This window comes from Gopherus flavomarginatus, chromosome 1 (genome assembly GCF_025201925.1).
Source record: "Gopherus flavomarginatus isolate rGopFla2 chromosome 1, rGopFla2.mat.asm, whole genome shotgun sequence".
NCBI lineage: Eukaryota > Metazoa > Chordata > Testudines > Testudinidae > Gopherus > Gopherus flavomarginatus.
The window spans coordinates 7,203,312-7,342,076 of record NC_066617.1 but is presented as its reverse complement, the minus strand read 5'-3'; the positions used below and the strand labels follow the sequence as shown (position 1 = coordinate 7,342,076).

The window sequence follows — 138,765 nt, the reverse complement described above, 5'->3', positions numbered from 1 at the left end:
CCTAGACACTGAATGCACAAATAATACATAGACAGTCCCTGCCCATGAGAGTTCACAAGAGAGGATTTAGAGAATATGGGTTAGATGATCAAACAGAAAAAGAGGAGTGGGTGAGGGGGCAGATAAAGGCATATAGAATTAGGTGTGTTTTAATAAGTTAGTTGTAAGACTGATCTCAGTAGACCAGGGGTCCCCAACTTGGTGCCTACAGGTGCCATGGCACCAGTGGGGGCATCTAAGTCCGCCCGTGTACTGGCCAGTGGATGAGCATCTGCTGAAATGCTGCCGAAATTCGATCAGATAGGATGAATAGATATAGTAGACCATAACCTTTACAGAGATATGTTACATGGCACAGATAGCACAAAACCTATTCCAGTTATGTCATATTCCCATAAAGCTGTGTGGGAGGTACTGTCACAGTAGCATTTTAAATTCTTTAGTAAAACCTAGATTTTTACTAATTATTTGTGCTTCAATTTCCATTTTCCTGGACCAGTGCTCAAGGTTTCCAAGCCACTAAAAATAAGCACAGTAATTCAAAAATATCTGATTCATTGACCAACCCACTTAAAGTTAATCTCTTACACTTCAGAGACACTTAGGAGATCACCCGCTGCTAGTTATGTCTCCTTAGTGATTCGAGGGTTCACTTACTTTTCTATAAGGATCGTCTGTGACCTACTAATGAAAAGTTATCCTCAAAATAGTGCTGTCTTTTCCTCCTCCCTCAGCTGTCATTAATCTGCTTTCCAACATTCACCATCAATATGGAATCACTCACTATAACTAGCGACAAAGAATCCCGTGGCATCTTATATTGAAGCATAAGCTTTTTTGGGTGAATACCCACTTCGTCAGACATACGAAAGCTAGGACTCTTTTGCCGCTTTTTACAGATCCAGACTACATGGCTACCCCTCTGATACTTCACTGTAACTAGTTGTCTAGTTCAGCATATCCTTAGACTGTGTATATAGATTGCAGAAACTTACATAATGCATAGGAGATACACTTGTGAAAATAAACTCTGGCAAACTCTTTGTCTGGGCATGGTTAGTTAACAGAGATGCATAAATCCAGGTGGTTACAATCAAGTAGGTTAATAAAACTCATTAGGTTACCTAAAAGATTGCTACACTTCAGATGCCTGTAGCAGTTATCTACTATTTACATTTCTGGATACACAAAACAGCCACCATGTGCACTAGATCCCTAAACTGAGCAATTGCAACCATCACCCTTCTTCCCCCATGTCCTCCCTACTCTTTGTCACGGTCACTTGCGTCTCATCTTTAGATGATGAACTCTGCAGGGTGGGTGCAGTGTCTCTCTTTGCCTTCTGTGAAATGGCTCATACATTTGGATAGTGGATAGTATAATATCTGGGTCCTACAATGTAATAATTCATGCAATGATCACTCCTTTCAGATGAGCAGCAGCATCTCTCTCTCATATCAAGGCTGTCTCTGCACTGTACTGATAGAGCTGTAAATTCATCACAACACTTTGAGCTCAGCTGCGATCCCCCCACTTCAAGAAGAGCTTGGTCAGGTGGTCAGGCAGGCATTAAGCTGCACAGGTGCATTGAACCCAACTGCAGAGGGCCCCACGCCCCCGGTCAGCGTGTACAAAAACCTCAGATGTGATTCCTTGCTCAGCTTACAGGAGGCTCCCAGTCCACCCAGTGCCAAAATCCTGGCAGACCACTAGCAGCTATTGATTTGCCCAGCAATAGGCCCCTGGCCTTATGTCGGTTAGCCAGCCCCACTTATATTTCACCTTTAAATCTCACCTGCCCAGATGCTGGTTTCCACAGTGTAGCACATCCAGTGGCGGGACTGGAGAAATCACTGTAATAAATGTATGGCATGCAGTAGCGTTGGGAAGAGGCATCTGAGCTTTATTTCCTGGGGCCTGCCTGTCCCATCAGCTGGGTCAGGAGTACAAAGCTTAATACCCCTGTTACTATTGAGTGGGACTCTGCCCCTGCCCAGGAGGGATCGGAGTGGCTCCCTGCTCCCCAAGCCTGCAGCTGCTACTCTAATTGAGGTGGGGGGTAATTAAGTGATTCTCAACAGCCCCCCACTGTGGCTACTTCTCTCAATGGTCAGGGGACTGTTAAGCAATTCTCTGCTCTCTCCCCAGCTGCTTTTCACACTGGAGCCATGGAATGATTCTCTCCTCTCAGTCACTTCCCCCATGGGGTAGAGAGGGGGAGTGGATGGAGTGTGCCACTGAGTGACTGTTGACTTCCTACCCCCACTCTTGAAGCTGGTTCTCTTCCTAGTGGGGGGCATTTACTGTTGTTCTGCTCCTCTTAACTACCCCTCATTTCAAGGGACAGCCCTCATTTTAGTTCCAATGTACCTGGGTTCCCTTGGGGTTCCCCCAAGCTCTTTTTTATTTGGTTTTCCAAGAACTTAGTTTGACTCAAGTTTTGTCACTCTGGTTCCTTTATGTGGCTTACAGCAAAGCTAATCTGAGTTAATCACACCCAAGCGCAGGGAATGGGCATAGGATGAACCACACATCCAAAATTACACAGCAAACCTCTTTATAGAATCATACAATCATAGATTAGGGTTGGAAGGGACCTCAGGAGGTCATCTAGTCCAATCCCCTGCTCAAAGCAGGACCAATCCCCAACTAAATCATCCCAGCCAGGGCTTCGTCAATCCTGACCTTAAAAATCTCTAAAGAAGGAGATTCTACCACCTCCCTGGGTAACCCATTCCAGTGCTTCACCACCCTCCTAGTGAAATAGTGTTTCCTAATATCCAACCTAGACCTTCCCCACTGCAACCTGAGATCATTGCTCCTTCTTCTGTCATCTGCCACCACTGAGAACAGCCGAGCTCCATCCTCTTTGGACCCCCCTTCAGGTAGCTGAAGGCTGCTATCAAATCCTCCCCCACCCCACTCTTCTCTTCTGCTGACTAAATAACCCCAGTTCCCTCATCCTCTCCTTGTAAGTCATATGCCCCATTCCCCTAATAATTTTCGTTGCCCTCCGCTGGCCTCTCTCCAATTTGTCCACATCCTTTCTGCAGTGGGGGGCCCAAAACTTGGACACAGTATTCCAGGTGACCTCACCAGTGCTGAATAGAGAAGAATAATCACTTCCCTCAATCTGCTGGCTCGATCTTCCTTTCTATACTTTTATGCATTTTATTGCAGCCCTTTACTACACATTGTATTACATATTTTTGGCTTGGCTTCATTACTTTGTAAACCAAGCCAATCCCTGTTGAGCATGTTTGTTCCCGCTTGACCTACTTTTTAACCTTTTTACATTTTGTATTTATTTTCTTTATTGTTACAGTAGAAGCTGTTATCTGGCACTTTAGCAACTGGAAAGCTCTAGAAACCGGTATTTCTGATATCCCCCAATACAAATCTTCAATCTAGTAACCGGGACTGATGCCAAAGCTATTTGGGACCCGAGTCTTTCCGAGAGCACAAGGACTATGCTCGAGTTAACCAAGAAGAGCTGAAGGCTGTTCTTTCCATTTGTATCTGCCATTGTGATCGGTCAGTTTATTACTTGGTATATTGTCCTGTGTTTATCATAAAATATCAAAAACAGCTGACCATTATGGCATCCAAAATACCAGCGAAAAGCAAAGGAGAGAAGAGTAAGAGAGTTGTTTTGATGTTAAAACATAAAATAGATATTTACACATGTCTTGAAAAGGACAAAAATAGGAAAGTTTATTAATTTTATTGAATTCTAATTCTTTGAAAATTGGTAATCCATTGGTAAGTATAACTCTTAGTTAACCGGAATTTTTGACTAACCAGCACCCCCCATTTCCCCAACCATTCCAGATAACAAAACTTTTACTATGTTTTGTTTGTAGTAAATGGTTTTCTGAGTGTTCTCCCTCTTATTTTGGCTAGCTTAGACATTTTGGTTTTCAGCTTACTGACCCATCTACTTATTTTAGGGAGCATAAATATTTTGTTTTTAGACTGATAATTAATTGCCCTCCTCGCTTCCGTTTTTTTTAAATGAGGCCTTTCCCATGTTGGGACCGGGGTCCTATGAGGCCAGCTATGGTCACTCAGTTAGGGTGAACTGCAGAGAATGGGGCAGACAATCCCCATAAAGATGGTGGATATTCCAATACTTAGATTGACCAAGCCAGCATAAAACAGCTTCTTTATTACCTTACTAGTTACTCAGACATCCAAACAACACAGTTCCCTTAAAGCGATCCAGCCTCAGGCCTTCATCCAGGTACCCATGTCAAATATGATGATTTCTGAAAATCTTATTTCATCATATAAAAGAAAAGGTTCTACCAATCCCAAAGGATCAGGCACATTACCTCCTGGGTTAATGAATGTTTCAGATCTTGCACAAATATATGCTACAGCAAATTCTTATTAACTAAACTAAAATTTATTGAAAAACAAAAGAGAGAGAGTATGGTTAAAATATCAGTAATCATACAGACATGAGTTCAATTCACTGAGGTGCAGATTCATAGCAGGGATGGTGAACTTTGCAGTTGCAAAGAGTTCTTTCAGAAATAGTTCATAGGTTATAGTCCAATGTCCAAACATCACATTCAGGGCATACCAGCATAACTGGGACCTCAGTCTTGTGACTCAGACTTCCCCAATGAAGTCTAAGCAGCTCGGAGATGACAGAATCAGGACCCAAGGATCTTTTATACAATTTCTTGTCATTTGACAAGTTGGAATTCCTCAGGGAACAAAAGGTAATCAGGATGACTTTGAAGGAGATTCGTCACCAGTACTTAGCTATATGAATTAACATAAGGTCATTTGCTTGTTCTTCCACCATTCACAGTACATTTCAAGGAGATGAATATGGAGATATCCTGTATTTACATGTATGATAGACCCAGGCCAGTTGGGAACAGCAGAGTAGTAGAAGGGAGATATACTGGCCACTGGATAAGTAGTTTTCTGTTCCCTGAGTGACCAGAGCAGGGACTGCTCCAGGCTAATGAGAACACCTGACTTCAATTAACCTGCTAAGAGTCAGGTGAGGCTGTTTAGCACCTGATTCTAATTAAGGTCCCTCTGATGCTATAAAAGGGCTCACTCCAGTCAGGCCAGAGGGAGCTAGAGGAGAGGAAGTGCGTATGAGGAGCTGGGAGCAAGAGGTGTGCAAGAAGCTGAGAGTGAGTAGGCATACTGCTGGAGGACTAAGAAGTACAAGCGTTATCAAACATCAGGAGGAAGGTTCTGTGGTGAGGATACAGAAGGTGTTGGGAGGAGGCCATGGGGAAGTAGCCCAGGGAGTTGTAGCTGTCACACAACTGTACCAGGAGGCACTCTAGACAGCTGCAGTCCACAGGGCCCTGGGCTGGAACCTGGAGTAGAGGGCAGGCCTGGGTTCCCCCTAAACCTCCCAACTCCTGATCAAACACAGGAGAAATTGACCTGGACTGTGGCTTCTACCAGAGGGAAAGGTCTCTGGGCTGTTTCCCGACCCACAGGGTGAATCTGTGAGGCGAGCAAATCTGCCAATAAGAGCAGGACCCACCAAGGTACAGGAGGAACTTTGTCACACATGATAGGATGTTCTTTTTACTTCTGAATTATCAGAATACAGCAATACAGGAACTGATGACTACGTTGTCCACCCTACTAGCAAAGGGGCCGAAGGGGAAGTGGCCCAGGGAGAGAGGCACACAAGGGGAGAGAAGGAGGGCAGGAAGACTGCCACCAAATGGTCCCTGGGTTGGGACCCAGTGTAGAGAGCAGGCCTGAGTCCCCCCCCTTGCACGAACATCCAGCCAATGGATGAATGAATGTGGACTGCACCGGCCCCCTGACAATAGGAGTTAGACTTTGGGGTGTGGTTGACCACAGTGGCTGGGGCTCAGAGAAGGACTGCTAATAACACCAGACCCCCGGAAGGGGGTGAGACCGGAGCAGTGGGCATTGCCTGAGGGCAGTGTCCTGCGACGCTGCCAAGTGGGAAGCAACGGGGGTCCAGACAACCAGAAAGGAGCAGAGGATGGATGGGACACCACCGGCAGAGGGCACTCCACCAAGGACTGAGCTAATTCCCAGAGTCACTAGTGGGAGGTGCCAAAGTGGTGAGTCCCAACAACGTTACACACTCTAAAAAAACAAAAGAAATAGTATTTTTCAATTCACCTCATACAAGTACTGTAGTGAAATCTCTTTATCATGAAAGGTAAACTTACAAAATGTTGAACTATGTACAAAAAATAACTGCATTGAAAAATGAAACAACATAAAACTATAGCGTCTACAGACCTACTCAGTCCTACTTCAGCCAATTGCTCAGACAAACAAACTTGGTTACAATTTGCAGGAGATAATGCTGACCGCTTCTTGTTTACAATGTCACCTGAAAGTGAGAACTAGTGTTTGTATGGCACTATTGTAGCCAGCATCGCAAGATATTTACGTGACAGATATGCTGAAGAGTCATATGTCCCTTCATCTCTTCAACCACCATTCCATAGGACATGCATACAAGCTGATGATGGGTTCTGCTCAGTAACAATCCAAAGCAGAGTGGACCAATGCATGTTCATGTTCATCATCTGAGTCAGATACTACCAGCAGAAGGCTGATTTTCTTTTTTGGTGGTTCAGGTTCTGTTGTTTCTGTATCAGAGTGTTGCTTTAAGACTTCTGAAAGCATGCTCCACACCTCATCTCTCCCAAATTTTGGAAGGCACTTCTGACTCTTAAATCTTGTCGAGTGCTATAGCTATTTTTACATATCTCACATTGGTATCTTCTTTGCGTATTGTCAAAACTGCTGTGAAACTGTTCTTAAAACAAACGTGCTGGGTCATCATCCGCGACTGCTGTAACATCAAATATATGGCAGAATGTAAGTAAAACAGACCAGAAGATATACAGTTCTCCCATATGGAGTTTAGTCGCAAATTTAATTAACACATTATTTTTTTAACAAGCATCATCAGCATTGAAGCTTGTCCTCTGGAATGGTGGCTGAAGCATGAAGGAGCATACAAATGTTTAGCATATCTGGCACATAAATACCTTGCAACACCGGCTTCGAAGATGCCATGCGAACACCTGTTCTCACTTTCGGGTGACATTGTAAAGAAGAAGCAGGAAGCAGCATCTCCTGTAAATGTAAACAAACTTGTCTGTTTTAGCAAATGGCTGAACAAGAAGTAGGACTGAGTGGACTTGTAGGCTCTTAAGTTTTACATTGTTTTGTTTTTGAGAGCAGTTATGTAACCAAAAAAAATCTACATTTGTAAGTTGCATTTTCACAATAAAGAGATTGCACTATGGTACTTGTATGAGGTGAATTGAAAAATACTATTTATCATTTTTACAGTGCAAATATTTGTAATCAAAATAATATAAAGTGAGCACTGTACACTTCGTATTCTGTGTTGTAATAGAAATCAATATACTTGAAAATGTAGAAAAACATCTGAAAATATTTAATAAATTTCAATTGGCATTGTTTAATAGTGCAATTAATCACAATTAATTTTTTTAATCGTGATGAATTTTTTTAGTTAATTGCATGAGTTAACTGAGATTAATTGACAGCCCTAAGATATATAGTCAATTGTCCAGGGAAAACACCTCCATCCCAAATTAGGCATAGCAAAATTATTGAAGAAATAAGGCTCTTATCACATAACTCAAAAAAAAAAATCTCTCTGCTCCGCTGCAGAGTTGCATGGATGCCACATGACAGACAAAAGTGTAAGAGAGGTCAGCCTATACTTAGAGCTTTATACCAAATGAGGTATCTTGGTTTCTCTGTCTAGCCTGCAGGTGTCTCTAAACTCTTAGTATCAGAGAGGTAGCTGTGTTAATCTGGATCTGTAAAAAGCAACAAAGAGTCCTGTGGCACCTTATAGACTAACAGATGTATTGGAGCATGAGCTTTCATGGGTGAATACGCACTTTGTCGGATGCATGCATGGTATTTACCCATGAAAGCTTATGCTCCAATACATCTGTTAGTCTATGGGCTAGACGGGGGGTGGGAGGGGAATCGATCTAAGATACGCAACTTCAGCTATGCGAATAGCTGAAGTCGAAGTATCTTAGTTCGACTTACCTGACCGTCCTCATGGCGGCAAGTTGACCGCCGTAGCTCCCCCCTCAACTCCGCTTACTCCTCCTGCCGAGGTGGAGTATGGGCATCGATTCAGGGATCGATTTATCGCATCTTGACGAGTCACGATAAATCAATCCCTGATAGATCGATTACTACCCGCCAATCCGGTGGGTAGTGTAGACATGGCATATAAGGTGTCACAGGGCTCTTTGTCACTCTAAACTAATAGCCTACTAAGACTGCCACTAGCATCAAGCACATTACTTCTACTCCCTTCAACAAAGCTCCATTGTACTGTGGGGTGTCCACACAGCATGCACTCATGACATCATTGCCCTGCCCTCCACAAAAAATATACTTAAAGCATGTCACAGCTCCCCAGCTCATCAGCACAGCGGTTGTAATACTAAGGAGACCCTGTTCACCAGCTGTTCCTCCATTGATAGGAAATAATTAGTGTGGTTGTTAAGGTGATTAATCATGAAGGACTGTCTAAAATGAAATCCTTTTCAGCGAATGCTTCTGGCGGACACAATTCTTTAGACTTGCATTATTGCTGTTAGAACATTACTAGCAGGACCCATTTATTAATTTGTTGAATTAATCAGTAGTGTAATTACTTGCATTGACATCAGTCTTCATGCAGTACACACACTGTACTTGATGATCACTGCTATAGAGACAAGGTGGGTGAGGTAATATCTTTTATTGGACTAACTTCTGTCTGTGAGAGGACAAGCTTTTAAGCTACATAGAGCTCTTCTTTGGGCCTGGGAAAGGAACACCAACCGTCACAGCTAAATGTGCAGCTCAAAAATTTGTGTCTCCCAATAAAAGAATTTGGTCCAACAAAAGACATGACCTTACCCACCTTGTCTCTCTAATATCCTGGGACTGACATGGCTATAACTACACTGCATACATCAGTACTATACTAATTCTGTCTGATGCTTCCATGTTAATTCAAATACTCATTGAGTCTTGAGGTTCTACTTCCAATGAAGTTTGCCCTGAGATTGAAAATCAAACTTTATTCCATTTGTGATTTTAGTAATTCAGTCTCATTGATATGAAATTCTGCATGAACGTTCCTCTTATTAAGGGACATACCTGAAGTGTCATAAGCTTTGTGTACATTTAATTTGTCCTTGGTTTTTTTCAATACAAATACAAGAAGCCTGCAGATTGCCATATAGTGTAGTCCACTTGATGACACACTCAGTGGGTAATGGTCAGCCTTGTTATTGAAGTCAGCATGTTCAAATCTTGTTAAAGTTCTATCTTTATTCAAATGTATATTCACATCCATCATGCAATCATAAGGTAAATTCTTACTTTTCCATAGCAACAAATGATTTCAGTTCCAAATCCTTCCCTTAGTATGAGAAACCAAGTTTAAAATAAAACAGCGAGGCCCCCAAAATCATAGAATCACAGGACTGGAAGGGACCTTGAGAGGTCATATAGTCCAGTCCCCTGCACTCATGGCAGAACTATTATTTAGACCAGTCCTGACAGGTTGTTTGTCTAACCTGCTCTTAAAAATCTCCACTGATGGAGATTCCACAACCTCCTTAGGCAATTTATTCCAGTGCTTAACCATCCTGACAGGAAGTTTTTCCTAATGTCCGATCTAAACCTCCTTTGCTGCAATTTAATCGCATGTCACATGCTTTTAATCCTCAAAGGTTAAGAAAAACAATTTTTCTCCCTCTTCCGTGTAACAACCTTTTATGTACTTGAAAACTGCTATCATGTCCCCCCTCAGCCTTCTCTTTTCCAGATTAAACAAAACCATTTTTTTCAATCTTCCCTCGTAGGTCATGTTTTCTAGACCTTTAATTGTTTTTGTTGCTCTTCTCTGGACTCTCCAATTTGTCCATAGCTTTCCTGAAATGTGGTGCCTAATCAGTGCAGAGTAGAGCGGAAGAATTACTTCTCGTGTCTTGCTTACAACACTCCTGCCAATACATCCCAGAATGATGTTCACTTTTTTTTTGCAATAGCTTTGTCTGTCCCACTACAGACATTCTTATCTAAGCACGCCCAGGCCATAATCAATATCTACTACTTTTTCCCATGAAAACGTGATGCTGTAAAGGTCTGAAGCTGCTGGCTCCAGGACCAAGTCTCCTCCTAACATCACAAGCTTTGTCCACAATTGCATTATTTTGAGTAGCAGGAAGCAGTGGGTGTAGAGAATTAATACATAGGAATCCTTATGCCAGGATCAGGGAAAATTTTAATCCTAATCAGTTTCCCACACTGTTGTATCAAAGGCTGGAGCTTCTGGGGAAATAGCAATCAGGGACAACTCTAGCTTTTTTGCCACCTCAAGCACGGCAGTCAGGCAGCCTTCGGCAGTTTGCCTATGGGAGGTCCGCTGGTCCCGTACCCTCCGGTCCTGTACCCGCCACCGAATTGCTGCCAAATCCACGGGACCGGCGGACCTCCAGCAGGCAAGCCTCCGAAGGCGCCTGACTGCCGCCCTCACGGGGACTGGCAGGGCGCCCCCTGCAGCTTGCTGCCCCAGGCACACGCTTGGTGTGCTGGTGCCTGGGCCGCCTCTGATAGCAATGCATGAAGCCTACCACCAGACTGGGATATCAGTGAGCAAATCTTGGCCTGGAAGCCAGCCTGAAATAAACTGGTCACAACTATCCCTAAATGCTGAGGTAATGTTGCTGGCATTGCACGCCGTGCTGGTGCTAGGTAGACCCAGGAGGAGCAAGCTTGGCTCAGAACTGCCCCCTACGGGTGGGACTTGAACTGTCACTTCCAACTGTCATAGAACCTTCCGGGCGCAAAATTCTGTCTCGGAGTAAACAAGCGAGAGAGTCAAAACACCCCTCCCTCCAGGCTCTGAGGTCTCTGCCTTGCGTAATAATATGATACCCCTGGAGGAGGTCCCAGAGGCAGGGATTGAACCTGGGACAGCTGGATCTAAAAGGCTCTTTTCTCCCTCAGCTCAAAGCCAGAATCAAGTTCATGAACACTTATGTGCTTCAGCCACTATTGGAAGTCAGAGAGGCAGCAGTGACTTATGTTACGCCTGCATTACATAAAAACAGGATAAATGCACTGGAGATTCTCGTTCAATTGCCTCCAGGCACGTGTCTGCATCCCCAGCACAATGGCAAATATCAGCAACACAACAGACACTTTGTGGCCTCTTTAGTGGCTTTCCCGGCATAAAATCCAATGCCTAGTGTGAAATATTTCCTCCTCCCTAGAGGCTGGTTGAGAAATAGTATGAGGAAGCTTGTACCACTGCGTCCTGGGCCTGTCCATATTCCATGGACAAATATAGGACTTCAGAGCTGGCAATCTGGTACTTTTCAGCGGTGCTCATTTCTGTTTTAAAAATACAGGGTTATGGGAGACTTTAAAAAAAAAAGGAGCAGCAAAGTTATTTAAATGTGCCAGGAAAAACGAGTAAATCCAAGTAAGTATAATCTAATTCTGCTGTCAGTTACCCTCGTGTAACTGTTAACTTAAGTGGGGTCTACACTGAAGACAAAATTTGGCCCTCAATAGACATTTTCTTTTTCTGTTCCCCCTTTTCCCTTGGTCTTCCACTGTATTTTCAAATCTCTCTCTGGGCTCTGCACCTTCCATCATCCATGCAACTGACGAAGTGGGTATTCACCCACGAAAGCTCATGCTCCAAAACGTCTGTCAGTCTATAAGGTGCCACAGGATTCTTTGCTGCTTTTACAGATCCAGACTAACATGGCTACCCCTCTGATACTAATCATCCAATTGGTTTCTCAACAACTGAGTTCTCTCTCTTTTTCTTATTTCCCCTATTAATTCTTTTCCCGTGATCCCCTATTTTTCTCTCTGGATCTTTTGCTCCTCCCTCTGTTGTCTGAACTGCTCAGCTGCTATTTCAAACTGCCATGGAATGAACTTTCAGACCCCAACAGACCAACTGCTTCTTTTTAAAGGGGCAACATCTGAAATACACCCTTGTTCAATGCCCATTCAGTGTTGTTTGACCAGCAGGTGAGGAGCAACATGTTACTTATTGTTAGAGAGAAGTGGATAGCCCCACCTACCTTGGGTACTGTAAATTGCATGAACCCCCAGCAGCTGGATTCACCCTGAGGGAAAGCAGGTAGTCTTGCTGCTGTCCTCTCTCATGGTTTAGCTTTCATTTTTGATCTGGGCTCCTTGAGCCTTGCCGGTGGATGCTGCTGAGGCAATGCCCTGAACCTGCATGTTCTCTGCTCTCATCCTAGCCAGTATCACCACTTTCTGGGTCTTGCTGGCTTATTATTTATGAGGAAGTTGCAGCTTCTTTCTACCAGGGAAGCCTCCTTCCCTGTTAGGGTGACCAGATGTCCTGATTTTATAGGGACAGTCCAGATTATAGGGGCTTTTTCTTATATAGGAACTTATTACCCCCCACCCCCTGTCCCAATTTTTCACACTTGCTGGCTGGTCACCCTATTCCCTGTGTTCACACTGGCAGAATCTAGCCCATTTGCACACACTTTAAACTTGCTTGAGGCCATCCCGGGTAATACCAAGGGCTGGCTGGTTTGGACAAGGCCAAAGACTGTTAAAACAGCCGTATTGTCCTTTGGTTGGAGCACCTAATGTGGCTAAAATGCAGCTGGTTTTGCCATTGCACGGTGTGGTGGACACTTTGCAGTGGACGGTAAATGCAAAGGGGCCAGTCCCACCCGGTCCTTACTCAGGCACTTCAATGGGTATTGTGTGAGCAGGCACTGGCCCCTGCAGCCACTATGCTGGAGCTCAGCTGTGCACCATTTGGAGAAAAGACTATGTACTCTGGGGGTGGGGGAGACAGAAGAAGGGAGTGGACAGGTATGAGAAACAGCCACTCTACAAGTCATGTTTTGCCTTCCTGAGAGTAGTGTAAACTAGTGCTCCTTATCTATCCTCCTTATTGTACATGGTTCCCATCACAGTAGCATCTGAGCACCTCACAATCTTTAATGTATTTACCCTGAAATCACCTGTGAGGTAGGGCAGAACTATTTTCCCCATTTTACAGATGGGAAACTGAGGCACAGAGACACTGAGTCATACAGGACTTCTGTGGGAAGCAGGGAATTTAATACAGGTTTGCCAGGTCCTAAACTAGTTCCCTAATCACTGAATCATCATTCCTCTTCCACAGTTTTTAGACACTGTGGTGATATACTGATGAAGGAAATATGATTTAAGGTCAGTCCATGTCCCTCTCTATCCTTCACTCTCTGCCTGCAGGTTCATGTGTTCCAACTAGTCCTGCCATTAGTGCTTTACCAATCTTAACTAATTATGACACGTTGGTAAGGTAGGTATTATCCTCCTACAGATAGAGATATGGTGGCAGAGAGGAGTTAGGTGACTTTATCCAAGATTACACCATAAACCACTAGCAAAGCTGGAATAAGAATTCAGGAGTTCTTGGTTCTCACCACTAGCAGATGTTACCTCACCACTGTCCTCAAGGTCCAAAGAAAAGATGGTACAGGAACATCATAATCCCTGATTTAGAAATGGCACAGGAGGGTAATCAATGTTCCAAGTCACCCCCTGGCATCCAATCTGCATCAGGTTTAGCCATAAACATTTTCAGAATGGACAAGCCACCAGCTATAAAGTCTTCTCATTCCCCTGGAACTATGACATTCCCTGGATGTCCTCATAGGTACATTATGCCAATGTCTTTCGGCTTTCTCAAAGACAATCGTGTTTTGGTTAGAATTCAGTTAATATATGGAGAATTTTTATATTGTGGGAGATAAAAAATTTAATAAAATCTGAGTGGTGGATAGCTCAAGGGATTTGTGATGGATTATAGAATCATTCACTTATAGCAGTTGATCCATTTACGTCAATGAAAGTTTGTAATTGACTTCAGTAGGCATAGAATCTAGCCTATAGATCACAAGTTTGAATTCAGCATAGGTCAATAGTGACTGAAAATTGTTGCCATTTAGGGAGCCCTGGGTAAAAGTTTTAAATGCCTAAGTGTTTTAGGATCTTAAATCCTATTTATTTTCAGTGATTTGTGTGGCATCTTCTACCTTGCCAAACCAACTATAAACTACACCAGTTACACTAACTTTCAATGGGATTAAGGCTACTAAAACACTGAGGCACTTTTGAAAATATTAACCCTTATGTGACATGAGATCAGTGATTCTCAGCAATGTTTGTTTCATCGCATCCTGAACTGTGATATGTGCTTCACAGATTTACAATTAGACAATTTCCTGTCCTGAAGATCTTTAAATTTAATCAGTCAAAAAAAGCAAAGGATGGGAGAGGAGATAGAAATATACAAGCGATTGAGGTGATATTGGGCACAACTCTTGTTAGGTCTATAATTTTTTTCTCCCTCCAGTACAATCTGCTTCCAGTTTCTACATATAGGGATTAATTAAATTCATCCACCAATATGTACCTTCCATAGGTGGGGTAAAACATTGCAACTCTTTAAGAGTGCACAACAGTTGTGATAAATATTTTGTAACTAATTATTTTATTTGGATTTACTCTGTTGGCCTTTTTGCAAGAGTATGCACCTTGATGCTGGTGTCCTGGCCAAATTTCAATTTGGGTAGTTACCATTAGCCTTCAGATATTCCTACTGCATTCTTCTACACTTAGGCCTGGTCTACACTGAGGGGCGAGGGGGAAATCGATCTAAGTTACACAACTTCAGCTACGTGAATAACGTAACTGAAGTTGACCTACTTAGATCTATTTACCACAATGTCTTCACTGCGGTAAGTCAATGGCTGATGCTCTCTCATCGACTCCGCCTGCACCTCTTGCCCTGGTGGAGTACCAGAGTTGACAGAAGAGTGCTTAGCGGTCGATTTATAATAAATGGGATAAATCAACTCCTGCTGGATCAAGAGATACCCGTCGATCCAGCGGGTAATGTAGACAAGCCCTTACTGTCCTAAACTGCTATGTGCAGTTAAATAGCTACCACCTTACACCACAGAGGTGGCCATACCTACATGGTGAGTGAAATGATTGTGACATATACAGTTTGTGTAGTGCTTTGAAATCCTTTGAATCGAAAGATGTTATATAAATGTAAGATTATAGTATAATAGGCAGAAGTAGATGAAATGCAAAGAAACAGATCCGTTTCCATGTAAATATTGTTTGTAAAATATGATGAGGGGAAAATTTTAATTTTAGACAGAAGGTTTGATCACACTTTATATTAAGTTTCCATTTCTAAATAGTTTATAAAGGGTTAATAAATGATTAATGCACATTTTAAAGTTTGGTACCAACATGAGTAGTGTGTTTGTGTGGGGGGGTGCGCATTAGATGGTTTTATACATCAGTCAAAGGTGTTATAGAGGATGCCTCCAAAAGATATCACAAGGGAAGAGCTTAGATGAGTGAAATAATTTAAATACTTAGGATCAACGGTTGCTGACAATGATGCCTTCCTTAGAGCTGCCAGGCATTATACTAAAGCTTCTTGGTGCAAATGACTTGAGCGGATCACAGTTCTCTGTGACAAAAATGCTAATAAAGTTAAAAGATAGGTCGAATTACAGTTTTATACATTCTATTTTAATGTATGGAACAGAGACTTGACCAGCTACAAAAGCAATCAGTATGCTCTCCTCCGCTGAAATGGTCAAATAGTTGGACATTCCATGATAGGAAACAAAATGAGGTTTATAAGGGGCCTAATGCAAGTTGCTCCAATTGAAGACAAGTTGAGGGAAGATAGGCTATGTTGGTATGTCACATCCAGCAGAAACTTAAGAGCTATATCGGTTGGATGGCTTTTGCAACAGTTGTGGATAGAAGACAACCAAGGGAGAGATCAATAACTTAATAGATGGACCAGATATAAATAAACCTCAGAGAGACCAATCTGGATAATAGTCTGGGATACAATCATAAATTTTGTAAGAAAGCTATAAAAGTCTCCACTTCCAGATAGGGAAGTGGAAAGAAGGAGCCAAAAAGTGTAAGCTGTGGTTATAAGCAACCTATTGATCTGTTGGTCTCTATCAATTTATAGCAATTGATTAAACATTTATTTAAACATCTAATTATTTGTCACCCATGTATCACCTTCTTATTAATGGAACCATAATATAAAGTGTAACCAAAGGTTTTCTTAAACAGAAGAAAAATTTCTTGACCATTGGCAGTAATTTAGGTGGATGTATTTACACTGCTAGCCTGGCCGGCTGAACACTGTAGCCACAGAGGTTAATGTAGCCTACTGGTGAGTGTGTGTTACCGATCTCCCGCTCTGCCTGATCCACAGAGGATATGAATCATTGCAACTAGCAGCTATAAAATATTGACTATAGCTCAAGCTGTAGTCGCTAATGTTTTCTGTGTTGGAGTCCCTGGTAAAATCCACTGTCTGTTCTCTAAGATAGTGGCTATCATACTAGCACTGCTCTGCCTGATGGGAAGAGGGATTTTGGGATCCAGATAATAAATGATGTTATTTAATTTCATAGTTTGATTTAGAAGAACATGAGCCAGTTTTTTCTACAAAATGAGGAGCAGTATTGTTACCATCCCAAACTGGTAAGTGAACCACTTTGTAACCAACACTACTTTCTACACAAGCATTAAAATTCAAGCCTATTGCTGTGAGTCCTATTCTCCCTGGGCAAGTGTTGACATCATAAAAAAGAACAAGGAGTCCTTGTGGCGCCTTAGAGACTAACAAATGTATTTGGGCATAAGCTTTTGTGGGCTAAAACCCACTTCATCAGACGTATGGAGTGGAAAATACAGTAGAAAGATATATATATATATATATATATAGATATATAGATATATATATACACACACACACACAGAGAACATGAAAAAATGGGTGTTGCCATATCAACTATAATGAGACTAATCAATTAAGGTGGGCTATTAGCAGCAGGAGAAAAAAGTGTAGTGATAATCAGGATGGCCCATTTCCAACAGTTGACAAGAAGGTGTGAGTAACAGTAGGGGAATTCCCCTACTGTTACTCACACCTTCTTGTCAACTGTTGGAAATGGGCCATCCTGATTATCACTACAAAAGGTTTTTTTTCTCCTGCTGCTAATAGCCCACCTTAATTGATTAGTCTTGTTATAGTTGGCATGGCAACACCAGAGGAGAAAGTAACTGAGGACACTTACCGGTACAGGGGGGTGACTTTGGCCCCCAGAAGAGGCAGGGCCTCTGGCGGAAGGGGAAGGGCTGGGGGGGGGGGTCAGCATCCCCCAGCCAGCCCTTGGACCACGCTGCCTGCGGCTCCTGTCTTGATTTAAGGGCCTGGAGCTCTGGACACTGCTGCTGTGGTAGAGGCAGCAGTGTCTGGAACCCCAGACCCTTTTAAATTGCCGGCTCCAGGGCAACTGCTCCCTTTGTCTCCCCCCCTTTGCACGCCCGTCAGCAGCTGGGGGGGGCAAAAGGGGCAAAGACGTTAAAGCGCTGCAGCTTTAACATTTAACCCTTCCCTCTCCCGCCACCGTCGGCAGCCCTGCTGGTACGGAGCCTACCGGCAGGGCCCCCAACAAGAGAGGCAAAAGAGGCAGGGACATTAAAGTGCTGCCACAGCAGTGCTTTAATGTGGGCTGGGTATGGGCCTGTGCGGGTTCTTACTGGTACGGAGTACCGGCCCGTAGTGGCTCACTTTCACCCCTGGGCAACACCCATTTTTTCATGTTCTTTGTGTATATATATCTTCCTACTGTATTTTCCACTGCATGCATCCAATAAAGTTTTTAGCCCACAAAAGCTTTTGCCCAAATAAATGTTAGTCTCTAAGGTGCCACAAGTACTCCTCATTCTTTTTGCTGATACAGACTAACAAGGCTGCCACTCTGAAACCTGTTGACATCATGAACATCATCATCACTGTTGGTACTAAGCAGCCTCTTTGTTGGCATTTTTAGCATAGGCTCCAAGTCCTGAGGGCTTATTTCATTGCTACTTCAGAGGTTTTCCTCTAGCTGTAAGCCAGGGTTTGGGCAAGGGAGGGAGCTCACACTGCCACTGCCTATGATATTCCTCTTCTGTGGATATACCACCTCAATCTCCAAGACTTTCAATCTAGTGCCTTTCACCAGTACTGAATGCAGTAAAAAATTAGAAATAAGACATGAGAGGAAGGAGATACTTGATTTCCATGATGGCTGACATTACTCTGCTCGATAGCACTGAATTTGATGTTACTTTATAGTCCATATAAGAAGTAAAAAGTGATGAAGATGCCCTAAAAGGTGAGATCTCCTGCATATGGATGGGTACATGAACTACAATGTGCATTCCTGGAGAAGGAATCATTGGACTGATCTCTTCTGGGACAGTTTCATGTACCTCTTCATGTTATGCCAATAGATCAGGACAGCCTGGTAGAACTCCTGCCTGAGTTACTATGCCAGGGATGGAAAGCACCTTGTAACTTCTTGCAGCAAATATAACTGTGTAAGTCAAGCTTAATATATTCACAGCCAACCTGACACTGTTGGATGTTACCTTTGTCTCACATATAGTATTGAATACTGTGGTCTGCTCCCCTGATCCAGGATCTATGTGACGTGTCTCCCCTCTACTAATTGGAGGGAGTTTCTTCCTTAGCTCAAGTGGTCTATGCCGTATATCACAGGACTGGAAGGAACCTCAAGAAATCTTATAGTCCAGTCCTCAACACTCAAGGCAGGACTCAGTATCTAGACTAACCCTGACAGGTGTTTGTTTAACCTGCTCTTAAAAATCTCCAATCACAGAGATTCGACAACCTCCCTCGGCAGTTTGTTCCAAGGCTTAACTGTAGTACTAAAGTTCTGAGGTTCAAACCCTGCTGATCCTCCCCCTTCACACTGATGTGGAGGTTATTGGGGGTCATTAGACACCCATAAGGAGGCAGTTAGCGGCTTCTTATGTGTGATGTTTGTATGTATCGCCATGGCTTCATTTCTGTCCGGCAGTGGGGAGCAGTTTTTTCTGAAATGCAGTTTTCATTGAGTTTAATAGCAATTGTATCCTGGGATACATGGACGTGGCACTTCTAACATCCCACTTTGCCCCTGTACAGGCTAAGTACTTTGTGCCGCTGAGCGACGCTAAATTTCAAGACTATCTCGATAGCCGCAAGAGATCCATCAAACTTATGTGCAGATCTTCAGAGTTCAATCAAGACAAGACAACACTGATCGTAACTAATAATCCCCTTCCTGACCTGAATTCCAGTCACAGAAAGGACACCCCCATGAAGTTTTTCTGCAAAGAGCACTTAGGAAGGGTAAAACATTTCACTGCTAATTCTTAAATGGGGAAAGGACATGGTCCTTGTAATGCTGAGACTTCAAAGCTGCAACCCTGGACCTCTAATGATGAAGAAGTAATAATAGCCAATGATTAGAGCAGAGGATGGGTAGTCAGGGCTCTTGGGATCAAGTCTTGCCAAAAGTCACATTGGGAATTAATGGTATTTATAAGTCACTTAATCTAATGTGCCTCATTTTCTCCATCTGTAAAATAGAGATAATATTGATATGCAGCTAAACATAAATATTTAGGTACTTATATGGCTCCCACCACCATAATATCTGAGTATTTCCCAAAAGTTAACTGGTAAGACAATACTACCCTCCATACCTCTTTCTTTTCCTCTTCCACCTCTAGGAGTAAAAATGTATACAGTGTGTGTGTATCTGTGTGTGTGTGCGCGCACGTGAGCAAACACTAACGTTCCAAGCACTTTTTCTCTTTCACCACATCAATGCTTGTTTTCATTTGCTGTTCATGAATATTGGCATGACCAGGTTTTTGTTCATGTACACGTCCTGCCTATTTATTTGCATATGGTCTTCCAATCTGGGAGCAGGAACAACACCATGTGATGTAGGTGAGCAGTCAAATACCACAATAGCAAATAGTCTAAGTGACCAGTTTGTGAACAACACACAGGTTCAAATGTTTGCATGACCTGGTCATCAAGAGAGAGCAAATGAGTAAAACTGGTGGTTTGGTTGGAGAGCACTGAGGCCCAGAGCCTCAAAAATATTTTGGTGCCTAACTCCTTTTGATTTCAATAGGCATTAAATGCCTAAATACCTTTGAGGACTGGGCCTGAGATCCTTGTCTGAAAGGCACCGTAAAGGTGCCAGGAATTTTTAACTGAGCATGTGGTGTTAGCCAGAAATGTAGACAAGGAGTTGGAATGAAATATCCTCAGTTTTGTCAAGAGTCTCAAATATTTGGTGTTTTTCTTAATGCCCTAGCTCCTCGATTCGTACAATTACATAAGAATCTCAACCTTCATATTTCAAAACATGTTTCAAGCCCTCATGGATGCAAATGAAAAGCTTAGAAACATGCAGCAAGTGTACCCCCAAAGGCTCAGAAACCAGAAGACAGATTAAAGAGAACTCAACATTGACTTGAAACCATGAGATTTAAAAATAAATAAATCTCATGATTTTTGGCAGTCTGACTATTATTTTTGAGGTTGTCATTAGCAATACACAATCTTTGTCTTTATAACAATTCAGCCTCCTTAGCTCTCCACCTTTGAGCATTCACTGTATTTGCTTTTACTTTCTCTAAAACTAAACTCCTGTTTAACACACCTTCTCTTCCCTGGGTCATGACCTTCTTAAGTTCTCCTTGCTGACCGCAAGGCATTTGCCTCTCCTCTTACAGGCCAATTTTTATGACTCCCTTTGCAACCTACATGTGGGCAGATCTTGTTTCTTTTCCATTTCTCCCAAAGGGGATCGATGCCAGGAGTCAGCTTCATTTACCCCCACTGAAGACACAACAGAACCAGCTGACTGGACCAGGTGCATGTTTTGCTGAGGGAAATGTTGGGAAATCACTCCAGTTCAGGTGAAGTCAATGCCCCGTTTCTTTGCTCGCTGGTCCTTGTCAGTCCTGTGACATGGTGTCACATGTTGAGATGCAATCCAGACCAGTGAGAGGTTGTGTCACTACCTACCCTGTATCCCTAGCTGCTTTAAAATGCTCTGCTTCTCTAGCTCACTAGTCTGGATGCTCCCCGCCAGCATACAAGCATGTGCTAAGTGTCTGTGTGACAAGCACACATGGTTCATTAATTCTGATTCAATCAGCCTGTTTATTACACTACAGCCACATGCTGGTCTCTGCCTATTACTAGCCAAGTGAACCCAACACTCACCGACCCCTATTCCTGAATTTCCTCAAAACCATCTACCCTGAAGTGGCTAGACCTCTCCTCAACCACTCAGAGAAATAATAAGGTTTGTTTGCTCCTTTAAAAAGACCATACCCAGCAGCTTGCCACATTAGCTGGAGTTAACAATCACTTCAATTCAAACACAGTACTTGGGGAGGGGGTTAAGATTAAAATAGAACAAAATTTATTCCTGACAGGACATAGGTTGAAGGATGCCAAATAAAAGAACTAAGAGTGAAAACCTGCATTTAATAGTCTAAAACAATCTAGCAAGGTATGGTCTTTGATAAAATGGCTTTGCTCATCAATTACTCTTGGTCCACCATGGCTGACTATCCGTCAGTCAGGACCTTCCACAGAAGTATGAGATGCCGATTTCCCTTGCCGTCTTAAGTGAAAGAAGACTTAGGGGTTCACTGCCCCTCTCTTTATAGTCCAGTAAACCTTTGAAAAGCATCTCTCTGAAAGTTCATGAGACCCTGCCTCAAGAAGCAGGAAGACTTCCTTATGGTGCAGTCTCCATCCCTCACTGATAGCTGAGTCATTATGTCCGCCACTTGATGGCTTTGTTTACCTTTTATGTAAATATGCTTTCACTGCGTCTGCCTGATGATCACTCTGGTTAGCCAAGCAAATACACAATTCTTTATGATCTAGACATACTGACTCCCAAACCGCTTTGTGAGCGTTGATGGTTCTACTTACTGCCTACGTAAATTGTAATTCCATTGTTACTGGTCATGCGGCTTCATTTGTATTCAGGATCTAGACAGTCCTATTTCAATACAGACTTTAAAACATAAAATCAGAGGACATCCATAACTCCATATGTAGCATCGTCACACATATCCCACAATGATATTATTGACCAGTGTGGTGTTCGTTTTCAAATGATACCTCACAAGGCACAGTTGTACAAATATCATTGTGAAAACAGAGATGCTTAGGGTCAAACATGCATCTTGTTAGACTGAACAGTTACAGTATTTTCTTTGTTCCAGTGACTCTCAGCTTGGAGGTGAGCCTGGCACAGGTAGCAAGGCTCTAAGCTATCATGGGGGAGGGAGAAAAAGTGTTTTGAAGATGAAATGTGTGTGTTTAAATTTAATCACCAGCAAAAAATTATTTGCATGATTCAAGGTGGCCAAAGAGAACAATTCTGCACATATGTTTTGGCCCTGTTTGCATGGTTTGTTATTACATCCAAGCTCTGCGTTCTTATATCATTGGGACCTAGTGTAGTATTGTTTTCTACAGCACAATTTCTGGTACTTACAATTTCTGTGGTGCAAGGCCCACCCCCAGATAGGTTATCAACAGTGATTCCACTAGGGACTTTCAGCACCGCAGGCACTTGAGCTAAAGGAATAACTCCATTGGCTGGCAGCAGTAGTAGGCTGCTATCCCTTAATGCACTAAAGGAATTTTGCATTGGGTTATGCTTCATCTTAGAGCAACAGTCCCCAAACTTTTGAGGGTTGGGACCCCGCTTTCCCTGGTTCATGCCCCTCCCCAGCCTCCCTGGGACCGTGGCTCATGGAGAGGACACAAGCAGGGATAATGAGGCCGAGGCTGGGGCCACAGCTAGATGTGGGTCTGGGACCGGGAGTGGGACTGAGGCTGAAGGCGGGGGTGTGAGTGGAGCTGCAGCTGGGCTGTGGTGGAGGCCAGAAGCCAGGCACATGGCCAGGTGAAGCTCCTCTCCCAGTGTTGCCCCCGGCCCCAGCCCCAGGCTGGGAATGAAGCTGCAGCCAAGGCTGGGGGCTGTTCCTGGTCTGAGAAAGGACCGCACTGACATCGGGGATGGGGCCAAGTGGGGGGCCAGGAGCTAGGGATGCAGCTGGAGCAGAGCTGTGGGCAGGGAAGGGCTGAGTGGCACTCTCTCCCTCCCTGCCTCCGTGGTGGCTGGCCCAGGCCCCATCGTAACTCCCTTGAAGGTTTTTCCCCACCCCCTTAGGGGGCTACACCCCACACTTGGTGGACCTCTGTCTTAGAGCAATATTATTTACTGAGCCATGCCGTGGTTGGGCTTGCTACAGAGATCTTCAAGCATAAATTGCTGCAGCTCTTCTGAATAAGTTTTTCCATTCCAACCAGCAGGTTTTCCACAGACACTGATTTCAAGACTGAAGGACAGTTTTCCAAAAGCTGTGCTGAGAGGCGATTGCTAAAGCTGTACCCCCGTCTCCACTTTCAAGCTTTCCCTAGACTAGGTAAGAAGGTACCACACATGCCCTCACCCAGAATTGCTGCTTGGCTTGAATTGAGCATACTCACATGGACTGAGCATGCTCAGTAGTATCTACTGAAGCCACTTCCCTCCCTCCCCTCCCGCCATTTGTAGGTATGGATTATGTCTGGGTGGGAGGAGAGGGAAGTATGATAGATGCTCTGACTATCCAACTCTCCTCTGTTAAAAAGGAGGAAGAGATTACTGAATCATTACAGTAAGGTGATGCACTTGGCTTCCACAGAAACACAACCAGAACTGAGTAGCTGTGTACAGGATTTGTTCTTGGTGGCTACATTTTTCACAGGAGCAATTTATGGAGCTGATGTATCTAAGAGCTGCTCTTGTTCTGGGTTTATCCACAGTCCAGAAAGTAAACTACCATGAGAAGAGCAGCCCTTGTGCTATGTCAGCACCAGTACCGATGCCTGTGCATATGCCAACCCACAGGCTCATTTTCCCCCTTCCATTGCTTAAATGTACAGTGTTTGATAAGCCACATCTCTCTTCAGCCATGCAAGAAGTAGTCCAGCATATTATGTATTGCAGTAATGTCAATTTATTTGCAAACATCAAGCTGATACGGCTAATTCCTCCTGAAGATACCACTTCCCTCCCAGACCAGTTGCTGCTCCTTCAACCTTCAAATGGTGCTGCTCCCTAGATATTTTCCTTCCTAAGCTATATCAAATTACTGTCCAAGTCAGCTAATAGGGAAGTTTTGGGCCCTGTGGCCTCCCTTGGCAAGTAAGTATGCGCCTTGTCTCCATCCCACACCTGCCCTCCTCTGATTCTCCCCTCCTCAAATGCCAGACTCCTTATCTTAAAGCTCCCACTAGATCTCCTCAAGCTCAGATCCCAGCCTAAGTTCCTCAGAAGCACAAACCCATGCACCTAATAACCAGAACTCTTGCCAAGAAAGGCCCCAAGGCCTACAACTTCCCCATCAACTGAAAGTTTTTGGAAAGTGTAGGGGACAATTTCCTGGTCCAAGTGCTGGAGGAACCAACTAGGGGCAGAGCTCTTCTTGACCTGCTGCTCACAAACAGAGAAGAGTTAGTAGGGGAAGCAAAAGTGGATGGGAACCTGGGAGGCAGTGACCATGAGATGATTGAGTTCAGGATCCTGACACAAGGAAGAAAGGAGAGCAGCAGAATACAGACCCTGGACTTCAGAAAAGCAGACTTTGACTCCCTCAGAGAGCTGATGGGCAGGATCCCCTGGGAAAGTAACATGAGGGGGAAAGGAGTCCAGGAGAGCTGGCTGTATTTTAAAGAATCCTTATTGAGGTTGCAGGAAAAAAAATCCCGATGTGTAGGAAGAATAGTAAATATGGCAGGTGACCAGCTTGGCTTAACAGTGAAATCCTTGCTGATGTTAAACGCAAAAAAGAAGCTTACAAGAAGTGGAAGATTGGACAAATGACCAGGGAGGAGTATAAAAATATTGCTCAGGCATGCAGGAGTGACATCAGGAAGGCCAAATCACACTTGGAGTTTCAGCTAGTAAGAGATGTTAAGAGTAACTAGAAGGGTTTCTTCAGGTATGTAAGCAACAAGAAGAAAGTCAAGGAAAGTGTGGGCCCCTTATTGAATGAGGGAGGCAACCTAGTGACAGAAGATGTGGAAAAAGCTAATGTACTCAATGCTTTTTTTGCCTTGGTCTTCACAAACAAGGTCAGCTCCCAGACTGCTGCACTGGGCAGCACAGCACGGGCGGGGAGGAGGTGACCAGCCCTCTGTGGAGAAAGAAGTGGTTCGAGACTATTTAGAAAAACTGGATGAGCACAAGTCCATGGGGCCGGATGTGCTGCATCCAAGGGTGCCAAAGGAGTTGGCGGATGTGATTGCAGAGACATTGGCCATTATCTTTGAAAACTCATGGTGATTGGGGGAGGTCCCGGATGACTGGAAAAAGGCTAATGTAGTGCCTATCTTTAAAAAAGGGAAGGAGGAGGATCCGGGGAACTACAGGCCAGTCAGCCTCACCTCAGTCCCTGGAAAAATCATTGAGCAGGTCCTCAAGGAATCAATTCTGAAGCACTTAGAGGAGACGAAAGTGATCAGGAACAGTCAGCATGGATTCACCAAGGGCAAGTCATGCCTGACTAACCTAATTGCCTTCTATGAGGAGATAACTGGGTCTGTGGATGAGGGGAAAGCAGTGGACGTGTTATTCTTTGACTTTAGCAAAGCTTTTGATATGGTCTCCCACAGTATTCTTGCCAGCAAGTTAAATAAGTATGGGCTGGATGATTGGACTATAAGGTGGATAGAAAGCAGGCTAGATCGTTGGGCTCAACAGGTAGTGATCAACGGCTCCATGTCTAGTTGGCAGCCTGTTTCAAGTGGAGTGCCCCAAGGGTCAATCCTGGAGCCGGTTTTGTTCAATATCTTCATTAATGATCTGGAGGATGGTGTGGACTGCACTCTCAGCAAGTTTGCAGATGACACTAAACTTGGAGGAGTGGTAGTTACGCTGGAGGGTAGGGCTAGGATACAGAGGGACCTAGACAAATTAGAGGACTGGGCCAAAAGAAACCTGATGAGGTTCAACAAAGACAAGTGCAGGGTCCTACACATAGGACGGAAGAATCCCATTCACTGTTATAAACTAGGGACCAAATTACTAGGAAGCAGTTCTGCAGAAAAGGACTTGGGGTTACAGTAGAGGAGAAGCTGCATATGAGTCAACAGTGTGCCCTTGTTGCCAAGAAGGCTGACAGCATTTTGGGCTGTATAAGTAGGGGCATTGCCAACAGATCGAGGGATGTGATCATTCCCCTCTATTCGACATTGGTGAGGCCTCATCTGGAGTACTGCGTCCAGTTTTGGGCCCCACACTACAAGAAGGATGTGAAAAACTTGGAAAGAGTCCAGTGGAGGGCAACAAAAATAATTAGGGGACTGGAGCACATGACTTATGAGGAGAGGCTGAGGGAACTGGGATTGTTTAGTCTGCAGAAGAGAAGAATGAGGTGGGATTTGATAGCTGCTTTCAACTACCTGAAAGGGGGTTCCAAAGAGGATGGTTCTAGACTGTTCTCAGTGGTACCTGATGACAGAACAAGGAGTAATGGTCTCAAGTTGCAGTGGGGGAGGTTTAGGTTGAATATTAGGAAAAATGTTTTCACTCAGAGAGTGGTGAAGCACTGGAATAGGTTACCTAGGGGGGTGGTAGAATCTCCTTCCTTAGAGGGTTTTACGGTCAGGCTTGACAAAGCCCTGGCTGGGATGATTTAGTTGGGAATTGGTCCTACTTTGAGCAGGGGGTTGGACTAGATGATCTCCTGAGGTACCTTCCAAACCTGATATTCTATGATTCTACTGAAGACTGAGAGGCACTCATACTTTTTTAATGAGGGTCATATAAGTACCTATGACAGATGGAATAGTAGAAAAGAGACTTTAACACTCACTGGTAGCATGGGAACATGGCTAAAAAGTTGTATGCTACCTCGATGCTAGTTCTGTGTGTTACCCAGCCTTGCCAAGTTCAACTCAGTCACTTTGAATTTGATTCTTTTAATCGAGGAAAGAACACCTTTGTTTCCACTGCCCTCCCCAGACAGCACAGTAGAAGGTGGGAAGTAGTGCTTGAACTTGGGCTGATAAACGTTGATTAGAATTTTGAAAGGCTCATATAAATGTGTGTCCCCAACGAAGCATTATTGGTTGGCATATTTAAGCAACTCCAGTTGTAAACCACTCCCTCTAGGGTTTATGTGAGGGGAGGAAAGGGATTAAAAATATACCTCTGTATAATTTGGAGAAGAGAGGAGCCACCCTGTATATCAGCCTTTCCTATACTCTGTCTCCCTCTGAAACACCCTGTGCTTTGTTGTAGATACAAAGGAAGTGCAATCCCTTCCAAGAAAGAACAGCAAGCCCACAAGAGAAACAAGCTGCCAGTGGGAACCATTAACTCTTTCCTCTCTTTTTGAAGCAAAGCCCATTGTCAAAGTACCAGGGGAAAACAGCTTCAAGTATGGGAAAGTCTCAAAGTGGGTAGTAAGCAGTTCTTTTGTAGATAGTTCCAAATAAAGCCTTTCATTGAGTCACTGCTATTTGGATGAATGCAGCCATCAGACCACTAAACGTTCTGGAGCCCCAAAAGCTCAGCTGGCCCCTGCAAAGACACCTTTTAACAGAGGTTGCATGATTTGGGGGTTACGGTGGAGAATGATGCTGCAGTACACATGCTTGTGGGACCAAGAACAAGGGTCATTACAAAATATTAGTTGTTGGGCTATGAACATTGCCTTAGAAGGGGGCATTGTCAGCTCCATCTTTATTTACTGTTATGACAGCAGTCAGCAATTAGGAGTATACCGAATTATTTAACCAAGTGAAATCCCAATAGCATCTCACATTCTTTATAAGAAAGAAAATCTACTCCCAGAGCACTTGTTCGGGTTCCAGTTTCATAAAATAGCTCTAGTCCTCCAGCCCTCCAAGGCTCTGTTTGTGGGTGGGCAGAAGTACATCAAAAAAGTAGCAACACTAGGTGTTAACACATTTCAGCCTCGTTTACAGAAGAAGAAATCTTAACATAAATACCTACATGGGGAACAAAACTTGGAGTAGGGGGCAATCTAGCAGCCAAAGGTAGAACATCCAATGCAAGTCCCAAAAAATGGGACTGTCCCCATAAAAACAGGACATCTCATCACCCTCATAATACCCCTCACTTCTTCCCCCTGTCCTCCCACACCCAAAACACAGAATGGAAATAGTACATTTGGTTCAAGAAATTTGAAAACATTGCATCTTTTCCAATGGTGAACTGCAAGAAGATACAAGGCTTAAGATGTCTTATGGACCGCATGCTTAACTTTAATCATAACACAGGGGAGGCCTGCTGTAGAATAGAGGTTTGACAAGATGTTAGTGTCTTAACTGACTCCACCAAGAGCATGCTGTTGGGAAGGTATGATGGGATGCTGGGTTAAAGTGAACAAGAGGCCAAACAGTGAACAACTCAGGAGAGGTAAGCTATGTTAAGCAGATACTGTCAGTATGTCATATCCTCCTGTGTATGCAGTGTAATTGTAGTTGTGTCAGAACCAGGATATTAGAGACACAAGTTGGGTGAAGTAATGTCTTTTATTGGACCAACATCTGTTGGTGAGAGAGACAAGCTTTCTAGTCACACAGAGCTCTTCTTCAGATTTGGGAAAGATACTCCGAGCATCTGTTCTATCTTGCATTTAGCTGCGATGCTTGGAGTATCTTTCCCAAACCCCAAAGAGCTGAACTTTAGCCAGTCTGAACAAAAACCAGTCCACAAACTAGTTGGACCTCCTGGTTTTGATGGCTGCTATAGCTGCATTCACATCCTTGGGCACCACATCTCCCTGGTACAGCAGGCAGCAAGCCATGTATTTGCCTCGGCGAGGGTCACATTTCACCATCTGGTTGGAGAACTCAAAGCAAACGTCGGTGATTCCAGGCACCAAGAGCTGCTCATTCTAAGCTTTTTCTGCCAAAATTATGGGCACAGAGGTAGTGATGGAGAAGTGTATCCAGGGATAAGGCACCAAGTTAGTTTGGAATTCAGTGAGATCCACATTCAAAGCACCATCAAACCTCAGGGAAGCAGTGATGGAGGATACCATCTGAGTTATCAGCCTGTTCAGGGTACGAGGGAACTCAATATTGAGGTTATGGTTGCAGATGTTGTAAATGGCCCCATGAAAGAACAGTCGGAGTGCTCCAGCATGATGTGGTAGTTTAGGATGGAATTGTAATTTCTCCCATCGCAGTGGAGACCTGTGGGCAGGATACACCAAGAACTCCATCTTGGATTTCTTACCAAAGTCTACTGACAGTTGTCCCACTAGGCTTTTACCACAAGCTAATCATCAATCCATGTGATAGTCAACATGTGGTAAAATACCACACTTTTTCCCTAGTGAAAACAAAGCCCCAAATTAGTCAGACATTAAGTAGATCTTATTAATACATCATGCCAATACCTCCCTTGGTTGCATCAAATCCCCAAAGGTATTTAGGCTTCTGTCTCAAGGCTGATACTCCTCATCACCCCATGGGGGCAGAGGAGAGGTGCATCACAGTCCCACAGCTGAGTCAGAAGGGCTGCCTCACATCTCAGACAGCACAGCTTTGTGGCCTTAGTCCTGAATGTGAACCTTACTCTCTGGGCAGTGTGGCCTAGTGGCCAGATTCCATAATACAGCCCTTGCTCTCAGGGCAGTGCCACCCAATGGCCAGAGTCAGTACTATAGTCCTCACTCTTGGGACAGTGTGGCCTAGCAGCCAGAGTCCATACCACTGGTGAATGGGGCCACCACCGCAGGGTGGACAGTGGCCAGGATAGGGGGACTCAGGCCCGCCATCTCCACCAGGTCCCAACCCAGGGCCTTTCAGTGGCGAGGTTGCCCGCCACCAGCTTGGTGGGGCTCCCACTAAAACATGCCGAGCCTTGGTCTGGTTCTGTAACCATTTCCCCGCAATACTTCCCCGAGTTACTTCCTACCCAAGTCTCTGAGGTTCTCTGTCTCTGGGATTCTCCAGTCTCTCCCCTCTCCGCAATGTCCTATGCAGGTATGTCAGAATCCATCTCCAACAGGCTAGCCTCCGCATCTGGGAGTGCAGGCAGTCCTCCCTCAGGAGCTAGCAACACACCTCCTTCCTCACAGGCAGTCAGCCCAGACTGACCTGCTCTGCTGGCTTTTATATCCTGCTTTCAGCTGGACCATGCCCAGCAGAGCCGGAGGGCAGGGTGTGTGTGGCCTCCTAGGCTAAGGCAGAAGAGTTAACCCCTGTTGTATCAGTGTGGGGCTGATACACCCTGCCACAGCTTCTAACTGCCATCGAAAACAATCTTTATGGATTTGGGCCCGAGTAATTAGCATACTTAATGCCAAGAGATTATTTAATGATGCATTAGTAATTTGACAGCTGTAAATTAGAAGTAGGTGGTATGACTGAAACCTAGTGGGATGATTTGCACAATTGGAATGGTTTATAACTGATTTAGGAAGGATCAAGTGGGCAAAAAGGAAGGGGAGTGGCACTCTATGTCAAATACCTGTTTCTGAGTCAGCGATAATCTGGAAGAGAATGATCTGAAATGCTTATGGGTCAATGTCCTAACAGATAAAGCGCAAGATGAGGTATTAGTTGGTGTCTACTACCAACCACCAGATCACTCCAGGGAACAGATTAACTGCCTCCTTAAGCACTTATTTATAATGTATTGGGGAAATAAACTGTGTGATCTTGGGGGACTTCAATTTGAGTGACATATGCTGGAGGTCTCAGGCTGCCAGTGCTAAAACATCCTTCAAATTTCTTAATATTATATATGACCATTTCCTAACTCAAAAAGTGTTGCAGCCAACATGGGGAAATTCTATATTAGACCTTGTCCTAACAGATAAAGTAGAACTGATCACAGAACTAAAAGTTACCAGTAATAATTTAGGTACAAGTGGTCATGACCAATTACATCATGTGGAAGCAGAATAAAGTCGAGATCAGGAATATATATATACTTGATTCTTTAATAGGAATAATTTCACAAAGCTGAAAGCAATTATGAGCCAAATCAACTAGGAGGGAGAATTTAATCAGAAAAATGTGAATGATGATTGAGAATAATTTAAGAACATCTTATGTATGTATCTTTTCATCCTTGCAAACGATACCTGTAACCTCCCATAACCCAAGCCTGTGAATGATAATTGAGAATAATTTAAGAACACCTTACTAGATGCTCAAAAAGCCACAGTCCTACAACTGAAGAAGTCTTGTCTGTTTAAAAATACAACCTGATTTAGAGAGGAAGTGAACATAGCAGTAAAAAATTATATATATATATAACAAATGGAAGAAAGGGGAAAGTTGACAGTAATGAATATAAATGAGAAGGTAGGAATTGAAGCAAATTGATAAGGGTGTAGGGATATTTAAAGGTTTATGTTAGAAGTAAATTTGGGATGATTTATTGATTTATTGTTAATTGATACTTTGTAACTTAAGGTTTATGTTAGAAGTAAATTTGTAATGATTTATTGTTAGAAATAGCTGTGTCTGTGTGAAGCCTGCTCAAAAGAGATACTTTGTATAAAACTTGTTAAATGTCAATAGACTCTAAGCGCCTGTTCTCTAAGTGAAACTTTGTAGTGCTAAATTGGTCAATTGACTCAGCGCGGGAGCTGTCAATTGACTCTGTAAGCTGCTAAATTGGGTAATTGACTCAGCCCGCAAGCCCTCAATTGACCCTATGCCTCAGGCAAAACTGTATAATTACTACAAATAGAGACTCCCACCTCTGTAAATTCATTTTTATCTAAAGATAAAGAGTGTATGTGAAGGAGTGCCTAGTTTAAATGATGAATGAATGGTTAGGGAGTTACTAGCCTGAAAAATTCAGTGTCCGCCGAAGAAGGTGTCAAGTGGAATCAACCAGATGACCCCCGGAGGGCGAACTGGAATCCACCCCAAGCACCTAACAAACATCTGACAGAATGGAGCCAGCCACCTGCTGATTGATCTAGCAACAGCAGAATGAAACAACTCCCATGAACTAACATAGGGAAAAATCCCTATAAAACTGGACTCTGAAGACTGAGCACTTTGAGTCTATGGTTCTGCTGCCAGCCTCCAGGAGCATCAGGTGCACCTGACCCGGACTCGGCTCCACTCTCGTGTACAGGGGACCTGGCCAGTATACTGTCACAAGCAACTTTAGGCTGGTAACTATAATAAATATATAGAACCTGTATGAATGATTGTGTGAATGGATATATATATATATAAGTAATCATAGGATTAAGTAGCCAAACAACATTGTTTGCTGTTATCTTTTATTTTATTTGGTATTGACAATAAATGTGACAAATGTCTTGTCCCTTTTAATAAGATCCTGCTGGTTCTTACTGGTCTCGTATAATTGGTATAACATTTTGGTGGAGAATAGTGAAAGGGGGATTATTGATATTTTTGCCTCACTTATTGTAAACCAATCTGTGTGCACACAACCGGCTCTACAGAGCACGGTTCTATTCTTGGTTAACCAAAACCTGCTGGCCCCCGTGTGGGTAGCAGGAAAATAAAGAGCTCATAAAATTGTTAACAAAACCTGCTGGCCTCCGAAGAGGAAGTAGAAAACAAAAAAAAATTGTTAACAAAACCTGCTGGCCTCCGAAGAGGTGGTAGAAAACTTAAAATTGTTAACAAAACCTGTTGGCCTCCTGATAGGTAGCAGAAAACATAAAATTGTTAACAAGACCTGCTGGCCTCCGGATAGGTAGCAGGAAAAGAAAGAAAAATCAGGGACAGCGAGAGGGTCCCAGGGGCCAGCAGTGCTGCTTGCTGAACAAAATTAAAAATGTTTAAGAAAAGGCAAGGGAAAACAGTCCTAGAGGAAGAAATGAAGTCAAAAGTAGCTTCTACCTCACCTTTTATTAAAGAGATAATGCCTTTTCAACAAATCCTTCAAAGATATGGGCACAGTCCTTGGACTGAACATGCCCTTGCAGATACCTGCACCATTTCGGACCTAGAGGATAGATTGGCCCAATATATCCTCATATGCAAACCCCTAACGGCGGCAAAAAGAGACACCGCAGGAATCTGGCTGCTATGGGAGGCTTGTAATAACAGCTACCTCCGACTAACAGCCTGTAAAGAGGAAAAAATATTTTTAACAGAAAAAATATCCCAATTAGAAAAAGGGGTGGAAAATTGGAAAGTGATGGCAACAAATTCTCACAACCAAATGGAAATAATAAAACAAGTGTTACAGGAAAGTAAAAGTAAAGAACGATTCCTGACGGACCAAATGACAGCCTTCACAGAATTAGAAAAAGAAAATCAGGCTTTGATCAAAGAAAACCAAAACCTACAAGGCATGGTTAAGAAATTAACATTAGAACAGGGCAAAGCCTCAGGAAACCATACCCACTGCGATTCTATTATTAAACAGTTGAAACAAAAATTAGGTTTTGCAACCCGCCAAGTAGCGGCTGTCACATCAGGAGAATGGAACCCAATAGAATGTAAAATACAATCAGATTGGGATACAGATATTTGGGACCCCTGGGAAATTGAACAGAGAGATATCTGGCATGACCCACGAGAGGGTCTTGTGGCTCCGGTAGCAGCCATAGAACGGCGCACTGTGACCACCCCGGTAAACGGTGGGGGAAATGAACAGGTCACTATCGTTCCAGCATCAGCCTCTGACTTAAAAGCAATGGCTGATCATTTGGGAACACTAAATAGAGAAACCTTTTCCCGATGGTGTACCAATGCCATCCTGTTGGCAGGGAGAGAAGCACTCACCACTCAGGAAATTTATGGCCTTATGGGCATATGTGCGGCACCAGAAATACGAGCAGCCCTGGACCGCATAAGAATTGGCGCTGGTGATAGTGAGCTGGCCCTAATGGCCACCTTTGGAGAACAGATAGGCAGGCGAAATTTTATTGCTCAAGCCGTGGCTTCCACTCAGGACACTAACGAAGATCCTGAAAATTATCTCACTCGGTGGGCCCTAATGCAGATTATGGCTGGTATAGTAACTGTACCCGCTAATACAGATTTAGATTTAATCCCCTTCTCTGTACTATCTCTCAGGGATTGCGCTGCCTCACTACTTCCCTATTATTCAGGCAAGCTTGCTGTTTGGCAGGACGGGCACCCTGCCACCTTAAGAGAACTAAAAGGGATGGTACAACAGATAACTACTCACGCCGGACCCAAACCCAATATTAAAAAGGAAAGAGTGGCGTACGTGGCGGCAATGGAGCCAACAGTCACCTATTCAAATGAAAGTGGAACAAAGGGATTTGCAGGATCCCATGGAGGGCACTCAAAAGTCAAATTCAGGGGAAGGGGGAATAACCAGTCCAGGGGTCGGCTGTACCCAGACCTTCAAAGATCTCAGTCAGCCGAAAACAGTTATCAGCCGGAAAAACCCGTAGCTGATGTGCGCCGCCTGGCATGGAGGCTATTATTACAGATGGGAGGAGATAGACAAAAATGGGATAAGGCCCCCTTGGCTGATATTATGACAGAGATTCTTAGATTGCAGGACCAGCGAGGAGTCGTATCAGAAGTAACCACCCCAAGCGCTCCTTTAGATTATCAGGAATACTCTTAGGGAAGCCCACGGGACGAGAAACCCCCACTTGGTGTAGGAGCCCAACAGTGGAGGTTTATAGGGGAATTAACCTGGGATCCAGGAGGAAGACCCTATATCTATGTCCAGCAGGGAAATCAAGCTCCTATGATGGCTCTAATTGATACTGGAGCTTCCGTCTCTCTAATTAAAACCGCTCTTCTAGCAGGAACAAAAGGGCAAAATATGATATTACACTCCTTTCAGGGAAAACCCAGCACCGGACAAGAATGCAGGTACCATTCTCTGTACAAGGATTCCACACCACTGGGAATGTAATTCAAACAAAACATATGACAGACGCCGTGATCCTGGGCACGGACTGGTTGTTCAAAAATAACATTATTATTGAACTCCCCAGAAGCGCTCTATGGAGACTGGAAACCCTTCCCCCTTATCTCCCTACAGCAAGCCGTGATAAGTTTGTCAGTAACAGAAGTGATAAACTAGTTGCTGCGCTCACGGCAGAACAGCAGAAGAAGTGGCGTTCTAAATTCCCCACGGTCTGGACCCAGAAGAAAACGGATTGTGGTAGAATTAACGCATGTGTTAAAATTGTAGGTGAATTGGTGCCCCCACAGAAGCAATATCGGTATCCCAGGGAAGCAGAAACACAGCTTGTCCAAATCATTCGGGACTTGGAAGAGCAGGGAGTAATTAGAAAAACTAACTCCCCTTTTAACTCCCCTGTGTGGCCAGTCATGAAGGCAGATGGGCAATCCTGGAGACTAACCATTGATTATAGAAGAATCAACAAAGGAAATATACCCATGGTCCCCATCGTGGCAGATATGACACAGGTCATCCAAAGGGTACAAGCCACCTCCAGGTATTTTTCAGTTATAGATCTGGCTAACTGTTTCTTTGCCATCCCATTACATCTTGATTCACAGGACCAATTTGCCTTCACTATCAGAGACCAGCAGTACATATTTCAGCGCCTACCCCAAGGATTCCAAGACTCTCCAGCTATCGCCCACAAACATGTGGTAGATATGCTGGACCAGTTTAGTCCCTCTGATCGACCACTTGTCTATTCCTATGTGGATGATATTTTGGTTTTTGGCCAGCTCGAAACACAGGTGCAGAGACTTACAGAGGACGTCCTTGCACTGATCCAGGACATTGGCTTCAAGGTAAGCCTGGAAAAAACACAATTGGTGCAAACCCAGGTCATCTACCTAGGTATTATCATTGGCCAGGAGGGAAGGCAGGTAGATCAAAGAAAGGTACGGGCTTTAATTGAAATGCCAGCCCCTACCGATGTGCATTCCTTAAGGGTTTTGCTGGGTGGATTTAACTTTCTACGACCCCGTATCTACAAATATGCAGAAATTACACTTCCTTTGTGGAAACTGCTAAAAAAGAAGACGCACTGGGAATGGGGTCCAGATCAGGAAAATGCCTTAAATATCCTGAAGCAAAAAGCCTGAACAGCCCCTGCTTTACGCTTCCCAGATGAATCTAAACCATTTGTCATCCGGTTAGCAGCTAATGAGGTGACCATGGCGGCTACTCTCTTGCAACAAAATGAAAACCAAACATTGGTACCTGTGGCTTATGAGTCTAAAAAACTACAGGGAGCTGAACTAAATTTTGACGCCTGTGAACGTGAATGCCTGACAGTGGTATGGGCCGTTCAGTCTTTTGAGCCACTTACCGGCAGTGCCCCAATTACTATACAAAGCACACATACGCCTCTGAAATACATCCTATCTGGAAAACTAATAGGAGGCAGGGTGTCTAACACCCTAATGGCACAATGGACTCTAACACTGGTAAACAGAGGAGTCCGGACTGATGCAGTATCTAAACCTGACATGCTGACACATGCTCTTATTGAAAAAGGGACTAAGCATGTATGTCCAGCAGTCACACTAGAACAAAGAATAGCACAAGCCCAAGCACCCCCCCCCCCCGGAAGACTTGGATACCGTGGGTCAGGAGAGAAATATTTGGTTCACGGATGGCAGTTCCATGGTGGTGCATGGTAAAAAGAGAATCAGATATGCAGCCATCAATTTAGAAGAGGAAGTACTGAAGCGGTACTTGGATCATGGCTTAGCACAACATGCTGAACTCCATGCCATATACCAAGTCCTAAAACAGTATGAAACAGAGAACTGCCCCAAGACTGTATACATCTATGCTGACAGCAATTATTGTGTAAACGGAGTGCAATATTGGATGTTTGATTGGCAGAGAAACAATTGGAAAGCCGCAGACGGGAAAGAGATAGCATATGTAGATGAATGGAGATGGATTTATGCCTGGGTTACCTCTCATCCCAACCAGCTTAAAATCAAACATGTCAAGGCACATGGAAAAGGCTCCGCAGCTGAAACAGTATGGAATAACTGTGCTGATGCCATAGCCAGAGATTATGAAGGGATAGCAGCGGTGACCCGAAGGCAGAAAAAGAAGGTATTAGAAGCAGTCCGCATCCCAGGAAGAATTGAAAGGCAAGAACTGGTGAACATAGCTCATCAGTTCATGCATGACGGAGTGGAAGGAATGCTGGGAAGGTTAAAGCAAGTGGCAGGATGGAAGGGGATGAGAGACGATGTGGATACATGGGTCAGAAATAGTATACAGTGTGCCAAAGATAAAGCTCGTCCTCCACACCAGCCTCAGATGCTACATCAAAGAAGGCTGGGACCCTGGCATAGAATCCAAATTGACTTCATTGATAAATTGCCAAGGAGTCAAGAAGGATTTCGATATTTACTTGTAATTATAGATTCCTTTTCAGGTTGGGTGGAAGCTTTCCCTACTAGGAACAATAGCGCCCGCACAGCTGCTAAAAAACTATTCTCCGAAGTAGTTTGCAGATATGGGACTCCTGAGATTATTGACTCAGACAACGGAGGATCCTTTGTGGGAGACATATTTACTCTACTACTTAAAGCATTAGGAGTTTCACACAAACTCCATGTCCCATACAGACCGCAGTCTTCCGGACAAGTAGAGAGAATGAACCGCACTATTAAAGAAGCCCTTAGGAAAGTTGTAGACAACACCGGCAAGAACTGGTCGGAAAAACTGCCGCTAATATTAGCAGCCATTCGCAGCAGTAACAGGCTGAAAACTAAGATCCAGCCATACCAGATCCTCTGGACAGGCAATGAGGTTGGTCATCAACCCAGAACAAGCAGCAGAATCAGAGACTACAACTCATGAGCACTGGCAGTGGTTAAAACAGTTGCAGAAAGACAAAGCCACCCTGCAGCATAGAATAAGCCAAGCCATTGAGCTCATGAATATAAAAATGGATCAAAATAAGAATGGGGATTCCCTACTGTGGGAACCAGGGGATCAGATAATGTATTTGAAGTTGGGCAAAAGGGATCACACACTGGAGTCAAAATGGACCGGTCCCTATTCCATAGTGGACCGCCTCAGCCCTCTCATTTACCGCATAGACAAAAATGGTAAATTAAAGTGGGTTCATGTTTCACAAATGAAGTTGTTTGCACAAACTAATTCTATTTTGTTCCAATTATATTTCCAGATACAACACCCCCTGTGGACGCTGTGTATTTTTGTTCCTACAGGACTATCGGGCGTGAAATGCGGCTGCTGAGACTGCCAGTTCTAACCCTGTCTCCGCTTTTCTCAAAAGGGTAGTAAAAGATCAGACGGAACGATGCCTCGCACAAAATGGGACACAGAGCCACGGCAGTTCTTGGTCTGGATCACAACATTGGCCCTAATCTCGGTGATAAAGACACAGCCTGTCCCCAAAGGAAAAATGCACAAATCTCCGCCAATCCCTAACAATGATAGACATGCTTCAACATAACTGGAACAAGGTAAAACAATCCTCACCGCATTGCTGACACACAGCAACTCACACATATACAACATTCCATGGACCCCAGTACGACAACCAGATATTCACCTAAGATGGATCGATTTAAAAACTAATTTAACAATAACACCCTTAGGGGAAACTCATGTATATGTTGGGGATGGGGAATTGGGACTGCAAGCAAATATCTCAGTCCCCATAGGACGGGAAAAACATTGGATGGTAGGGGTGCGCATGGAAGGATATGCAGGAGATACCACGATGCTTTCAGACTACCCTTCACTCCCTTATATATGGGACGGGTTCGTGAAATCAGGGACCCTTGTAACCGTAATCATAGTTTACTGCCCAAACCATGCACATACGATACCATTCCCTGATGGATGTGACTGGAAATGGGAGAAAGAACATATGTTTATAAAAAACACCCCATTACCAATGACAAAACCAGCCTTATTTAAAATTCAAACTTCTCCGGTGAAAGTCTTGGTGAACCCCCTGCTGGTAGAAGTAAAAATTGACATGGACTGGACAAGATTAAATGTCTCAGAAGTAGAACCAAAGTGTAAGCCTTTTTCCCTCCCTATACTACAAGCCTGGATAAGGACACACAAACTATCCCCCCCAGATGCACCACATCGCAGAACCAAAAGAGACATTATGGATACTATGCTAGGTGGATTTGCAGCAGGAGCCGGACTTGCAAACTCAGTGGACTTGGAAACTATTAAGAACAAGTTAAGCTCCCTGGCCCAGCTACAGGACAGCCTTATACCAAAACAAGTACACACGAATGTAGACTTAGTCCAAATTGGCCTGGGTAACCTAAAAGCCAAATGGAATTTATGGCAATGGCTAAATACTACCACCTGGTTACTCCATAAGAAAAATCTACAAGTTGGAAACCACACGGCTATAGCTATGGGATGCACTGAAATACAGATACATGCCCTATCTACTTTGGAACGTGAAATGTTTTGGGTAATTTCGGGTAATATTAAGGTTTTAATGCATTTGTTAAACCAAAGGAAAAGATCTCTGTTCAATACTTACCAATATAACTGGATGCAGTACGTTTCCAGTACTGTAAAACCACACTTGTTAATTGGGGAAATAATTGTAAAAATAGCACATCAACAGTCTCTAGAGGCAAAGATGTGGAAGGTTAGCCCACTCCCCATATTACACCTGGGATCATTCTGGCTGCCTCGGACCTCAAGCCAGTGGGCTGGAGAAAAAGGGGAACTATTGGACACTAGAGGTTGTACACAATGGACTCCTCAAAAGTGGGTATGCCTCACCTTACCTGTTGCCCCAGAGCCTTGCAGTAAAGATGTTTCATTGGGATCATGTATGTGGGATGAATTGGATAATGACACTAGAGTATTGTACAATGGACAATGTGTATGTATCCACTCGTGGGAGGAAGTATTTTGGGAGGATGGGAGTGTTAGTAGCCCCCCACTAGATGAATGTAAATGCAATGTTAGCACTGTTTTTACTAAAAATCACACTTACTATTTGTCTCGGCCAAAAAAGTCTCAGCTAACACTAACAGCTGAGCCGGCCGACTTCTCAATTAACCTTGGAATTAAATGGCAAGACCTTACTAATAGCCTAATTAAAAGTAAAGAAGTGACTAAATTTTTAGAACAAACAGATAACCAAGTAGGAAATCGGACTATTCATATTATACATGCCAATGGGGACATGTTAAGGATTGCCACTGCAGAGAAACAAATAACAACTTATCATTGGTATGATATATTCTCTGGATGGTCCCCAACCACTACTGGCATCCTATCAGTAATGCTACATCCCTTGATAGTTGTCTTAGTATTGAATTGTATTTGTATTATTGGAATGTTTAGCATGTGCTTTTGGATAAAAAGAATGTCCAGTAGATTAGAATCACAAACCCATGTTGCCTCACAGTACCTATTTTTAAACAGGTTACACAGAAAGTGACACTAACGAATATATGTATATCGTAGTGTCAAAAGGGGGATTATGTAGGGATATTTAAAGGTTTATGTTAGAAGTAAATTTGGGATGATTTATTGATTTATTGTTAATTGATACTTTATAACTTAAGGTTTATGTTAGAAGTAAATTTGTAATGATTAATGTTAGAAATAGCTGTGTCTGTGTGAAGCCTGCTCAAAAGAGATACTTTGTATAAAACTTGTTAAATGTCAATAGACTCTAAGCGCCTGTTCTCTAAGTGAAACTTTGTAGTGCTAAATTGGTCAATTGACTCAGCGCGGGAGCTGTCAATTGACTCTGTAAGCTGCTAAATTGGGTAATTGACTCAGCGCGCAAGCCCTCAATTGACCCTATGCCTCAGGCAAAACTGTATAATTACTACAAATACAGACCCCTACCTCTGTAAATTCATTTTTATCTAAAGATAAAGAGTGTATGTGAAGGAGTGCCTAGTTTAACACCCCAAAAGATAAAGATGTATGTGAAGGAGTGCCTAGTTTAAATGATGAATGAATGGTTAGGGAGTTACCAGCCTGAAAAATTCAGTGTCGGCCGAAGAAGGTGTCAAGTGGAATCAACCAGATGACCCCCGGAGGGCGAACTGGAATCCACCCCAAGCACCTAACAAACATCTGACAGAATGGAGCCAGCCACCTGCTGATTGATCTAGCAACAGCAGAATGAAACAACTCCCATGAACTAACACAGGGAAAAATCCCTATAAAACTGGACTCTAAAGACTGAGGACTTTGAGTCTATGGTTCTGCTGCCAGCCTCCAGGAGCATCAGGTGCACCTGACCCGGACTCGGCTCCACTCTTGTGTACAGGGTACCTGGCCAGTATACTGTCACAAGCAACTTTAGGCTGGTAACTATAATAAATATATAGAACCTGTATGAATGATTGTGTGAATATCCATATATATATATAAAGTAATCATAGGAATAAGTAGCCAAACAACATTGTTTGCTGTTATCTTTTATTTTATTATGGTATTGACAATAAATGTGACAAATGTCTTGTCCCCTTTAATAAGATCCTGCTGGTTTTTACTGGTCTAGTATAATTGGTATAACAAGGGGAGCCAAGGGACGCAAGGAGAAAGCTATGGCAGCAGAGATAAGGACAATAAGAAAGAGCTTTTAAATATATTAAGAAGAAAATAATCCTGACAATTCTATTGGTCCATTACTAGATGGAAATGATAGAATTATTAATAATCATGTAGAAAAGGCAGAAGTGTTCACTAAATATTTCTGTTCTGAATTTGAGGGAAAACAGATGATACAGTCTCATTGTACGGTGATAACACTCTTTCCATTCCACTAGTATCTCTGGAGGATGTTAACGAGAGGCTACTAAAGTTAGACATTTTTAAATCAGCAGGTCCATATAACTTGCATTTGAGAATTTTTTAAAAATCTGCTGGGAAGCTTGCTGGACCGTTAATGTTGATTTTCAGTAAGTCTTGGAGTAATGGGGACGTTCCAGAAGACTGGCAGAAAGCTAATGCTGTACCACTTTTTAACAAGGTTAAATGGGATGACCCGGATAATTATAGACCAATCAGCCTGACATTGATCTCAGGCAAGATAATGGAGCAGTTGATATGGGACTTGATTAATAACTAAAGGAAAGTGATGTAATTAATGCGTATCAACACGGGTTTATGGAAAATAGATCCCATCAAACTAACTTGATATCTTTTTTTGATGAGATTACGAGTTGGTTGATAAGGGTTATAGTGTTGGCAGAATATACTTAGACTTCTGTAAGGTGTTTGACTTTGTACTGCACAATATTTTGATTAAAAACTAGAATGATATAAAATTAATCAGGCACACATTAATGGATTTAAAACTGGCTAACTGATGGGTCTCAACATGTAACTGTAAATTAGAATTGTCATTGAGCAGGTGTGATTCCAGAAGGGGTCCTGCAGGGATTGGTTCTTGGCCCTACACTATTTAACATCTTTATAAATGACCTGGAAGAAAACATAAAATCCTCACTAATAAAGTTGGCAGATGCGTGGGAGTGGCAAATAACGAAGAGCACAGGTTGCTGATGCGGAGCAATCTAGATCTCTTGGTGAACTGGGTGTAAGCCAGTGGTGCAAGTAGAAATCATTTCTTTCTGGTATGCAGCACTCATGGGAGGGATGTGGGGGGCACATGACCTCCCCAAGTGACTCTCCACGTGACTCCTCCCTGCCCCACCCCCATCCCAGGGCCCCTGCACTCTCCCCATCCCCTCCCCATGATCCACATCCATCCCACATTACCTGTCAGGGAGGATCTGTCCTTCTCCTACTGTGCCATGACTTCTGCTGTACAGACTCCAGGCAGGACTTAGAATACACAGCTGAGTGAAAGGGCTGGGGGCAGGGCTGGGGTTGGGCTCCTCCTGTGTCTTTCCGGTACGCTGTGCCGGTTATAAATATCTTTCTGATATGGTATACCATATCATACCACCGTACGTGCACCACTGGTGTAAGCAAACAATATGCATTTAAATATGGGTTATATGTAAATCTATACATCTTACTGCCAAGGGAATTCTGTGCCAAAAAATTAAAAATTCTGCACCAAAAAAAATTAAAATTCTGTATACAATATTTTAAAATTCTGCAAATTTTATTTGTCAATAAATAAATGTGGAGGCTCCTGTCATAAACAGATAGCTAAGGGTTAATGTCTCTTTCACCTGAAGCACCTGACCAGAGGACCAATCAGGAAACCGGATTTTTTCAACTTTGGGTGGAGGGATTTGAGTGTCTTTGTCTTTGTTTTCTGGCTGCCTGCTTGCTCTGAGCTTTGGAGAAGTAGTTCTACTTTCTAGTCTTCTGTTTCTAAGTGTAAGGACAAAGAGATCAGATAGTAAGTTCTATGGTTTCTTTTCTTTGGTATTTGCATGAATATAAGTGCTGGAGTGCTTTGATTTGTATTCTTTTTGAATAAGGCTGTTTATTCAATATTCTTTTAAGCAATTGACCCTGTGTTGTATCATCTTAATACAGAGAGAACATTTGTACTTATTTTTCTTTCTTTTTATATAAAGCTTTCTTTTAAGACCTGTTGGAGTTTTCTTTACTTCAGGGAAATTGAGTCTGTACTCACCAGGGAATTGGTGGGAGAAAGAAATCAAGGGGAGATTTGTGTGTTGGATCGCTAGCCTGATTTTGCATTCCCTCTGGGGAAATAGGAAAGTACTTTTGTTTCCAGGATTGGGAACGGAGAGGGGGAGTCCCTCGGTGTAGTTTCACAGAGCTTGTGTCTGTGTATCTCTCCAGGAGCACCTGGAGGGGGGAAGGGAAAAAGGATTATTTCCCTTGGTTGTGAGACTCAAGGGATTTGGGTCTTGGGGTCCCCAGGGAAGGTTTTTCAGAGGGACCAGAGTGCCCCAAAACACTCTAATTTTTTGGGTGGTGGCAGCAGGTACCAGGTCCAAGCTGGTAACTAAGCTTGGAGGTTTTCATGCTAACCCCCATATTTTGGACGCTAAGGTCCAAATCTGGGACTAAGGTTATGATATGGTGTAGCAGCGGTTATGGGATATAGACAGAATCCAGAAGCCAGTAGGAATATTATATTTTTCTTTTCTCTGCTAAGGGCTTTTTAGCAGAGAGAAACAGTTGGTTTTAAAAGGGAACCAGAAAGAATTTTTTTTTTTCTGCTCTCTCTGGCAGTTTGTGGCTTGCATGTTAAGGGTCTTTTGTCATGCAATAGCCCTCCCATTAGGAGGCAAGTACCAGCACTTATAGGCATGCAAATAAAGTGGTTTTTCTGGTTTCCCTTCATTGAACATTAGCTAGAGAGAGAAAGGGAAAAAAGCACTGTTGCTAGGCAGACTTCAGGAGGCAACAGAGCCTGCAGTTCAGAAGATAAACACCGGAGGGCACCCCAACACAAGAAAACAGGAACCATGACTTCTAAGGCAAAAATTGACGCCGAAGGACAAATCAAAGAAGCTGAACACAGGCGACAGATGGAGAAGAAAGAAAAGGAAGAAAGCATGAAACTGGCAGCCTTACAAAGAGAACAGGCAGCCCAAGAGGCAGCACACAAAAGAAAACTAGAAGAAGAAGAGGTGGCCCACCGCCGAGAAATGGAAAAACAACAAAAAGAAATGGAAAAACAACAAAAAGAGAATGAAGAGAAGGAAAAACAGAGAAAACATGAACTGGAGATGGCAAAAGCTGGGCTGCATGTGCCAGCCAACCCTAACAACCCGGCGCCAAATATTGCTCCACAGCACAGGAAATTTCCCACCTACAAGGCAGGTGATGACACCGAGGCCTTCTTGGAAAATTTTGAAAGAGCCTGTCTTGGGTACAGCATCCCCGAAGACCAGTACATGGTAGAATTGAGGTCACAGCTCAGTGGACCTTTAGCAGAGGTGGCAGCTGAAATGCCTAAGCTGCAAATGAATGACTATAAACTTTTTCAAACCAAGGCCAGATACCGAATGGGGATAACCCCAGATCATGCCCGTCGGCGCTTCAGAACCCAAAAGTGGAAACCCGAGGTGTCATTTCCCAAACACGCCTACTACATTGCAAAAAACTATGAGGCCTGGATAACAGGAAACAACATTCAAACCTTGGAAGAACTGAACCTCCTCATACAAATGGAGCAGTTCTTGGATGGTGTTCCTGAAGACATCACACGGTACATACAAGATGGAAATCCCAAAGATATCGCTGAGGCGGGGGAGATTGGAGCCAAATGGATGGAACTGGCAGAAAGCAAGAAAGCTACTGTCAAGGGGAACGATTACCCCAGGGGGCACACAGACCATAAACCCTACAACCGAGGACAGCCAAAGACCCCACATACCACCCAAGTAAAGCCACAGATACCCTACCCTTCAACCTCACCAGTCTCCAGTAACTCACCTCGGCCCAGTGACCCATCAGATGGAAGATGCTTTAAGTGTAATGAACTGGGACATATCAAGGCCAAGTGTCCCAAGAACACCATGCGAGTGCAATTCATTACACCACCATCACACCAAAGATCCCCAGGCCCGGATGCCTCTCAAATACCCTTGGAGCGAAGGGAAAATTTGAGAGTGGGCGGAAAGAAGGTTACTGCGTGGAGAGACACGGGGGCACAAGTGTCAGCTATCCACCAATCCTTCGTTGACCCCAAATTCATCAACCCAAAGGCCAAAGTTACAATTTACCCCTTCATGTCACAAGCTGTAGACTTGCCTACAGCTCAACTGCCTGTCCAGTACAAAGGCTGGTCAGGAATGTGGACTTTTGCAGTCTATGACAATTATCCTATCCCCATGCTACTGGGGGAAGACTTGGCCAACCAGGTGAGGCGGGCCAAGAGAGTGGGAATGGTTACACGTAGCCAAACCAGGCAAGCTTCCAGACCCATTCCTGTTCCTGAGCCGTCCACAGAGGCCCCGTCTGTGTTACCAGACACCCAGACAGAGGTAGTGGACCCGGATTCCATGCCAACCACTGAAACAGCCACAGCACCTCCAGTCCCAGGCCCGGAACTGGAACAGCAACCAGCACCAGCAAGTGCAACCCCATCTTCAAACTCAACGCCAGAGGGCGCCAGCGAGCCAAAACTGGCAGATGCAACATACAGCCATACCCAAAAGGCTCAGCCAGAGCCTGAAATACCCTCAGGTGCACCAGCGGAGAGCGGTTCACCAGCAACGGAAACAACCCCATCACCTACATCGCTTCCAGAGGGACCAAGCCCAAGTCCACAGTCTGAAGAAGAACTGGTGACCCCAGCCTCAAGGGAACAGTTCCAGACTGAGCAGGAAGCGGATGACAGCCTTCAGAAAGCTTGGGCGGCGGCACGGAGCACCCCACCGCCTCTCAGCTCTTCTAATCGATCCCGGTTTGTTATAGACCAAGGACTTTTATACAAGGAAATTCTTTCTGGTGGACACCGGGAAGAATGGCAGCCGCAAAAACAGTTGGTGGTTCCAACTAAGTACCGGGGGAAGCTCTTAAGCTTAGCCCATGATCATCCCAGTGGCCATGCTGGGGTGAACAGAACCAAGGACCGGTTGGGGAAGTCCTTCCACTGGGAGGGGATGGGCAAGGACGTTGCCAAGTATGTCCGGTCTTGTGAGGTATGCCAAAAAGTGGGAAAGCCTCAAGACCAGGTCAAGGCCCCTCTCCAGCCACTCCCCATAATTGAGGTCCCATTTCAGCGAGTAGCTGTGGATATTCTGGGCCCTTTCCCAAAAAAGACGCCCAGAGGAAAGCAGTACGTACTAACTTTAGTGGACTTTGCTACCCGATGGCCAGAAGCAGTAGCTCTAGGCAACACCAGGGCTAACACTGTGTGCCTGGCCCTAACAGACATCTTTGCCAGGGTAGGTTGGCCCTCTGACATCCTTACAGATTCAGGGTCTAATTTCCTGGCAGGGACCATGGAAAAACTGTGGGAAACTCATGGGGTGAATCACTTGGTTGCCACCCCGTACCACCATCAAACCAATGGCCTGGTTGAAAGGTTCAATGGAACTTTGGGGGCCATGATACGAAAATTCATCAACGAATTCTCCAATAATTGGGACCTAGTGTTGCAGCAGTTGCTGTTTGCCTACAGGGCTGTACCACATCCCAGTTTAGGGTTTTCACCATTTGAACTTGTGTATGGTCACGAGGTTAAGGGGCCATTACAGTTGGTGAAGCAGCAATGGGAGGGGTTTACGCCTTCTCCCGGAACTAACATTCTGGACTTTGTAAGCAACCTACAAAGCACCCTCCGACACTCTTTAGCCCTTGCTAGAGAGAACCTAAAGGATGCTCAAGAAGAGCAAAAGGCCTGGTATGACAGACATGCCAGAGAACGTTCCTTCAAGGTAGGAGACCAGGTTATGGTCTTGAAGGCGCAACAGGCCCATAAAATGGAAGCATCATGGGAAGGGCCATTCACGGTCCAAGAGCGCCTGGGAGCTGTAAACTACCTCATAGCATTTCCCAATTCCTCACTAAAGCCTAAAGTGTACCATGTTAATTCTCTCAAGCCTTTCTATTCCAGAGACTTACAGGTTTGTCAGTTTACAGTCCAGGGAGAGGATGCTGAGTGGCCTGACGGTGTCTACTACGACGGGAAAAAAGACGGTGGCGTGGAAGAGGTGAGCCTCTCAACCACCCTGGAACGTCTGCAGCGGCAACAAATCAAGGAGCTGTGCACTAGCTTCGCCCCATTGTTCTCAGCCACCCCAGGACGGACTGAACGGGCATACCACTCCATTGATACAGGTAATGCTCACCCAATCAGAACCCCACCCTACCGAGTGTCTCCTCATGCCCAAGCTGCTATAGAACGGGAGATCCAGAACATGCTACAAATGGGTATAATCCGCCCATCTACCAGTGCATGGGCATCTCCAGTGGTTCTGGTACCCAAACCCGATGGGGAAATACGCTTTTGCGTGGACTACCGTAAGCTAAATGCTGTAACTCGTCCGGACAACTATCCAATGCCACGTACCGATGAGCTATTGGAAAAGTTGGGACGTGCCCAGTTCATCTCTACAATAGACTTAACCAAGGGGTACTGGCAAGTACCGCTAGATGAACCTGCCAAGGAGAGGTCAGCATTCGTCACCCATGTGGGGGTGTATGAATTCAATGTCCTTCCTTTCGGCCTTCGAAATGCACCCGCCACCTTCCAGAGGCTGGTAGATGGTCTACTAGCTGGACTGGGAGAATTTGCAGTTGCCTACCTCGATGATGTGGCCATTTTTTCAGACTCCTGGCCCGAACACCTACTACACCTGGAAAAGGTCTTTGAGCGCATCAGGCAGGCAGGACTAACTGTTAAGGCCAAAAAGTGTCAAATAGGCCAAAACAGAGTGACTTACCTGGGGCACCAGGTGGGTCGAGGAACCATTAACCCCCTACAGGCCAAGGTGGATGCTATCCAAAAGTGGCCTGTCCCACGGTCCAAGAAGCAGGTCCAATCCTTCTTAGGCTTGGCCGGATACTACAGGCGATTTGTACCACACTACAGCCAAATCGCTGCCCCATTGACCGACCTGACCAAAAAGACCCAGCCAAATGCCGTTAAGTGGACTAATGAGTGTCAAAAGGCCTTTACCCAGCTTAAGGCGATGCTCATGTCTGACCCCGTGCTCAGGGCCCCGGATTTTGACAAGCCATTCCTAGTAACCACAGATGCATCTGAGCGTGGTATAGGAGCAGTGCTCATGCAGGAAGCAACAGATCACAACTTCCATCCTGTCGTGTTTCTCAGCAAGAAACTGTCTGAGAGGGAAAGTCACTGGTCAGTCAGTGAAAAGGAATGCTATGCCATTGTGTACGCCCTGGAAAAGCTACGCCCATATGTTTGGGGACGGCGGTTCCAACTACAAACTGACCATGCTGCACTACAGTGGCTTCATACTGCCAAGGGGAACAACAAGAAACTTCTTCGTTGGAGTTTGGCTCTCCAAGATTTTGATTTTGAAATTCAACACATCACAGGAGCTTCTAACAAAGTAGCTGATGCACTCTCCCGTGAGAGTTTCCCAGAATTCAGTAGTTAAAAAGTGTTCTTAAAATGTAGAAGTCTGTTAGTTATATACTTAGGAGTATATGTAAAGGTGTATGTGTTGTATTAATCTGTTTATTTTCAAGTTCTAGAAGGAAATCGCCGCCAGTGAGCTTCCCCACTGTCTGCAATTTGGGGGGCGTGTCATAAACAGATAGCTAAGGGTTAATGTCTCTTTCACCTGAAGCACCTGACCAGAGGACCAATCAGGAAACCGGATTTTTTCAACTTTGGGTGGAGGGATTTGAGTGTCTTTGTCTTTGTTTTCTGGCTGCCTGCTTGCTCTGAGCTTTGGAGAAGTAGTTCTACTTTCTAGTCTTCTGTTTCTAAGTGTAAGGACAAAGAGATCAGATAGTAAGTTCTATGGTTTCTTTTCTTTGGTATTTGCATGAATATAAGTGCTGGAGTGCTTTGATTTGTATTCTTTTTGAATAAGGCTGTTTATTCAATATTCTTTTAAGCAATTGACCCTGTGTTGTATCATCTTAATACAGAGAGAACATTTGTACTTATTTTTCTTTCTTTTTATATAAAGCTTTCTTTTAAGACCTGTTGGAGTTTTCTTTACTTCAGGGAAATTGAGTCTGTACTCACCAGGGAATTGGTGGGAGAAAGAAATCAAGGGGAGATTTGTGTGTTGGATCGCTAGCCTGATTTTGCATTCCCTCTGGGGAAATAGGAAAGTACTTTTGTTTCCAGGATTGGGAACGGAGAGGGGGAGTCCCTCGGTGTAGTTTCACAGAGCTTGTGTCTGTGTATCTCTCCAGGAGCACCTGGAGGGGGGAAGGGAAAAAGGATTATTTCCCTTGGTTGTGAGACTCAAGGGATTTGGGTCTTGGGGTCCCCAGGGAAGGTTTTTCAGAGGGACCAGAGTGCCCCAAAACACTCTAATTTTTTGGGTGGTGGCAGCAGGTACCAGGTCCAAGCTGGTAACTAAGCTTGGAGGTTTTCATGCTAACCCCCATATTTTGGACGCTAAGGTCCAAATCTGGGACTAAGGTTATGATAGCTCCAGCATGGCAGTGGGAGGCACAGGCCACTGGCTGCATCGAGTTGGGAGATCATCCAGCAGCCCTCCCCGGACATGGACTCTGTGGTGAGGCTGCACCCAACCCTGACACAGCAGAAGGGCTGGACCTGCCCCCAAAACACCAGATGTGGGCAGGCCCACTCAGCCCAGCAGGATTCAAGTGTGGAGGGGCTTAGTGTGGGGGGATCCAGGTGTGGGGTGAGAGCATTCTGTGTGGATCAATCTGGGTGTGGGTGGCTCAGTAGGCGGGGTTTGGGCGCTGTGGGAGGGGTAGGATTTGGACGCACAAGGCTCTTTGGGGGCTTCTGGGTGCAGGGGCAATGGGACTCTGCAGGGGATTCAGGTGACAGTGGTTGGGACTCAGCAGGGGGGTCTGAGTGTGTGGGGCTCAGTGTGGGGGTCTCCATGCTGGGAGAGTGGGGCTTGGTGGGGTGGGGGTCCAGGTGCAGCTGGTTGGAGCTTAGTGGTTTGGGAGTCCGAGTGCAGGGGGCTCATCTGGGTGGTCCAGGTGTGTGTTGGGGGCTGATTATCCAAGTGGGGTTCGACTGCAAGGAGCTCAGGAGGGGGCAGTCTGGGTGCAGGGGTGGGGGTCCGGATGGAGGGTGGGTTTCAGTTCATCACGTAAATCACCCGCTTCAATATCGGGCATGTCAACATGTGTCAACACTGTCTCTAGTGACCTGCATTGCTGGTGTAGGTCTTCTTCAGGTATAGTGAGGAGTTTTGGAATATCATACAACATACCAAATATACTGCTGTGTTCCTTGAGCTGCATGAAACGTTCTTCAACTGATTGTATTGCACAATCTAGCACCTGATTAAAGAATTTAACTTTGAATTGGTGTTTGGGTCTCTTATGGAATTATCCCATGCCTCGTAATCAAAATGTCTTCTTCTTCGGTGACTCTTGTATTCTTGGATGGGTGGGAAAATAGCTTCAGTTCCTCTGCCAACTTCTGTGCACTCTTCAGAAGTTTTGAAATCCCTCATCTGACCGGTAAGACTGTGGGTATGACTTTGCTTTGTCCAGTTGTTCCATTGCTCCAGATACATCAAGGTCAACACCTTGGAGTCTCTTGCTTACAAAATGTATTTCAAACAGTATGTCATATCGCAACACTAAGCCACACAGAAATTTGAAGTTATGTATGTTTCTGGTGATTCTACTTCCCTCTGCCACTGTTCTCCCACAAACAGTTCCTGTCATAGCATTATCCTCCATAATGGCAACTATGGCATCATCTATCTTCCCAGTTTGGTGTTTGATAGGCTTTATCACCTCCACTCGACTTTCCCATTGTGTGGCGCTCAGTGATTTCGGTGTCAGAGAGGATGTTCCCAGATGTTGCTTCAGAATTTGCCACTGATGAGTTGATGCAGAGAAAAATACATAGATGCTTTGAATTACATTAAAAAATTCAGCAGCCTCACTAGAAGCTGATGCTGCATGACTGACCACCAAGTTCAATGAATGAGAACTGCATGGGACAAAAAAAGATAAAGGGTTTAACCCTTGGATCCGTGTCTGCACTCCTCTGTTTTTTCCTCTCATGTTGGCGCCATTATCATAGCCCTGATCTCTCATGTCAGCTATCGTGACTTCCGTATCTTTCAGCTTTTTAAGAGGCACATTTGTCATACCAGCTCCTGTAGTATCATCAAAGTCAAAAAATTCTAGAAAATGCTTTCTGACAGTCACGATTGCAGGGACATTTTCATTAGGTTCTGTTGTTGTTACAAAACGCACCAGTAAAGTCATTTGTTCCATATGGCTGATGTCAGGTGTGCAGTCCAGAATAACAGAGTAATATCTTTGCTGACTTCAGATCTGCCACAATCTTCTGTTTCACTTTTGTTGGCAGTAACTGTATGATCTCATTTTGAATTGTTTTTGCAAGGTAGTGGTGTGTGTACATTTTTTGGGTGGTGACTCTTCTTAGATGCTCTTGGAGTACAGCCATCAGCTCCACAATTTTAAGGAAGTTTCCACTGTTTGGCACATACAGCTGACTTGAAGTGCCACACAATGCTGGGTTTTGGATAACAAGCATTCTCACAATGGCAATGAGCCTTTTCAGATCATTTTGCCAGTAAAGAGACTCTGATGCAATCTTCTCCTGATGCAGATAATCTATGGTGGCCTTTAACCTTAGTCTCATCTCAAGTTCTTTCCACCTATGGAATGCTCTGTGATGATTTTCTGCCTTCTCATGGCATGCCAGGTTTTTCCAGTCCTTTGTTCCTGGAGAGCCCAATTTGGCTGGAACATTAGACTGGAAGAGTTTGCAACAAAAACATTATACAGCATTCTGGGTTTTTGAGTACATAAGCAATGGCCTCTCCACTTTGTCACCATTGGGGATTTCATGCCAGCAACTTGTTGGATGGAAACTTCTATTTTCATTGTCTTTGAGGAACATGAAGTTTTTCATTTGCTGTGGTCCATGCAGTACAAGGAAGTCCCTCAGGCTACTGCTCAAGTGGGTCCAGAGTCCTGGATCATTTAGACTTAAGGAACTAAACTCAGCAGCAGCTGTTTCTTGCACCTCTACCACACTCTTCTCTGATCTACACTTTTCTTCAGGAATGTGCATGGTTACATCCATTCAGGACCAGCTCTAGGCACCAGCAAAGCAAGCACGTGCTTGGGGCGGCACATTTCCAGGGACAGTATTCCGGCCATCCTTTTTACGTTGTAAAGCTGTCTTGGAACGTTTACTGGCAATTCCTGTGGTGGCTGCCCCGGGATCCCTCCAGGAGCCCCCAGTCCGCCCCGCTCCCAGTCATGGCTGGGCACCCTCTGCTGGGCACTGGGTGGGAAAGATCCCAGCAGCCTGGTCCCTCCCTGCCCTAGTCTCTGCCAGCATGTTGCTTGGGGAAGCGGAGCCAGGGAGCAGCTGAGAAGCCAGGGGCGGCTCTAGGCATTTTGCTGCCCCAAGCACGGCAGGCAGGCTGCCTTCGGCGGCTTGCCTGCGGAAGGACCACTGGTCCCGCGGCTTTGGAGGACTTCTTGCAGGCACGCTGTGGGACCAGCTTGGCGTGCTGGGGCCTGGAGCCGCCCCTGCGAGAAGCGCCGCGTAGCTGCCATCTCCGTGTCCTCTGCCGCCACCACACAGTGGCCCCAAGACCTGGGATGCCCTGGACACCACTGCAGCGCTATGCCCTGTGCCACCCTGCTCCTGCTGCTGCTGCTCAGCCTGGCTCAGCACTGTGCCTGCCTCTCTGGGCCAGTCAGCGCCACGTCCCCCGGCCTCGTGAGGGACCCCTGCCTCAGTCAGCCCTGCTGGAACAATGGCACCTGCTCCCCAGCACTGGCACGGGGCCCCACCTCCCTCCACTGCCCCAGCCTGCCTACAGCTGCGCCTGCCCCACCAGGTCACCAGTACCTACTGCCAGGTAAGGGGGCTAGGGGCTGTGCGGGTGAGCGCAGTTTCTCAAAACTGAAATTACTAAAAAATTATCTGAGGTCCACCATGTCTCAAAATCTTTTCTCAGGACTCGCATTAATTTCAATTGAAAGTACCATTGCAAAAAATTTAGATTTCACTAAATTATTAAAAGACTGCGCAAGTATAAAAACCAAAAAAATCAGTGAATATAAATTCTTTTAATTTATGAGAAACTGAGAGCACCGGAAGGCACTAACATTTTTCATTACAGTGTATAGTTGAACCCAAATTGTTTGTAATTGTGATTTTGTTAAAATTAATTGAGTACACTAGTAAGAAATTGTTATATTTCACTAACTAAAAATTCTTTGTTTTCATTTTTTAAAAATTTTAAACGGTCAAAAAAAATTGCAAAGTTCAAACGTGTAAAAGCCAAAAAAAAGTGGAGGGCGGACCAAAAGTTTTTTGCTTAGGGGCGGCAAAAACCTAGAGCTGGCCCTGCATCCATTTGAGATGGAGATATGGATGCTGCAGTAGCTGCCAGGTCACCTGCACTCAGGGGTGAAAATAACTTACAGGACTTACCAGTACTGCAGGAGTCCTGAGGGGGCGTGGCCTCAACCAGAAGAGGCAGGGCCTCTCAAAACTTAAAGGCCCTGGGGCATCAGCTGTGGCTGGGAGCCCCAGGGCCTTTAAATCAACCCAGGGCTCCCAGCTGCAGAGGTGGCTGGGAGCCCCCGGAGTTCAGGGGAAAATTAAAGGGCTCGGGGCTCTGGCCGCCGCGGAGCTCCAGGCCCTTTAAATCCCCACCGCAACTCCGGCTGCTGGAGCTACAGGCGGGATTCAAAGGGCTCTGGGCTGCCCACAGCCGCAGGGAGCTCTGAGCCCTTTAAATCCCAGCCCCAGCCCAGCCACCAGAGCCATGGGCGGGATTCAAAGGGCTCTGGGCTGCCCGCTGTAGTGGGGAGCCCAGAGCCCTCTAAATCCCCGCCACGGAAGCCAGTGCAGTCCAGCACAGCATACTGGCTCTTGCCGGTACGCTGTACCGGACCATACCGGCTTACTTTCACCTGTGCCTGCACTCTGACTAACTGGAAGATCAGGCATCTCCTCACCACTCACATCCTCACGGGGGCCAGAAGGCTCACCGTGAACATTTGTGTCTATGTATCTCAGGAGAGCGCCTTCCTGCTTAGATAGAAAAGCGTCTTTTGCTTTCTTTTTCTGAATGCTGCCCCAGAGGGGCGTTTTCTTCTTTCACTCATGACTGCTGTTCTGTGCCAGCTAGAGTGGCTCTCAACACTCAGTTGAAGGGGACAAATAAGCAGGCTGGTAGCAGGGCCTGAGTGAGGGAAGATCTCAGCTCTTAAGGGCCTAACCGGCTCCTACAACTTCAGTTGACTGCCTGTTCTCCTCAAGCGGGTTCAGGGAAGCAGCAGGAGACAGGAAGCTCCCTGAGAAGCTGGTGTGAATCCGTCCAGGCTCCTAGGGGTCCAGAGAGGTGCAGAAGAGGCTCCTCCTCCTCGCTCTCTCTGCTGCTCTCTGTTATGCCCTATCACGTTTTCTCCTGCCTGTTATGTCTCTCGTGCTCTCCTCCCTCCAGCACACCACTCCACCACCTCTGTGCATCTGGAGCAGAGAGGAGACATATGCACCAGCAGCAGACACAATTTTCTACCCTCTGGGTCCCAGCGGCGCCCCCCGCAGCCTGGCACCTGAACCCTGCTCCAGCGCCAAAGCGAAGCTCATTGGGAGAGGAAGAGGGTTATGGGGAGCAGCTTGTTCTAAATATGGGCTCTGTGCCTTTAAATGGGAACTCCTCCCCTCCCCCACCGCTTTCCTGAGAGCGAAGGGGGCGGGCCCCGGACACGGTTGGTTGCGGCCAGGCTGGAAGGGGGCGTGGAACAAGGCGCCGGGCGCGGTGAGCGGCGAGGGGGCGTGGCTCCACGGTGAATGGCGGCTCCGCGGACCAGTCATGTGGCGCGTTGCCGGGGTTGGAGGCGGGCCTTCCGGGGGACGCTCCCTCCCGGCCCCGGCGGTTGCTCACGGCGCTGAGGGAAGCGAGCGGGCGGCCCCGAGATGATTAAGAAGTTCGATAAGAAGGACGAGGAGACCGGTACGGGGGTGGGGCTGCGGCCTAGGCGCCGGGCCGGGGGACGTGTCCGGCCTGGTGCGGTTCCTGCCGGGTAGCAGCGGCTGCGGGGCCCGCCCGGCCCCTTCCCCGCCCCGGGCAGGCCCGTCAGTCAGAGCCCGGCGGGCCTGGCCGTATCCTCCTGGGACCCGGCGCCTCAGCTGCCCCCGTGGGGGGGTCATGTGGGGAGCGAAGGGGCCTAACTAGCTCCCCGGGCCCCGTGGGGGCAATGGGGAGTGAGGGTCTCACCCCCCCCCCGGCGCGGCTGTGCAGGACACGGCACCTGGCTGCCCCCCGGGCCGGGTGGGGGCAATGGGGAGTGAGGGTCTCACCCCCCCCCCCACGCGGCTGTGCAGGACACGGCACCTGGCTGCCCCCCGGGCCGGGTGGGGGCAATGGGGAGTGAGGGTCTCTCCCCCCCCACGCGGCTGTGCAGGACACGGCACCTGGCTGCCCCCGGGCCCCGTGGGGGCAATGGGGAGTGAGGGTCTCACCCCCCCTCCCCGACGCGGCTGTGCAGGACACGGCACCTGGCTGCCCCAGGGCCGCGTGGGGCTGCTGTGCCCTCGCAGGGGGCTTGTCTCGTGCTGCTGGGCCTGAGGGAGGGTGTTGGTGTCGGCACAGATTTGTGCCCTGCCAGGGGCTCGCAGAGCAGGTTGTCGGTGGCCTCAGCGTGCTGGGGGGGCCGCTCGAAGCTGAGCCCCGCCTAGGCCAAAGCCCGCTGAGCGCCCGCAGGGACCCCACCTGTCTGCAGAGGTGCTGCCCGGAGCCCCCAGGAGGCTGCTGGTCCCAGTGTGACCCTGACAGACCGGGTGGGCGGCGAGCAGGGTCGAACCTGGGACTTCTGGAGCTTAGTGCATGGGCCTCTACACAATGGCACTCAAACTTTTGGACTGGTGACCCCTTTCACATCGCAAGCATCTGAGTGTGACCCCCCTTATAAATTAAAAACACTTTTTAATATATTGTACACCCTTGTAAATGTTTGAGGCAAAGTGGGATTTGGGATGGAGGTTGACAGCTCATGAACCTCCCATGTAATAATCTTGTGACCCCCTGAGGGGGTCCCAACCCCTAGTTTGAGAACCCCTGCTCTACCACATGAACTGAAAGCCAGCTGACGGTTAGCTAAGGCTGTAGAGCAAACTCATTAATATCTCTCTCTTGAAGTGGTCTCGGTGCCATTAGATGGAACAGGACACCACACGGCAAAGGTGTGTGGATTATACCAGCAAACACCAAGGCAGCCAGGAGCAAAAGCTGGGCACTGCAGGGAGGGGCCCCCATCCCACGATGGCCACTTGTGAGAAATGCTGGAATACCATGTGTGGAACAGGCTGGTCGCAGCTGGGATGTTCTCTGTAGCCAAAGAGAACTACGCACCACTTGGGTCTGTTTCTAGTGAAGTGTGCTGTCAAATTAATGCTGCTAAACAACCCAATGCTCTGGGTGTTCCTGAGTCTGGGACTACCGGATGCTGAGACCCGGGATGGAAATAATTGCCCTGTTCCATTTATTCCCTCTGAAGCCTCTGGCACTGGCCACTGATGGAAGACAGGATGCTGGGCTAGCTGGACCAATGGTCAGACTCAGTAAGGGCATTCTTATGTTTTAACCCGTCAGTGTGTTGGGCTGGAGGAACTGTGCTGTTCAAACTGTTTCATAATACATTTAAAATAACATTCAGTGTTCTGAATAAAGCTGTTGTCACATTCGTGGTTTGGTCTCACTTCTGCTGGGCAGGTATGCAGTGTAAGTAGTCTCTCGGACTGTCAAAGGCTATGATCAGGTGTCTTGATGTGTTTGGCCCTGAGATGAAAGCCATGTTTGTGTCTCTTGGACCGTGAAGTACAAACATTTATCTGTAAAAGCAGCAGAGTCCTGTGGCACCTTATAGACTAACAGACGTATTGGAGCATGAGCTTTCTTGGATGCATCCAAAGTGGGTATTCACCCACGAAAGCTCATGCTCCAATACGTCTGTGAGTCTATAAGGTGCCACAGGACTCTTTGCTGCTTTTACAGATCCAGACTAACACGGCTACCCGTCTGATACTAGTAACATTTATCTAAGTTATATCTGTTCTTATTGTAGCTGTGTCGGTCCCACGATATTAGAGAGACAAGGTGGTTGAGGCAATGTCTTTTATCGGGCTCACTTCTGTTGGTAAGAGAGACAAGCTTTTGAGCCACACAGAGCTCTTCTTTAGGTCTGGGAAAGGTATTCACAGTGTCACATCTGTTCCATCTTGTATTTAGCTGTGAAACTGGGAGTATCTTTCCCAGACCCAAAGAAGAGCTCTGTGTGGCTCAAAAGCTTTTCTATGTCACCAACAGAAGTGGGTCCAATAAATGATATTCTTGTCTACCTTGTCTCTCTACTGGGCAGGAGTCAACATCATAAAAATAAAACATAGCAAAAGTGGCATGTGCAGTCAATCTTGTTGGCAGCCCCTCGGCAGTGAGGGAATTGAGTTTGGGGCCCAAATCACTGTGTCCATCTATACCACACTCACTGTAGTAATTAAAGTACCCTGTCTATTCCATGCTCATTACCATGGTAATAATAATAGGCGATATACCAGTCTCCTAGAACTGGAAGGGACCTTGAAAGGTCATCAAGTCCAGCCCCCTGCCTTCACTAGCAGGACCAGTTTTTGCCCAAGATTCCCTAAGTGGTCCCCTCAAGGATTGAACACGCAACCCTGGATTTAGCAGGCCAATGCTCGAACCACTGAGCTATCCCTCCCCTTGCATATGCTACACAGATCATTCAGTTGGTAGTGTAAAATTCTTTGTGATCTAGTAGACATGTAGACAGTTATGCTAGGTTTTGGAAAATAAATCTATTCATGAGTGGGAAGCTTTCATGAGTGGCTAAAGGGAGCTATGCCAGGGTTTTTTTCAAAATTTAAATGTTAGTTTAGCAAATTCTTCTAGACCTAGTTTTTAAGATAATCTTCCAACAGGGAACTGTCATCTCCTAAGTCTGCAGAGACAGCATCATTGCCACTGTTATTCCTCTGAGCGTTGCCACAAACAGAAGAGTAGAATTAAGAAGACTGCACAATTTTACTTCTGCTCTTCATAACCCTTTATGCGGCAATGAAACTGTCAAGAGTCTTATCAGTTGCCTGCTACCCTTGGTGTCAAGTAGGATGACTACACTGCAGTTAAACATCTGCAGCTGGCCCTTGCCAGCTGACTTGGGCTCAGGCTAAAGGGCTGTTTAATTGCTGTGTAGCCATTTGGGCTTGAGCTGGAGCCCAGGCTCTAGGACCTTGGGAGGTTGGAGGGTCCCAGAGCTTAGGCTGCAGCCTAAGTCACAATGGGTATATCTATACTGCACTTAAAAATCCGCACCCAGGCCAGCTGGCTTGGGCTTGGGCTTACTGAGGCTGCAGGGCTGTTTCATTGCAATGTAGACTTCCAGGCTCAGGTTGCAGCGGGAGCTCTGGGACCCTCATAGGCTGAGCCCAGAAGTCTACAGTGCAATGAAACAACCCTGCAACCTGAGCCCTACAAGCCCGAGTCAGCTGGCATGGGCCAGCTGCAGGTTTTTGATTACAATGTAGACATACCCGATGACTACCCTGCAATTAAACAGCCTCTTAGCCCAAGTCCTGCAAGCCTGAGTCAGCAGACACAGGCCAACCATGGGTGTCTAATTGCAGTGTAGACATACCCTTAGTAGCAGTAGAGCAGGGGTAGCAATTTTTTTTTTCTTCAAGGTTCAAATTTCTTGGTCAAAGTCCAGATTCCAGAGAAAATAATACAAAAATAACAATAATTACAGTAATAAGTTGTCAAAAGATTTTAGAGTCCATTCAAAACCATCTGACAGTCTGGATTTGGCCCACAGTCTTCCTATTGACTGCCCCTCCTGTGGATGCAGGAACTGGGATTATTAGCTAGAGAAGATAATCTAAAAAGCAGAGGTTAAGGGTGGTTGTGGTGGTGGATGGATGGAAACCTGTCCCCTTTCTGTAGCAACCAGAAGTCTCAGGGGTAGAGGAGAAGGCACCAGAAAACTACTACTTTTTAACAGGTGGAGGGGGCTGGGGTTTCAAATTTGCCAGGTATGTGCTATCCAGAAGCTGATACAAAAGATGGAGCCTATAAGCAGTATTCAGGGACAAGCACCCATGGTAGAAATGCAAGCACTTTACCCTTCCTACAGCTAGAGGTGACACTGGGGCTGGGTTTTTCAATCAGATCGTTGTTCTTGGACCTTGCTGCTGGAGTTCCTCTTCCAATTTTTCACACGTACCTGCAGCTGGTAGGTTTAGTCTTCTGGTCAGTAGGTATCGTAACTTTTCAAGGACTAGGCATATGTTATGAAATGTAACTTCTGATTTTCTAAGGCCAGGTTTTTTTTATCATGCCCTATATTAATGTTTTGCTAAAGCTGCCCAGTGTTAGTGATTATTTGAGCTGTGACCAAACGGAGGCTCATGAGCTCTTTTACAGTTAAAGTATGGCTTGCGGAGTCCCTCACACCTTCCCCCTATTCTCCAGCTACTAGACCTGGGGGAAGAGATCTTGGGGCTTCTGCCCTGCGGTGGGATGGTGAGGCTAGAGGCTTCTGCCTTGCACGGAATAGGGTCTTGGGGCTTTGGTCACATGCCCCAGCAAGAGCCACCCTGCAGGGCAGATTGTGCATGTCTTGTGGCTCTCGAACTCCTGAAGATTCTTGTATGTAGCTCGGAGGGTCAGTAAGTTTGGCCACTCCTGGATTATAGTGTGTGTAGTGGCAGTGCTATTTTGGCAGGTTATAGGTTTGTGTGAGTGAGGGGCAATGTATCAACCAATACGTGAGTGTTTCAAGTGGCAAGAACCAGCCTTACCCTAAGGTGTTTCCTCTTTGTTGCATCTAAGGCACATAAAGCAGTTGAGGGTGAGAAGAAAGGGAGCTAGCAGCCTCACTTGATGGTGATGCTGTGATAACTTCACCAACTGGCTGGCTGGAGATACGGTGTTGAAAAAGTTGGGTTTGGCTTTTTTTTTCCCACATCCTAAACAGGCAGCGCTTGAAACTAGCCTAGATGCTGCTCCTGGGGAACAGCAGATTCTCAGATTGCAACGCCGCTTAGCAGCATTAAGAGCCACTTGACACGTCGTTCTGCACAGTTCATAGTGAGAGAGCTTGTGCAAGTTTAAGAGCTGGCATTCTGTGTGTTCAGTTCCATGGCTTCTAGCATGTGGGTAACCATCAATGATTTGTTTTATTATTTAGGTAGTGGCTCCAATCCCTTCCAGCATTTGGAGAAGAGTGCTGTCCTTCAAGAGGTATGAACAGAAAGTGTATTATGAAATTGCTATAGCTTTGGGCTGGATGCTCTAGTGACCTAAGTAACAAGTTTGAAGTATTTGGACTGATGCATGGTCAATTAATCCTTCCAGAGTAGATAAAATAAACTGAGTGCACATGCAGTTTACTGTGTGGGGATCTTTCAGATCAGACCCAGGAAGACAGAGGACCTGTTTAATTTGCATGGACATTAAAGATCCAGTGACCCTTACGGAAGAGGCTGTTTTTCTGTGTCTCTATTGTCATGCCATGCAGCATGCTTTTCAGTAGTAGTTCGCCTGGCTACATCTGGGCACCCTAGAGGTGGCTAGCTGTATGTTAGTGCAGTTATATGTATATGGTCAGTGAAGAGTTTGGGGCTCTTTTTGGATATAAAGAGCTATAAATGTGAAAGTAGACTAATTAATTTCACCTTCAGGTTCCCTTGCACTAGTACAGTGCTTCAGTGTTTGGTTGCAGATGCTGGAAAGGAAACTTTTAAAATCTAAACTAAACTGACATATAGAAAACCCAAAGACATCCAATATTAATAGAAATTCCCAATCTTTGCCACTGATTGGCTATATGATTAGAACCCAGGAACCTGAGATCCAGTCCTTGGTTCAAATCCCTTCACAACCATCTGTCTAACACAGAGTCCATTTTTCAGCTAAGTGCTTTTATTAATTGGCATCCATGTTAAGATATAGTATACAATAAGACTGCTTGGGTGAAATGAGTTATCCTGATCCCATGGGGTGAGTTGGTAAATTGTTACCAATGAATTATGCAATAATGCAATATTTTTTGCTGTGTCTGCAGGCTCGCATCTTTAATGAGACTCCCATAAATCCACGAAGATGTCTGCATATACTTACCAAGATCCTTTACTTACTGAACCAGGTAAGTGGATCTTCCTAACCCAAACACACAACTAGGATTAGTCTTTTCTGATTTAAAAAAAAGTTTAGCATGAAAGAATTACTGTACTTTAAGGGTAGCAAAACAACTTGTACTTTATGCTGTCAGTCTAGAGGGCAGCTTATTAAGGGTAACAGACATTGAACCCTATTATATAATGTTATGATCTTGGTTTTGATTTTCAGCTTTCCTTGGGGGAGATGAGACGTAGCTTACTGAAGCTTTGATGACTTTTTATGATAGACTTCTGGGAGCTGCATCCCATTTATGCCTGTTTACAGTGATGCCGTGTTAGCCAGAACCAGCCTTCTCATATTGTAGAAATAGCCATGTTTAAACAAGAGTATGAACAATAAAATGGTTGGTTAATGATTGTCACATGTTCTTTCTTTGCCTATGTAGTGAACAAGAATCCATGTTGAGGAATTATGTTTAGCTTAGATACCTAAATGTCTGTGAGTACATGAAATATGGACTGCAGGGGGCACTATTTAATACTCACGTGTGACCAGCAGGAATTACAAGGTCCAACATGTTCTGCTGCATCTGAATCAGCACAGGTTTTATATTGGAAAATCCTAGGAGAATCCTCTTCTCAGTTGATAATATCTTAAAACAAAAACCATAATGCCTGCCGCTGTAAAGACAGCAGAGGGAGCACAGGTTAATTAACAAACTCTGTTCCTGTTACTTTGCTGGTACACTGCTACCTCGATATAACACCACCCGATATAATATGAATTTGGATATAACATGGAAAAGGAGTGATGCGGGGGAGGGGGCTGTGCACTCCGGTGGATCAAAGCAAGTTCAATATAACACGGTTTCACCTATAATGCTGTAAGATTTTTTGGCTCCCAAGGACAGCGTTATATCGAGGTAGAGGTGTATCATGGATGATTATCCTGTTAAAACAAGCTACTTAAAAAGTATAATTAGATTGTCTTGTGCTCTATAAGAAACACAAGGTGAAGAAGGGAGTGTTTCTAAAATGGGGAAAAGATTTAAAAAAGAGAAAAATGTTTAGAGACAGAGGATGGAGTCCAAGGATCGAAGTGGGCATTATAGACGAGAGAGAGCTAAAAGAGAAAGCTACTGGACAGTTAAGTTTTGACTGGTTTCTAACTTCTGCTGCTTGCATGTTCTCCTTAGGGTGAACATTTTGGAACTACTGAAGCCACAGAAGCATTCTTTGCAATGACCAGATTATTTCAGTCTAATGATGTAAGTCTCTGTATTTAAGGAAAAATGTTTCACGTGCTTTTGGTCTGCATTGTACCCTCAGTGGGATCTTTGTGAACCCTCTGATAGTAGCAGAAATTGTGAGGTGTTCATAAATAGTCCCATTGCTCTGATATAAGTACATTAGATAGAGGAATGTGCTCAGTTTGAAAGCACAATATGAGCCTTAGTTTCTTGCCTCTCAAAATTAAGAAACTGCTGAGCTTCAGTTCATCTGCAAATTTGACATCATCAGTTCAGGATTAAACAAAGCCTGTGAATCGCTTGCCAACTGCAAAAGCAGTTTCTCCTCCCTTGGTTTTCACACCTCAACTGCTAGAAGAGGGCCTCATCCTCCCTGATTGAACTAACCTCGTTATCTCTAACCCGCTTCTTGCTTGCGTATATATACTTGCCCCTGGAAATTTCCACTACGTGCATCCAACGAAGTGGGTATTCACCTACGAAAGCTCATGCTCCAATACGTCTGTTAGTCTATAAGGTGCCACGGGACTCTTTGCTGCTTTTACAGATCCAGACTAACACGGCTACCCCTCTGAAAATTAAGACAGTGTTGTTTACAGACTAGAGCTCCAGCATTCCTGAGAAAGGAGTTTGACTCATGGGTAAACCTGCTAAAAGCAAAGAGATTAGAATGTTTTCAAAGCATTGGGTTATGTTTTTGGCTAAGATGTATGTCGTACCATTTAATATCTGATATGTTCTTCTTGGAGTGTTTGCTCATGACCATTCCAGTGTTGGTGCGTGCTCACCTCGAGCACTGCCGCAGGAAAGTTTTCCCTCAGTAGTACCTGTCATTCAGCTCTGGTGCCCCCTGGAGTTACACTCTCATAGCGCCGGTATAAAGAGCCCTGCTGACCTACCACCCCCTCAGTTTCTTCTTTCAGCCCATGACGGTTGCTGCAACTGTGTTTCATTCTTACTTCTGCAAGTACTCCTCCGTGGAATCTCTCTACTCCTGGTGTATATAGGTTATTGTAGTTTAGCAGTAAATTTCAGTTATTAGTTAGTTAACTACGCTAAGTGGTTGGGGGCAGCTCATGTGCAGGAGCAGTGCAAGATTTGTAAGGAATTTAAGCCTTGCACCAAGAAGGATAGGGATGCTAGACTTCACTCTGTCCTCCTGGAGACAGTGCTCTGATGTCCATCGGAGCCAGGACATTCGGACTCGGCACCAAGTACCTCAGCCTAGGTAAGGAGCATCCTGGCCTGACTTTAAGACACCTGGCGCCATTCCCCATCTCTGGTTCTGAGGAGAGACACTCCGACTGCATCTAAGGAACCCCAGCACTGTCAAGCGTCTCCGGGGCCCAAGAAAGATGCGCCAGCAAGAGTCACTAGGCACTGTTCATCATCGCCGGTGCCTAAGTGTCAGGCTGATCTCAGACACTGAGATCGGCGCCACAGAGGGATGCTGTCAGGGTACGACCTGGGTCGGCCCACCCTGTGGCACTGGCATCCTATGCCACGCCATTGATTCCAGTCTTGGAATGGGAGCTGTTGAGTCCGGCACTGATAGACTCGCCATTGCGAGAGAGGCATTGGAGCCTCATGTCCCTATTGGTGCTATTGACACTGCAGGCCTTCATGACAGTGAGGACTGTACTGGTGCTACTGGTACAGTTGTCCCGGCCATACGGGAACTGTTCAGGGCAGCACTGACAAGGCATACCTCTGCAGGCTCGAGGCCACAGATTGTTTAGAAGGGGAAACAGCCATGAAGGCTCAGTCCCTGTCCCCTTCCTCCCGGCACCGTTCACTGGCACTGGTCAGCACTGCTACAGCCTGGTCTCTGGAGGGATCCTTAGAGATGGACTCGGAGGTGGAGTCTTACATCTTGCGGAGAAGCTGGCACTGCCAGTCTAGATACTATCCGGCTGTAGACCCGAGTCAAGGGGTCCCACCAGTGGCGTGGCCACCAGGGAAGTAGCAGTTCCCCGTGCAGTGGCATTTCTGGAACCCCTTAGCATTCCCAGTGCAACCGGGGTCCCATTCCAGGAGGTCATGTTCGGTGGCTTTGGAGCCTGGACAACCTCCACCACCAGAACATGATCCAGGCTCCAGTACTAAGGCCAGTGACATGTATCATGAAATGGCACCACAGGATCTGGATGGTGCCGAGGGCAAAGAGCAGAGCCGGTCCAAGCATCCTTCCCTTCCCCAGATGAGTCAGTCACGGGAGCTGATGTTGTGCCCCTGCAGGAGGATTATAAGGCACATCAAGAGCTTCTAAGGAGGGTAGCTCAAAACCTGGGGATCCTGGTGGAGCAAATTAGGGAATCCTCCTACTCTCTTGTGCACATACTAGCGGCAACAGGCCCCGCAAGAATTGCACTGCCCTTGAGCGAATTAGCCATGGACCCCATCAGGGTTCTGTGGCAGATTCCAGCGTCCCTGCAGCCGGTGGCAAAAAGGACTGAGAAGAAATATTTTTTCTTGGCAAAAGAGTTTGAGTTCCTGAACACGCACCCACCACTGGGTTCGTTGGTGGTGTCGGCTGCCAACGAGCAGGAAAGGCAGAGCCAACAGGAACCAGTGCTGAAGGCCAAGGATGCCAAAAAGTTAGACCTTTTTGGGAGCAAAGTCTATTCCACAGGGGGTCTCTAGCTCAGGATTACCAACCAGCAGGCACTCCTGAGCTGGTACCATTTCAATGCCTGGGACTCTGAGAAAAAGTTTAAGGAGTTGCTGCCTCAGGAAGCGAGACAAGAATTCACGGCTCTCATAGAGGAAGGCATGGCTGTGGCAAAGGCGTCCCTACAGGCATCCCTGGGTGCAGCGGCCTCGGCAGTGTGCTCCAAGGCTTGGGCAGTCACAATGTGCATTCGTGGCACACGTTCCTATCCAGGACATCTGTAGAGCAACAATGTTGTATTCAGTCCACACTTCTGCATCTCACTATGCCATCACTCAGCAGGCCAGAGATGACGCTGGATTTGACAGAGCAGTGCTACAATCTGCTTGTCAGTGAACTCCGAACCCATCTCCTACACGTGCTTGGCAGTCAGCAACGTTGGAATGGACATGAGCAAGCACTCGAAGAAAAAACGATTACTAACCTTCCATAACTCTTGTTCTTTGAGATATATTGCTCATGTTCATTCCAAAACCCACCCTCCTACCTCTCTGTCGGAGTTAGTTGGCAAGAAGGAACTGAGGAGATGACGGGTTGGCAGGGCCCTTTATACTGGTGCTTGGGAGCATGTCTGAAGCGGGCAACAGAGCCAACACAACAGATACCACTGAGGGAAAAACTTTCCAGCAGTGTTGCTCAGGGCATGCACACACCTACATTGGAATGGACATGAGCAACACATGTCGAAGAACAACAGTTATGTAAGGTTAGTAACCAAATTTTCTCTGAGGAAACATGGGAAAATTGTATCTTCTCGGGGAGTGGACAGAGTTTGATGGTCTCTTTCATCTCTGCTAGAATCCTAACTTACTGTTATATTAGTGTATTATTCATAGGGAAAATTTTATAAGCAGCCTCGTAAGAACATAAGAATGGCCAAACTGGGTCAGACCAATGGTCCATCTAGCCCAGTATCCTGTCTTCTGATGGCCAGTGTCGGGTGCTTCAGAGTGCTTCTGCCCAGATGCAAAATATCACAAATGTCAGATTTTTGTGACCTTTCTTAAATCCGGATTCTGCAATACCAATTTCTCTTGTACTGTGAGCCTATTAGGCTTCATCATTTGCCTTCAAATAGTTATATTTAGGGTGTAAATATTGTTATTTTATGCATGTTTCTTCCATTTGAAATTGGAAATGGGGAGTCTTGTTGAAAAGTTTCTAATTAATTATAATACACAATATAAGTGACTATCTCGGTACTGAACAGTCTTAAAATGTGATTTCTGTCATGGCTAACCAGTGAAATCTCTTGCTGTTCTCTTATGATCTGCACAGGGTCTCATTTAAAGTAATATCGCTTTGATTTAACTTAATTGTAATGAAGGGTCAAAACTTGTTCTGTTAAAACTCTAGCTACTGTAGATTTAAAATACCCCAAAACATTTAACCTTGAAAAATGAATAATCACTTTAGGAAGTTTCACAAAAATTGTATGCTGGTATCAGAAGTATATAGACTAAACTAACTGTATTCTAGCCTAGTTTGCCTCACCAGTGTGGACAGGCATATTGTACTAGCCAAGTTAATCTATGGATTTGGGCAATAACATGTAACATGGTGGGAATCCTGTTAGCAGAAGTATGTAGCTTCCAAGTTTCTAGTCTCTGTATAAGCAGCTTTCTATGAAAGTTGCTACAGTGGTTAGTGTTATTTTTAAGATCGTATAATTGAAGGGTGGAGGGAGGAGTATTTGTCTATAGTAACTAGAGTTAAATATTGTTTCTAAGTAGGCAAGTCTTTAATGCTTTTTGTGATAAACTCCCACAGCAAACCTTGAGGAGAATGTGCTACCTTACTATCAAAGAGATGGCCAACATTTCTGAGGATGTCATCATTGTCACCAGCAGGTATTAGAAAAATCCAACTACAGGTTTCTAAAGCAAATAATTAAATGTTACTGTATTGTTACTTCAGCTGCTGCATTTTTCACAAGGTTGGCTCCCTGATCTGTATAAAGTGGACAGCCAGGGAAACTAAACATGTTCTATGAAATCGGGTGCATCATCAAATCTACAAAGTGAGCTCTATTAACTTCTTTAAGCTGTGGTTGTAAACAGAAAAGTGACTAAAGCATAAAATGATTATTTCTTGCTAAGCATATCTTCTCCCTGTCATAACTGCGTAATGTTTCTGATTAAAAACAAGCTTATACCTTCTGTTCACCCTACAGAGAGATTGAACTGGGTTATAGTCTGACTGACTTCATCAACAGAACTATCAGGTTCTGGCCACAGAATCTTTGTTACTGTATGTAACTAATGTAAGAGCCAGACTCCAGACAGATTTTCAGATCCTAAATAGAACTGGTAGCTTGGCAGTTGGAAAGAAGTAATATTTTTAACTAGTAAACCCAACAAATTAGCCATTTAGTATGTCATTTTTAGTGTCAAAATCCATGGAGCTAGAGGAAACAGGAATACAGTAGGACAGCCAATTTTGTCCAAAAAAATCAAGTTCTTGGCTTATGGTAATGGAATCTTTTTAGTTTCGGTTCTGTATTATGGATTTGTGTACTTCTGCTCTGTAGTGCCAAATGTAAATGATTCACGGGTGCTGTCTAGCCAGTAGTGGGTCTTAGCAGTTGCAAGATAATCACTTGAATGATGGCTTATAAAAATAACAAGCTATGTTTTTTAGAAAGGATGTGGTACCATAATATAAATATTTAGTAATATAATAACAATGATATTAACAATCTGTTTTAATTATTCTAGTTTGACCAAAGACATGACTGGGAAGGAAGATGTATACCGAGGCCCGGCCATTAGGGCTCTCTGTAGAATCACTGATGTAAGTACAGAACAATCGCATGAGTGAAGGAGAGAATCAATTTGAGTGGGTTTGGAAAAGAGGAACATCTCTTTTGCAGAATGCCCTGTTGGAGTAATGAGCAGCCTCTTTGGGTGGAACTGTTTTTAAAGAATGAGGTTTAGATCTAGTTTTACCACTCCAGAAGATGTGCCAAAACTTCTCTCTAACTCCACAGAGAAGCATCTTGGCTAGCAGACTGAACATGGGATTAGGGGACAAGAATTTTAATTATAATTCCAGCTCCAACACTGCCTTGCTCTGTAGCTTTGGTAAACTTAACTTCCAGGGAGCAAGCACACTCTGCTTGGCTACCTCGCAGAGGTGCGTGTTGCAAGGATTGACTGTAATGTCATTAAAGCAGTCTGAAGGTGCCATCTTCAAGGTGCATGTTCTGTTCCCTTGTTGCATTTGTAAATATATGTAAATACTGTGTATATTTTTGTGTCTCTTTGAAATTACATTGGTTAGTGCATTGATCACATCCTGCTTCCAGAAATGAACACCAAGTGTTGCTTTTCTTTCATTTCATAGGGTACAATGTTGCAGGCCATTGAGAGGTACATGAAGCAGGCCATCGTGGATAAAGTCCCCAGTGTATCAAGTTCGGCTCTAGTGTCTTCCTTAGTAAGTGCAGAAATAGCATTACATTAATCTGGTTTATTTAGTTATGACAGAGGAAGTGTTGAGTGTTCTGTGCATAGCTCTGCCCTGCCTACATCTTAGGTATTGTTCCTCCTCCAATCCCTTTCTCTTTGCCCAGTCCTGTCTTCTCCTACTTTGGGATTTCTGCCTTTCACTTCCCATGCCCCAAGCAGGCTTCTTCCTTAGCACTAATTACTTTTATTCCATATCTTAATAGCTCATTTTGTGTTTGTATTTAATTTAGAGCATTAGCTCCTCTGGGCAAGGACTTGGTCTCCCTGCATGTTTGCAAGTGCTGCGCCCACCTGTGCCTCTGTATAAATAAGAAATGTTTATCGATTCTGTTGTTATTTAAGTACCAACAAGCATGCTTGGCTCTGTACAACCACTGATGGTCTCTGCCCTGATAACTCAACGGTGTAAGATGAACATAGAGAGGACAAGATACATTGGGAGTGTAGCAGGAAGGAATTAGCTTTATATTTGTATAGTAATCTCTCTCCCTCCCTCCTCTTAAGCAGTGTTGGGTGGGAGAAGGTGCTTCCATGGTGCAGGGGGAAAATGAGGGTGAGGGTCTGACTCGCTGTACTCTATTTTGTGTTTAACATCTTTAAATGGTAGTGTCTAAGAGCTACCCAAGTGTAAAGCCCCATTGTGTTAGGCACTGTACCAGCACAGAGTGGGAGACAGTCCCCTGCCCCAAAGAGCATACAGGCTAAATAGACAGACTCAATGTAGGGAAAGTGATAGAACTCACCAGCACAGTGAACAATGTGATGGTTGCAAATGTCAGGTTAGTTCCACAATTTTTGTGTGTGTGATTTTACTTAGGAAGGGATCAAGTAAATGGAAAGAAAGCAGAAGGGAAGGTGTATGAGGGGGACAGGGCAGGGAAGAAGAGGCTAAGAGGGGCAGCTGGTGAGTGAAACTGAGGTGAAGACACTGTGAGGGAGGAAGAAGGTTGGTGCAAACAGCCAATCAGCACAGGGCAAAGAAAGGCCAATTAAAACTGTATAGTTCTCTGAATATGCAGAGGTCTAAAGGTCCCTGCTTTGGTTGGTTCTGCCCCTGCCAGCTAGAGGGACTGGCTGGTTCCTCTAAGCAACCCACATGGGTGGGAGGGGAGGCATCACATGGGTCCTAGTGCCCCAGAGTTTGGAGGATCTCACTGCAGTTTTGTGTGCTATGGGGAAGTGATGGCCCCAGCTGGGTCCCATTATACTTCCTCAGCCCAGGGCAGCAGTCCCTGGGATTGGGAGATGCACGTAAGGAAGGCAGTGGGAGGAGGACGTGTAGGGCAATAAGGCTGGCATCTTCCATAGAGCAAAGAGAGAGAGGAGGAGCATGATACACAAGGCCCAATAAGTAGGCAGGAGTAGAGCTATGCAGGGCCTTGAAAGTTAGAACAAAAAGTTGCATTTGTGGCCAGTATTAAAGCTTTTTATGGGGCTAAAGGGGTAGGGTGGTAGACAATTTTGGTGCTTTCTCCTCTCTTGTTCCGACGCTAAGAAAACCCCACCAATTCTTTTATGTACAGGTGTCAACATTTAACAGAATGCAAAATACAAATTAGTTATTGCAGGGGATCTTATTGTTTTGTCTCAATGGCTTGGGGCAGAGTCCTAGACAGATAAATCATGGGTTATGCTAGTAATTTTTCTTAAAACTTCCCAGTAAATTATTATTATTATTAAAAAGGTGCTAGTAAAAGTCAGTGTTGTTCGTTTATAATGTTCTTTGTTTCTACTTCTAGCACATGATGAAGATAAGTTATGATGTGGTCAAACGGTGGATCAACGAAGCCCAGGAAGCTGCATCTAGTGACAACATCATGGTGCAGGTATGTTTCAGAGCATAAGGTTGGTGTATCATGAGTGCTATAAACATGCTATACCATGCTTGTGGTTTTCTGTAATTTTTGTAATAAGTCCATGGAGTCCATATTTCAGAGCTTAACTTAGCTGATAGAACAATGCTTAAATAATGGGAAGCGCTACCCTTGGGCCCTGATCCTGCCATGTGATGTGGTGGGCAGATGTCTATTAACTTATGTGGGAGAGCGTGGATGAAGGGATCCATCATCATGCAACACATCACAGGTTCAAGACCTTATTCATTTGTTCATTCAGTGTCACTAATCACTGTAAGTAGCAGAAAAAGTTAAGTTATTGAAGCAATTATCATTTAATTACGGCAATTAGTAAAATTCATGACACCAGTCAATGTGATTACACTTAGAAAATTGCCTCTAACTTGCCATTCAAACTAATGGAGAATTTTTAAAAACACATGGACTTTCAGCAAAATAGGCATCCTTTTCTTTTTTAGGAAATGGTGAAAAATGAGTATAAAAAAAACTGAGGTTTCTCCACACTTAAAATGTTAGCTTCTTAATTATATGTGCAGTTTGGTATATCCCACTACCTTTTCCCCACTAATTTTCTGTGGTGGTTGGGATCTTATTTAGCTGAATTCGTGACCAGTCCAGATAGAAGGAGTTTTGTTTTGAATCTGAAATCTCTTTAGGGATTAATTTCAATGGATCAAACCAAAAAATCCCTATATCTCTTGTTTTTGGTCAAGAAAAATTACTGTTAGGACTATTGGAAAGACTCTACGTCTGTGTTTGTAGAGGGACAGTTTTTAAATAAGTCTCTCAGGGACCTAGGAAATATAAAAATAATCATTGAAGGTTTAGGGCAGGGGTCAGCAACCTTTCAGAAGTGGTGTGCTGAGTCTTCACGTATTTACTCTAATTTAAGGTGTTGCATGCCAATAATATATCTTAATGTTTTTAGAAGGTCTCTTTCTATAAGTCTATAATATATAACTAAACTATTGTTGTATGTAAAGTAAATAAGGTTTTTAAAATATTTAAGAAGTTTCATTTAAAATCAAACTAAAATGCAGAGTCCCCCGGACTAGCGGCCAGGACCCGGGCAGTGTGAGTGCCACTGAAAATCAGCTCACGTGCCGCCTTCAGCACCCATGCCATAGGTTGCCTACCCCTGGTTTAGGGCATAATTGAGCTGACAACAGTTGGTATTTAATTCCTTACCCAAACACAGAAATTTACAACTGGATTTGTGATTTTCCAGATTCAGCTATTTATTAAGCTTTGATATAAATTAGGGTTGTTGATTAATTGCAGTTAACTCAGGTGATTAACTCAAAAAAAATTAGTCGCAATTAATCACAGTTTTAATTGCACTGTTAAACAATAGAATACCAATTTGAAATTTATTAAATATTTTGGATGGTTTTTCTACATTTTCATATATATTGTATTTGGTGTTGTAATTGAAATCAAAGTGTATATTATTTTTATTACAAATATTTGCCCTGTAAAATAACAAACAAAAGAAATAGTATTTTTAAATTCACCTCATACACGTACTGTAGTGCAGTCTTTTTGTCCTGGAAGTGCAACTTACAAATGTAGATTTTGTTGTTGTTACATAACTTTTCTCAACAACAAAACGATGTAAAACTTCAGAGCCTACAAATCCACTCAGTTCTTCTTGTTCAGCCAATCACTAAGACAGACTAGTTTGTGTACATTTACAGGAGATAAGGCTTCCCTCTTCTTATTTACGGTGCCACCAGAAAGTGAGAACAGGCATTTGCATGGCACTTTTGTAGCCAGCATTGCAAGATATTTTTACGTGCCAGATATACTAAACATTCATATGCCCCTTAATGCATCGGCCACCATTCCATAGGACATGCTGATGACACTCAATTAAAAAAACAATGCAATAATTAAATTTGTGACTGAACTCCTTGGAAGAGAATTGTATATCCCCTGCTCTGTTTTTCCCACGTTCTGACATATATTACATATTATAAGAATCTCGGATGATGACCCAGCACATGTTGTTCATTTTAAGAACACTTTCACTGCAGATTTCACAAAACACAAAGAAGGTACCAATGTGAGATTTCTAAAGATAGCTACAGCACCCAAGATTAAAGACTCTGAAGTGCCTTCTAAAATCTGAGAGGGATGAGGTGTTGAATATGCTTTCAGAAGTCTTAACACTCTGATGCGGAAACTATAGCACCCAAACCACCAAAAAAGAAAATCAGTCATCTGCTGGTGACATCTCATTCAGGTAATGAAAATGAATATGTGTCAGTCCACACTGCTTTCGATCATTAGTGAGCAGAATCCCTCATCAGCATGGACGCATGTCCCTGGGAATGGTGGTTGAAGCACAAAGGGACATATGGATCTTTAGCGCATCTGGCATGTAAATATCTTGCAACGTCGGCTACAACAGTGCCATGAGAACACCTGTTCTCAATTTCAGATGACATTGTAAACAAGAAGCGGGCATCATTATCTCCTGCATTGTAAACAAACTTGTTTGTCTGAGCAATTGGCTGAACAAGAAGTAGAACTGAGTGGACTTGCAAGTTCTACAATTTTACATTGCTTCATTTTTGAATGCAGTTTTTTTTGTACATAATTCTACATTTGTAAGTTCGACTTTCATGATAAAGAGATTTCACTACAGTACTTGTATTTGGTGAATTGAAAAATATTATTTATTTTGTGTTTTTTACAGTGCAGATACTTGTAATAAAAGATAAATATAATGTGAGCACTGTACGCTTTGTATTCTATGTTGTAACTGAAATCAATATATTTGAAAATGTAGAAAACATCCAAAAATATATTTTAATAAATGATATTCTGTTATTGTTTAACAGTGTGATTAATCATGATTCATTTTTTTAATCGCTTGGCTGCCCTAATATAAATTAATCTACTCTGGAGAAAAAGTTTGGGCAGTAATTAAAAGGCAAAATAAAGCAAGCCCACTTTGGAATCACTCTATAAAATGGGAATAATACTTAGCTGCCTCAAGGGTATTTTCAGGGTTATTTGATGTTTGTAAAGCAGTTGGGATCCCTCAGATGGAAGGTGCATTGGAAATGCACGTACTATTTCTATGCAGCCTGGTTTTGTAAATGGGTACATTTGATGTTCCAGTGGCAAGCCCTGTCAGGGTTGTGGACAGGTTGGTTTTATAGATCTTTCCCTCTCTAATATCTGGTTCTGACATCTTTCCCCTTAAGGACCATGCGGGAACAGCTGGAACTGTAGTTCTAATCATCTGGGAGTAACTTGTTTTCATATAAAGATGGCAAGGTACTTTTAGGAAATAGCTGGTCTGATTACTTATGGCACTCAGAAAATGTGGTAATATCAAATCCTTCCTAAGGGAACATGTATTTAAGGTGTTTAGTTTTGTTAGGAACTGTCCTTATACGTATATCATATTTTCCCTCTGATTTTGTAGTATCATGCATTGGGGCTGCTTTACCACCTCAGGAAGAATGATCGCCTTGCAGTTTCCAAGATGCTGAATAAATTCACCAAATCTGGACTGAAATCTCAATTTGCATACTGCATGCTGATCCGAATTGCCAGCCGGCTTCTGAAAGAATCTGAAGAGGGGTAAGAGTAGAATCAATCATCTAAAAATATGGTGGTGTATAAACACTAAGAATAGAGAAACAACTTGGGGTAACAACAGAGTGTAACTGAGAGTAAAGGGATAGATTAGACTGAATTTCAAAAAAAATCTTCCTGACCATGTGCTTTTTCATTGTGGCAGAGTCTCCCGAGGGAAATGGGGAGCCTCTGCTATTTGGGACACTTAAAACAAGACTATATAGCAATAAAAACATCCATTAAGAATCTATCTGTACTGGCAGAGAGATGGACTTGTTGATCAGAGGTCTCTTTCCATCTGATTTCTCATCCTAGTAGAATAAAGATTGTAGTGTTTAAGACTTTAAACTCTGGATTGAAGGACTTTTATCAGTGAAAATGGTTGCTTACTGGATGTGACCTACAATAAATATCAAGATGTTTCTCTTCTAAATGTATCCCTTCTGACTTGTTAAAGATTGAATGGGTGTTTGAACAAATTTAGAGATTAGAGTACTAGCTAATAGAACCATAGTATAGTGTGCTATTGGGTAGCCAAGAATTAGTCTCGTATTACAAGTGGGGAAACATGGTAATGTGAATGATTTGAGCCATGTTTTAGCAGAGTCAATACTGTAACTTATAACTTTAGTGTAAAAAAAAAAAAATCTGATTGCATATCTGTCCCCAGATAGGAGATCCATGTAGTGTCACAGCAGAACTTGTTTATAAATATTTCATCATGTTACTAAGAAAATAAAGAGTGCCTCTGTTTGAAATTGTGTGTGCTCCATTTCACTGGCAGACACGAGAGTCCATTGTTTGACTTCATTGAGAGCTGTCTGCGAAATAAACATGAGATGGTTATTTACGAAGCTGCCTCTGCAATCATCCATCTTCCAAACTGTACACCAAGGGAGCTGGCCCCTGCTGTGTCAGGTCAGTCAAGGAATGAACCCTTTGTGCCCTCTGCTGCTGGGATGTTCTGGAAATACTTTATTGCTGCAGTATTTGTTGGGTAAGATCTTTTAAAGATGAAGGAGATCAGGGTATGTTTGGTTTGTCATACTGTAGGACTGAGGATAGGCAAGGTGGCAGAACACAGAACCAAGAAATTGAAGAGCAACATCTGCTATACTATACATTAAAATATTAACTACTAATAAGAATACATTTTCTCTCTCATATCTGCAACTATAATTTTTCCTGACTCTCTCTCCTAAATTAGAAACAATTGGATGGGAAATTTGACTTGGGCTTTGGAGAGAAGGTTCAAGAGACTGGTCACCAGAAGGGGACCAAATACTTTATCCTCTCCCTGACTGAGGAAAGCCAAGGTGTGGGGAGGGGAGAGAGGAAGATTTTGGGGAGGGTAGATTGGTAGATATGAACTCCAAGTGGTAGAAAAGCTCATGTCTTTGAAATAAGCTGAAAGCTGGGAGTTGAAATTTAAATTGGATTAGGATACTAGGAAACTGTTCATGGATGGTGAATGTAACAGTATGAGGAGATAGATAGCAATACTTATTTGACTAGAACCTTTAAATGCCCCAACAGTAGAGCCAGCCTATGTGTGCGGACCACTGGACATCCTTCTCTCTCTAGTTGCCCCTGCTTCTTCGAGGTGTATGTCTCAGCATGAAACTAACTTGAATTGTGTAATGCTTGTGTGATTCACTCTCAATGTACTGGAGTGTGGTAGTTCTGCATCATCCAGAACCTGTTGCCCCTTGTGTGTCACCTGAGGTAGTGTGTCACCTGAGGTAGTTCTCTGCTGCGCTTTTGAAGTGTATCCTGGTCACAAGGGTTGTTGGTCTTTCTCCCAGGCATGCTAGTGTCTGGATTTGCAGCATTGAAAGCCAGTGTCTATTGAAACACACTACTCTGTAAACTCCAGCATTATAAGTCACTTCTCTAAATGCTTTATTTTCAGTGTTGCAGCTCTTCTGTAGTTCTCCCAAACCTGTCTTGAGATATGCAGCTGTAAGGACCCTTAACAAGGTGAGTTTCTGAGAGCTCTTAAACAAGTGTTAAGGTATAAAACAGTGTGCAAAGCAAAGCATTGAAGGAAACCAAACTTCTATGTGAAAAGGTGATTCCTAAGGAAGTAGGGCTGTTACTCATGTGATTACTGTATGAGCAGTCTCTCCATGCTGACAGATCAGCCTTCCATTACAACGAAAAGCTATCCGATAGTAGTCAGGCTAATGATGCTCAATTGTGGACCAAGGGACTCGTGACACCTTATAGTTGTATAACTTGTGATCTGCTATGGCTGTAAATCAGTGCTTTCTACCATAGGAAAGTTGGGATTCTGAAGTTTGGGGTACAAAGCATTAATCTCAAACTCTCATGATTTGGCTGCCTGTATATAGTTTCTGAATTGGAAGAATGTGGGGTGAATAAAACAGTAATCTGATCTGATTTCAAGCTGGCGAACTGCAAAGGCTAGGAACACATAAATAGAGCAACGCCAGCGCTTACAACACCAACCAGCCCTTCCAAGTGTCCTACGCTGGTGTAGGACATGTAACCATGACTCCTTCTACTGCTGGCTCTGCTAATTATAACTGCCTGCTATTTACAGTTAAAGGAGTTATTTCTGCAGCTTAAGTGAGAGCCTGAGGCCTGTGTGTTTGAAGCTCAAAGGGGTCTCTGGTGTGGTCCCTGCTGACAGCCATGGCCTATGTGTATTTGGCCAGTTTGTTCTGTAAGCACTAGGCCCTGATGAATGAACAGAAAGCAAATGTTCTGATCCTTGCTCTAGGATATTATTGCCCGATTTACTTTCTTTCTAGGTGGCCATGAAGCACCCATCCGCAGTAACTGCTTGCAACCTGGACCTGGAAAACCTTATTACTGACTCAAACCGCAGCATCGCTACTCTGGCCATCACCACACTCCTGAAAACAGGGAGCGAGAGCAGCGTAGACAGGCTCATGAAACAGATCTCCTCCTTTGTGTCAGAAATATCAGATGAGTTTAAGGTGAGGCATGGGAGGCCTTTGACCTTTACTACTGCAGATTTTCCTCCTTCTGTTTTATGAAGCTTTTCCAGCTGCAGAGAAGCCTTCAGTCATTTAGCCTTGTACCATGAAGCCAGCTGGCATTTCTTGAGATATAGTCTGTTAACAGCAGAGGGCCACCTTTCTGCTTCTCTTCCTTTTTCCCAAAGATCCTATGGGATAAGAAACACACTGTCTGCTGTTGACTGAACTGCAATGCACTCTAAGCACCACTGTAGCAAGGAACTGTCCATTGTAACTGTCTTGTGGGAGGAAGGGTTTTGATAATGATCCTTATGTATATCCAGCACATTTGACCCAGGTGTACCACAGCACACTTTGCAGTCTGATAGTTCACATGGTCTCTAAACTATATCAAATTCCAGAAAAAACATACCAAGGCTGGTCATTTGGCAGTCAAGAAATACCAAAATGAAGGCTGCCAACACATTCTAACCTCTTTCCCCTGTGTACTTCCGATCAGCCTTTAATAGCATAATCACATACTGTTCCTCTGGACCCCAGAATGAGGCAGAGATCTGCAGGAGATGCCCCTCTTAACATCATTGGTTAATTTTGTCCACATGGGCCACTGGAGGACACACACTATAGTGATACAGCAATTGCTTCACCCACACACACCCCGAGTGAAATGTAGTTGCTGAGATGTGGCAACTGTCTACCTATGAACAACAAATCTATGTAATCATTGTTCATTATAAGACAGGAAGGGATGAATGTTAAATGCACTTGAAACTGCAGAGGGAATGTGTATAACACAACACAATTACCCAAACTGGAATTGGGCCAGGCTCTTAGAAAATCACTCCTGCGCTTGCCTGAAGCATTATAGGATCTCCCATTACTAAACGGGGAGGCCTATGACATACAGCTCAAAACAGCTTCTCCAGCATCACAGTGCCCAGCATCATGCTAGCACATTGGCTCAGTACCCAGCTGGAGTAAGAGTGCCACCTTCTCAATCACTAGCACTTAGCTTTTTCTGTCTGAATGCTGAGCTTATATCTGGCAAGATCACAGCTTGAGTCTCATAGAGAATTTAATGCACGATACTAAAGTCCTGTGTCCTCTTCTGTCTTGCAGGTGGTTGTAGTGCAGGCCATCAGTGCCCTGTGCCAGAAATACCCACGGAAACACAGTGTGATGATGACCTTCCTCTCCAACATGCTCAGGGATGATGTAGGTTTAAAGCCTTTCTTATGTAGTTACTAGCATGTAGTTGTGGTGATACAGGGGGAATCGTATGTTTTTAGTGTTTTCCTTTGGTGGTTATACAGCATCTGTGGGGCTTGATTGATATTTCTGAACAAGACCTTATTTCGATTCCTGAGCTATCTGATATGTGACTTTGCCACATTTCAGATCAGCCGACATAATCGCTTGGTACATCAAAAATTGGCCTGGATAAACATTTATAAAATGTATTATCAAGAACAACCCTGCATTGGCCTCAGGGATCTGGGAAGGACCTATGAGGACACCCAGCCCATCTCCTCCTCCTCTTCCTCCTCCTCTGATTCTGTGTGTATATGAACACTTTTGTTTCCTTAATGGAGGGAAACTGTATTCATAGTGTGAGGGCAAATGAGCACCTGTTCTTGTACAATGAAGGGCTATGTTTGCCTTCTGAGCAGCACCTGCAGGGTGAGCATCCTTTGCTTTTCCCTCCTAGGGTGGCTTTGAGTACAAGCGAGCCATTGTGGACTGTATAATCAGCATTATCGAGGAGAATCCTGAGAGTAAGGAATCAGGCTTGGCTCACCTCTGTGAGTTCATTGAAGATTGTGAACACACTGTTCTAGCTACAAAGATACTCCACCTGTTGGGCAAAGAAGGGCCAAGGACCCCATCCCCATCCAAGTACATCCGCTTCATCTTCAACCGGGTAGTTCTAGAGAATGAAGCAGTGAGAGCTGGTAAGCTACACAATTAAATTCTTGGTTGGCTTCATGTGTGCACGCATGGAGTCTGGAACAAGGTGCTGGGGTGGGAGGGTGCTCTAAAAGAACAGTCCATAACTGTCTCGCAGTGTGCCTGCTCTTGGATTGCTCTTGGCTGTTTGCATTAACTCATCTCATGTCATGTTAGCATGAATGCTAAATATTCCTGCTCTAAGGGGCATGATCATCATCTGCTATATATAGCTGTTAGCTTCTGGCTCTTCCCTTGTGAGCATCGATGCCAAAGGTAAAGTAGTGACAGTGAGTAAGGAGGAGAAATGTTAGCCACTCTTTTAAGTTGATGCATGAGTCTGTACAGGTCAGACTTGGCATCGTAAAAGCCGAGCTATTCCAGACTTGAAGTATGTGTCTCTTGTTTCTATGGAAAAGTGATTTTTCTTCTAAGAACTCTCCTCTGAAATCTGTTGCACTCCTTCCCCCCTCATAGAATCTTTAGACTGTGTTTTTAAAGGCAGTTGACCTTCCCCTCTCCACAATCAGATCAGTGTGGAATATACTCCAACCCCTTAAATCACCTCACTCTGAGCCAGTAGAGGAGTTAGTATGTTAGGAAGGGGAATTAAAATTGAGCTTACCTTTCTGTTGTGAAACAGATTGTATTGTATTGAATCCTGTTCTTCTGAGTGCGATTGTTTTAGCACTGAGGCCTGGGACCAGATACGCAGCATCCGATGGGAGCCATAAAGACCTTGTCATGGGGTGCGCCACTCATTGCTAGAATGGCGCCTCTTCTTGGTCACTCTGGGGAATAGCTTGCCTGGTCGATGCCCCTATCTTCATTTGCATGCCATCTTCTGCCTCTCTCTCTGGGTCTGCAGCCCCACGCTCGCTCCATGGGCGGCTGCTGCCTCTTCATGACTCAGCTCTCCAGCCAGGTCGCTTCATGTGTTTTCCCCTTCCGGGATACCAAAGTCTTTCTCCAGTAATCCTGGGCAGTCTTCCCATTCGCTGCCTCTTAGTGCCACTTCCTCAGTGGCTGGCAGGGGGACCTGGGCCCGCGCTCTACGGCAATTCCAGCTCAGGGACTCTCTCAGCAGCAGCCAAGGTCGGCCCTAACCCATACCTTGCTGCATTTCCCCTGAGCTTTTCCTACCTTTCTGGCTCTCCCCCTTCCCTGGGTTTGCCAACCTAAACTCCCTCCTCTCAGGGAGTGACTGTAGGCTACTCTGTATAGCCCCCAAAACACCTCCCTTCACCATGGGAGTGACTGCAGACTACTCCCCTACAGCCCCTTTCTGCTTTCAGCTCCTGTCTAATTCCCTGCTCCCCGGTTCCTCCTCCAGGTGCAGCCTGGGCAGTTAATTGACCCAGCTAGCGACCATCACCCCATTAAGCCTTGTGTGGGTTGGACACCCCAACACAGACCTGTTGTACAGAAACTTCAGCATAGTAGCCACAGATCTTTCTAGCAGAAGGATCTTCAAAAGTGAAATTTAATAAAGAGCTAAATTCTTCCCTTTGCATATATAAAGCTCCCTCAAAGCCAGAGTTGAAGTCAAATAAAGTTGTTTTATTTATTAGCTTGGACTGGCTGCATTAGGGGATAGGCATTGGGATACAGAGCCTTTCATCTTGAAGTCATTGATTCCAATCTGGTGGCCCAGGTCAACAGCGAGGAAAGTCACTGCCACCTATGGAAAATGAGCTTGCTTCAGTGTACTTTCTAATGGACGTGTGTATTTGCACCCATGACAGCAAGTGCCAGAACAGCCAAGGATTGGAATGTGCTATGGAGACTGAACTATCCTCACCGCTAGATAATTCTTCCAGAACTATTTTGAGGCAAAGTGGTGTGGTGGGGTATGATGCAGAGGAAGATTGTACTGGTGCTGCCCATCCTGTCCCTCTTCTGTTACTGAAGGACAGGCCCCAGGGTTCTTGGCCAGGTGCCTTTTAGTATTGAAGAAACATCTTTTAAATAGAATTAAAAGGCAGTTTCTCCATTTGTGTGAGAGTCTACAATTGGTGAGGTACAGATTGAAGCTACAATCAGGGAGCTGCAGGACAATCGCATACGTGCTTGCTTTAAAAATCCTTTGTGCATGTTTTGGAATAGACGTCTGGCTACAGACTGAACACCTTTCCTACCCCTTTGTTCTCCCGTCCAGCTGCTGTGAGTGCATTAGCGAAGTTTGGGGCCCAGAATGAGAACCTTCTTCCAAGCATCCTGGTGCTTTTGCAGAGGTGAGCAGAGTAAATGCCAGTGTATGTGCTTTGTTCTTTAATACTCTGAATAGGGTCAAGCCAAGTCAGTAGCTGAATAGAAGTGAACCATATGCTGAACAGGAGATGGAGTTGGTAGGTGGCATTATCCCCTTTGAGTCACTCCTGGTGCTGGGGAACACTGGGACACCAAAGTTGTAGTGTTTTGAGTGACTCTCAAAACAGGTCCTGACCATTTGGAGTCATGTAAACTTGTGATTCTTCTATGAAAAGTAAAAGTGTTTAAAACATTCCATTGTGAGTAGTACACCTAGGGGGTGACTTACAAATGTTTTTGCTCTCGTGCCCCATGAAGCAATAGGTTTTAACTCACTTTACTGTTAGATTAAGTAACATGCCCAAGGCCAAATAGTGACTGCTGGGATTGGAACTCAGATGTTCCAGGCTCTCAGTCCTGTGCAATTTCCAGTAAAACCATCCAGCCTCCTTAATATTCTCTGTACAGTCAGTTGTACTTGGAGACAGTCACCTACACGTATGTAGCACTGCTGTGCATTTTAAAACAATTGCCATGTTTCACTTCAGTGGTGGGCAGCAATTCAATGGGTAATGAATGTGCTTTGAGGTCTTGTGGGGTGAAAGGTGCCATGTGTATATAATAGTAATCATAATCCACCTAGAACTGAATTCCTAAAAGATGACTTGTTAGCTATGTTGATGTATGTGTCCCCTTTCTGTGCCCTCTGATTTGGTTCATGTCTCTGACAAATAAAGCTTTTAAAAACCCTGTTGGGATTCCCTCCAAGACCTCTTTCTGCTCGGCTTCCCAAGAACTCAGTTTGACTCCAGCCTTCATCTCTCAGATATCATTGTTTGGCATACAGCAATGCTATGCTGAGTTGACCAGACTCAAACGCAGGGGGGATGGATGCAGGGTACATCTCAGCTTCAGAGTTATACAGAAACCTTCTCCCTTTTCTTTCATTACACCTCATGTTGCATCACACATTTTTGGATTGGCTTGATTAATTTGCAGGAACCAGTCCCTGTTCACTATGTGTTGTCCACGCATTGACCATGGTTCGACTTCCTCTTTACTCGTCTCTGCATGACTTGTTATCTATTTCATATTAAATAATTCCCTGTGACTTCTCCCTCTTATCTTAGCTGGCTCAAACATTCCATCAACTTAGCCTATTGACCTATTTACTTATCTTATGTAGCATAAACATTCTGTTTTCAACCAGATGATTCATTTATGTCCCTAACTCTATCTTCCAAAAAACGAGGCCTCCCTCCATGTGTTAATTATTCATGTCAGGCCAGGCCTCAGCTACAAACTCCTGTCAGAATCAGTAACCCCAGTAGCTGCAGATATGTTTTTTATGTAACCTGACCCAGGTTTACAGGGTACCAGCTCAATTGGTGATCTCCTCAGTTCCTTTGATACGTTGCACTTGAGTATGAACGCTTTAAGTGACTGCCGTATACATAATGGAGAAGACTCTTTTGTGTGCACAAGGAATCCAAGTGAATTACTATGCTAAACAGACTTGGATTTTAATATTTTAGAGATGGGGGATGGCATGGAGTGTTTACATAGATCACTGCTATAATATTGTGTTTTTTTCGGGTAATCCATTAGAGGGGTTAGGGTAGCATTGAAGTATCAAGCACAGAGTTCCTTCCATAGTGCTGGATTTTGAACCATTTTGACTCCAATGCTCTCATTCCCCAAACAGGTGTATGATGGACAGCGATGACGAAGTTCGTGACAGAGCAACATTCTACCTAAATGTGCTGCAGCAGAGACAGATTGCACTGAATGCTGCCTATATCTTTAATGGTTGGTAATGGAAGTGAATGCAGCGCTGCTCATCCTAGAAAACTTCACTTTTCTTATTGTATGTTACAGGTGTATCATCATCTTAGTTGATTCCATTACAAACAGCAGTCATTTCCAGTGCAGCCTTGATCACTTCTGTCAGGATGCCTGGAATGAACAGAGCCTAACTGAATGTGGGAGGGATAGCTCAGTGGTTTGAGCACTGGTCTGCTAAACCCAGGGTTGTGAGTTCAATCCTTGAGGAGGCCATTTAGGGATCTGGGGCAAAAAATGTGTCAGGGATGGTACTTGGTCCTGCTAGTGAAGGCAGGGGAACTGGACTTGATGACCTTTCGAGTCTCTTCCAGTTCTATGAATAGGTGTATCTCCATATATTAAACACTATGTGCATTAACGCTTCTGAGTAAAGTATCTGAATACTACATAATGTTTAGTTGTGGAGGGGAGTATTGTGTAGTGGCTAGAGCATAGGCAGTGGTAGTCAGGACTCCTGGGTTCTGTTTCACACAGCACAGCAGTGCTGGGTGACTTTGGACAAGACACTTATCCCTCATTTTACCGTGAGTAAGGTGAAACAGCGATCTTGGTGAGGGGACTGGTGGTTGGCTGTAAAGTGCTTTGGGGTCCCTGGATGAAATGTTATATGCGCAAAGGATTTATTATTAAGACACAGTGTATTTGCAGAACAATTTGCCACTCCTAGGAGGATGTATTCATACTGCATGTCAACCCTCTCAGTCCTCAGGTGCCCTCTGTGCACCAGTTTTCTGTCATTGCCTTGCTCAAAGCAGACTTTTTAAGCTCTTTAACATCTGAAGGCATTTGCAGTGCTCTGCTCATCGTGGGGTTAAAAATGCTTTTTGTCATCTTCTTTTAAACTAAACCCAGGTTGTATTTGTGCCAGGCTGTTCCATGCATCCAACTCACTGACACAAACCAACTGAAAGGATGTAGAGGAGCTTTAAGCTCTTTCTAAAGCTTTCCTTGTGTGGTTTCAGAAGAGAGTTAATTGAGACACAGGCCTGATGATCAAACTCTGGGACTGTTCTGCAGCTCCCAGTTAAATAGACAGCCCTACATTCTTACTCAGTGTAGTGAGCACTGTATGTTCTGCTTGCTCCCTGGACCTTGTAGTTTCTAATGTGAAGCAGACACCCTTTGTATTAATCACCTGTATTTTGCAGGGTTGACAGTCTCCGTTCCTGGGATGGAGAAGGCCCTGCACCAGTACACACTGGAGCCTTCTGACAAGCCTTTTGACATGAAGACAGTTCCATTAGCTACTGCACCAATCTTTGAACAGAGAGCAGGTAATATTCAGGCTTCCTTTAAGTAGCACCTACTAGAGAAGGGGCTGGCTTCATAGACCAAGCATCAAGGTTACGATCCCAGTACTTGGGGGACTTCCTGAAGTTGCATGCTCCAATCACAGCGGGATCAGCACAACCATCACCCTTTGGAGATGGATACATTTAATACCACTTAACTCCTGGTGTGTTGGGTCTGGTGAGGTCCTGTTTGCGTCTCCTTGACATTGGAGAGCAGGGCATTTTCCATAAGAAGATGTGGTTTGCCTGCAAGTGTCTTTGGCCCAGAGTCTTCTCTCCTACTGTAGTGCAATGTTTGCTGCTGCCTTCTACCCCTGAGGCGCATGCATATCCAAGCTGCTGTGTGTGTAATTTATGAACAGCTTCTGGATCTTTGTGGATTAGAAGAGCTATATTAACCAAAAATATTTAAAATGATTTTTCCAGTTTTCTGTTTCATGCTTAACGCATTTCTGATCTCTCAGTGTTTTAGAAATAACATTAATAGAATTCTTTCATGCAGTCCAGTAGGCTTGGAGGCTGGGGGAAATGAATGATTTGGAATTGGATTAATGATGTGGTCTTCAGAGAAAAGAGTAAATATTAAGCTGGTGCCATATGAGAAATGGTAGCCTGTCTTATGCAATGCTGTATTCATACAACATAACTCCGCTGCTGTATTACGCACCATAGCTGGAGTAGTCGTGGAGTCAAAGTCAGACCTGAATTCCTAATATGTTTGGTGATGGCAGCAGCGTTTAATTCCTGACTGAAGGTGGGGATCTGTTACCATTATTCATTAATCTCTCTTCTCTTGGGAGGTCACAGATTGTGAGGAGAAGAGGCAATGCTTTGATTAGTGTATGTAAAAGTTTAGATGAGAAACATGCAGTAAATGTGTGGAACACATGACTGCTTAATGAATCTGTAGGGGAAGATTTAATGAGGCCTGAAATGAGTGTCTGAGAAGCTTTACAACACAGTATCTTTGCTTCTCTTCTTGCAGAAATTGCACTAGTGGCCAGCAAGCCTGAGAAAGTTGCTCCGTCCCGCCACGACATATTCCAAGGTATGGGAAGTGGGGATCAGTGGGGTCTCCAATGCAGTGGTCCCCAAACTGGGGGGCACGCCCAGCTAGGGAGGTACAGAGGACTGTTTCAGGGGGCACAGCAGGGCAGCCCTCATGGGGGGGATGGGGTGCCTAGAGGGAGCTTTGCTCCAGCCCTGCCCCCCTAGCCCTCAGTCGTAGTTATGGCCCCAGCTGTGGCCCCACTCCTGGTTGCAGCTCGGCCACTGGCCCCCGCTCTCTGCCCCTGGCTGTGGCTCCATTCCCAGCCTCCAGCCCAGCTGTGACTCCATTTCTGGCCCGGGAGGGTGTGGACACATGCCATTACTGGGGGGATGGAGGATGTGAGAGGAAAAGTGTGGGCACCACTGCTCTAATGCTCGAAGACCAGTGGAGGGAGGTGTGGATGTGCCAAGTGTTTTACCACTGGTAGAGAAGGAGGCGATTCTCAAATCTGTCATCAAAAGGTGTCTAACACTGTCCATCTGTTTCTGTGCAGAGCAACTGGCTGCCATTCCCGAGTTTAAGAACTTGGGTCCCTTATTCAAGTCATCTGAGCCAGTTCAGCTTACAGAAGCAGAAACAGAATACTTTGTTTGCTGTACTAAGCACGTGTTCACTAATCATATGGTTTTCCAGGTAAGACAAGTACATTTGCTGGTGTTCCAAAGGGACTCTTCAGAGACTGAGTATTTCATAAATGCATTGTGTGTGCTGGAGAAGAACATCCTGTCCTAGTGGGAGCTACAGTGGTTACCAAGTTGAATATTTATTTGTGATACCTGGAGACCTCCAGTCTTCTGCTTCTAGGCTAGTGAAGAGCACTCTTGTCCTGAAAATCAAGAGTGCGGGAGACATGAGTCAGTCTGTAGAGTTTTCCCTGCCATCAGGACCACAGAGGCATGATTGGTGATGAGGTGGGATGTTCTCCATGTTTAAAGCAATATGGTAGCTGATTTCAGAAAATCTTTAATAGAAAAGTGTTTGCTGCACTCAAGTCCCCTCCTTTCTATGCTTCGCTCTTGCAGTTCGACTGCACAAACACCTTAAATGACCAGTTATTAGAGAGGGTCACTGTGCAGATGGAACCGTCGGACGCTTACGATGTGATTCGCTTTATCCCAGCAGCCAGCCTTTCTTACAACCAGCCGGGCATGTGTTACACTCTCGTCCGACTGCCCCAGGATGATCCCACTGCAGGTACCAAATGGAAGGATAAAGTTTTGTACGTCTAGGCCACTTGAATGCATTCTCAAAGAAACACTGGCAAGGTGCTTAGGATTTGCATTTAATGTGTTAATTTTGTATGTCTTGTATGTTAGATTCTGCCATTGTTTAGTTTTTGTTTTCAAGTGTCAGTGTCACCAGTGTTTGTGCAGGATCTACAGTTAGTCGAAATAATATATACACTTTGAAATACATATAACTACACTAGATGATTGAAAGAAAAATATGTAAAAGGAGGTGGAGCAATGCAGTTAATAACAAGGGGAAACTGAGTTTGTTTCCTTCTTGTTGTCTTGAGGTTATTAAAGCAGCAAACTGGAAAATATGGGCACTGCCTGAAACTAAACACAGGAGCAGAATTAGCCTAATGTTGCCCCTTTTTGACTCGAGTGGCTAGCCAGAGTTTGGGGCCCTAGGGAATGTTGGGAGTAGAAATTGTGACTAGGTATTTCTTTGCCACAGTTTTGTTTATTTACAAAGAATGTACAAAGCCCTACAACTCTGAATGCAGAAGGAATCAAATGGCATGAAACAGCTTCTTTTGCTCACAGCACCAAGAACACTCTTTTCAGCCTGCCCACATCCCCGACCCACAAACCTTTACCCAGGTTTTTTCTGGAGTTGGATGGTTTGCTTTCAGCTACTCCTTCCGTATGCCTACATTGCTCGCTCTCTCTCTGGTCTGTCTGTTCTCTGTGTGTTCTGCACACGCGCGCACACATGCACGCGTGCACACACACTGTGTCTGTCTCTGTCTCTCTCTGTCCAAACTCCTGGGTTTGATTACAACCCTGGTCTTAGGTGGTGGGCTTCTGGTTAACTTGTCCTGACCGTTGCATTAATTCAACGGTCTGTTCACTCCTATTCTCAAAGAAGTTTGTGATCAATGCAATCACCGTATGTCTCAGCATAACAGGCCCCGCCCCCATCTTACCTCCCGTCATTGTCCTGTTGGTGCCCAAAATGGTGGCAATGCCCTATGTGGCCCATTCCAAACAGAAAGAAAACCAGTTTAACAAATTACAAATGATACAAGGTTAATTATTTACACATGTGCTGTGTCTTTCTATCAAGATGTTTTCACATCATCATCCCAAAGTGATTCCTTATTTCCACCCAACCCCCTGTTCCCTTGTTTTATGAACTGAATGTATCAGTTTTTCTAATTGTTCAATAAGGTAATGAACCAGATTAGCATCCCCTCTTTCATCAGATGTATTAGACATAGAGTTGTAGTGACAGGGCTCGTAACACTAATGCAAATGAAAACATGGCTGGTAAGATGGGCCTTGCAGTATCTCCAGTAAAAGAGATTGAGATGTTTTCCTAGCGCAGTTCTCTGTCCGATACACTGGGTTAAAATATTGACATATGGGATTGAGAGAATTTTCTTCCAGGGTAGAAGAGGCTGTTGTCTGCCCTTCATTCATATTAAAAATCCCACTGGGCTTGAGGTTAGTTTAACTTGGTTAAATGGTTGTGTTTGGGGCTGGATTTTTTTGTTACACTTTAATGTCATTAGGAAGTTTTAGAAGTGAAGTGGGGTTCAGGTTTCTGGATCATAGCCTGTATGGCAAGAGAACATTGCAGCGGTTTCTAATGGCTATGAACACCTATCTGAGCTGACTCCAAAGTCTTAAAGGGCATTGGCTGGTCCCAGTATGCTTTAATTTCTGCATATTCCCTGTCTGGGAAACTTCCTTCACCCTAAATGTAGTGTAAAATTCCCCAATAAACTCTCTGTCTTTAAATTGTGGTGTTAATTCCCAGGCTACCTGGGGAACCTGCTACATCTGTATCTTGGAGAGGAGATCATCAGTATGGTGCTATTGCTATTCCCTTTATGGGAAAGGAGAGCTTCAGCGCTCTGTTTAGACAAAAGAAACTACGTGCTTTTGATTCTCTTCCCTTTTCCCAGTTGCTTGTACTTTCAGCTGCACAATGAAATTTACAGTCCGAGACTGCAACCCAAACACAGGGGTGCCAGAGGATGATGGCTATGATGATGAATATGTGGTAAGTTCAGTCTTGTTTGCTGCACCTAAAGTGTATGTGTCTTCCTGTCGCTGTGGGATTCTCAATCGCTCTGCCTTAGTTTCCTTTTGTGTCTTCCCTGTCCCCCACCCCCCTTTTCTTCTACCCTCCTGCCTGGAACACGTCCCAGAATCACTGCAGCTGTTCACCCTTTGCCTTGTTCAGATCCCTCCTAAAACCTCGCTTCTGCCAAATCTTTGTGCGGTGACTCCATTTGTGTGACCCTGTCCAACCCTCCCCCACCCGACTTTGTTTGCCTGCACTCTGTCTTGGGTCATGTCTACGTTCTACTTAGAAGCTCCCTGTGGCTTAACTCTCTGTTCAGGGAGGTGCATGTGTTGGGATACAAAGTAACTCTTCAGTCTTCCCTTGTGCTGTTGGCTTCTTGCAAGGTAACTTCCCCTAGATTTATCATAGGATCTTGAACGTGACCTCCAGTTGTAGTAATTGAGCATGCTTCTTGGATGGCACCTCTACTAGGGAGCTCATTTCACTCACATTTGTTTAAAAGTCTTAAGCCTTGCTAATAAATCCTGTAAGCATTACTTCGCCTCTACTTTCTGGGGCCTTCATGCCCATGTTCAACTGCAGCTATCCTGTGAAATGAGTCTAGTGTACTGGGGCTGCACCAGCCATAACTATATCCTATGCTGCTGTCTTCCTCCCCGCCCTGTAAACGTGTCTGCACTTCACGCTGGAGGTGACAGTTGCAGCTGCATAGATGTATGTGCGTTAACTCTGGTCAAGCTAGTGTGGTAAAAATAAAGTGTTGCTGTGGTGGTGTGAGCATCGGGATGGGCTTGCCGCCCTGAGTACAGTCCCAACTGAGACCCTAGGGATGTACTCAGGCAGCTACTCGGCCCTGCCTCAGAGGCTGCACTTGCTGTTTTTAGTGCACTAGCTCGGTCTGAGCTAGCGTGACTATGTCTGCCCGAGATGGAAATTACACCTCCAGCTCCAAGTGTTAGACGAACCATAAGGTGAAGATCCTTTTGTGCGTGATTCTATGCAGCCTAAATTCTTCCTCATTTCTCTGCCAGCTGGAAGATCTGGAGGTAACGGTGTCAGATCATATTCAGAAGGTCCTAAAGCCCAACTTCGCAGCTGCCTGGGAGGAAGTAGGCGATGACTTTGAGAAAGAGGAAACCTTTGCTCTCAGTTCAATTAAAACCCTTGATGGTGAGATGATTCCTTCTCCCCCTGGTAACCCAGATGGGACTGTGCCCAGCTGTGGAAACAATGTGTGCGGTGTTTGGGGGAAAAACTTTTTATGCTAGTTTAGAAAGATCCTTCTGGGACCTGGTAAATTTGAGTCCCCAGTGTGGCAGCTGCATGGCTGTGCCTCAGTAATGGGTTTGGAAACTGCACCTCCCCTCTGAAAATTAGTGGCTTGGGGGAAAGTTGCACTCTTCAGCAACTATTCGTGATGGGGGAAAAGGTTGGCAGGTCCCTGAGGCCTAGCACTCCAGTTAATGAGCTAGATTGGTTAAACCGTAAGTCATGCTCAGAACTTGTTCTCTAACTGTGAATTAAAGTTTCACAGGAAACATGGCATCAAAATGTAAACAGACTATGTGAAAATAACCTTTGTTTCCCTCTTTAAACCTCAATGCAGAAGCTGTCGGTAACATCATCAAGTTCCTGGGCATGCAGCCATGTGAGAGGTCCGATAAAGTGCCAGAGAACAAAAATTCCCACACGCTGTATCTAGCTGGTAAGCATCCACCACTGATGGGTTTGTTTCCATACTCCTCTGCAACACAGACTTATTACACTGCAACTTCCTGGGGGCCAAGAGATTGTGTTTTCAAATGCTGAGAGAGACTGGATTACAAACGATGTACAAAAGCATGTTGCCTCTCCAGGATGCTGTTAGGTGCACCTCATACTAGACCTTTCCATCCTTTCTTTCCTTGCTGCTTTTTCTCAGCAGCATGTATCAAACCTGTTTGTGAAAGGACCTAAGCTCCCCACCCATTTCCAGTGGCAGGTCAGAACACCCTAGAGCACTCCTCAGTTTCTAGTGCAACTTCTTGCTCACTAAAATCCTGCCCTACCACTCCAGGCAGTTGCATTTGGTGAGCACACTCCCTGTTCCTCACACATTTTGGGGATCCATGAAATTGGAAAGACTCAGCTTATTTCTACTCTGTCTTATTCTATTAACAGTAAAATACAAAATTGCATTAAAACTACAGTATCCAGTTCTAAGCGCTCAGATTCTGTATCTGCTCCATGTACAGAATTCCTAGTGACTCCAGTGGGAGTTTGTATATCCAGTGACTATTAAATATGGTTTGGAACACAATCCATAGTTCTGTGTGTGGAGCCCTAACGCTTAGGAAAAAGGGTAATTCTCCAGGGTTGCTTTAATGTCACTAGGGGCACAGCAGTAGAAGGAAAGGCTACAGTGAGTCCTGACAGGCTCTTCCTTTCTCAGCTATGGCTTGGAACCCAGAGCAGCTCTGTTTATGGGCATGTAGCAGGAATGATCACTACCTCTTTGGAGTGGCCTGGGCTCCAGGTGCCAGCCCTGTGTCTAATCCACTATCACGCATCTTAAACCTGAATCCATTTGACATTAGTAGTCTGTAAGGATGGTGTCTGTCTGAATGGTGTTACTTGGCTGAAAGCATGTGCTCCATTCTGTAGGTGGCTGCAGCTTAACTAATTCTTGCATTATCTAGGCTGTGGCTGTACAGCTGTCAGGTTCACAGGTCAGGCTTTGAGTCACTGAAGGGTAACTACTGGAGCTATTTCACTGTTAATCTACTCTGCAAAATCCTGCTCTTTTTCCCCAGGTGTGTACAGAGGTGGCTATGATGTGCTGGTGAGATCCAGGCTGGCATTAGGAGATGGAGTGACCATGCAGGTGACTGTCAGGAGCAAGGATGAAACACCAGTAGATGTCATCTTGGCCTCTGTAGGCTGAGTCATGCTATTTTAATACCTGCAGGGGAATTTCACCTCAAGGATCTCAAACAGCCTGACTCTGTCCTGTCTGACATTCTGCATGGAGTTTTTATTTTGTCATTTTGTATGAGGTTGCAGTAATGGCAGCTCTGGCTGTAACACACACTTAATGCTGGGTCTCACCCCCACACTGGTCATCAGTTATATGTTCCTCTGCCCGATTGCATCTGTGGACCTTACAAGACTTGTTGGGGATAAAAACAAACTGGAATCAAACTTTTGTCAAAACAGATTTTTATTAACAGAAAATAAACATTGAACATTCCAGTTGTTGAATTGTTGCTAATAAAATAGAATCTTTAAAAGTTTTGCCATAGCAACTCATGGTATAGTATTGTTGATCACCTGGGAGAATAACTCTGCCAGCTGGGTGGACCACTGATAAATCTGTTTGGTACAGCACAAGCAGCCCATATTGGAAACCTTTCCTCTTGATGGGATGCTAGAAACTAGAAATCTGGTCAGTTGCAAAAAGCAGTGGTTCTCTGTCCCCTGCCAACTTGGCTTTACAGTCAATTTTGTAATGTTTCTGCCTCTGGCGCTGTGTGAAAGCCATACAACCTCAATGTTGGAACAAATAACTAAAGTTTAGAAGTATGACATGACTTCAGTTCTGAACCTTCTTTCTGACCCTTTAGCCTAAAATTGAGTTAAATATGGTCCCTCTTAAGGGGAGGACTCGCAACTCTTTAGGAAAGAGACTACTTTCCGTAGTATGAGGTCACATAAAGCCTCTGTATGCAACAGAGCCAGTACTTCTGTTTTTTATACCTAAAACCACAGGGAATTATAAAGGGTAGTTATTGCTTTAATATTGGCAATCAATCAGTCTTAGGATTGTTATAAATTGTGTAGTATACACACAGCTTCTGAAAATAACACTTCAAGTAAAGAACCCTCTTGACTTTATGCTTCAGGCTGATTCTGGCACTGTATGTATAGTAGAGCACATCTCTTCCAAGACACACTGGTGAGGCTACAATGCAGTTTAATTTGCACCTTTTTATTGCATTATGGAATTGAGTACTAATAAGAGGTTAGGTGGTGAAGGAAACTTGCCTTTCAGGACTGTTCCACACTTATATTTTACTGTACAACAGGGTTAGTCAGGGGAGACGCTGTGCCAGTAAAAGCCCTTCTATAGACAGTTCTGCCAAGCTGAGCACTCACACCACAGTATAACTATTCACACAAAGGGGAGTTTGCTGCCCTAACTAGAGCAGCAAAGTCAGTGTAGACAAGCCCTTCAAATGAAGAATTAGGTAACAAGGCCTGACAACTAATTACTAGTTCACATCTTTATAATGTAGGTATTTTCCCATTTTAAAACTTGTCTAGACAGTAGCTCAGTTAAATGCACTTTCAGAGAAGAGAAAGATTTACTGTTCTGGAAACAAACTACATGGCATGTGGTTGCAAATGGGGTACTGGCTTCCTGGGATAGGCTGGGCTTCTCCTGGCCGCAAGGACAGGGAAGGAGTCTTGGAATAGCATGATTAGCAGTGACCCACCTCTCCTTTACCACTAGTTCCCAACTGTGCCCTACGGCTTAGGAAGTCAGCCCAGGGCCAGAACTACTATCAGTAGCCCCGTAACTTCCCTTTGTCTTTCATGCCTCCCTTTAGGTTAATCCTTCCCAGTGTTCAAAGGTTCAATTCCTTACGTGTATGCAGCAGTCTAACATACCCAAAGATCACTCTGCACAGAACAGGAAAGTGAAGTGTCAGGTCTGGAAATGGAAGCACCCTGGCTCATACAGTAGACACCACGGAGCCAAAGCATGAGAGGGAAAGACCACCTTGCTGCTCAGAAGGAGTTGATGAAGTTCAAATATGCATTCAGGAAGCCCACAGGATCTTCAAGCTGTGGATAGTGGCTAATGTGGTCATCCAGAACAGAGACGGTAGACATAGGAAGCACTTTCCTGTTGAAAGAATGCAACAGCTGGTAACTGCATGCTCCTTGGGGAGGCAGGCACTAAATCTGACGTACAGGAAGTGGAGTAGACAAGTAATCAGACTAAGCTTCAAGGCTGCTCCAAGAGGTGGAGTGGTCCCTGTAACTGCAGTAAGATCTCTTGTGATCCTGTGTGGCCATCCTTAACCAAAGGGGGAGGCCCTCCATTAGCATGGGCATTACATTATCACCCACTCAGTCTGCATGCTTTTATATCACTACTGCCAGGCACTGTGTCTAAATAAATACATAAAATGAATTGGAATATAAATACTGTACTGACATTTCAGTGTCTAGTAGAGATGTATAAACAAGTCATTCTCTGCATTAAATTTTAGTTTGTACTAGGGCTGTCAAGCAATTAAAAAATTGTGATTAATCACACTGTTAAAACAATAGAATACCATTTCTTTAAATATTTTTGGATGTTTTCTACATTTTTAAATATATTGATTTCAATTACAATACAGAATACAAAGTGTACAGTGCTCACTTTATTCTATTTGCACTGTAAAAATGATAAACAAAAGAAATAGTATTTTTCAGTTCACCTCATACAAGTACTGTAATGCATTCTCTATTGTGAAAGTGCAATTTACAAATGTAGATTTTGTTACATAATTGAACTAAACAAAACAGTGTAAAACTTTAGAGCCTACAAATCCATTCAGTCCTACTTCTTGTTCAGCCACTCGCTAAGACAAACAAGTTTGTTTACATTTACAGGAGATAATGCTGCCCTCTTCCTATTTACGTCACCGGAAAGTGAGAACAGGCATTCGCATGGTACTTCGTAGTCAGCGTTGTAAGGTATTTACATGCCAGATATGCTCAACATTCGTATGCCCCTTCATGCTTCAGCCACCATTCCAGAGGACATGCTTCCATGCTAATGATGCTCGTTAAAAAAATGTGTTAATTACTTAGTGACTGAACTCCTTGGGGGCGAATTGTATGTCTCCTGCTCTGTTTTACCTGCATTCTGCCATATTATGTTATAGTAGTCTCGGATGATGACCCAGCACATGTTGTTAGTTTTAAGAACATTTTCACTGCAGATTTGACAAAACGGAAAGAAGGCACCAATGTGAGATTTCTAAAGAGAGCTACAGCACTCGACCCAAGGTTTAAGCCTCTGAAGCGCCTTCTAAAATCTGAGAGGGATGTGGTGAGGAGAATGCTTTCAGAAGTCTTAAAAGAGCAACACTCAAATGTGGAAACTACAGAACCCAAACCACCAAAAAAGAAAATCAACCTTTGCAGGTGGCTTCTGACTCCAGTGATGAAAATGAACGTGCGTTGGTCCACACTGCTTTGAATCATTATCAAATAGAACCTGTCATCAGCATGGATGCATGAATCTTTAGCGCATTTGACGTGTAAATATCTTGCAACGCTGGCTACAACAGTGCCATGCAAATGCCTGTTCTCACTTTCAGGTGACACTAAACAAGAAGGCGGCTGCATTATCTTTTGCAAATGTAAACAAACTTGTTTGTCTGAGCAATTGGCTGAAGTAGGCTCTAAAGTTTTACATTGTTTTGTTTTTGAATGCAGTTTTTTGTACATCATTCTATGTTTAAGTTCAACTTCCATGATAAAGAGATTGCACTACAGTATTTATTAGGTGGATTGAAAATTTTTTTTTCAGTGCAAATATTTGTAATAAAAATGAGCACTGTACACTTTATTCTGTATTGTAATTAAAATCAATATTTAAAAATGTAGAAAACATCCAAAATACTTAATAAATTTCAGTGGTTATTCTGTTGTTTAACAGTGCAATTAAAACTGCAATTAATCATGATTAAGTTATTTGAGTTAATTATGAGTTAACTGCAACAGCCCTAGTTTGTATTCACTTCACTAGTGCTTTTTATGAAGCCTGTTGTAAAACTAGGCCAATATCAAGATGAGTTGATCTACCCCTGGAAGACCTCTGTGTACCCTGAGGGGTACATATACCCCCGGTTGAGAACCACTGCCTTACAGTCTGGGGTGCAGTGTGATGATACACCTATGTGTTCTAGTGTAGTGAGATCCCCCTTACACTGAGTGAGAGCCCAACTAAAGCTTCCACTGCCAGAAACAACCCCAGGAAGAGAGCTGCTCCTTCAAGTGATAGCAAAGGTCTCGCACTTTTCAGGTATGTTTTACTTAATGATTAATAGGGAGGGCTGGAACAATCCTAGCCATTAGATCAGTTATACATTGAAGACCCTGCTGAGACTATAGTTTACCCCAAACCTATCCCTTAACTGAATCCACACCAGACTGGAACTCTCATCTGACCTTGACAGATCCTTCCAAACTAAAATTCTCTTTACAAATTCACATTCAGCAGAGGGAGATTTCTAGTTATTCCTGGTTACATATTGAAACACTGAAAAGTTTAATGATCTCATACAGAAATGAAAAAAAGTCTTAACGCTGTCATTTTCAAATAGATGATTAGTTCGGATCCTAAACTCAAGTCATCTCACATGAGTGGGGTCCTGAGAAGTGCTCAAACTACCGCAGCAACCCGTGACTTCCAGTGCTTTCAATAAAGCAGCCATGGCATCAAAAGTCAGTCTCTAGCTGTGCTTAAAATGTGGCTTACCTGTAGAGCTGAAGAAACTCTGGATATGGATTCACAGGATCCAAGGGCCCATAGATGAGATGCACTGCAAACAGGAAGAACACAAACAGCTTCCATCCACATGCACAGTACCTTTACCCATGCAAGAAATCCTTCTTTAAAGCCAGCAGCCACTGGAGAGGTGAGAACCTTTCTGCCTTGAAAGTATATTCTCAAAAGGGCACAATGAGTGTTTACAACTAGTCTGGGGGGGGCGGGGTATTTTTCACTAGGTTGTGCAGTAGCCAGGAAGCATAGCCAGCACTGCAGGCATCTGGCACACAGCTATAGTGCAGTACTTGGGGGTGAGAGTTCAGTGCTCCTGAAGTGACAGGATTGATTAGTTGAGTCAACCTTGTGCCTTGCAGTTTCCCCCTAGATAGTCAAAGTGTAACATGCAAGCCTGGGCTGAGCGCACATACTGCACACAAGTGAAAACCCAGGAGTGAGACCCTTGCTGAAAAGGCAAGTCAGGCCCTTAAGGGCTTGTCTGCTCACATAGATTGGAAACACTTCATACCAGTAGAGTTAACACAGCACAACCCCCTTAGGGTGGGTGCTGTTAGTACAAAGGTGTCTTCTTGAGCTATACGCTTATTTCTGTACAGGAATGAGAGCAAGTTAGACCATTATAAGGCACCTTTATACCAATGCAGCTGTGGGCACTAGACATTTTGCTGCTTTGACTGGCATCAGTTTTAAAAAAGTCTCCTCTCAACCATAATAGTACTGGTACCAAACCTATGCACAGCCCAGGCCTAACTTCCTCAGCCCTAGTTAAAGAGTTTATTTCCATTTGAAAAAGAATGAGCACACTGAGCAGCTTCAGATGCCCACGCAGCGCCGTAAGAGAATCTCATTTTTCCTTGCCAAGGGCAGCTCCCTTATACTTGGCACTGTGCTAGCCCTTTTCCCCCTTGGATATCAAATCCTCCGAGGTAGATGTGGGGGTTCACACGAGGTTTTCCACCCTCTACTGAAATGCAGTCATCTCTTAGGGCTGGAGATGACATTGCAGCTGTTTAACAGAGCAGTCGAAGGTGGGGAATGACAGTACACTGGGAGAATACATTAAGTCGGATTGTAATATTCCTATTTCAAGCTGTCCTTCCCTAAAGCACATTACACACAGCTCAGCAAGCTCCCTCCTCCCCCTCCCCATGTAACAAGGCTAATCAGATTAAACAAATGACCTATAATAAAGTCACAGGAAGCTCTAGAGGGGAAGTCATAGGAGATTGAAGATGCTTCTCTACTTCAAGGCAGGTTCCATTGAAATGAACATCCGCACCCCAAACAGCACCCAACCTTTCCCTGGGGGCCTGAAGAGCCTCCCAAGTTTGAAGAGGGCCTAGGCTTTTCAGGGGCAAACCTGACACCCCCACTAGGTGTTAGAGATCTGCAATAGGATCCAAGGTGCCTCAAAGGAATTAGCTTCCCCAAGAATTACACTGGTTACAATCCTGCCTGTGGATCAAGTTCAACTCCTTATCCTCGCACTCCAGGCTCTATCACTCATTCCCCTCCCTGACCCACTGCTGCCAGCCTTTGTTCCCTTCTCCCACTCACATCTGTGCATTCGTCCACACTGCTGGCCCTCCCTAAACCACTTCACTAAATCATCCCCACGGCTCATTCAAATCCCTTCCAAGAACTCACTTCTGCCATTTTTCCCTGGCACTTATAACTAGCAGTAGACAGCAAGCAGGGTTGATATCCTGGCCACTCCAAAACTTCATCGCCAGCAGGGGCCCTTGGGTCCCGGTCCCTGCATTTGGCAGCTCCAACAAGGATGTGTAGAAAAAAATCCAAGCTGTAAGGGAGAGTCCTGCAAGGGTGCCACATACACTCCAGTGTCACATGGGACTAAAATCCTGGCTGGTCCCAGTGTGAAAGTGGAAAGATCTCACATCAAGTGCCGTGCTTGGAGGCTTGGACTCTGCAGGCCAGTTAGACACCAGTTAAGGAATTTCCCCAAACTAATAACTCAAAGGAAACTATTTTCTACTTACATGGAACAGAGGTGGATGTCAGAGCCCCAACCCAACGGTCTCTGTGCTTCTTTCTTTGATTTATATACTGTAAAATACTGAAGAACAATTGACTCATTAGAGAGATGACAGGGCTTGATCAAACAAAGGAACATTTTAAGCCTACCCTTTCAGAATTGGTCTAACAAGGATTAGCAGTAAAGACCTGCCCACGATCATGTTATCCAAGAGCGGCTGCTGGGCTCCCACCAGGGAGCTCCCTACCCGGAACCCAAGGCGGCTGCCGGGCTCCCAGCAGGGAGCCAGGAATCTCAGTGCAGCCAGGGAGCAGACCCTGGGCAACTGCCCAGCTCGGAGCCAGGACGGCAGCCAGCTCGGAGCGGGGAGCTGGAGCCAGGAGTCCAGGCAGCAGCCTAGCGGGGAACAGGGAGACCCAAGGGGGTCAAAATCAGGGCCCACCTAAACCACCGGCGGGACCTAAACAGACCTTTTGAAGGGACGCCCGAGGACGGCCCACCAGTTGTTTTCCCGGATCTTTCTCGTCCCTTTTACAACCGCCTCTCCCATTTCCTCCCTGCGTGGTCCCAGTGAACTTTGGATCATTGGGTCCTCTGCACGGTAGAGTTGGGATATCACCTTCAGTTTGTTTCAACCTCAACTTCCCACCCTTCCTCCTTGTCCCTCTTCAGGGACGCCTCTCACGAGTAATTCCTCTTACAAGAGGTCCAGTCGCTCCTTACCATTGGAGCTATAGAGGAGGTACCGACAGATGTAAGGGGCAAGGGGTTTTATTCCTGCTACTTCCTAATCCCCAAGGCAAAGGGAAGTCTAAGACCAATCCTAGACCTGCGAGGACTCAACAAATTCATGATAAAGTTGAAGTTCCACATGTATCCCTGGGGACCATTATTCCGTCGTTGGATCCCGGAAACTGGTATGCTGCCCTCGATATGAAGGATGCATATTTCCACATCGCAATTTACCCACCACACAGATAGTACCTCCGTTTTGTGGTCAACCATCAACATTTTCAGTTCACAGTCCTTCCATTCGGCCTTTCTACGGCCTCGCGTATATTCACAAAATGCATGGCTGTAGTCGCCGCCGCCACCCTCCGTCATCGGCGAGTGCACATTTACCCATATCTCGATGATTTACCCATATCTCATTCGAGGGACCTCCGAGTCACAAGTGAAACATCACCTGTGCATCATCAAAGCTCTCTTCAGGAGCCAAGGCCTGATGCTCAACATGGAGAAGTCTACTCTGATACCTACGCAGAGAACAGACTTCATCGGGGTGATTCTGGACTCCAATCTGGCCAGAGCCTGCCTGCTGCAGCCTCGTTTTCAGGCTTCCCGACAACATCGTCTTGTACATGTCTCAGCCTGCTAGGTCACATGGCCACCTGTACCTTTGTGACCAAACACACCAGACTACGCCTCCGACCACTTCAAACCTTGCTTGCCTCAGTTTACAGACTGGGTCGGGACAGCCTGGACAAGGTACTCACTGTTCCTCTGAACGTTCTAGGCTCCCTAACCTGGTGGCTGACTCCCTCATCGGTCTGTGCAGCGATGCCATTCCACTCACCTCAACCCTCGATGGCCCTAACCACGGACGCATCATCTCTCGGTTGGGGTGCCCATCTAGGGGGTCTACGTACTCAAGGCCTCTGGCCGGCCCAAGAACTAGCCCTACACATAAATGTTCGCGAGCTGAGGGCAGTTCATCTAGCGTGCCAGGTGTTTCATCAAAATCTCCAAGGCGGTTGTGCCTCAGTGTTTACAGACAACACAACAGCCATGTTTTATATAAACAGGCAGGGCGGAGCACGCTCCTCCCTTCTTTGTCAGGAAGCCATTCAGCTCTGGGAGTTCTGCATAGCCCACGCAATCGATCTGGTAGTGTCCTCTCTCCAGGAGTTCAGAATATCCTGGCAGATCACCTCAGCAGATCCTTCCTAGCCCACGAGTGGTCAATCCATCTGGATGTCATCCATTCTGTTTTCCAGAAGTGGGGTTTTCCCCGCATAGACCTCTTCGCCTCTCGCAAGAACAGGAAGTGCCACACGTTCTGCTCCTTTCAGGGTCACTCCCCGGGCTCCCTCTCAGACGCATTCCTAATACTGTGGACGAACCACCTACTCTATGCCTTTCCACCGTTCCCGCTGGTCCACAGGGTCCTCCTCAAGCTCCGCAGGGACAAGGCCCACCTGATCATGATTGCCCCAGCATGGCCGAGGCAGCACTGGTACACCATGCTGTTCGACCTCTCAATGGCAGACCCAATTCCCCTGCCACTCTGCCCGGATCTCATAACTCAGGACTACGGCAGGCTTCACCATCCAGACCTACCGTCTCTTCACCTCACAGCATGGTTGCTGCGTGGTTAAGCCAGTCCGAGTTACGTTGCTCTGCCTCGGTTCAACAAGTACTCTTGGGTAGTAGGAAGCCCTCCACTGGTTGACATACCTGGCCAAGTGGAAGCGTTTCTCCTGCTGGTGTGCTCAACATAGCACTGTTCCCATGCAGGTGCCAGTTCCTACTATCCTGGATTATCTCTGGTCCCTGAAACAACACGGCGTAGCGGTCTCTTCCATAAAAGTACATCTGGCAGCCATCTCCGCCTTTCACTGAGGGGACAACGGGCGATCAGTCTTCTCTCACCCCATGGTTTCAAGATTCCTCAAGGGCTTGGAGCGTTTATACCCACAGGTTAGACGCCCCACCCCTACCTGGGACCTCAATCTGGTCCTAGCCAAGTTAATGGGTGCTCCCTTTGAACCACTGGCCACCTGCTCGCTGCTGTACCTGTCCTGGAAGACAGTCTTCCTCGTCGCTATTACATCGGCAAGGTGAGTATCTGAGCTTCGGGCCCTCACCGCGGACCCCCCATATATGGTGTTTCATAAGGATAAGGTACAGCTGCGACCACACCCCGCCTTCCTCCCTAAGGTGGTATCTGCTTTTCATGTCAGTCAAGACATCTTCCTCCCAGTCTTCTTCCCGAAACCGCACTCGTCCCATCAGGAACAACAGCTGCACTCCCTGGACGTCCGCAGGGCCCTAGCCTTTTATATCAAAAGAACAAAACCCTTTTGAAAGTCGCCTCAGCTTTTTGTAGCGGTGGCAGATCGTATGAAGGGCCTGCTGGTCTCCTCGCAGCAAATATCATCATGGGTGACATCCTGTATCCGTGCCTGCTATGATTTGGCTCACGTTCCAACTAGCCACCTCACCGCCCATTCTACTCGGGCTCAAGCTTCATCTGCTGCCTTCCTGGCCCATGTTCCCATCCAGGAAATATGTCAGGCTGCGACCTGGTCATCGATTCACACCTTTGCATCACATTATGCATTGGTACAACAGTCCAGAGATGACACGGCATTTGGCTCAGCAGTTTTACATTCTGCAACATCTCACGCCGACCCCACCGCCTAGGTAAGGCTTGGGAGTCACCTAATTGGAATGGATATGAGCAAGCACTCGAAGAAGAAAAGACGGTTACTCACCTTTGTAACTGTTGTTCTTCAAAATGTGTTGCTCATATCCATTCCAAACCCGCTCTCCTTCCCCTCTGTCGGAGTAGCCGGCAAGAAGGAAAAGACGGTTACTCACCTTTGTAACTGTTGTTCTTCGAGATGTGTTGCTCACATCCATTCCAGTTAGGTGTGCGCGCCGCGCGTGCACGTTCGTCGGAAACTTTTTACCCTAGCAACTCCAGTGGGCCGGCAGGTCGCCCCCTGGAGTGGCGCCGCCATGGCGCCCAATATATATCCCTGCCGGCCCACCCGCTCCTCAGTTCCTTCTTGCCGGCGACTCCGACAGTGGGGAAGGAGGGCGGGTGTGGAATGGATGTGAGCAACACATCTCGAAGAACAACAGTTACAAAGGTGAGTAACCGTCTTTTCTTCTTCGAGTGATTGCTCACATCCATTCCAGTTAGGTGAATCCCAAGCCATACCTAGGCGGTGGGGTCGGAGTGAGAAGTCGCGGCATGGAGCACAGCAGATCCGAAGGCCGCGTCCTCTCTTGACTGCTGGACCAGGGCGTAGTGGGACGCGAAGGTGTGGACCGATGACCAGGTCGCTGCCCGACAGATTTCCTGGATGGGCACACGGGCGAGGAAAGCCAGCGACGACGCCTGCGCCCTGGTAGAATGCGCAGTCACACGGCCCGTAGGGACGTGGGCCAAGTCATAGCAGGTCCTGATGCAGGACGTTACCCAAGAGGATAACCTCTGGGAGGAGATAGGAAGCCCTTTCATGCGGTCCGCTACTGCCACGAAAAGCTGGGGGGATTTGCGGAAGGGCTTGGTCCTCTCCACGTAGAACGCGAGAGCCCTACGGACATCAAGCGAGTGGAGCTGCTGCTCCCTGCCTGAGGAGTGAGGTTTCGGGAAAAAAACCGGGAGGAATATCTCTTGGTTGACGTGGAAGGCTGAGACCACCTTGGGGAGAAAAGCAGGGTGTGGTCTCAGCTGCACCTTGTCCTTGTGGAAGACCGTGTATGGGGGGTCTACCACAAGAGCCCGGAGTTCCGACACCTGTCTAGCTGAGGTGATAGCTACTAGAAAGGCCGTCTTCCAAGAGAGATAAAGCAGGGAGCAAGTAGCTAACGGCTCAAAGGGGGCCCCCATGAGTCGGGACAACACCAGGTTAAGATCCCAGGTTGGAGCAGGGGGACGGACGTTAGGGTATAAACGTTCCAGCCCCTTAAGGAATCTAGACACCGTCGGGTGGGAAAAAACAGAGTGACCATCCGCACCCGGGTGAAAGGTGGAGATAGCCGCTAGGTGGACTCGTAACGACGATATGGCCAGACCTTGCCCTTTGAGGGACCAAATGTAGTCTAAGATGTTGGCTACTGAAACTTCCATAGGGCGGAGATTTCTCTCCACGCACCAATAGGAGAATCGCTTCCATTTGGCCAAATATGTCGCCCTTGTGGACGGCTTTCTGCTGCCCAAGAGCACCTCCCTCACCGGCGTGGAACAGCGCAGCTCAGAGCCAGTCAGCCACGCAGGAGCCACGCCGCTAGGTGCAGCGACTGCAGGTCCGGGTGACAGAGGGTCCCGTGCTCCTGGGTAATCAGGTCCGGATGAAGGGGCAGGGGAACTGGGTCGGCTATGGCCAGGTCCAGCAGCATGGGGTACCAGTGCTGTCTGGGCCACGCCGGGGCTACCATGATCACATGAGCCCTGTCCCTGCGCACCTTCAGAAGGACCCTGTGGACCAACGGGAATGGGGGAAATGCATAGTACAGGTGGGTCGACCACTGGATGAGGAAGGCATCCGCTATCGACCCGGGTTCCCTGCCCTGAAAGGAGCAGAACGCTTGGCACTTCCTGTTCCCCTTGGCCGCGAAGAGGTCCACCCGGGGATAACCCCACCTCCGGAAGATGGAGAGGGCGACGTCCGGGCGAAGGGACCACTCGTGTGACAGGAAGGATCTGCTCAATCGATCCGCCAGCGTGTTCCGTACTCCGGGGAGGAAGGAAGCCATGAGGTGAATGGAGTGGGCTACACAAAAGTCCCAGAGTCGTATCGCCTCGTGGCACAGGGAGGAGGATCTGGTGCCGCCCTGCTTGTTGATATAATACATGGTCGTCGTGTTGTCGGTGAACACCGCGACACAACGACCCTGGAGCTGATGACAGAACGTTTGACAAGCAAGACGGACCGCTCTCAACTCCCGCATGTTGATGTGTAGCCCCACCTCCTCTTGGGACCACAGGCCCTGCGTCCTCAGGGTCCCTGCGTGGGCCCCCCAGCCGAGATCTGAGGCATCTGTTGTTAGGGACACCGAGGGCTGAGATGGGTGGAAGGGGAGACCCGCACACAACACTGACTGGTCCAGCCACCAGCCGAGAGAATCTAAGACCCTCTGGGGGATCGTGATTAACATATCTAGTGGCTGTCTTGTCGGCCTGTAATGACTGATGAGCCACAACTGGAGTGGCCTCATGCGGAGCCGAGCGTAATTGGTCACGAAAGTACAGGCCGCCATGTGGCCTAACAGGGTTAGACACGTCCTCACTGACGTCAGGGGGGCTGTCTGTAGTCGTTGCACGATTGCCGACAAGGCCTGGAACCGCTGCAATGGCAGCAAGGCCCTGCCCACAGTGGCGTCCAGGACGGCCCCGATGAATTCCACCCTTTGTGTGGGGGCCAGGGTGGACTTGTCTGTGTTCACCAAGAGGCCCAGAGTGGCGAACATGTCGGTGATCACACGGACATGGTTGCAGACTTGTTGTTCCGACGTGCCCCGAATCAACCAATCGTCTAGATACGGGAACACGTGGATACGACTGCGCCGAAGCTGCGCCACAACAACTGCCATGCATTTTGTAAACACTCTCGGGGCCGTGGACAAGCCAAATGGGAGGACTGCAAATTGGTAATGCAGAGACCCCACAAGGAAGCGAAGGAAACGTCTGTGGGGTGGCCAGATAGCAATGTGGAAATACGCGTCCTGCATGTCGAGGGCGGCGTACCAGTCTCCCGGATCCAGGGATGGGATAATGGTCCCCAAGGAAACCATGCGGAACTTCAACTTCACCAGGTACTTGTTGAGCTCTCGCAGGTCGAGGATGGGCCTGAGGCCTCCCTTGGCCTTGGGGATCAGAAAGTAGCGGGAATAAAACCCCTTGCCTTTCTCGTTCTCCGGCACCGCCTCTATAGCCCCTTTGCGGAGGAGCGTCTGCACCTCCTGCCGAAGGAATTGCTCGTGAGAGGGGTCCCTGAAGAGGGACGAGGAAGGGGGGCGGGGAGGAGGAAATGAAACAAACTGCAGGCGGTATCCCGACTGCACCGTGCGTAAAACCCAGCGGTCTGATGTTATTAGGGACCACGCCGGGAGGAAAAAAGAAAGGCGGTTGGAAAACGGGGGGAAAGGATCCAATGGGGAAACTGTTACTGCGCCCTCGGGCGCACCTTCAAAATGAAGGCTTGGGACCAGGCGGGGGCTTAGAGGAGCCTTGGTTTTGGCCCCCTTGGTTCCCCGAATGCCTGCGCCTTCCGTTCCTGCCGCGGCGCCTGTTAAGGTCCTGCCGCTGGCGGAACTGGAGATACGGCCTGCGCTGTTGTTGCTGTTGCTGCGGCCGGAAGGGTCTGCGCTGCGTCACTGGAGTGTGCATCCCCAGTGACCTCATGATGACGCGGTTGTCTTTTAGATTCTTTAGTCTAGGGTCTGTCTTATCCGAAAACAGCCCTTGGCCTTCAAAAGGAAGGTCCTGTATTGTGTGCTGGAGCTCCGGCGGAAGGCCGGAAACCTGCAGCCAGGAGAGGCGACGCATTGTTACACCCGACGCGAGGGTACGGGCAGCCGAATCCGCAGCGTCCAGAGAGGCTTGCAAGGACGTGCGTGCGACCCTCTTGCCTTCCTCTAAGATGGCCGCAAACTCCTGACGAGCGTCTTGTGGCAACAGCTCCTTGAATTTGTCTGCTGCCACCCAGGAGTTAAAGGCGTATCTACTTAACAGGGCCTGTTGGTTGGAGACCCTGAGTTGCAGCGCCCCCGCCGAGTACACCTTACGGCCGAGGAGGTCCATCCGCCTAGCCTCCCTGGATTTGGGGGCTGGAGCCTCCTGGCCATGACGCTCCTTATCATTGACAGATTGGACCACCAGGGAACACGGAGTCGGGTGTACGTGGAGGTACTCGTAGCCCTTAGAAGGAGCCATGTACTTCCTCTCGACGCCCTTCGCAGTGGGAGGAATGGAGGCCGGGGACTGCCAGATGGTGGTGGCGTTGGCCTGGATGGTCCGTATGAACGGCAGGGCGACCCTGGTGGGAGCGTCTGCGGAGAGGATGGTGACAATAGGGTCCTCTACCTCCGAGACCTCCTCGGCTTGTAGACTCAGGTTTTGGGCTACTCGCCGGAGGAGGTCCTGGTGCGCCCTGAGGTCCAGCGGGGGGGGGCTGTTAGAGGAGGTCCCAGCCACCGCTTCATCAGGGGAAGAAGATGAGGAGACCCCCGGCAAGAGGGTGTCTAAAGGGGGGTCTCCCTCGGCCCTCGCCTCTGCCTCAGGAGCCAAAGTGGAGTCCTGTTGCTTGGATCCTTCCTCCCCATCCGGGGAGGGAGGGGGGCGAGACAACGAGGCCTCAGGTGCCCTGCGCTCTGCAGTCGGCGGCCTAGCAGGGAGCTGTTGGGGGCCCTGGGCCTGATGATACGCCCAGGGTGTCCAGAAACCCCATTGCTGTGGGGCTGCGTCCTGCTGTGGAGGCTCGCCGAACAGCGCCGGCTGCCGGTCGGTGCCCAGCGCGTAGCCACTGTCCGCCAGCGAAGACACGGACGGCTGCCTCGAGGGCCATGGCGGAGCGGACCCTGGATGGTAATGGTCCGCGCGGGCCGGCACGGGCGATCGTCTCGGTGCCGGGGACCGGTGCCGGGAGTCGTAACGGTGCCGGGAGCGGGACCGAGTTCTGCCACGGTGCCGGGATCTGGATCGGTACCGGGCGCCGCTTCGGTGCCGGGATCGGGACCTGCCACCGGTTCGGTACCGGGAGGTCGACCGGGACCGGGACCTGCCACCAGCTCGGCGCCGGGAGGTCGACCGGTGCGGCGAACGTCTGGATCGGCTCCTGGACTCGCGGTGCCGGTAACGGCGGCTGGAGTCCGACCGCGATCGTCTCGGTGTCGACCGGCGCCGCGAGTGCGACCGGTACCGCTGAGGGGAGCGGTGCCGGGACTGCGAGCGGCGGCGGGATCTGGAGCGACCTTGACGTCGGGACCTGGAGCGAGAACGAGAGTCCCGGGACGGTGCCGACATCATAGGCTTGCCTCTGGACACAACCCGCACCGGAGGTACCGGGGGTGGTAGCTGCGTGGGCTCGGTCAGGGCTATGAGGTCCCGTGCCGAGGCGAAGGCCTCTGGTGTAGATGGCACCACTATCTCAACCCCAGATGTCATGGGGGAGCTTGGCGGCACCGGACTCGACGGACCCGCCGGGCCCGGAGTCGACGGTGCCGGCGGCGCCGCGGCCGATACTGAGGCCGGGCGCTCCACTCGGGTGTGCCTGGCCGGAGTAGTGGACTTCGACGGCCTAGGCTCTGTCCCCGGTGCCGGAGAAGGTCGGTGCCGGGGAGTCTTCTCGGTGCCGGTGCGATCCGGTGCCGGCGCCGACATCACGGCCTGCGAAGCCGCCGGGTCAAGTGCCGCCTCCAGGAGGAGAGTCCGGAGCCTTTGATCCCTCTCCTTCTTAGTCCTTGGCTTAAAAGCCTTGCAGATGCGGCACTTGTCGGATCTATGCGATTCCCCCAGGCACTTCAGGCACGCGTCGTGGGGGTCGCTCGTGGGCATAGGCTTCTTGCAGGCCGCACACTGCTTGAAGCCCGGCGAACCAGGCATGAGCCCGGTGCCGGGTGCCGGGAAGGGCTAAGCCCCCGGCGAAAAACTATTTACAACTACTTAACACTTAACTACTACTATCTAACTAACAGTCTAATTAACAACTACAATAGAGATAACGATAGAAAAACAAGGAGAGCTAGGGACGTGGAGGACAGCTATGCCGCGCTCCACAGTTCCAACGACCGACACGGCGGTAAGAAGGAACTGAGGAGCGGGTGGGCCGGCAGGGATATATATTGGGCGCCATGGCGGCGCCACTCCAGGGGGCGACCTGCCGGCCCACTGGAGTTGCTAGGGTAAAAAGTTTCCGACGAACGTGCACGCGCGGCGCGCACACCTAACTGGAATGGATGTGAGCAATCACTCGAAGAAGAACTGAAGGGCCGTTGGGTTGGCAGGGGTATATCCGGAGCCATAACAGTGCCACTCCAGGGGGTGACCCAGCTGACCCACCAAGCGTTTCTAGGGTAAAAATCTTCTGACAAATGTGCACGCGGCGCACGCTCACCTAATTGGAATGGATATGAGCAACACATTTCGAAGAACAACAGTTAAAGGTGAGTAACCGTCTTTTACTAATTTTATTAATAAAAAGAGTGGGGGGAGGGTTTACATTTTTCCTAGAAGACACTAGGCATGACTAGAGAACTAGTAGATTTATGCCAAAGATACCACAGAAGTGAAATCCAATTAACTGAGGAGGGAGGTGATTTTTATTCTGATTAAAACATTTGCTTGTTTCCTTTCATTAACACTTATTTGACTCAAATGCCTTCTGAACAAACAGCTGGAAGAAAAGCTCTTGCGTTGATGATTTAATACTCCCTTCCTCGTTACTGATTAAACTGAGGGCCAAGAGAGCTCCCACTCCACATCTCTGTGTTGTCCAAGAAAAGCCTCCTACCAAATCAGAGAGGACCAAACTTGGCAGCCGTTATTCAAAGGTAAGCCACAAGCAGGAACCCCCTAACTTATTCTGAAGAAAAATAAAGTCAAGCTGCATCATACATGATCAAGAAAAAAAAAAAAAAAAAAGCACAAGCCCATTTCCCCCTTGGGCTAGTTTAAACTGATTTGTCCAAAGCCACAGAAAAAGTCAGTGGCAGAGCTAGATCTCAGGCATTCCTGGCCCCCAGACCACACTTCGGTATTTTCCATCATCCAGAGGAATGTTCATGCAGTTTTACCACTCTTGTAGCGCAGAGCTTGTCCAACTCTTTCACAGTGTGGACCACCTCCTCCCCTCCCTATTCACAACTGCATGGCCCATCTCCTCTCCAAACCTCAATCCCATTTACAGCTGGGCAACATCCACATGCCAACCGCTACGTTGGCTAATACAGACAGGTTAGCCTCTCTCCTCCTTGATTCCAGCTATTTCTATAGGGATTTGGGCTCTTCTTTCATTGCTTGGAGGAGGGGTCAAGGAAGACAAAGCCTTTGTGGAGACACTAAATGAATTATTTGCATCAGTCTTCATTCCAGAGAACGTGAGGGAGATTCCCACACCTGAGCCATTCTTTTTAGGTGACAAATCGGAGGAACTGTTCCAGATTGAGGTGTCAGCAGAGGTGGTTTTGGAACAAATTGATAACAGTAATAAGTCTTCAGGACAAGAGGGGATTCACTCAAGAGTTCTGAAGGCACTCAAATGTGAAACAGCAGAACTATTAACTGTGGTGTGTGAATTTTCACTTAAAGAGTCTCAGTACTGGATAACTAATGTAAGGCCAATTTTTATAAAAGGCTCTAGAGGCCATCCTGGCAATTACAGGCTAGTAAACTGTGATACAGCATGGCCAGAGGGCAGCAGGAGAGGGTTAGAAGGGAGCCTTATTCCCTGTAAGGGGAAGAAAGTTTGCTATAGATTAATTAGAGCACCTGAGGCCAGTCACATGATAAAAACCCCTGCTTCAATCAGACAGTGTGGGAGCTGGAGCAGAGAACAATTTGAAGGAGTTGGAGCAGAGAGGAATTGGTGCTGGAGCAGAGAACAGTTTGAAGGGAAGCAGAGGACAGTTTAGAGAAGTGCTGCGGTGAGCTAAGAAGTCCAAGACCCTAGGTAAAGGGGCACCTGGCTTGTACAGAGGGAGGGCAGGAAGCCCCCCACAAGCTGAAAGGCAGGAGAGGGAAGTAGCCCAGGGGAAGGAAGTGTCAGTTCAAGTGGTTTACCACTATCCTCAGGGCCCCTGGGCTGGGGCCTGGAGTAGAGGGCGGGCCCAGGTCCCTCCCTCTCCACTCCCCTCCTCTAGGAAACTAAGTAGGGCAGTTAACATTCCACTGCAGGGGCAAGAAATGATGCCCTGAACCCTCCCCAAAGAAGAGAAAGCGCGAGACCCATCAAAATAGTGCCGGCAATTTGCCACAAAACCTAACATCAGTACCAGGGCAAATCGGTTGAAACTATATTGAAGAACAGAATGATCAGACACATGGACATGCTATGTTGGGGAAAAGTCAACACAGCTTCTGTAAAGGGAAATCATGCCTCACTGATCTATAGGAATACTTTGAGGGTGTCAGCAAGCAGGTGGACAAGGGTGATCCAGTTGACACAGTGTTCCTGGACTTTCAGAAAATCTTTGACAAGGTCTCACATCAAAGGCTCTTAAGCAAAGCTGTCATGCGATAAGAGGGAAGGTCTTCTCATGGATCAGTTAAGTGGTTAAAAGATAGGAAACAAAGGGCAGGAATAAATGGTCAGTAAACAAAATGGCAAGGCCTCCCCAAGGATCTGTACTGGGACCAGTGCTGTTCAACAGATTCATAAATGATCTGGAAAAGAGGGTAACCAGTAATGTGGCAAAGTTTCCAGATGATACTAAATTACTCAAGATAGTTAAGTCCAAAGCTGACTGAGAAATCTTATAAAGGGATCTCACAAAGCTGGGTGACTAAGGAACAAAATGGCAGCTGACATTCAGTGTTGATAAATGTGAAGTACTGCACATTCGAAAAAAATAATCCAAACTATACATACTGCATGATGGGGTCTAATTTAGCTGTTAGTACTCAAGAAAGATCTTGGATAGTTCTCTAAAAACATTTACTCAATGTGCAGTGGCAGTCAAACAAAGCTAACAGAATGTTAGGAACCATCAGGGAAAGGACAGATAAGATGACAAAATAGAATGCCATTGTATAAATATGGTATTCCCACATCTTGAATACTGTGTCCAGTTCTTGTCGCCTCATCTCCAAAAAAGAGATTAGAATTGGAAAAGGTACAAAGAAGGGCAGCAAAAATGGTTAGGGGAATGGGACAGCTTCCATAGAAGGAAAGATTAAAAAGACTGGGCCTGTTCAATCCTAGAAAAGAGATGACTAAAGGGGGATATGATAGAGGTCTATAGAATCATGAACGAAGTGGAAAAAGTGAGTAAAGAAGTGTTCTTTACCCCTTCACATAACACAAGAACCACCCAATTAAATTAATAGGCAGCAGGTTTAAAACTAACATAAGGAAGTACTACTTTACATAACGCAGAGTCAACCGGTGGAACTCATTGCCAGGGGATGTTGTGAAGGCCACAAGTATAATTGGGGCAAAAGAATTAGATAAGTTCATGGAGAATAGTTATTAGCCAAGATGATCGGTGACAAAGCCCATGCTTCACGTGTCCCTAAGCCTTTGATGGCCAGAGCTGTGACTGGACGACAGGAGATGGATCACTCGATAAAAGCAGTTTTGTTTATTCCCATGAAGCACCAGGCACTAGCCAATCTTGTGTTCTTATATGACCAGGCAGCTCTCTGCAGACCACCAGTAAGTGCTCCATGGCTCTCAGTTTGGAAATACCGGGATGAGCTGGTGCGAGACATCAACAGAGAAGGAAATTAGAGAGCAACATACCTGTCAACAACAAGGTTTCCATCATTTGTCCGGATTGCTGTCCACATGTCCCAGTATTCCGCCGCTGAAGGCTGCGTATACGGACCAAAGACTGCACCAAGTCTGAAAAAAAATTCAGAGAGGCATGAAGATCTTTACAGTACATATCCCGTCCCAGAATGAACAGGATATAACACCACTTAATACCAGACTCAAAAACTAGTTTCAGGGCAAAAGTGTCAAATGATTACAAGATTCATTTGTAAAATATACAACCTTGGAGCATCCCAAATTATCCAAATTAAAAGGACAGTGTCAAATTTAGCAGCGATTCTGAAGGGGGGAAGGAAAGGTGTTTCAGAGCATCTAAAATGAACAGAAATTTCAATGAATTGTTTATGGGAGAGGACAGTGATTTTGTTGTTGCTGTTCCCCATGCAGCACTGGAAAACCAAGTACAGCAGCATTGTACTGGTGTCAAAACCAACTGTGGATCTCTGAGGTCCATGCTGAGTGTCAGGGGGACGGGGGAGTGGAAAGAGAGAAATCTCATTTATTTAAGTCACATCTGAAAAACCTTAACCTAGTAAACTGCATGGGACCCAGCCCAGAATGGGGGCATCTGAAGTCAAATCCCAGTGGGATCAAATGAATCTAGGCCAGTGGTCACCCACGATCGACGGGTCAATCCTGGAGCCTCTGCCAGTTGATCATGATCTCCGGGCCACTAAAAGTCTGGCGGCGCAGTGAGGCTCAAGTAGGCTGCCTGCCTGCTGTGGCCCCACGCTGCTCCCAGAAGTGGCTGGTTGATGGCATGTCTCTGCAGCCCCGCGGGGGATAGGGGGACAGGTGAGATGGCTCCACGTGCTGTCTCCGGCCCCAGCACCGTCCCTGCAGCTCCCATTCGCCACAGAGACGTGCCAGCAGCCAGCTGCTTCCGGGAGAGGCATGGGGCCACAGCAGGCAGGCAGGCAGCCTGCCTGAGCCCTGCTGCACCATCGGCCAGGAGCCACTTGTGCTAAGTGCTTCCTAGCCAGAGCCTGCACCTTATACTCCCTGCTGCACCCCTGTCCCAGCCTGGAGCCCCCTCCTGCACCAAACTCCCTCCCAGAGCCCTCACCCTCTCCTGCACCCCAACACTGCACCAGCCAAGAGCCCCCTCCTGCACCCAAACTCTCTCCCAGAGCCCACACCCCTCACCTCCTTGTGCACCCCAATCCCCTGCACCAGCCCAGAGCCCCTTCCTGCACCAAACTCCCTCCTAGACCTTGCACCCCTCACTCCTGCACCCCAACCCCCTACCCTAGGCTCAGCCCGGAGCCCCCTCCCACATTCCAAACCCCTCGGCCCCAGCCCAGAGCCTGCACCCCCTCCTACACCCCAACCCCCTGCCCCAGCCCAGTGAAAGTGAGGGAGGGTGGGGGAGAGTGAGCGATGGAGGGAGGGGGGAATGGAGGGAGCAGGGCAGGGCCTTGGGGAAGGGTGGGGTTGATCTTAAATTCAAAAAGTGATCTTGGCGTAAAAAGGTTGGAGAGCCCTGATCTAGGCATTCTGAACCTAGGATGAAATGCTGGCCCTAATGAAGTCAATAGCAAAACTGCCACTGATTTCAGGAAGGTGAAGGTTTCACCCCTAATGCTTAAACCATAACTCTGCATGGCTACAGATGAGGGAATCCTGAGACTCCCTATCTGCTTTTCCTGTTCCACGTCCTGACTGATGTGTCTTTAAAGGAGTTATATTTGTTGTCTGCAGGCAGCACCTTTAAGAATCAGAGAAATATAGGGCTGGAAGGGACACTGAAAAGTCATCTACTCCAGCCCCATACACTGAGATGGGACCAAGTAAATCTAGAGCATTCCTAACAGACGCTTGTCCAGCCTGTTCTTAAAAACCTCCAATGACAGGGTTCCACAACCTCCCTTATCATTAGAAAGTATTTTCTAATCTTTAACCTAAATCTGGCTGGCTGCAGGACTTTTTGTCCTACCATAATGGACACGGAGAACAATTGATCACTGTTCTCTTTCTAACAAACCTTAACATATTTGACCACTGTTATCCGGTCCCCACTCAGACTTCTTTTCTCAAGACTAAACACACTCAGGTTTTTTATACTTTCCTCATAGGTCAGGTTTACTGAATCTTTAATCATTTTTGTTGCTCTCCTCTGGACTCTCCCATTCGTCCACACCTAAGTGTGGTGCCCAGAACTGGACAGTTTTTCAGATGAGGCCTCACCAGTGCAGAGCAGTGCGGGACAATCACCTCCCATGTCTTATATACGACACTTCTGTTAGTGGACCCCAGAATAATATTAGTCTTTTTTGCAACTGCATCATATTATTGGCCCATTCAGTCTGTGATTCAATATAACCCACAGCTATTTTTCAGCAGTGCTACCACCTAACCAGTTAGTCTCTATTTTGTAGTTGTGAATTTGATTGTTCCTTCCTGTTTTGCACTTATCTTTACTGATTTTCATCTTGTTGATTTCAGACCAATTCTCCAATATGTCAACGTTGTTTTGAATTCTAACACCACCCTCCAAAGTCCATGCAACACTTCCCAGTTTGGAGTCAGCCACATATTTTATAAGCATAATTTCCATTCCATTATCCAATTCACCAATGAAAAGATTGAATAGTACTGGACCTCTAGGGGACCCCAATAGATATATCCCCCCAGTCTGAACTATTGATAATAACTCTGAATGGTCTTTCAACCACTTTTGCACCCACTTTATAGTAATTTCATCTAAAACCACATTTTTCTAGTTTTCTTAGGACAATGTTGTGGGACCTAGTGTAACGCACCAAATCAGAAAGGGAAACAAGTTCTTTAGACATGAACAGTGCTTCCAAGTAAAGTCTGTCTGAACTTCAGAATATCTTCAGCATAACACAGTACCTCTGCCTACCACCGATGAACTGGATGGAACGACAGTGAGCAACTGTCCCCTCCATGTATGAACAAGTAGCCATCTAGTAACTACAGCCTACAGAGGACGCATGACTTAATACTTTTATACAAGTGAGTGTTTCCTGGGTTATACTCCTACCTAATCTATACATTTGTCACAACAGGGTTGTCCCCTACAGTGTGTGTAGTGCTCAGGACACCAACTCACCCTCTGGAGAAGAAGTAGTAGTTCATTAGCCGAGTGATGATGGCGGACAGTAGGCCACCATCCTTGAGAATCTTTGGCAGAAGAAAGGAGAAAAACGCCATTAAATGCCACATAGACAGCAATGAGCCCTTGCCTGTTCAGGGGGCCTTTCCTACAGAGCTACCAGGCCCCCATGATCCAGCAGTCTTACAGAACCGCCATTTCCCCACAATCACTGAAGTAAATCCATTGTTACTGCTAGATTTTACAAAGTTAACACACTGAACCAAAGCACCTTCAGCCACTGATCTCTTTAGGCCATTTGAACCTCAGATTAAACACACTAAAGCCAAGACTTGAGAAAATGATTAGGCACCTAGTAACCAGAAAGCAATAAGTGTTTTTTGTTTTATCTGAGGAGGTGTCAGGGAAGGATAAGCAGCCTTGCTGGGATGAGCAGCTCACCCATCACTAATGAGAATGGGAAAGGTGATGGGTTTCCTACCAGAAGCTCCATTTTTCACATCAGCATCTGGACAGTCCGTGTTTGATAAATCTGAATCCCTTCCCCCTTCCAAGTCCCACTTGCTTGTTACTGTACGGAGAAGGAGCATTTCCAGTCCCTCTTTCCAGCCTCCCACCCAGAACCTGCTAGTTACTGCAGAGAGTGAAGGTGTTCGCTAGGCTACCTCACCTACTGCCTGCTGTCTGGCTGCTGCAATGGGGAGACATCTGTTTCTCTGACCCCTCCCCCAGGGAGTTCCAGTGCCTGGCTCTGCTGCTGCTTAGAGCTTTCCAAAAGCACCAGCAGCATGAAATTGACCTGCTTTTGGTCCATTTCCTAATGTGTAGTGCCCAGAGCCAGACACAGTGGCTTCCCCAATAACAGCAGTGGAAGTTGGCATGTCTCTGCTAAGTTTTCACTCTGAGCAGCAGCAGAAATTCAAGAACAGACTGTAACAGGCTAGTGTGTCTTGGAGATGCTGAGCACATTTTGGGCGTATAAGACTTTTTTTTAAATGGAAGGGTTTTTTAAACTGCACCAATTGTGGCCATCAGTTTTATGACTCATCTGAAAGACTACTTGTACAGGAGGATAGCAGCCACTACCACCAGATGAGAGCACTGGCTCTGGGCAGTCAGAGGGAATAGCACCCCCAGCGCTCGCACAACCTTGGTGTTTCCAATAGGTATTCCACCCCACTACCAACCTGACCCTGCAAGTTCTGGTAAGATCAAAGCACATGGTGGTACAATGAAACATAACGTTTAACAACTCTTGTTCTCCGAGGCCATGCCTACCCTACCGCTTGTATCGGCAAAACTTATGTCACTCAGGGGTGCGAAAAAACACACCCTCCTGAGTGACATAAGTTTTGCTGGCACATGTGGTAGTGTGCCTAGCGCTGTATTGGGGGGAGAACTTCTCCCGCTATCCTAGCTACTGCCGCTCGTGGAGGTGGTTGTATAAGGTTGACGGGAGAGCTGTGTCCCATTGGCATAGAGCAGTTACACGAGTGATCTTACAGCGGTGCAGCTACACCGGTGAGTTCGCTAGGGTAGACGTGGCCTGAATAATTGCTCCCCCCTTAACGGCACCTAAACATTTACATGCAGTAATTTAAAGCAAGCCAACAAATTACAGTAGCTGGAAAAAGATGCATTCTAGGACAAAAAAAGGGCACACACTCAAACTCAGGCGTAGAAGTTTTATTCTTGATACTTCCAGATTTCATAAAACTAGCGACCAAAGCAGCTCACCTTCTGAATGAACCGGGGGTAATGAGTTTCTGGGAAAATACCTGGAAGTGTTTCAGAAAACAGACACTGCAGTTACTTAATTGTGCTCTGACATTTCCTAGTCTTCCTCCTCTGCCGTCCCCCTGCCTGTGGAGCATCAGTGAATGCATTTGCTGACAGCCAGATATGAATACCTTAAATGGGGATGGCTAAGTCTTCTTTTTTTTTTTTTTCTTTTTAAAAAACACTTAATAGAATTAATTTTTGTGCATGGCAGACAGGCAGCGATGCCACTGTTATAGGCTACAAATGCCATCACGGCACTGAACCAGCCAAGTCAGGACAAAGAGTGGCCAAAAATCATGTCATAAAGAAGGGAAGAAATTCTTACTCCTCAGTGGCAGCACCATTCAGAAATGTGCCACAATAGAGACCGTCTGCCCTTACAAGCTGCATTAACAGGATCAATCTGCTACTAATAAAACAGAGGGAGACGTGTCTGTTGTCCAGTTTAATCAGCCTTCCTGTGTTCTATAGCCAGCCATTCCCCCACCCCCTTCCCCACTTAAGAGTGAATTTTAGTGCTGTGGAAGGTGCTGCACTGACAGCACTGAAACCTTCCACTAACCCACAGAAAAGGGAGAGCAGTGAAAGGTTCCCCCCACTGCTACACCAGTGTGCCTAATCCCTGGCCTGGAGGGCCCCTGTCTCTGAGTCAGAGGGGGGTTCACTCTCTTGTGCCCATTCAGCCCTTGGCGCTGTGATGAGACTGCCAGCAAAGGGAGCAGTTAGTCTCAATGGTGATGCAGGCACCAACATCAGAGAAGTGGATCGAGACCCACCAATTCATTCTTCACAGATCACGTTACTCTAAGCATAACAGTTACCTCCATTGGATAAACAGAGGCTGTTGATCAGGACACATCCAGTTTTATTGCGTTCATACCTGGAGAACAAAAGACAAGGCTGAACTAAACTGGAGCGATTCTCAGCCAGTTCCAAGAAGTGATTGACCAACAGACTGCAGTAATATCGCCATTTATTAAAACGTAATCCAGGATGCAAAGTAACCTATGAGACCTGATCTCGAAAGTAGCATAGGAACAGCAGTGTCAAAGGACTCCCTACAGCTCTCCTCACTGTACAGCTCATTCCCATTGCAGCAATCCCTGTTAAGAGAGTAAACAAGGCCTTCTCTAACGCATGCTTTATGACATAGTCTCAGCAGCCTTGGGGAAAGTCCTCTCGGCCTGGATCTCAAGAGGGATACAGAAATAGGCACACTGGATTTGCACTACTGGATGTTCTATTTGCTGAATAATTTTCACTTTAGACTAGTTAAAAAGTCAGCAGTGCTTACCACCCACCCTCCCCTACTCATATCATTAACTGGTTAGACTGGGAGCTCATAGCACACGGCTAAATTGTTTGTACTAAATAATAAAAATTTGTAAAAACACCTTCTTAAATGCTAATACAATGCACTCACATTTATACATCTGACACGTTCCTAGAGATTCCACACCACCCCACGTTAAGGAGTTCTGTGTGGAAGTTACACCTTGCAGCACTTCCCAATGACAGGGAGCCTGGTCCACTGATTAGAACAAGGAACTGCACATTAAAACACCCAGGTTCTGACTCCTCCTCTGCCAGTGACTTGCCCTCGGACAAATCCCTCAGCCACTTTTTGGTTCAATTTCCCCCAGCTATAAAGGGGTATTCTATCTGCTCCCTCCCTCGTAGGGGGGGTTGGAAGGCCAAATCCTTAACATTTGCCACCTACTTTGCGGTCAGAAGGTGAAAGGCAAAGCATTATCAGCTGCTGCTAACATTTCTGACAGGAAGAAAAGTGTTAACCTAGGTAGAGTCCTTCCATCTGTGAATAACCATCCCCCGTGGTTTCATACAGACCCTGATCAACTGTGACAGAAGATGCTCTTGGCTTGTAAAGACTTGCCCTGTTCAATCCTCACATCCTTGACAAGCCTCCAGGTCTCAAAAACAAAGAGTATGTTGTGCATCTAGTTTTGGAGATGGCTAGACAAGACTATTCCACTGTAACTGTCTACACAGCTCCCATTGAAGTCAATGGTGGCAGCCTATCAGCTTCCCTCCATCTATCTACCTATCTTATTCTACTGCATCCATCAGCATGGTATCGCACTGGTACCTCCTGCTGTCACCCAGAATCTCAGGGGTGGGATGGGGAAAGAGAGGGCTCTGCACCATTTACTTTTACTTAGCTTCAGGGAATTAAACCCTAGGAGGACGACGAAGAGCATTCAGAGCTTTAGTGCTTCCAGTGACCTGTGGAGCAGTTCCTGTGCAACTGTGTCTCCGTAGTCATGAGACAGGAGGTTGATCCTCTGATTTCGGAGACCCAGGTGCCCCAGCAGCCCCTCAACGATGTTGGCCTGCTCAAAAATGGAATAGCGATGGGGCCTCTGTTTAAAAAGCAAAAGCAAGAGAGAGCTCCAGTGAGAGAAATGTCATACACTTTTATCTTATTAGTTACAGAGAGCTGGAATATCACCATACTGGTTCTTCTGAACAGCCCCCCCTGGCAGTTCCAGTGTGACCAAGTTCAGTGCCTGGACACAACTGAGCACCAGTGTTCATGGACAAATGCAGAAGCATGATACAAGCCCAGGACTGACAGCCAACAACTCAGATTCTAGCCCAGGCTCCTGCTGATTTACTGAGACACCCTGAGCAAATCATTTTACCGCCATGTGCCTCAATTTCCTCATCTATAAAATGGAGATAATGAAACAACTCACAGAAGGTCTGTGATGATTACCTAGTGTGTGTCAAGCTCTTTCAAGATGAAGAGCTAAGTACTATCACGCTCACTCAGTGATTTGTTTGCAAGGTTATAATTACACTAGCGTAACCACAAGCTAGTAACCCTTTGCCAGCATTTTACCTGTGTCAGAGCTGCCTAACGTGAAAAGTGAAACAAAACTGTTCTACAGAGGTGAGCCAACACTCCAGTGGAGTGTGATCACTTTAGAGAACATAGCATCATGTCCCAGTTCTGACGTTTGATTTTGACCCCAATCACATTCTAACAATTGTATCTTTATTTCTGTTACTGAAAAATATTAGAGATACAAGGTGGGTGAGGTAATAGCTTTTACTGAACCAACTTCTGCTGGTGAGAGACACAAGCTTTCAAGCTTAAGAGCTCTGTGTAAGCTTGAAAACTTGTCTCTCATCAACAAAGTTGGTCCAATAAAAGACATTACCTCACCCATCTTGTGTGCCTAATATCCTGGGAGCGACACAGCTACAACAACACTGCATCCTGAAAAAAATGTAAATGGATGAAGACAGAAAGCAACCTGGGAAATGAACCGATGTCATCAAAATCCACAGTAAATAAAATCCATCTTCCCAGGCACGAGCATGTGTGATGCCATTGGTCTGGATGCACTTTCGTTATTAAATTCATTTTACAAAAGAAACTACACAATCATCTGTCAGGACCACTTACAGGCTTGTCACTAAAACCGAATCCTACAAAATCCAGAGCGATCACTCTGTGAAATCGCTGGGTCAGCCCTTCCCAAATCTGTAAGAGAAGAGAGGAAATCATAAGAGCAGCTACACTCATATCTCCAAAGCCTACGCACAAGATGGACGGTTCTACACTGTAATTTCTTAAAGCTCCTCCCAGATACACACGCTGCAAACACATAGTGAACTGTAGTGGATTTGAGTTATCATAATAACTAGTACATTCATGACAGCAAAAGCCAACAGATCTTCTAAAGAGTTATTTCACCCATTCCCCGTGATGGGATTTCTCCCTGCAAAGGCCACATTGGCTAGATCCCAAGGTTCTCCTCTGGTTTGACTCTCCATCCAACGTAAGACCCAGTTTGATAGCTATATCCTCTGATCAGATGTACCATATGGGAATTGCCTTCAGAACCTGTCAATCTGACACCACAATCACTCAACAGGGAAGTCCACCTTCTCATCCATTACAAAGGTAGTGCCCCTGTTCCCCCAAAAATGCAAGTATTCAAAAGGACTCAGATTTTGAGATGACAGCTGCACCTCTCAGCGAGAGGCCTTTATGGAACTATTTTAAAAAGAAAATATCAATATTCATATAGGCCAGCTGGGAGAAGCTGCCACCATCATCTTGGAATCCGTTTGTAGCCAGAGGTGATTTCTGCTCCCTTTGGAACTTACAAAATCCAGCATCTGGTCCCAGAAATGCCACACTTATTACCACCAAACACTTACACAGCACAGGAAACTGACATCACTCTTTACAAGTACAAAAGAACCCTGTTAATTCGACCCTCCATTATCTGGCTCTCCATATTAACCAAACAACCACCACACTCAAGTCCAGAAGCAGGTGATCTCTCCTGTAGCCACTAGATGGTGCTGCGTCCTTGCACTTTCCCATTCTCTGGCTTATCTGTATTTTTGATTATGTGATCTGGCCCCAGTCCCAATTAGATCAGATAACAGGGTTCTGCTGTATAAAGACAAGTTTCCTGCTCCCGAGAACACACATGCAAAATAAATCATAGGATAAAAATCTCAGGAGCGGAAGGGCCAAGGGATTAATAATGAGTAGAAGAGATGCTTAGAAGTGGGTCTTAAGGAAAGAACTGAAGCGGGGCAGGACACTTGGCAGATGAGAACAGAGCACTCGAAGCACAGAAGGCAGAATCAGAAAAGGCCTGAAAAAGGGTGTGAGATGAAGGAGGAAGTGGCAAGAGAGAAGTGGGAAGAATTTAGGGTGAGGAAGGGATATCAGAGACATAGGTAGGTGGAAACAAGGTTATATAGGGTCTTGCAGGTGATGGCTTAGCCACACTTGGCACAATTTGTCATTGTTTTGCAAGTTTCACCCAAGGGCAAAGTCTTGGCTATGAGAGAAAAGAGTGACGTGGGCTGAGGGAGCCAAAACAAGAACTCTGTCACAAACTAGGGAATCGCTCTCTCCTCCATGATTCACTGATCAGACAGGCCCATTTATTCCTCCCGAGGGATTCCCCTCTAGTTTCCAGGGGAAGTGAGAATCACCGATTTTACTGACACAGTCCACACTTTGTGCTTACTTGGTCCCCTCACCTTGTACCAATCGTAGCTGGAGGTTGGGAAGCCGTGTAACAGAACCACAATATCTGAACTGCCAAGTGCACCTGATGAATCTGAGGAGAGAACAGGACATCAGCAAGGCACGCTACACTCCAAGGAGGCTCTCTCTTTAAACTTTAAAACAGCTGCACAGGATAACGTATCAGGAACCAACAGTAATATCAACCAAGCTGTGTGTTCCAGGCTCCCAATAAGAGTTTTGCTGGTTTCTGAACACTAAAAAATTAGATCCCTCCAGCCACAAAGGCTCCCTCACGGTAACCATTCTTAGAACCTAACACACAGACAAACCCCCCAAGACTTTGCCATTCAGAGACTTCTCAGCTTGCACAAAAACCTGCTGCTGCTAGGGCTATTGTTTCTTAGGAGCTGGACAGAGGCACCTCGCAGAGGAGTGCGTTTACACTCTTGGTGGAATGGCACCACGTGGGGGCTCACAACATTAGGCTATCGATCCAGTCTATGTACACAGACAACTTCGGAGCAATGAGAGCGATCTTACATTTACATAACACCTTTCATTCTGAATGATCCCAAAGCACTACACAAATTTTAAACTGATAGGGAAACTAGGAACCAGACACTCAAATGCAGCCATCTCTTGGGTAAAACATGACAGCTGTTTCACAACACACAGCAGCAGGTTAAGGACAGGAAGTGGAGAAAAATACTGCTCCCAACTGAAACTGTGGCATGGGGAAGACTTGGGGAAAAGTATATTGTGAGCATCTGTACTTAAAACTGCAATTTGGCCACAATTTAGGGCCTGTCACACTTCACAATGAGGCCCAACCTGCTTGTGGCCTTTAGGTACTACCATGATATAAATGTTTAATAGTAACAATACTGACCCTGGTTCTAGACCCGTAGTCCAATCCCCCCAAAGTGAATTAACCGATCTATATTTGCCACTTAATTCAAGGAGACCAGACGGCTCCATTTCTGTGTAGTGTGGCGAGAAAACACCTCAAGAGCGAGGGAGAAAGGACTCCCCTCATCTTCTCTTCAATCATTGCCATAGTTTCAACCTAGTGTTAACTTCCCTCTCACAATGGACTGGCATCTGCATGCCCCTTCAGGACACATCCCAGTACAAATGCTCCCATCTCACCTGTTTCTGTCCAGTCTCTCTCCCTCCACACCCCAGTTTTATTTGTCTATGTATTTATTTTAAAATGTTTTGCTCTTCTCTCTTTTCTCTTTTTTTTTCCTGCCTCCTGTCTCCCCTAAGTGTTTATGTTTTCCTCGATTCTCCAGTGCTTTTCCAGCATGCCTATGTCTTTACTTTCCCCTAAATTCTTCAGTGTCTCCCTCCCTCACCCTTCTTCCCCATGCATATCTTGCAGGGGCTCTCCACTCTGTGCCAGTCCACCAGCTTCCATATGTTCCTCCCCAACCTTCTCTCCCAGTGCTTTCAAAGCTTCTCTCTAGTATTGCCTGGTGGCATAGACCAGCAGCACTGCAGAGAGAAGCAGTTTGTAGCACCACCTGGGGGAGAATAGTGAAGGCCCAGCAGCTGCAGCTAGGCAGTTCTCAGTCACAGTGCAAAGGTCTGTCTGCTAGTTTGGCACCCCCAGGCTGAGGAACGCAGGATCTCCTCAGTGCTGCAGAAAGCTCCACTCCAAGGATGCACCGCCCCCCTGTCACTCCTCACCTCTATAAAAGATGTTTTGGGTCTTGTATGTGAAATACCTTCCTGACTCCCTCCATGAGTGAAGGGCTGGGGACAGCTTAGGCGGAGGGATGTGCAGGTAGACAGCAAGGAGGGGTACGCTCAGCAGCCCCACTTGAATCCACCACTCTTTCATCCTGCCAGAGAAAACAAACACAGAAATGAGCAAACACGGCACGATCTTCCCATCTGAAAGACTGCACAGTTGCATCAAGCCTCCTGTGTCTGCCTCATTGTGACACACATCACCGGTTTAGTTTGAAAGCTCTGATTACCCAACATTCACCAGGAAATTCACCCTCAAACCACATCTTTCCACCAGTGTCTGCTTTTCACCTTCTGAAGATACCAAGACACATTAGTCTTGAAACCTTTCTCTCTGCTGCTGCTAACACTAAAATCCTGCCACAAAACTACTAGTAAGGGAATCACAACTCAGACCAAAACTAAGCAGTTTTGTAGCAACCATAAGGCCAGACTGACTGCTCCCAGGGTTATACAGTCCTTTCCTGATCAGTAGCGCAGTTCTGTACGTCATAGGATTTTCAGCCCAGGTTGACAACAATCAAAGGTTTGCCTGTTTGATATTCTTCTAGGCATTTACATCATTTTCATCCCTGTGCCTTATATCACATGTAGCCTGTGTGAAATCAGTTTGGTGTGTCAGTCAAGTTCTTAAGTGTCTACATAACATCATCACCTTACAACATCCGCCAACCAGATAAGTGCCAATCTTAGCCTAGAGACCAAGGACTCAATGGGCTATGGAGATTAAATGGCCCCCTAACCCCTGGTGCCTCCAAATCAGGAGTTTGAGGCACACATGTGGAATGGTTCTGGGCAAACTTGCACCACAACTGTATTTATTCTGGGGTTAGAGAGAGGACTTCAAACTCCAGGATTGTCAAGCCATCAGCAAGCCAGGCTGAGAGGGACACCATGTGGGACAGTGAGCAGGGGGCCTCTGCTCAGGAGCAGGGTGTTCCTGGCACACCCTGCAGGCAGAAAGGGGAAGCCTGACCCCCTTGCCTCTGCACCAGGAGGCTACTGCCCCCACTGGCTATGGTGCTCTGGGTGAGGGCCCACGTTGCCCCGGCCTAAGGCCAGTCCTGCATGCTGTTTCATTTGTGTTACTGCACACCATTGCCATAGTGAAATAAAGCAAGCGAACAACTGCAAGCAGAGGGCTTGCAACAGAGAATCAGTTTTAACCAACCTTTCCCTGAAGGCTTTTCAGGACTATAATGGAGGTTTTGTCGAAGCTTCCTTTGTACCATTCATGTGCACTTAGTGTAAAGCAAAACGTGCTGTTCTCTTTCACTTACAGCTGCCCAAAGTGCAGCACGTCAAAAATGGGACACAAAGGGAAATGTAATTGTGATCTTTTTATTTAAGCCATCAACAAAAGGCTAGAATTGTTACACTGCTGGTCTTCTGAGCGGAAATAAAATCAGCCCTGTGTAAGGTTATATCACAAAACTGAACAATAAATTGCTTACATCCATTTAAAAATCCAATGAATTATTTTGAAGTGAATAGTACAATGTCAAATTACGCCTCAAAAACTACTGACAAATTTCTGCAGACTGCTTTCTTTTGTGGCAGAAGTTAGGGATGTAAACTTAAAGCTGCCAAAGACTATAATCACAATATTTAAGCTTGATTCTCCCCACACATTCTTGGATCCTGTCAGCCAAGCATCCTCTCAGCCTTCAGAGCGAGTCTTAGCCTTTCGTTATTACATTGTTCAATGTTACAGGCATTCAGCAGAATCTACAAAAGCGTCTTAAAAATGCAAACAAAAGCATAAATTAACTTTACATAGACCCCAAACCGGACCCACACTGAGTTAGAGAGGCCCCTAGAGAGAGCCCCATGCTGCAGGAGTCTCTCTGAGAACACTAGTGTAACAGTGCAATTATAGCATTAATTATCAATAGGTCACTAGTCCCAAGTCCGTCTTGCATAGAAGTAGGGTGGACAGACAGACAGCAAGTGTGAAAAATCGGGACGAGGGTGGGGGTAATAGGAGCCTATATAAAAAAAAGACCTAAAAATCAGGACTGTCTCTATAAAATCGGGACATCTGGTCACCCTAGCACAGAGCTTTGTGATATGCCCCAGCAGACAACTCTTTACAACAAGTGTTTAGTATTTAGCAAGAGAGAAAAACAAAATGCTGTCAGAACAGTTTGGGACAGAGCAAAGCCCCACCTCCCACTCCAGGGGTACAGCCCTCCCCCACCCCACCGTCACCTCTGGGAGCAGGAGCACAGCCCCCCATGCACCCCCTTCAGGAAGCACTTTCCCTTCAGGGGGCATAACCTCCCCCCAACTCCACCCTCACCTCTGGGAGGGGCAGAGACCCCCATGCTCCCTCTCCTGGGGGCACGACCACCCCCTGACCACACCCTCACTTATGGGGGCAGGGGCACAGCCCCCCATGTAGCCCCTCCAGGAGGAACAACCCTCCCTCACCTCTGGGAGGGGCAGAGCCCCCCAGGCACCCTCTCCTGGGGGCACAACCACCCCCTGACCCCACCCTCACTTATGGGAGCAGGGGCACAGCCCCCCATGTAGCCCCTCCAGGAGGCACAACCCCCCCACCTCTGGGAGGGGCAGAGCCCCCCATGCTCCCTCTCCGGGGGCATGACCACCCCCTGACCCCCCGTCACTCATGGGGGGCAGGGGCACAGCCCCCCATGTAGCCCCTCCAGGAGGCACAACCCCCCCACCTCTGGGAGGGGCAGAGCCCCCCATGCTCCCTCTCCTGGGGGCACGACCACCCCCTGACCCCCCCTCACTCATGGGGGCAGGGGCACAGCCCCCCATGTCGCCCCTCCAGGAGGCACAACCCCCCCTCACCTCTGGGAGGGGCAGAGCCCCCCAGGCACCCTCTCCAGAGGTCACAGCCCCCCCAACCCCACCATCCCCTCCAGGGGGGCAGAGCACTTCCCCACCCCCCCCATAAAGATATTAAGCCCCTCCCCCATACTCCTCCCCCTCTGGGGGGCAGAGCGTCCCCCCACCTTCCACGCCCCTTTCCCGGGGGCACAGACCCCCTCACGGCCAGGGGGCAGAGCCTCCCCCCATTCGCCTCTCCCCAGGACAGCGCCCCCCCAATGGGCAGCCCAGTTCCGGGGGGGGGCAGGCCCCGCCCCCCGGGACAGAGGAGCCGAGCCGAGCCTCGTCCCCGCTGAGGGGCTGCTGGGCGCGCGCTGCGCGCCCCCGTTACCTGGGTTCAGGGCGGCACCCGCGTTCCATGCTCCTAGAGGGGCGGGGTCCCCGAGGGCGTTGGAGTGCGCATGCGCGGCCCACCAGCCCGCCCATCCTTTCCATAGAGCCTCCCCAGCGTGGCTAGACGGTCCCGCAACCAAGGTCGGGCGCCACCGACACCTGCTGGGGCGCGGTGGTACTGCGCAGGATTCTGCGGCTCTGATTGCAAGGTGAATGCGCCCTGAATGCCTGATGCTGGTTTTTGCACTGGAAATATATGCCATCGCTGCGGGTACAGTTCCTTGCGCTAGGCAGGCAGGCCTTTTTCTGCATCTCTCGGCTGCTGCAGGTTTTTCCAATAAGGCCTGCAGACTTTTGCCAGCATCCATCTCCTGCTGCAGGTGTTCGCACAAGGCCTTCAGACCTTTGCATGAATGCATCTGTCATCTGCTGCAACTCTTTGCACTAGTTATGCAGGCCTTTTCCTGCATCCCTCTGCTAATGCAGTTCTTTGCACTAGGCCTGTAGGAATTTGCATGCACACATCTGCTGCTGCAGGGCTTTGCACTAGGTATGCAAGTTTTGCATGCATCCTTTAGCAGCTGCAGTTTTTTGCACAGATCACCATCCCCTGGTGAACCTAGTTTAAAGCCCTCCTCACTAGGTTAGCCAGCCTGTCTGCGAAGATGCTCTTCCCTCTCTTCGTTAGGTGGAGCCCATCTCTTTCTAGCAATCCTTCTTCCTGGAACAACATCCTATGGTCAAAGAATCCAAAGCCCTCTCTCCGACACCACCTGCATAACCACGCATTTACCTCCACAATTCGATGGTCCTTTTCTTTCAACAAGGATGATGGATGAGATGAGAACACGACTTGCACCTCAAACTCCTTTACCCTCCTACCCAGAGCCACGCAGTCTGCAGTGACTCGCTCAAGGTCATTCTAAGCAGTATCATTGGTGCCCACATGTTGGTGTCACTAAGCATAACCCTAAGTAACTCGGGAGGGTGGAAGGCCACAAGGGTATGGAGCCTTCCTGGTTTTAGCCCTCAGCAGACAAGAGTCCCTCCATGTTTGAATTTTAATCGACCTAAAGGGCCAGGTCTAACAGCCGTTATCAGTTACAACAGTTCTAACTGGTCCAAAGCAGAAATAATGAGGCCTGTGCACCTTTAGCAGAAGGACAAGATAACTTGCAGAAGGAAAACTTACTAACGAGCTGCCGCGGCCAAGATTACTTAATGCACCTGCGCTTAAATAACTGCTACAGGGGGAGGAAGGAGGAGGAGGGGGGGGGAAGAAAGAAGAAAGAGAAAAAAAACTTATAAAAAGGGAAAAGCCGCTTGTGTAGGGGTGCTGGATCTGAGGCATGCTAAGTCTCCCAGCACCGCTTTGAGATCTCAAATAAACTTTGCTTGCTTCTCCACCCTGGTGTGTGTTCATTGGCGCTAAGCACTCCGGGCACGAACCACTGTTGCTTGCCTCGGGCACCCTCTGTGCCTGCAACACACATGGAGAAGTAGGAAGGGGTAGCGATCCGAGGCCTTGATCAGTCTCAGAAAACATTCTGTCACAACCTGAATTCTAGCTCCCACAAAACTCTGTGGGAACTCCTCCCAAGCAAACTCCCAGGCAAACTCCCTCTGTTTATATATAAAGTCAGGGCCAGCTATCCCCAAATGCCAGTCAAATGGTCATTAATTGGCTGATTTCTTTCAGACGTGGCAGAAGTGTATCTTGAAGGACTGGCAAGAGGAGAAGGCAGAGGCCTTCAGATCAATTCAGGGAGCATATCCCTTGCGTGAGTTATTACCAAATGAGGACTTATTTCTAGTGACTAAGATCTGATGTCCTGGCCTCCCCACATGGTGTGATGCCAGCACTGCTGTCTGACACATTTGTCAGAAAACAGCAGTCTTGACATTTGTGGCTATTACAGACCCCCAGCACTTTTCTCAGGAGTTGATGGGTTGTCAGCATTTGAAAAGTTTCTTTATGCAGCTTTCTTATAAACATCTGCTACACCTCTAGCCACTAGAGACGTGTTTATTCATTTCAATGAATTTTAGGTCATTGTCCTTCTATCCAGCTCTAAGTTGCTTCCCCCAGTTCACCTTCCAGTTCGCCTCCTGCCTACTTCACCTTCTTCCTCAAGGTGTGCTATTTGTCTGTTTCAGTATTGGCCTTCCACCCCAGAAGTGGCTGCATTTCAGTAGCGGGTCACATGATCCCTATATGTATGAACCAATTATGTAGCATCTCCATTGGAAGATATTTACATGGATGTCAAGAACATCCAGAGTTATCATAATTAATGACAATAACAATTTTGGAAGGGATATTAAACTTTATGCTCCAGGGCTTATGTAGTCTCTAACTATTGGAGATTAGAATGAGAACCTATGTAGGAGGTAGATTATCCCACAGCTGCTACTTCAAGGTTTTTGCACCATACTCTGAAGCAATTGGTGCTGGCCACTGTCAGAGACAGGATACTGGGCTAGATGGACCTTGAGTCTGATGCAATCTGGCAACTTCTATTGTGATGCAGGCAGATCAGGTGTCAATTCATGCCAAGGCCCCAGGCCTCACTGAACCCTGACAAATGCATAACTGGAAATCAATCTTGCTTACCTGTCTGTTACCCTTATCCAATAGAAATTAGATGTTAAATTGATGTGTTTAGACTTTATAAGATGCTTGTAGGATGCTGCATGTATTGAGCTCACTTATAACCTTTATAGCCAACGTATAAGTGGTGGCATTGTGACCCTCTGTAATTGTGTAATTCACCAAACGGAAAAAGAAACATTAATTAAGGTAAAGGGCTTGTCCAGCATAAAAAATGAATGCAAATGAGGTACATCCAACCCCGTTTATCTGATCTAACTGGGACCAGGGCCAGATTGGATAACCAAAAATTTGGATAATCCAGAGAATGGGGTGGGGCGAAGCTGCAGCGCCATCTAGTGGCCACCGGAGAGTTCACCCGGTTCCGGACCTATGTGTGCTGGTAGTTCCGTTATGGAGAGCTGGATAATGGAGGGACAGATAAACAGGGTTCTACTGTATTGTGTAGCATCAAAGGAGAGAGGCCCTGCTGATTGCATTCCTAACGCTTTGCAGGAAGGAGAGACCTACATATGAACTCATTCCATCAGTTTGGACTCTGGAGAGAAGGAGATAAAAATCCCTAACAAGGAGAAACGCAATCTCTCTTATGCTGGCTGGAGCCTGAGGGGCAAAGATTCGTAAACGTAAGAAGGGACGCCAACTCTCTAATCGCACAAAGCCAAACATTCTTGCCCTGCCCCTTTCCTGAGGCCATGCCCCTGCCTCTCCCCTTCTCCAAGGCTCCTCCCCTGTTCACTCCATCCCCACTCCCATCGCTTGCTCTCCCCCACTCTCACTCACTTTCACTGGGCTGGGGCAGGGGCTTGGGGTGTGGGAGGGGGTGCGGGCTCTGGGCTGGGGGGTGGGGCCAAGGGGATTATAGTGCAGACGGGGATTCCGGGCTGAACTTGGGGCAAGGGGTTGGGGTGCGGGAGGGAGTTCGGTGTGCGGGCTCTGGGAGGGAGTTTGGGTGCAGGGAGGGGATTAGGGCTGGGGCAGGAGGTTGGGGTGCAGGAGGGGGTGTGGGCTCTGGGCGGGAGTTTGGGTGTGGGAGGGGGCTCAGGGCTGGGGCAAGGGGTTGAGGTGTGGGAGGGAGTTTGGGGTGCAGGCTCTGGGAGGGAGTTTGGGTGCAGGAGGGGGATTAGGGCTGGGTTAGGGTGCGGGAGGGGGTGCAGGCTCTGGCCGGGCAGTGCTTACCTCGGGCAGCTCCCAGAAGCGGAGGCATGTCCTTGTGGCTCCTAGGATCAGAGGCAGCCAGGCGGCTCCATGCACTGCCCCTGCCTGCAGGCACCACCACTGCAGCTCCCATTGGCTGCAGTCCCTGGCTAATGGGAGTTGCGGAGTCAGCTCTCGGGGTAGGGGCAGCGTGCAGAGACCCCTGGCTGCCCCTGCGCCTAGGAGCCAGACATGCTGGCCAATTCTGGGAGCTGCGCGGATCCAGGGCAGATAGAGAGCCTGCCTTAGCCCTGCTGCGCCACTGACCAGACTTTTCACCTATTAAAATCTCCTGGATTGCTTTCAATAGCAACTGGGAGATTGAGGCTGATTCCGTGAGACTCTTGGCCAGTCCGGGAGGGTTGGCAACCCTGAACATAAGCAAAGAGATCCCCATGCTGCTTGGCCTGGGTTAGCCCTAAAAGACATTCAGTGGACAGATTACTGCATCTCTGTCACCTTTTGGAAGCACAGACTAACTCATTTGTGCATATATGTTGCCTGCTTTCACCTGTAAATAAGTCTCTCATCTCTTCTTGGTTAAATCCTTAGTTAGTTTACTGTACGATTGGCTGTGAGCATTGTGTTTGGTGTGAGAGCTAAGGTACAAGTTGATCTGGAGTAAGTGACTGCATAGGCATCGACTTCCCCTCTGCCTGGTGGGTGCTCGCCCAGCTCCGGGCCCTGCCTTCGCCCGGCCCCCATTCCACCCCTTCCCCCAAGTCCCTGCCCCTGCCCCGCTTCTTCTCTACCTCCTCCCCTGAGCGCACCATGTCCTTGCTCCTTCCTCTCCCTCCTGGAAAGTCCTGAGCACTGCCAAACAGCTGTTAGGTGGCAGGGGGTGGGAAGAGCTGGGAGGGAGGGAGAGGAGCAGGGACGCGGCACGCTGGGGTGGGGAGAAGGAGGCGAGGTGGGGGGAGCTTGGCTGCTGGTGGGTACGGAGCACCCGCTAAGTTTTCCCCATGGGTGCTCCAGCCCCGGAGCACCCACAGAGTCGGTGCCTATGAGTGACTGGTTTCTTGGGACTTGGAGCAACCTGAGTATTTTGTGATTTTTGGTGTACAGCAACCAGCTATTACTAAGTCCAGCTTGCCTGGGTGGCAAGTCAGCCTGCAGTGCCCAAGAGGGCAGTCTGTGACTCCATGGTAAGACTGCTACAGACAGAGATCCAGGAGCTCACATTTGTTACTGGGTTGGTGAAATCTAATTATAGAACGTGCCACCGGTGTGGGGTATCAGCCCTGCTCTTCAATAGTCCGCCGTGAAGTTGGATCTCATGGGCATGAACCACGTCAAACTGCGACACACCTGTGACGAAAACTGACTATGCCAATGGGTGTTCCAAAGGCAGCGCTGCTGCAGAATGAAGCTCTTCGTTTTTAAAGCTTTCTGCAGTAAAAGGTGCTGCATAGATGTAGGGATTTTTATTCTTAAAGCCTAGCATCCTGCGACTGGAAAGCAGAGGGGAGACCGTGAGAAGCCAGTATGGTGAAGCAGTGCAGTCTAGTAGTTGGTACAGAGGCTTGGGACTCCTGGGTTCCAGTCTCACTCTCACACTGACTCACTCTGTGCCCCCAGGCAAAACATGCCACCGCTTCATGCCTCAGTTTCCCCATATGTAAAACAGCGCCTGGACATTATGCTACAACAGCGCTGAGTGCTATAGAAAACCCTTAAGGTAGATCAGGGGCGGGCAAACTTTTTGGCTTGAGGGCCACATCGGTTTCCGAAATTGTATGAAGGGCCGGCTAGGGGAGGCTGTGCCTCCCCAAACAGCCAGGTGTGGCCCGGTTCCGCATCCTATCTGATCCCCCCCTGCTTCTCGACCCCTGAAAGCCTACCCTGGGACCCCTGTCCCATCCACCCCTCCCTGTCCTCTGTCTACCCTCAGACTCCCTGCTCCCCCTCCAACCCCTCCTCTCATTCCTGACTGCCCCCCCCCGGACCCCTGCCCCATCCAACCAGCCCTTCTCCCTGGCTGCCCACGGAACCCCTGCCCCTCCCAAGTCCCCCCCTCTCCTTCCTGACTGCCCCCCTGGAACCCCTGCCCCCATTCAACCCCCCTGTTCCCTGCCCTCTGACCACCCCGACCCCTATCCACACCCCCGGCCCCTGACCACCACCCCGAACTCCCCTGCCCTCTAACCGCACTGCCTGGAGTGCCAGTGGCTGGCGCTGCTACAGCCGTGCCACCCAGAGCACCAGGACAGGCAGCCGCACCCCCCGGCTGGAGCCAGCCATGCCACCACGCAGCACAAAGCACTGGGACAGGCAGCCGCACCACCCGGCTGGAGCCAGCCGTGCCACCACGCAGCACAGAGCACCGGGACAGGCAGCCGCACCACCCGGCTGGAGCCAGCCGTGCCACCACGCAGCACAGAGCACCGGGACAGGCAGCCGCACCACCCGGCTGGAACCAGCCATGCCACCACGCAGCACAGAGCACCGGGTCACTCAGCCGCACCACCCGGCTGGAGCCAGCCGTGCCACCACGCAGCACAGAGCACCGGGTTGGGCAGCAGCTCTGCAGCTGCACTGCCTTGCAAGAGCTCGGCGCCCTGCCACCCAGAGCATTGCGCCAGTGGCACGGTGAGCTGAGGCTGCAGGGGAGGGGGATCAGTGGGGGAAGGGGAGGGGGAGGGGACTAGCCTCCAGGCCAGAAGCTCAGGGGCTGGGCAGGAGGGTCCCACAGGCTGGATGTGGCCCGTGGGCTGTAGTTTGCCTACCTCGGAGATAGATTGATACTTCACAAAGGGTTTGGATGGCTGATTGAAAGTTTGTAAGGCAGTTTGAAACCCTCACGTAATGAGTGCTATATCAGTGCAAAGTATTATTAGCTGGGATGTTTAGGAAGAAACCCCAGTCAAAGATAAATAATTTTGTAAGAAAAGGAAATCAGTGAAGGGGGAACCGTCTGTTTTGCCTGGCAGTGCTGAATGGAAAATCAAGAACTGAAAACTTTCCAGCGTTCCAGTCTGCCAAATTGTGCTGATCTTGCATTCATTTCAGTGACGGGCTAGAAGCAAGTGTGGGGTCCTTCAAGTCTGGAGTGGTTTGATGGCCATTGTGCCAAATCTGTCCTCTATATTTTAAAGCTTTTTAATATGTTAGTTAGTTAAATCTTTACTAAGATCTTTGTGCAAGAGGAGAATCTGGGGGGTGGGGGTGAATTTTTAAACCATCTCCCTAGAATATATGGAGATATATCTATCTCATGGACCTGTTAGTGCCTATGTTAGTGCTGCAGCCCTAAGCAGTTTTGCCCTGGCCTCCATGTTCAGGAAACGAGCATGCACGTACTCTCAAGCGAGAAGCATTACCCGAAAGTTACCGTTGGGGCTAGGCAAATTTTGTGGTCAGCCATTTCCAGGAACCCCCCCCCCCCTGAGGGTGGTAATGAGGCACCTGTAAATCTCCTAATTAGGAGAAACCTGGCCAAAAAACTGGACACGTCATTACCCTTATAAATTGCCCACCGTGCAAGGGTGGGCAGGGAGAGACGCAGAAAGCTGTACCCGTAACTGAGCCTGATCAACTCGAAGTCTCCCTCGGCTCCGTGTTCTCAGAAGCCTACCCGTCTGCCGGTGGTGATGAAACTTTTGTGGTTTGTGTGTGTAAGTATGCCTAGCTGCTAATTCTGCTAATTCTGCTAACTAACTGAGCCTGTAATCGTGTTGTAAGCCGGAGACGAAAGCCGATCCCAGCCGCCCCAAGGCTCCTACTAGGGGAAACCCGTTGACCAGGAAACCTTGAACGCAAGGGGGATTGACCAGAGTCTCATGGCAATCTTTAACTGTCTTATTGCATTTTTTTTACTTAGACGAGTAATTGCATTTATGCTTAATAATAGCAGCAATAGCACCTTTACTAACCCTTGGAAGGACCTGAATAACTACTGGGACTTAGAGCGGTACCAGGGTCAGCTTCTGTTTGTAATTGCAGTATTTTTATTATTTGTTCTGGTATTATATTGTAAGCCCAAGTTGTAACTAGTATTAAGTTGTTCCTCATCCTCACTTGTGACCCATTCAATAAACCCTCAATTTTAACCCCACGACTCATTGTTTGCGTTATCCCCATTGCTACCTTCAGGGCACTTGTCACCCCTCCCGAGGACATCCAGTGATCGAGCCTCCGCCCTATCCCAACGCTCATTACCCGGTAGATAACGGGCACCTTGTGACCATATCGGTGGAGCGAGGGGCGAGAGTAATCAGTGATCAACAGGACCTAGAAGGGACCTTGAAAGGTCTTTGAGTCCAGTTCCCTGCCTTTGCTAGCAGGACCAAGTACTGTCCCTGACAGGGTGGTTGTTGGTTGTTTTTTGTTTTCCCAGATCCCTAAGCGGCCCCCTCAAGGATTGAATTCACAGCCCTAGGTTTAGCAGGCCAATGCTCAAACCACTAAACTATCCCCCCCTCCTCTAGTATAACATGCTGCCCTTACTGTATAAAATGCCTTTCATCTGAGGATCTCAAAGCACTTTTCAAACATCAGTGTCTGGTCCAAAGCCCATGTAGTCAGGGGGAGTTTCTCTCATGTGACTTAGGCCCATAGTGAATTAATGCTTACAACTTCCTTCTGAAGCATGTAAGTATCATTAGCAACAGTCTGCAGGCGACACAGACCGGCCAACATACTGAAACACAGCCACTGATTTTGGGTGTCAAATTTGAGACCGGCGGGCCCTGATTTTCACAGGTGCTGAGCACTCCTACCCTGCATTGAATTCATTTGGAGTTGTGGGTGCAAGTCAGGTCCAGATTGGACACCTACAAACAGTCCTATTTGACCAGCTTTATACTCCGTCTGTGACAGAGCCAGGAAGAAAACTAGTCTCCTGATTTCCAATCTTTTCTTCTTCCGGGAAGAAGGATTTTGCTATGTGCTGCCAATGAGACGTTTAACATCTCAGTCATACTTTCGAATCTCTACCATTCATACTGTAACCAAGTGCCAGCTCTGGTGCCCTGCTGCCCACTTCTCCTTTTCCAATGAATAATCCAAGTGAACAGGCATGAAATTACACTGAGTCAAGGACTTGGTTAGAATTGCCAGGACCTAACAGAGCTGAATGATTCTTAGGGGAAGTCTGCAAAGCTAGCTCATTTGCACAACTTTTGTTCCCCCTTGTTTCTCTCGGGGACGGTTTCTAGGTAAGGGGAAGCCTGTGCAATGTTGTAGGAATAGAATAACCCTTCCCAAGAACTGAGCTGGCTCAAATATATGGTATATGGCTCTGCAGGTGATATATGAAGTGTGTTTACTTCCTCAGCAGAATTTTTCTTTCCCACTTTCTCATTTTTAACAGCCTGTTTCGCTTCAATTTTCTAACCCCCCCATACCCTCCATTTTCTAGTTCTATTGGATTTGTTTTCTCTCCCCTCTTTCTTCAGTCTCTCCTAGGCAGAATGCGAACACAAAAGCACTCACGCAACACTGCCATGTCCCAGGGCAGGGCCGTCCTTAGGCATATGCAGCATACGCAACTGCGTAGGGAACCCCAAATTTCATGGTGCCCTAGGCAACTGCATGCTGCATATGTGGCAGCACCAGCTCCAGCGACCAGCCCTATCCCTCGGCCAGCCCCCCTGCAAGGGGCTGGGCTGTCCCCAGAGTGGTGTGGGGCACCGGACAACACCCTCCGCCCTACCTCTTACCCTTCCTCCCTGCTCTGCCCCTGGCCTGCCCCCATTCTGCCTCTTCCCCCAGCGATTCCGATGGCAGGAAGCGGAGCGACGCGGCCCCAGCCGTGTCACTGGGGGAGGGGGCAGGTTGGGGAAAGGTCCCACACACACACACTCACCGGCAACAGGAAGCGGAGCGTGGCGGCTGGGAGCTGGTGGAGTAGAACTGGCTGAGGCCAGGCTGCTCCGCTTCCCACCACTGCCGGTGGGGGAATTCCTTCCCCCAAGCCCCCAAGCTGGGGCCAGGGTGAGGGAAGCAGAGTGGGGTGTTCCGAGCCCCCCCACTAATCTCCCAGGCCACTCTGGTCCTGTGGGGCCCTCCAAAGCTCCTGCCTCCCAGACTGTGGGGCAGGGAGGCCTGGGCCCCCCCCACAGGGAGAGCTGCACAGGGCACCCAAATGGCTAGGGAACGGCCCTGTCCCAGGTGACTGGAATTGGGGCAGACAGATTTGTCCCTCCCAGTAGACTATACACAGGCATTGGCTGTATGGGCTGGACCTGTGGGGGAGAGTGTGGATGGAGGGTGTGGCCGTGCAGGATGTAACCTTAGTAGTTTAATTGATGGGTGCAGAGTTGGTTTCTAGTGGGTGATCTGCAGGTGGCTAAACTCTGACTGCAGATTATGGGGTGCAAGTAGGGGTGTTGGAGGGAGCACCCATTTGACTGGGTGTGTCTGGGTTTGCAATTGGTGCAACTGCCAGGAGCAGCTGAAGGAAAGAAAGGAAGAATTGAGTTTACAAGTGGCAGGGAAATGCAGCAGACGGGGCCAGCTGGGCCTGCAATGGGATGAATTTGCAAGGAGCAGTCATAAGGGACCACTGGGATGAGTGGAGAGGTGGAGGTGCAGCAGGGAGTAGCCAAAAGAGATGGAGGGAGGCTTGCATTTGAAATGAGGGGTAGCTGCTGGGGGCAGCCACATAGTATTAGCGAATGATGTAGATTTGCAATGTGGGGGACATAGGGAGCAGCCCCCGTGTTAAAGGGGGAGGCAGGTTTGCAATGGGGGGAGCAGCAGGGGGCAGCCTGGGGGGAGGGGTTGCAGTGGGGGGAGCAGCAAGGGGCAGCCCCAGGGAAGGGGGTTTGCAATGGGGGGGAGCTGCAAGGACAGACCCGGGGAATGGGGTTTGCAATGAGGGAGCGGCAGGGACGGCCCCGGGGAAGGGGTTTGCAATGGGGGAACGGCAGGGGACAGCCCCTGGGATGGGGGTTTGCAATGGGGTGAGTGGCAGGGACAGCCCCGGGGAGGGGATTTGCAATGGGGGGAGCGGCAGGGACAGTCCCGGGAAAGGGGGGTTTGCAGTGTGGGGAGCGGCAGGGACAGCCCCGGGGAGGGGGGGTTGGAATGGGGTGAGTGGCGGGGACAGCCCCGGAGAAGGGGGTTTGCAATGGGGGGAGCGGCAGGGACAGCCCCGGAGAAGGGGGTTTGCAATGGGGGGAGTGGCAGGGACAGTCCCGGGAAAGGGGGGTTTGCAGTGTGGGGAGCGGCAGGGACAGCCCCGGGGAGGGGGGGTTGGAATGGGGTGAGTGGCGGGGACAGCCCCGGAGAAGGGGGTTTGCAATGGGGGGAGCGGCAGGGACAGTCCCGGGAAAGGGGGTTTGCAGTGTGGGGAGCGGCAGGGACAGCCCCGGGGAGGGGGGGTTGGAATGGGGTGAGTGGCGGGGACAGCCCCGGAGAAGGGGGTTTGCAATGGGGGGAGCGGCAGGGACAGCCCCGGAGAAGGGGGTTTGCAATGGGGGGAGCGGCAGGGACAGTCCCGGGAAAGGGGGGTTTGCAGTGTGGGGAGCGGCAGGGACAGCCCCGGGGAGGGGGGGTTGGAATGGGGTGAGTGGCGGGGATAGCCCTGGAGAAGGAGGTTTGCAATGGGGGGAGCGGCAGGGACAGCCCCGGGGAGGGGGTTTGCAATGGGGTGAGTGGCAGGGACAGCCCTGGGGAGGGGATTTGCAATGGGGGGACGGCAGGGGACAGCCCCGGGAAAGGGGGGTTGCAGTGGACGAGGCAGCAGCCCCAGCCCCGGGGAGGGGGTTGCAGTGGCGGGGACAGCCCCAGGGAGGGGGGTTTGCAGTGGAGGGAGCGGCGGGGACAGCCCCGGGGAGGGGGTTTGCAATGGGGGAACGGCAGGGACAGCCCCGGGGAGGGGGTTTGCAGTGGGGGGAGTGGCGGGGACAGCCCCGGGGAGGGGGTTTGCAGTGGAGGGAGCGGCGGGGACAGCCCCGGGGAGTGGCGGGGACGGCCCCGGGGAAGGGAAGGTTGCAATGGAGGGAGCAGCCCCAGCCCCGGGGAGGGGGTTTGCAATGGGGGGAGTGGCGGGGACAGCCCCGGGGAGGGCGGTTTGCAGTGGGGGGAGTGGCGGGGACAGCCTCGGGAAAAGGGGGTTGCAGTGGAGGAGGCAGCAGCCCCAGCCCCGGGGAGGGGGGGTTGCAGTGGAGGGGGCAGCAGGCAGCAGCCCCAGCCCCGGGGAAGCGGGGGGGTTGCAGTGGAGGGGGCAGCTGGCAGCAGCCCCAGCCCCGGGGAGGGGG

The 138,765-nt window shown here is 46.8% G+C and overlaps 3 protein-coding genes and 1 pseudogene across 3 annotated transcripts; 2 read left to right on the top strand and 2 right to left on the bottom strand.

Annotated features, from left to right (window-relative positions):
- Positions 1 to 18,416: 18,416 nt before the first annotated feature.
- TSGA13 (testis specific 13) lies at positions 18,417 to 27,520 on the top strand. Its single transcript, XM_050937021.1, is given in 6 exon segments — positions 18,417 to 18,443; positions 18,445 to 18,513; positions 19,124 to 19,330; positions 20,804 to 20,919; positions 23,345 to 23,460; positions 27,324 to 27,520. Coding segments are annotated over 6 exon segments (732 nt in total).
- A 1,166-nt stretch (positions 27,521 to 28,686) lies between these two features.
- LOC127040057 (tubulin alpha-3 chain-like) lies at positions 28,687 to 29,835 on the bottom strand (annotated as a pseudogene).
- A 25,561-nt stretch (positions 29,836 to 55,396) lies between these two features.
- COPG2 (COPI coat complex subunit gamma 2) lies at positions 55,397 to 92,418 on the top strand. Its single transcript, XM_050936835.1, has 24 exons — positions 55,397 to 55,504; positions 60,756 to 60,808; positions 61,632 to 61,712; positions 62,883 to 62,954; positions 67,378 to 67,457; positions 68,325 to 68,400; positions 68,953 to 69,045; positions 70,817 to 70,903; positions 74,373 to 74,530; positions 75,312 to 75,445; positions 76,440 to 76,507; positions 77,305 to 77,493; positions 78,616 to 78,711; positions 79,205 to 79,448; positions 81,602 to 81,677; positions 83,399 to 83,502; positions 84,687 to 84,812; positions 85,816 to 85,878; positions 86,375 to 86,514; positions 86,904 to 87,075; positions 89,021 to 89,118; positions 90,177 to 90,315; positions 90,752 to 90,850; positions 91,938 to 92,418. The coding sequence occupies exons 1-24, from the start codon at positions 55,468 to 55,470 to the stop codon at positions 92,066 to 92,068; spliced, it is 2,616 nt and encodes an 871-aa protein (XP_050792792.1). The 5' UTR covers positions 55,397 to 55,467; the 3' UTR covers positions 92,069 to 92,418.
- MEST (mesoderm specific transcript) lies at positions 92,327 to 126,797 on the bottom strand. The gene is made up of 12 exons (XM_050936987.1): positions 126,752 to 126,797; positions 123,499 to 123,653; positions 121,818 to 121,897; positions 120,214 to 120,291; positions 119,025 to 119,161; positions 117,602 to 117,660; positions 116,736 to 116,776; positions 114,996 to 115,066; positions 111,887 to 111,988; positions 98,698 to 98,774; positions 96,668 to 96,731; positions 92,327 to 94,033 (listed from the first exon to the last, which is right to left on the bottom strand). Exons 1-12 carry the CDS (start codon positions 126,778 to 126,780, stop codon positions 93,916 to 93,918), a joined length of 1,011 nt encoding a protein of 336 aa, XP_050792944.1. The 5' UTR covers positions 126,781 to 126,797; the 3' UTR covers positions 92,327 to 93,915.
- Positions 126,798 to 138,765: the final 11,968 nt, after the last annotated feature.

What these genes read in the sequence shown, in the direction of transcription:
- COPG2 (XM_050936835.1), top strand. Translation starts at nt 55,468, where the DNA reads ATGATTAAGAAGTTCGATAAGAAGGACGAGGAGACCG. An exon ending in TCCTTTACTTACTGAACCAG is followed by an intron (nt 61,713 to 62,882) that starts GTAAGTGGATCT and finishes TGTTCTCCTTAG; the next exon opens with GGTGAACATTTTGGAACTAC. An exon ending in AAATATCAGATGAGTTTAAG is followed by an intron (nt 77,494 to 78,615) that starts GTGAGGCATGGG and finishes TCTGTCTTGCAG; the next exon opens with GTGGTTGTAGTGCAGGCCAT.
- MEST (XM_050936987.1), bottom strand. Translation starts at nt 126,780, where the DNA reads ATGGAACGCGGGTGCCGCCCTGAACCCAG. An exon ending in TCGGTTTTAGTGACAAGCCT is followed by an intron (nt 119,162 to 120,213) that starts GTAAGTGGTCCT and finishes CTTTTTAAACAG; the next exon opens with AGGCCCCATCGCTATTCCAT. An exon ending in ACCCCCGGTTCATTCAGAAG is followed by an intron (nt 115,067 to 116,735) that starts GTGAGCTGCTTT and finishes CTTCTGCCAAAG; the next exon opens with ATTCTCAAGGATGGTGGCCT.